The following is a 144,179-nucleotide window of genomic DNA, read 5'->3' on the forward strand; positions in this document are numbered from 1 at the left end:
ACCCAATGTCTTTGTTTTAGTTAGTTATTTCGTTGTGGTAGCCTGTAGGGCTCTTTGTAATAACTGAAATAATTTGGTGAAGTGATTTGAAACTGTTATGCTGTCAAGATCTGGAACTACTTCATAGCCGTGCGTTTACTTGAAAAATAATTGCACACCTTAGAACAGGGGTGGGCAACTATTTTGGTAAAGGGGCCACATCGAGCTTTAAGTAGTGCATAGTATTCCTTTTGGGCCACATTGTATTCCTTTTGAGATACAATGTTCTGCATTGATTTGGGTTTTGTATCTTTTAAGGCCAGAAATAATTATCAATTTTCTGAAGTGTATATATATGACTAATGGGACTATTCAACAATTGCCTAAAGTATTGTATTGCTCTTAGAGGTGTATAACGAAGTATTTGTACTTCATTACTGTACTTAAGTACAGATTTTTTATATTTGTACTTTACTTGAGTATTTTCTTTGGACTTTTACTTTCACTTCACTACATTTTGAAGAGAAAACTGATAATTTTACTCTGATAAATTTCTCCAGACCCTTTCGTTACTTTTGCAGCTGAACACCGCAAAAAAATTACAGCTGTATGTGCAAAATGCATGCAGATCGGCGATAGTGATGTGTGATTTGTTGAAAGAATAATTTTAGTTAAATCTTTTCAATTGGATTCCTTTGAACTGAACAAACATTTTCAAAAAGCGGTCTGAATGATTCGTTTTGCGAATCACGAATCTGAATCAAAATCACAAATGAACCGCGTGCCAGATTATGTGTTCCATCGTCTACCTCCGCTGGGGAAGAAAAGAAACAGCTCATGTGAGTTTAATTTGTATTTTTATGACTAATTAATTTGATAAGTTTAGGCTTAAACATTATGAATGCTGTTAAATAATGAAGTTATGTGCGATCAGTCTCCCACCTTTCCAGGAGACCTGTTTGTATAAAAGTAAATCACATGCATTTACATTTTACATTTAAACAAAGCATGATGTGTATGAATAATTACCAGCGCTCATGAAAATATCCAACAATATTTATTTGTATATTTTATGAAGATGTGAATGGTCTTTGCTGAAGCAAAACTCGTTTTCTGGTTGTTGCTAAAGTGTTATATTTGCTTTGTAGCACATTTATAACTAGGGTTTTCTGGATGGTTGTTAGGGCATGCTATACAGTTGTCAAGGTGATCTCTGCCGTGTGTTTTGGCACAGTGCTACAGTATGAAGTTGTCAGCTTGTTGCTATGCTGTTGTTAAGTTGTTTTAACTGTGTTTCAGTTGCAGTTGCCAGGGTGTTCTGGGTGGTTGCTGGGTGGTTGTTTATTGGCCCAAATGAAAAGAGCCCACCCCCACAAGTCTCTGGTCACTAATACGACTCAACTCCCTCCTTCAGTGTTCCAATTTTTATGGACTGTGGTGTTCATTTACACTCATCCCATAAATATGATCATTCTGATGTGACTTGAATGTGTCATTAAAGGGATAGTTCATTTAAAAATGAAAATTCTCTCATAATTTTCTCACCCTCATTCGATCCAAGATGTGAATGACTTTGCAGAACACAAACAAGTGTTTTTTTGTTTGTTTGTTTTTCTGAATATCGCTGTTATGTAGGTCAATTCAGTGTAAGTGAATGGTGGCCAGACCTTTGCATCTCCAAAAAGCACATAAATGCAGCATAAGAGTAATCCATAAGACTCCAGTGTTTTCACCAATGTCTTCTGAATGGAACAAATTGGTTTTGGGTGAGAATACACCAAAATATAACTCCTTTCTCGACTATAAATTTTGACATTAGCAGTCTCCTTGGCGATCAAGCTCAATTACACTTCCTATAGCGCCATCTAGGGCTCTGCGCGTGTCAAGCACTAGAAAGTGAAATCAAGCTTGAAATCACGATCGTGCCTAGAGATTGCAATGGCAAGATATACAGTGAAAATGAGTTACAATTTGGTTTGTTCTCACCCAAAAGCAACTGAATCACTTCAGAGGACATGGATTTAACCACTGTAGTAGTGTGGATAACTTTATAATCCCTTAATTTGCTTTTGTAGCTTGAACTGTCTGCCACCATTCACTCGCATTGAATTGACCTGTAGAGCTGAAATATTCTTCTAAAAATCTTTTTATGTGTTGTTTAGATGAAAGAAAGTCATAAACATCTGGGATGGTATGAGGGTGAGTAAATGATGAGCACCACCAATCAAATAATTTGCCATGGGTTTAATGAACTGTAACGTAATTTATGCAATTTACTTGTACTTTTGATACTTAAGTAAATTTAATATCAGTTACTTTAATACTTTTACTTAAGTCGTTTTCTCATGAGCTTCTTTCACTTTTATTTGAGTTAATTTCCATGAAGGTATCTTTACTTTTACTCAAGTATGACAAATGGATACTTTATACAACACTGATTGCTCTATAAAGGTAAATACTTTTCTATAAGGCATTAAATAACTGAATAAAGGCTGAGCTTATTATAAATTATTTATTTTACCATCTCTACTTCCCTGTTAATTTGTTAATTCAGTTTAAAACTCTCTACATCAGGGGTCTGTTTTAATAAAAACAATCTAAAATTATAGATCTTTTCATGTTTGTCACAAAGCGGGCGAGTTTACTTATTTTATTTTCAAAACATTACCCGTTTACACGCTAAAAGGGACATGATGCGGGTCTCATCAATGTTTTGACTTTCCATTCAGCACACAACTGAATAAAACAGGCTGCATGACTATGATAAATGATTACTGCAAGAGTTAGATTAACATACAGGTGCGAGGGGACTTAAACTTTAAATTGGGGGTGTTGCGTCTCTTATCTGGCAACCCTGAGCATGTTAAACGCTTGTGGATGCGCGTTACGTCCCAATGCAAGTAACTGAAATATCCAATGAAAAAAAAACGCTTTTAGGATAAATGAGCCGCGGGCCGCATTAAACCATGTGGAGGGCTGGATCTGGCCTGCGGGCAGTAAGTTGCCCAGGTCTGCCTTAGAACATCCGTGAACCAATCAGAATCAAGCATTCAACAGCCCCATGGTATAACATTAAATATAGCCCTTTAATAATAATTAAAATCAATATTATGTTTTAAAAAGTGGGCAAAAACAACACAGTGTGAGACCTTTTAGCAGGTGAAGTGGAGCAAAAAGAGATCTGAGTTTCAAAGTCGCAGACCGTGTGAATGCAAAGAGAACTGGATACTTTTTCACTTCTTTTTTCTTTTTGGTCCTCTTAAAGGGCTCTGAGATGTGTTCTTTTAAAGAGGACTCAAGTGTGAAAACACCCTAAATCTTTTTCAGAATCAGAATCAGCTTTATTGCCAAGTATGCTTACACATACAAGCAATTTGTCTTGGTGACAGGAGCTTCCAGTGTACAACAATACAAAAACAATACAAAAACAGCAGCAAGACATAGATAATAATAAAAAATAATTATACTCATACGTACAGACACACACATGGGTAGTGCAAATCTAATCCTCACACGGTGTAGAACCGTGTGAGGATGCGGTGGTTCATTCCAAACTTCCTCAGCCGTCTCAGGAAGAAGAGGCCCTGATGAGCCTTCTTCACAACGGCCTCAGTGTGGACGGATCATGTGAGTTCCTCAGTGATGTGGACACAGAGGAACTTGAAACTGCTGACTCTCTCCACCAGTGCTCCACTGATGGTGATGGGGCTGTGTTCTCTGTCTTTTCTCCTGAAGTCCACCACAAGCTCCTTTGTCTTACTGATGTTGAGGGAGAGGTTGTGCTCCTGACATCAGTGTGTCAGAGTGTGCACCTCTTCTCTGTAGGCTGTTTCATCATTGTCAGTGATCAGACCTACCACCGTTGTATCATCAGCAAACTTGATGGCATTGGAGCTGTGTGTTGCCACACAGTCATGTGTGTACAGGGAATACAGGAGTGGGCTGAGAACACAGCCCTGCGGGGTTTCAGTGTTGAGGGTCAGTGATGAGGAGATGTCGCTGCCCATTCTAACCACCTGGCGTCTACTTGACAGGAAGTCCAGGATCCAGCTGCATGGCGAGCTGTTTAAGCCCAGAGCCCGAAGTTTCTCATCTAGCTTGGAGGGCACTATGGTGTTTAATGATGAGCTGTAGTCTACAAACAGCATTCTCACATAAGTGTTCTTTTTTCCAGGTGGGAGAAAGCAGTGTGTAGTGTAGATGCAATGGCATCATCAGTGGAACGGTTGTTGCGGTAAGCAAACTGCAAGGGGTCTAGAGAGAGAGGCAGCACAGAGCAGATGTAATCTCTGATTAGTCTCTCAAAGCATTTGCTGATGATGGGGGTCAGAGCAACAGGACGCCAGTCATTTAAGCAAGTGATTTTGAATTGCTTTGGTACAGGCACAATGGTGGACGTTTTAAAGCATATGGGGACCACAGACAATGAGAGGGAAAGGTTGAAAATGTCTGTAAAAACACCGCTCTGATGACATCGAAATTATGCAGTAATCTTTAAGGACTGAAGTCATTGAAGAAAATTAGTCAAAAAATATGGCAACCCTGTGTCTCTTATTTCTAAGTCCTCTAAAATGTAGTTGATAGTGTGCTGATTTACATCGCACAACCTTTTCTGATCATTTCATATTCATGTACAAAGTTAGTCTGAGCTATTTATAGGTGGTGGTCTGGGACAGGCCAAAAGAGTCCAGCAAATCTCGCTGGTCGGTAAGTTGAACACACCTATTAAAAAAAAAAAAAAAAAAAAAATCATCTTAAAATTCCAGGTGTTTTATGAAATAGGCTATTAAAAAATCCAGGACATTGAAATATTTTAAATAATTAATATTAAATAAATATTACATTTTATAATTTCTGTATCCTAAATTTCAGTTTAATATATATATATATATATATATATATTACACTGCTTTATTATTCGTTATGCATTTTGTGATTTAAGAAATGGCTAGTGTAATCGAGTTTTAATTTGCTTTTTTGTGTTGTGGTGACGTCATCATAACGCTGCGCCGCGAGTCATTCTTCTGTTTGCAGGTTTGTTTTTGAGCGCTTCAGCATTTCAGGTGAATTAAACGATTCGAAACTGCTTTAAATTGATCCATTAGTTCCCTTCCGTACGATAATGTTATTGAAACTGTTTAGTGTTGGTATGTGAAGAGCTGATGTTTTTGTGCATCTACAGATATTTCATTACTTATATATCCCGACCAGGAAATGTTGAGATTACTTGAATGAATGTGTTTAGTAGAGAACTGGTTATACATACAGAGTTACACGTGCATATTTCTCCTTTTATTTGTTTTTGTGTATCAGACTGGTGAGATTATTATTATTATTCACTGATGTGCGCCGATCAAATCTTCAAGTAACGCAAAATTATAATAATTTCTTTAAGTTGTATTTAATTCTTCTTTATTGATCATTTATGCTTGAGGCGTGACGTGACAAATTTTTATCAATTTCTTTTTTTGTCCGGTGTTCTGAGATTTTCAGTTGCACTGGGCGGAGCATATATGAATATTAACGAGTTTCATGTTAAAGTGACACTAACAATATTAGTGCTGCTCCCTGCATTTGAATTCATCTAAATGATGTTTTCGGAAAGGTAATTGCGTTACACGAATATAACGGTTCTGTTTTCCCTTGTTAAGCTTTAAAACTGTGCTGTTGTAAACATCTTCAAAAATGTCTAATAAAGTTTCTGTTGTGATTATTCTGTGCTATTGCTTAATCTCTTGCTCATTTAGTAAATATCTTCAAACAGGCTTAAATTCAAATGACGATGCAAGAATGTGAACCGTGACCTGGATTAAAAACACACAACTTTCATTCAAGGTGAACATGCACTTAATAATGAAAACAAATTGTCTAGGATTGTGAAGATGGCCAAATTGAGAATGAAGTGAGTAAATCAGATGTAATGTTGCTATTCAGAAAACTCCAACACATGTTCCTAAAATCCATGGTTAAGGATACCCAAATAACATAAAGGTTCACCTGACAAATGTAATGTATAGTTTTGCCTTGATTCATTTACACAGGCGAGTTAAGGCTGCTCTCTGCCTGCTCAAAATTCTTTGTAAAGAAGCAATGCCACATAAAAGCCAGACAGAATTATGCCTGCTCTTACCCACCTCAGCCACGAGTATCAAAGGCAGTCCTGATGCTGCTTTGGTTCTTTGTAAATGAAATGCAGCATCAGAGGACTGTTGTTGTCATGACAGAGCATATAATTTAATTTCATATTAAAAATTCTAATTTCATATTTTCATTCATTTCATATTTCTGTAGCCTATTCATAATCTTATACTTAAAACATTAATCTCACAACATTATTTATGCAATTGTAATTACTGTGTAAATGTATTTATGCCACCTCTGAGCAGCATTAAACAGTCTGTTAAAATACACCTAAAATGCCACTTCAGATGCAGCTTCTGTGCCACCTTTGCAGTGTAAAGTATATACACATTTGTGAATAAACACAGACTCATTTGTTCTCTTGATTCTATTCAGCAAAAGGCAACTACTCCCATGAGTAACTTAAATTTTTTAACATTTACAGTAAATGTGCAAATTATCATTTGGTTTTTATGATAATTTTAGCCACTTTTCATTTAAAATTGAAATATTTTCCTTGGTAAGCAAAAGATGTCCCTTTGTGATTTAATAATACATGCATCAAAGCCGTTATAAGTTATTTACCAAATGAGCAGGAATGGCCCAGAATAATCACAATTACTCAAACTTTATTATGCCACCACAAATACATTTATGACAAATTATCCAACAACAGTTTTAAAGCTTCACAAGGGAAAACAGAAGAATATAACAAAAATACGTATGGTTGTTGGTTAAGTTATTTACTTGGAGCCTTACGATACCAGAAGCAAAAAATTAATGACTGTAATCAACACATACGACACAATCTATAAATTGTTGTGAAAACAGAACCGTTATAGTATAAGCCTAACTTCGTTTAAGCAATTACATTTCCAAAAACATAATTTAGATGAATTAAAATCCGGGGAGCAGCATTACTATTTTTAGTGTCACTTTAACATGAAACAGGAAACTTGCTAATATTCATATATGCTCCGCCCAGTGCAACCGAAAATCTCAGAAACTGAAAATTTCAGAACACCGGATCTTTCAGTTAAATGCATTTAACATGTAATTCACACAAAACATTTACTTGACTGGTCTACTATGATGAACATGTTTTCAGTTTCTTAATTTAAAGTCTTTATATATATATATATATATATATATACACACTGGTGGCCAAAAGTTTGGAATAATGTACAGATTTTGATTTTATGGAAAGAAATTGGTACTTTTATTCACCAAAGTGGCATTCAACTGATCACAATGTATAGTCAGGACATTAATAACATGAAAAATTACAATTCCTTGGCATTCTAGCTGTCAGTTTGTCCAGATACTCAGGTGACATTTCACCCCACACTTCCTGTAGCACTTGCCATAGATGTGGCTGTCTTGTCGGGCACTTCTCACGCACCTTACAGTCTATCTAATCCCACAAAAGCTCAATGGGGGTAAGATCCATAACACTCTTTTCCAGTTATCTGTTGTTCAATGTCTGTGTTTCTTTGCCCACTCTAATCATTTCTTTTTGTTTTTCTGTTTCAAAAGTGGCTTTTTCTTTGCAGTTCTTCCCATAAGGCCTGCACCCCTGAGTCTTCTCTTGACTGTTGTACATGAAACTGGTGTTGAGCAGGTAGAATTCAATGAAGCTGTCAGCTGAGGACATGTGAGGCGTTTATTTCTCAAACTAGAGACTCTGATGTACTTATCCTCTTGTTTAGTTGTACATCTGGCCTTCCACATCTCTTTCTGTCCTTGTTAGAGCCAGTTGTTCTTTGTCTTTGAAGACTGTAGTGTACACCTTTGTATGAAATCTTCAGTTTTTTTTTTTTTTGGCAATTTCAAGCATTGTATTGCCTTCATTCCTCAAAACAATGATTGACTGATGAGTTTCTAGAGAAAGCTGTTTCTTTTTTTGTTGTTGCCATTTTTGACCTAATATTGACCTTAAGACATGCCAGTCTACTGTGGCAACTCAAAAACAAACACAAAGACAATGTTAAGCTTCATTTAACGAACAAAACAGCTTTCAGCAGTGTTTGATATAATGGCAAGTGATTTTCTAGTACCAAATTACCAATTTAGCATGATTCCTCAAGGATAAGGTGTTGGAGTGATGGCTGCTGGAAATGGGGCCTGTCTAGATTTGATCAAAAATGACTTTTTTCAAATAGTGATGATGCTGTTTTTTTACATCAGTAATGTCCTGACTATACTTTGTGATCAGCTGAATGCCACTTTGGTGAATTAAAGTACCAATTTCCTTCCAAAACAGCAAATTCTGTACATTATTTCAAACATTTAGCCACCAGTGTGTGTGTGTGTGTGTGTGCATATATATATATATATATATATATATATATATATATATATATATATATATATATACACACACATATATATATATATTCTCTGGGGTTTAAAGTCAATTTCATTGATGTAGACAGTGAACGGTAAAAAGAAAAAAAAAAAACGTATTAAAACTAATATTAAATTCTTAATGTCTGAAAAACCTTTGTCCACCAAATCAAAGTCAGTGGTTTAACCAACATGTAGGTTGCCATAAAAATACATAAATAAAATAAAAAAACATAAAACAAGGAAGACCCCTTATAATCCTTAATGACTGTGTGTGCAGTTTTAAAAAATAACAGATATTTTGATATTTTAATGAGTAACATTTTTCAGGTCAAATAGAGGAACCCTGAGAAAACTTCTTGATATTCGTGACTCAAATTTATTTATTTAATGATTAAGTTGTGTATGCCAACATGTATTCAAGGTGCATGGAAAGTATTTTAATACCTTTTACTTAAAAATGCCACCTGACATTTTTAAGTCGTTATATATTTATTTATTTATTTATTTTATGTAGAAAATGCTGTACATTTTTATTAAACTAACATGGACACAAAGACTATTTGTACAACTAGATGTGTTTTAAACTAGATTTCTAAAAGATTGATCATTTATCACATTCTCTTTATTTCTCAATGAATTAAATGCCAACAGAGCAGCACACACATACAGAATATTTATTTAATTGAATTACAGCATTTTTGCGGTTTAATAATTGCACAAACCATAACACAATTTTGATTTTAATTCTGTTGTTTGTGCAGCTGTAGAAAGAATTGGATGTTTCAATAATCTCTAAAGTATGTTTCTGGTTGACAACAAATAGTGAATTATTTTATTATGTTATTTCCTTCATTTTTCTCATTTATTTATTTTATTTTTACATTTTAATTTTTGGGATTTGTAAGTTCTTCAACATACAGTTATAAAGTATGTTATTAAATGTTAATGTGAGGATAAATGCAGAAATGTGAAATATAAAGAAGAAAAGCATGAAGTTGTTAATACAGAACATTTTAAATTCTGACATTTTAAATTTTTCAGGTCTGGTCTTCGCTGCCATACAGTGATTGTGAATCCACTCACAACACAATTCACCAGTAAAAACTGTGAATATTCCTGTCATCTTTGAATTGAAGAAGCGTTTCCAGAAGTGCAGGACAAACTTCAAGTGTTTCAATAATTTCTGACATACTATTGTAAAGATGGATTTTATTAAAGAGGAGAGAGAGGACATGGGTTATCCAGAACCATACAGAGTGAAAAATGAAGATACTGAGGAACAAATAGGTTGGTGTCCATTCTTGATTCTTCATTAATGACTGCTGATGTGTGATTTGAGTATCTCATAAACATCTGGGATTTTCACTCAAGTCTTGAGAAGGATCTCAAAATAACGGTGGTTTCAAACGACCCCTCAAGGTTTAATCATTTATACTTCATTCTGCCTCGCAAACCAATTTTAAATTTTTGCATTAGGTTTGACTTTTAATATTATCTTCTAGTTTTCTTCAAAGATTTTTGAGCAGTACAGTATGTATATATTATGACTGTTACATTATACCTCATAATGTTTCTGTCAACAGGACTTGAGATTGTAATATGTATTACCAAAATTCGGATTATATTAGAATTTTAAAGACATGGGGGTCTCATTCACTAATAATTGCATGGATTTTGCATTTTTATGTGTGTATAAAAAGTTCTCACGCAATATTTTTGCCTGATTCACAACAGGTTAATATGCACATAATAACACTTAAAAACAGCACAGCAAAACTTGGGAAAAAAGTCTGTGGTGGTTCTCCACCTTCACCTGATCGTTTTGCGAACAGGATACCATACCGGCACGTTATAAAAATAGCTAGAATAGCAAGAACAGCTTCTGGTACTTTACAAGAATTGCACATCATTGTCAGTACCGGTGCGTACTGCTCTTTTGAGTTTGTGCGCTCTATCACTAAGTGTACACGGGCAGAAACTATTTCAGCTCGAGCTATAACGCATGTATTTTTTAAATCTGAAATAAGACTATATGTGTGTGTGTGCGTGTGTGTGTGTGATGTGCTCTTCTAAAATAAGTCGGAAGTAGCAATGGGCTGTTTTTGGAAAAACATTATATTTTGTCAACAACTTGATTTTTGTCTGTTTTAGGTTTTCTATTCTTTTTGATAAGAAAAATTCTCAGCTTTCAAATTATGTTAATGTTATCATCAAATTAGAACTACAATTTTTTTTTCTTTTGCTCTTTGCTGCTATTGTCAATTCAGATGAGAGCGCTGCATATAACATCTCTCCTCAGATCAGCCCTCCTCAACTACAAATTATAGCAAGAAAAAAAAACACATGAATGAACATCAGATAGATGTTGAAAGATAGAATGCAATGGGCTGTAATGATCATCTCTAATGTAATCACTGTTTCAACCACGGGAAGATGTCAGTGATATTAACAACTGGCACCTAATGGTACATTTACCTCAGTACGTTATTCAATGTCCATAGTTAGCTTGAAAAAATGAACTGTAGAAAAGAGCATATTGCAAAAATGTTTAAATACCATCACTGTCAGAGATGCAACAACGGATGCAGAGTGGATACAACTAGTTTTAGAGAATTTAACCGCTTTGGTGCCTGAGCATACGCGATCTCCGAATGAATGCGCGAATGGAATCTTTAGAGCCAGTTTTCTCAAAAACAACATTCAAATGATTATCTTGGCAATGGTTTGGGATAGAAATGTAACAAATATATTAGTAGAGAACTGAGACCTTTTTATTTTATTGTATAAAACTCAAAATGTGATTCAGGAAGGTCCACGTGACGCCATGCGAGGTTCGGACGCGTGAGCGGCGAGCTCTGTGCACTTTGCTAGTTTTAATACTTTTTATGTCATAAACCGGTGAGATTCGATACACCCTTATCCTTAACTGTTCTAGGAAGATAATATGTCAAAGAATTCAAAATTTTCGGGCTCTGGAGACATTAAAAGACACTTACGTGCTCAAGCTGACGCCCCTGAAAAGGCTGCGAACCAAGGAGCCGATTTGGCCTGAGAAGTGAAGGAAATTCGGCGAGAGTTGTTGAACGTGTCTGCAGTGCTGACGAAGGTCGTTGTGGACTTGGAGTAATGCTGTAATACGTCGATCGATCACTGCCATGGAGACAAAATTCACTGAGATGGTTACAAGAGTGGGGGATGTCTAGAAACGGATCGATTATCTGGAGTCCTCGGAGAAGGAATTAGCTGCTAATCCGCTGGCAACTAAGGGGGGATTTGGAGCGCGTCTGGGAGAAGTTGGAATACTTGGAGAATCGTAACCGGTTGAATAACATTCGAATTGTTGGAATTCCTGAGGACGAAGAAGGTCGGGATATGGTGAAATTCCTGGATGGGCTCTTTCCAAGTCTGCTCGACATAAGGCCATAAGCTGGAAATCGAGCAAGCTAACAGGGTTCCGGCTCAGCGATCCACTGAGGGAGACAGGCCCCAATCAATTCTGGCCAAATTTCTGAGATCATCCGATAAAGATCTTTTGTTACGTGAGGCGAGGTGTAAAGGAAGGATTTCTTAGAAGAACATGTTGCATTTTCTTGTTCCCAGACTTTGCGAATTTAACGAGAGAAACGTGATCGATTCAAGGAATGCAAGAAACTCTTACATCAACGGAAGGTCGCTTTTGCACTGATGTTCCCGGCCAAATTGAGAATAGATGCTAAGGATGGCCGTAAAGTATTTACATGTCCCCAGCAAGCGATGTCCTTCATACAGTACGTTATTTTGTGACATTCACGTTGCAGCCAATTGGACCGACTCACTGAACATCCACTTGATCGTCCGTGGAAGCTGAGCGCCTTTTTTTTTTCTTCTTTTTTTGTGCTGGTTCCGCCTAGTGGCTGGAGTTTGTTTTGTGTAGCAGCACTCCTTCGGGACAGTGTTGTGGATGAATCTGCATGTTCTTTGTGCTTATGCCTCCTATTGGTTGGAGTTTGTTTTGTTGAGTATTTCTTAAAAGACATTGGAGTGATTGGGTCATTTGTTGCACTCATGTAGCAGTCGAATGGGCCGGCTGACTGAACATTCGTTTGACTGTCCGAGGAAACTGAACAGCCTTTTTTTAAAAATGTGTATTATTTATTTATTTTATTTTATTTGTTTATTTTTGTGCTGGATCCGCTAGTGGCTGGAGTTTGTTTTATGGAGGAACACACCTTCGGGACAGTTATGTGGATGAATCTACATGTTTTTTTGTGTTTATCCCGCCTATTGGCTGGAGTTTGTTTTATAGATTATCATCTGTTGTGTAATTCTGTTTTACAAAATTTGTATAGAAACACCGAACTTGAGCAATCTGATGGCAAAGTTGTTGTGGGGGCTCTCGTAGGCATACATGGACTGTTTGAGTTTAGAGGGATGGACGCCCTTTGGCGCTGTTGTGCGCGGGGTTAATGCACATGTTTTTTTTTTTTGGTTCAGGGGGAAGTTTGGGGTTTGATTGTTGCACTAATGTTGGAGTGTGGTCTTTATAATTTTATTTTTGACACACAATCTATTTTTTCTAATATCTCAAAATGTCAAATGTTAGTATAAGTGGATTGTCTCTCACCACATGGAATGTGAATGGGTTGGGGCACCCCATAAAAAGAAGGAAGGTTATTTCTCTTCTTAAACGTAAGAAAAATGATATAGTGTTTCTTCAAGAAATGCATCTTTCCCTGCAGGAAGCTGAAAAATTTGGGAAGATATGGGGTGGACATATTTTCTTTAGTGCTGGCTCAAGTAAGAGCAGGGCTGTCATTACACTGATAAGTAAGCATCTAGAATTAAAATGCCACATACGGAGAAAAATAAATCATATAGTTGGCACTTTAATGTATCCCTTTTGCAAAATCCTGAATTCCAACAAATGTTAAAGGTTGAAATCAGTGTTTATATGGAGTCCAACTGGTCCTCAGTATCCTCTGTGGGTGTGGCTCGGGAGGCACTTAAGGCGGTTCTTAGGGGTCAGATCATACAGTATGCCTCATTCATCAAAAAATCCAAAGCACGAGAACTGGTGGAGTTGGAAGGGAATATTAAAAGTGCAGAGGCAGAGCTGAAGCACCGAATGTCATCTGATGGCCTCAGAGAATTGACCCGATTGAAATACAGATATAATACTATTTTGTTGCAGAAGGTGGAGTTTTGGCTATTCAGGCAAGACAGTCATATTTTGAGTCGGGGGACAAAGCAGGGAAGCTTTTGGCTAGATATATAATGCAAAGATAGTCTTTTTCAACCATTCCCTCAGTGAAATCTGCTGGTGGTGAAATATTTAACTCAGCCATTGATATTAATAATGCTTTTAAAGAATTCTATCTTGATCTCTATAGTTCCACGTCTCCGTCTACTGATGAAGATATTAGAAACTTTGTGGAACCATTAGAACTTCCTAAACTGACGACTGGGCAAAAAAATTATCTTGATTCTGAGCTAACCTTGGAGGAGCTTGGCGAGGTAATTAAGGCCTTGCCTACAGGCAAGACTCCTGGGCCAGTTGGCTTTGCCGCTAATTTTTTTAGATCTTGTGTTACAGAACTGGCTTCACTTTTGTTCGAAGTTTATACGGAATCATTAAAGAATCGAAAGCTTCCGCCAACCATGACACAAGCCCGGATCGGTATGATTCTTAAAAAGGACAAAGATCCAAGTGAGTGTAAGAGTTACCGTCCAGTTTCCCTGATCCAGCTAGACGTTTTACTCTGGATAGGGGTTGTCCTCTTTCCCCATTATTGTTCTGTCTTGCCCTGGAAACATTAGCAGCCACGATAAGAAAGGAAGGTGATTTTTCCAGTGGTGGTGGCGGGTGGTATGGTGCATAAGCTTTTGCTTTATGCTGATGATATTTTATTATTCGTCTCTGACCCTACTAGATCTATGCCTTGCCTCCACAAAATTAGTAATTTCTTTTCTAAGTTCTCGTCATACAGAGTTAATTGGTCTAAATCCGAAGCTTTGGCTCTGACAGCATACTGCCCAGTAACGGCTTTTCAGCTGGGTGCCTTTCAGTTATTAAGTATTTGGGTTATTTATTCCCAGAAAATGTGTGTGATTTAGTTAGTTAATTTTGACACTTCAATAAAAAGGTTTTCGAGTGATGTGGGCAGGTGGGCTTCATTACATTTATCTTTGATTGGGAAGGTTAATGTTATTAAAATGAATTGTATTCCAAAATTCAACTACCTGCAACAGTCTCTCCCTATAGATGTCCCCCTCTCTTATTTCAAGCAGTTTGATAGCATAGCAAAGTCCTTCATTTGGAATGGTAAACGTCCCAGATTACATTTCAGTAAAATGCATAGGCCAACTGACAAAGGTGGGTTAGGCCTACCCAAGATTTTGTTTTATTATTATGCATTCGGTCTCAGACATTTGGCACATTGGTCGCTTCCACCTGAGAGAGCCCCTCCCTGTTTTTGTATTGAACAGGAAGTTCTTGCCCCTATTTTGCCATTGTAAAGCCTTTCTATCAAACTAACCGGAGAAGTTAAGTTACACCCCGTTATCTCGCATTTGCACTCGGTATGGACAAAAGTGTCCAGAGTGTTTAATTCGGACATTTATTTCAGTCTGCTACATTACTGACTGCACTGATAAACTACAGCTGGCTAACAGCAAACAGATGTGATAAACATGAGTGACATGGTTGTCAGGGACAGGGTTAACGTTATATTAGTTATATAAAATGATGGGGTATAAATTTTTTTATTAACTTTCCAGTATGTATTTCACAAACTAGTTAGCAATTTAATGAGAAGAGATCGCTCAAATCCACACAGTTTAACTCCACCCTGTCTGCAGAGCCACCGTCAGTTCAGAGTGAGCTCTGTAAACAATGGAGTCGGAGCGCGCTCTGCTGGACAAACTATGCTATGACACCAATTCTAAAGCATTGTTTTCTGCATTATATGTTCTGAAAAAAAGTTTTCATATCGGCGCATATCGGTAAAATATACGCCGATATCGAATTTCATTTTGCCCCAGACTCTGTATTTTAGGCGATGGGGCGGTCATCAGTATATTGACAATAAGCACAAAAAAAATAGGGTCCTAACCAGCATCATGATTGCCAGATAAATAGTTTTAAGGGGATGGAAGTCGGCTGAAGTGCCCCCAATTCAGGAGTGGTGCTCGGAGATGGGGAGGGTGACGGCTTTTGAAGAAGGGTCATCTAGAAGACTGGGGAATTTGGACTTGTTTTTGGGGAAATATATATATATATATAATTTTTTTTTTTTTTTGTGTGTGTGTGTGTGGGTGACCTGGGGTGTTATTGGGGGTCGGGTGGTGATGCGGATGGGGGGTGGGGTTTGGGGGGTTAATAGAGGGGGTTAAGTATTGATTCTGTTTGTATATGTTTTGCTTTTCTTTGTTTAATATATGAATCAATAAAAAAATGTTAATCACAAAAAAAAAAAAAAAAATGGTCGGTCAAAATTACGATCAAAGAACATGTGAAATCAGTAATAAAATCTGACAATACTGGGGGAAAAAATGTGATTGAGGTTCAGTGCAACTCAAAATAGAGCAGATCACATATAAATATAGGCTATATATACAGCTCTGGAAAAAAATTAAGAGACCACTGCAAAAGGTAGGTCTGATCACTGACAATGATGAAACAGCCTACAGAGAGGAGGTGCACACTCTGACACGCTGGTGTCAGGAGCACAACCTCTCCCTCAACGTCAGCAAGACAAAGGAGCTTGCGGTGGACTTCAGGAGAAGAGATAGAGAACACAGTCCCATCACCATCAATGGAGCACCAGTGGAGAGAGTCAGCAGCTTCAAGTTCCTGGGTGTCCACATCACTGAGGAACTCACATGGTCAGTCCACACTGAAGCTGTTGTGAAGAAGGCTCATCAGCGTCTCTTCTTCCTGACTACACCAGCACTGTAGAGAGCATCCTGACTGGCTGCATCTGCACCTGTTACGGCAATAGCACCGCCCACAAACGCAAAGCCCTGCAAAGGGTGGCGCGACCTGCCAGACACATCATCGGAGGTGAGTTTCCCTCCCTCCAGGACATATATACCAGGCAGTGTGTGAAAAAAGCTCGGAGGATCATCAGAGACTCCAGCCACCCGAGCCATGGGCTGTTCTCACTGCTACCATCAGGCAGGCGGTATCGCAGCATCAGGACCCGCACCAGCCGACTTCATGACAGCTTCTTCCCCCAAACAATCAGACTTCTGAACTCTTGATTTCTCATGATCAGTATACATCAGCACTGCACTTTATTAATCTTACACTGGACTGTCATAAATTATATTCTCTTTTAACAACACACTGGCAGCTGACTATCAACTGACAGCCTGAATGTCAGTACAGTACAATACAACCTACTGTATATTTTATATATACTATATATACTATTTTTTATTGTATAATGTGTATTCTGTATTGTGTGTATTATATACTGTACATTGTATGTTATTATTTGTATATTGTGTTGTGTAATTATGTGTATATTAGATTTTAAATTGTGTTACGTAAATCTGATGTTTATTGTAAACTGGTATATGTCGATCGGAGCTGCACCCAAGAATTTCACACACCATTGCACTTGTGTATATGGTTGTGTGACAGTGATTTGATTTTTTAAAATTATCTTTCTCTGGATTTACTATTTATAGGTATGTGTTTGAGTAAAATGAACATTTTTGTTTTATTCTATAAAGTACTGACAAAACTTCTTCAAAATTCCAAATAAAAATATTGTCACTTAGAGCATTTATTTGCAGAAAATGTCAACTGGTCAAAATAACAAAAAAGATGCAGTGTTTTCAGACCTCGAATAATGCAAAGAAAACAAGTCCATATTCATTTTTAAACAACACAATACTAATGTTTTAACATAGGAAGAGTTCAGAAATACATTTTTGGTGGAATAACCCTGATTTTCAATCACAACTTTCATGCGTCTTGTCATGCTCTCTACCAGTCTTTCACATTGCTGTTGGGTGACTTTATGCCACTCCTGGTGCAAGAATTCAAGCAGCTTGGCTTTGTTTGTTGGCTTGTGGCCATCCGTCTTCCTCTTGATCACATTCCAGAGGTTTTCAATGGGGTTCAGGTCTGGAGATTGGGCTGGCCATGACAGGGTCTTGATCCGGTGGTCCTCCATCCACACCTTGATTGACCTGGCTGTGTGGCATGGAGCATTGTCCTGCTGGAAAAAACAATCCTCAGAGTTGGGGAACATTGTCAGAGCAGAAGGAAGCAAGTTTTCTTCCAGGATAACCTTGCACGTGGCTTGATTCCTGCGTCCTTCACAAAGACAAATCTGCCCCCCAGATCATCACCGATCCTCCATCTGGTCGTTTAATGGTTAGACGGTAATCTGGGGGTGCTTCAGCAAGGCTGGAATCAGGCAGATTCGTCTTTGTGAAGGACGCATGAATCAAGCCATCAAGTCTAGAGACTGTTGTGCGTGAAAGTCCCATGAGATCAGCAGTAACAGAAATACTCAAATCAGCCCGTCTGGAACCAACAATCATGTCACGGTCGAAATCACTGAGATCACATTTTTTTTTCCCATTCTGATGATTGATGTGAACATTAACTGAAGCTCCTGACCCATATCTGCATGATTTTATGCACACACGATTGGTTGATTAGATAATCATAATAAGTAGTTATAAAGGTGTTTCTAATAAAGTGCTCGGTGAGTGTATTTATTTAGTCAGGCTTAATTGGTAACATGATGCTGCTCATCATCTTTTTCTATCAGCTCAGGCTTTGATCTTTAGTGTAAGATTACTTCACAAGCACATGCACATGAATGAGTGACATTTGCTGCAAACAGCCAAACATCATGTAAAACATGGAGAGAGAGAGAGATTTACTTCTCGTGAGAGAGTCAGAGGGATTTACCTCTCCGCTGAAGGCCGATCTTTATGAAATATGAAGAATTTAAATACAACTCCAATTCAGAAAAAGTTGGGACAGTATGGAAAATGCTAATAAAAACAAAAAGGATTGATTTGTAAAATTGATTAACCCTGTGCTATTAAAAGCACTACAGCGGTACCAATACGACTACTGAAATTTTGGTATCGTGACAACACTAGGCAGAACCAGAGTGTTCTTCATTAATTACAGTTGTGTGTACAGTAGTAATATTCCCAGATATTAGTGGTATTTGTTTTAACTCGGTTGTAAAGCGGCATTTGCGGCTTAGACTATACCTCACCAGGATGACAGCATATATCTGAGCTCTGTGCTGCCATAGGGCCTTGTTAAACAGGACACTATACGGAGCGCAACAGAACACAACTGGCATTGGGATACCGAGATGCTTTTTTACAAATTGAGCTCTATTCAACTTGACACAGCATTTTAAAATGCATTGGTTATTCTGCACGACTCTGATAAGAAAGCAAGATGCAACGGCAGAAAACCTCCACCTAAGAGGTCATTTAAAAAAAAAAAAAAGTTTTTCTTTTTTTTTCTTTTTATCCCCTTTTTTCTCCCAATTTGGAATGCCCAATTCCCACTACTTAGTAGGTCCTCGTGGTGGCACGGTTACTCACCTCAATCCGGGTGGCAGAGGACAAGTCTCACTTCTGAGACCATCAATCCGCACATCTTGTTACGTGGCTCGTTGTGCATGACACCGCGGAGACTCTGCATGTGGATGCTCATGCTACTCTCCACGATCCATGCACAAATTACCACGCACCCCACTGAGAGCAAGAACCACTAATCGTGACCACGAGGAGGTTACCCCATGTGACTCTACCCTCCCTAGCAACTGGGCCAATTTGGTTGTTTAGGATAACTGGCTAGAGTCACTCAGCACACCCTGGATTCAAACTCGCGATTCCTGGGGTGGTAGGGTGGGGTGGGGTGGTCTCAATACTCGCTGAGCTACCCAGGCCCCCCTTAAAATAGTTTTCTATGAAAACATGCGCTAAATAGACGTCTTTGACTGTTGTGTCGCATAGTGCTGTTTTTTCAGCATCTTGTTTAGGAGAACGTTTTTTTACTAGATGCTGTGTCAAGACTAACTTAAACCTTTAAAACCAAATTTCGAAACCAGCATTCTATTATATTCATTGCACTGCGTCTAGCTTTTTTTATTTAGAGCAATAGCACGATTGGTCTGAACAGCCCCCAGGTCATTGTCAGTGCTTGGCTCACATTCAAGGATTTGATTGTGCATTTATATCTTAAATTCAATGTATATTTTAATTTTTATTTGACAGCCTTAAAAGTGTATGTGACAAGGAGGAGGGCTGGGCCGGGCCGTGACTACGCACGCCCAGCCCCCAAACGGGCTAATCAGCCGAGGAGAGGGATAAATGCAGCCAAATGCGGCAGTTCGATAGAGAGAGAGCCACACACAGCTGCCGTGTGTGTATTTGTATCTTTTTGTTTAAATTAAATATTACTTTGACTGTTCGTCCGGTTCCCGCCGCCTCCTTTCCCATTTTAACCCTGTCACAGCATACTCAGTAATTTTTATTTTATTTTTAAAACAATTTTACGCCTTAAGAAATGAATAATAATATGTATAAAATCACGAGCACTCGCATGATATGAACCTTGTAAAAGCTGTTGAAATCTACATGGAGAAGGTCTCGTCATGTGGGCTGCCATATTAGGATCACATGACCAGCCGAGTACTATTTGCTTAATCTCAGTAACTGTTAGTTATTGGAAACTTTCAGTCAGAGATTAAATTAATCATGGCTAACTGTAATTATTAAATTTCAACAGTGGCATCTGAAACCGAACACTTGCGTTTGAACGATGCTGCATCCACATTCCCGAGTATCAATGTAAATCTAAGATTGCATACATAAAAAACTACTGAGTGCACCTTTAAAGGAGTGATGAGATGCTGACCTCCCAAAAGGTCTCTCCATACATCAATAACTGAATAGTTATGCCAATAACTGTATATAGCAGTGTTTCTAGCACCACTGTTCACTGGCAGTGCTCAACCATTGCTGAATCTACAGATCCAAGCAAAGCTCAAATTTTACCAGAGTTGCTAGCTTGCAGTCTGTAATGAGTTTAAGGGTGCTTTCACACTAGCACTTTTGGTGAGAACCCGGGGTCGAATGACGTCAAAGTTTGGTTCGTTTGAATGATGTGAATGCTGTTTTCCTAACTCTGATGCACACCCACGAACTGCACCCGGGTCCGCTTGAAAAGCTGGTCTGAGGTATGGTTCATGTGAACACGGTTTGCTACTGATATGAATGCAATCATACCAAATCGCGGAAGTGAACCGCTTGTGATGACGTATAATTTGTGTCTTTGCAGGCTCGCAATCGCAATTATTATGGTATTATGCATTTCTAATACCTGCTTGTGTCCAAAAACACCGCCTTCAGAGAGCAGTTCACATTCTTAATATCTCTTGCAATGCATCTGCGGGCTTGTGGTAGACTAACGCGAATATTCATCACATCATTGCACAATCAATGCATCCGTAGCACACAAAGACAAGTGTTGTTCTGTGCATGGCAAGTTTTCAGGGTAAATCCAAAGAGACAGACTTTATTGCGTCTTTATGACATCTTCTCGAGTTATCTAATTACAGTGGTAAACAGCTGCCACTTGTACTCACGTTGATGACATAATCGTACCATGGTTTGGACCCAAATAATATGATGTGAACAGACCAGCGGGGGCAGCAGGAGGGGGAGGAAATGAACTCTGGTTCGGTCCAAGCAATTGATCCTAAAAGGCCAGTTACCACGAAATAAAACAAAGACAATCTTCATATTGTGTACTGTTCACTGGCTAGATGCAAAAACAAACATACATCTTGAGTCGGTTCTTAGGCACTCACTAAGTTACACATTATTAGTGCTGGATGGCGCATAATTTTGTGTGGCAATTAGCTCAGTTAATTAGAAGTTTCATAAAGCTTTGTGAATCACTGAACTGCAAGTCGTTGTAACTTTTATTCCTGGGAGGGTGGTCAACCTGCTCCTGATGGAGAACGCCACCTGGTAATTTGAGTTTGAGGTCCCTGGTTTAGAGTTTACAGAGAATAGTGTGAAAGGGAAAACATACAATGAGTGGCAACACCATAATACTGTATTGCTAGTGACTACATTCACATGCACTTAAGAAAACGGTTTATTCCAGGGTTTTTGCAGTAAGCGGCTTTCTGAAACATCATGTAAACAAGAACATTGATTTCCTTATGCCGTTTAAAGGATTAAGAGAAAGCAGTTTAACACATCCAGTTTCTCCTAGAGAACTTAATGTGGCCATGTAAACATGTAAGCGCCTGATATTTTTGAAGAGTGCACATGTGCGTGAACAGAACGGATAACAAACGTCATAGGATTGAGCCCAACAACAAGTCAACACAGAGGAAAGACATTTCTGGGAGTACAGTGGGAAAAGCACATACACTATAAAGTATACCCATTTATACACACCAATGTAAAATATCGACTGTCCCTAACATTCGCGTATATGCGCTTGTACATGGGGGGAGTCCATAAGTTTTGCATAAGAGGGAAACCCCAGTATTCCATACGCTGCAGGTCGCGATAGAAAGTAAACAAACACAGCAACAACTCTGGAATATCTGGGAATTAAGCCAAGAAATGGGAAATAAAATATTGAAGTCTTCCTCGGATGCCATGTTTGTTATTTACACAAGCATCACAAGGAAGTTACATTGCTGTGGAGAAAGCTGTTTACTGACTGAACGGCATGTATACAGGAGTAAAGAGTATGCCGCTTATACAGTGCCACTTTCTCGCAATACGGCGCTTTCTGGTGTCCATGTAAACGTAGTCCGTGAGAGAGGTCAGAAGTGAATGGATAGACTGGTTCAAGCTCACAAGAAGGCAACAGTAATGGAAATAACCATGTTACAACAGTGTAATACAGAAATTACACTTGTGTCATCATAACCTTAAATTTATCCACCAGGTTTGTGCCATTTACATGAGACTGATAGAATTACCCTTTAACACATCAAATATTACTTAAAAATAGATAATTGACCTTTGGCACTGGGAAACTGGGGTTCACTGTGATTTTCTGTTTATTTGTCAAGTCATTTTTATTTGTAAAGCACTTTTCACAGCACACATCGTTTCAAAGCAGCTTTACAGAAGATCATGCATTAACAGAAAATGAAACTGTAATACCTATAATGTCTTAGAGTCATCGTTATGTAGTTTGATAAAATACGATTGTGAATTGTGTTTAAAAATAAGTAATTAAATAACTATTGTATTTAGAAACCCAGTGAGCAAGCGGAAGGCGACTGTGGCAAGGAACACAAAACTGATAAGATTTTGGTTAATAGAGAAAAATAACCTTGGGAGAAACCAGGCTCACTGTGGGAGCCAGTTCCCCTCTGGCTAAACAACATGAATATGATGCCAATATTACTTAATAATGTATAGTGCAAGTCATGGTTTAAAATTATTAAACTAAGTTAGTGTTAAGGTTCAGTGTTTAAACAAAGATTCTGTAAGAACTGTTAGATTAATGACTAATGTCTTTGAAGTTCATCCTGGATTAACTGCAGAAGCTCACATAGATGCATTGTCCTTTGTTAGTTGGCTGATGAAGGGTTTTGTTGGCAATTAATTGATAGTCTGTGTATTCCATTATAAGTGTGTAGTCCATCATTAGACCAAGGTGATGCAGGCAGAGATCAGTTAGGTGCATCGCAGTTCAACCGGCTGGTAATTTCGGTGAGGTCTATCCTAAGTCCAAGGTTCAGGCAATGGCATATTTCACGTTTGTTGTCCTTTAATAGACTTCTTATCTATTTAATGTGTTTGTTTTAGACCTGATGGAAGTGAAAGAAGAAATTGAACAACTGAAGGAAGTGGAGGAGCAACAGTATCAGAAACCTTCTAATATCACACCTGGAGAGAAATTATTTAGTTGCTCACAGACAGAACAGAATTCCTCACAACAAACAAAGGCTTGTATAAGAATTCACACCGCTGGGAAGAATTACTCATGTCCTCAGTGTGGAGAGAGTTTCACACGTAAAGATTATCTAAGGATTCACTTAAGATTTCATGCTAAAGATAAGCCTATTGCATGCCTCCAGTGTGGAATGAGATTCAAATATCAAGTAAACCTTAATAGGCACATGACAGTTCACACTGGAGAAAGGCCGTTCATATGCCCTCACTGTGAAAAGGGTTTCGCATATTCAAAATGTCTTGAAAATCATCTGCACGATCAGCACCCTGGAGCAAAGTCATCAAACTGTGATGAGTGTGATAAAAATGTTATGGTGGCATCAAATGAGAAACCCCATTTGTGTTCCTTATGTGGAAAAAGTTTTTTATGCTTGCACCGTTTTAAAGAGCACCAGGAAATCCATTGTGGGAAAGCTTATGTGTGCCCTGAGTGTGGCGATGCCTTTGCAGGAGCTGGCAACTTGAAGATGCACCAAAGAATCCATATTAAAGATAAGCCTTTCACGTGCTCACAATGTGGAAAGTGTTTCACTCATTTAGCAGCCCTGAAAACTCATGATAAAGTGCATAATGAAGAGAAGCCTTCATGTGTGAAGAGTTACACCAGATCGAATCATTTCAAAAAGCATTCTGGAAAAATGTCACAGTGAGCAAAGTTAATCTTCAGGTCCAATGTTTGAAACCCAAAGATTACATTTTTCCTTTAAAGGAACCCAAAAATTTTAATTCTCTCATCATTTAGATATTTTGATGGACAAATGATGTGAATATATCCATACAATGTAAATCAATGTGGTCCAACACTTCTCAAAGTCCAAAAAGGACATAAAGGTCATGAGGTTCATTTCATGTCTTCTGAAGCAATCCGATCGGTTTTGGGTGAAAACAGACCAAAATGTAACTCGTTTTTTCACTATAAATCTTGCTATCTGGAGTCTCCTTGACATGATTAGTACACTTCCACATGCTTGATGCATAAGTCTAGCTTGGAGCTTTGGAAGTGTTGCACCCCATTGACTTGCATTGTATGGCTATATTTGCATCATATGTCCATCAAAAGATCTTTGTGTTACACAGAAGAAAGAAAGTCATACAAACTTGAGACGGCATAAGGGTGTGTACATGATGAGAGAATTATCATTTTTGGGTGAACTATTTGGGAGGGGGGGGGGTGTATAGATGCTGAGTAATCATTATGCAAATATACTAATTGAAATGTCTATTATTATTTCTCCATTCAGTTGAATCTTTTTTACATTTTGTTAGTCATTGAAAAGTGATGATGCATTGAGAATTTGACAACTAAAGACTCTTGTCGAAAAATCACTGAAAGATTATTCTATGGTTTTAAGCTTAAACAGACAATTATTTTTATTGTGTGGATGAAAATATTTCTGAGGAAATTAATTTAGGCTATTTCTGTGTTTTTATTATGTGCTTTTTTGCAGAATCAAGTCTAGCTTGGGCATGGTTATAAGTAATTGTCATTTATTGAATCCAGGGTTCCCACAATCATGGAAAATCTGAAAATAGGAATTAAAAAATGTGTGATTTCCAGGCCTGCAAAGTCATGGAAGTATAACAAATTGTTGGTCATGTAAATGTAATTGTAAATTTAATTTTGCTCTACCTGGAGACTCAGAAAGTTGAATCCTCGTTTGAGCTGGATTCAGATCTGAGGTCATTTTTTTTTTTTTCTTTGGAGACTTGCTCAAATAAGTGTTTTTATTAATCCTTAATTCCAAGGATTGGTAGGCTACCTGGCTTACAAATGGAAATACTGCCTGACAATCTCAGTAGAATTGTTTTTAAAACTGTTATGCCATAATCATTAGTGACTTAAATTATGGAAGATAATTGGTCAAAAAATGTGGGAACCCTATATATCTTATTTCCATGTCCTCTACAATGTATTTGATAGTGTGCTGATTGTACATTAAACACTTTTTTCTGATAATATCATATTCCTGTACAAAGTTAGTCTGAGGCTGATTAAAGGTGATACATTGAGAAATAAAAAGACTATTTCACTAAAATCACTTAGAGACTACTGTGTATGATTGCCCATTAACCAGTCAAAGGTATTATATATAAAAATATATTGTTTTCCTATGTGTTATTTGCCAGATCAGTCTAGTTTAGGCATGGGGTAGTTTATGTTTGGAGACATTTATGTCAGGAGTTAATAATGTTTGTATCTTATAACCAAGGTCTCTAAAGTGTAGTGTATAGTGTGCTGATTGTATGTGAAATTACCAGAAATGAAAAGGAGCAATATCTTGTACAGTGTGAGCTATTTAATAATTGTATTTTATTTTTGCAAGTTATTTACTCTCATCTATTTAGTAAGGTATACACTAGGGATAATCAAATTACATAGCTTAGGGGCCTCTTGATAGATAGATGGATAGATAGATAGAGTAGCAGAATGAACAAGGCACATAAACAAAAAGAGGTAAGTTCAAATAATTTACCTCAAAGGTGCCCCTTTATTTAACAAAGTGAAATGTGAATAAGTGATGATAGACATTGTGGAGGGTGACAAGAAGTGAGAAAGTGATCTTTGTTGCTGAGGCGGTCAGCTTTTCCGGGCGTTACTCGCTATCTGTAGGAGAAGAGGTAAGTGGCTTTGCGGAGACATTGCTCATCTGTCTCTTTGGCAGATGTTGGTCAAATCCAAAAAGTAGCTGCCACTTGCTGTTATTTTGGACTAGTAGGTGTTGTTAGCCAGGAGATTGTACTGCACTCTACTGACTATTAAGGTAAGCTTAGTCTATTATTGACTAGTTTAAAGCAATTCTGCTGAAGTTTCAGGCATTTTCATTTTTTGACTTTTGAGTTGCTAATTTGTGGGCTGGACTCCACTGTGCATCAAATAGTAATTAGTACTTAAATTGTGAAAGTACTATAGCGGAAGCGGCAGCCCTCTTCATGTGAAGACCTGTGAGTCTACCTGTGCAAGGACACCAACAATGCGGCATCTACTAACGCTTAAGTTTTTTGCCTTTACTCGCCGTCTTTCTTATGCTTGTAATATGTATGTCCATTACATTCATGTTATTTCCTGTAGGCGAAAATCCACACATCGTACACTAAACACAGCATATGAGGTCCCTTAGTACTGCCTCACCACAGCCCCACTCTCTCTCAGTTGAACTGTGAAACTCAGTCAGCTGTCAACAAATCTGACTTCATCCCAGCCTTTGCAAGTCAGAAACAACTCAATGTTTTGGCTCTGACTGAGACATGGATCGGCACAGACAACACTGTAACTCCCTAAGCTCTTTGTACCAACTTTACTTTCACCCACACCCCTCGTCTGTCTGGGTGGGTCCGGGAAACTGATCTGCTCACTTCCAAATAATGGAAATTTACTCCTCTTACATCTCTCTGCAATAACACTTCCTTCGAATATTTTACCATTACTGTCACTAACCCTGCTAACATTCAATTTTTGGTCATCTATCATCCTCCAAGTCAACAAGGCAATTTTGATGAAGAGCTAGATGTATTGCTGTCCTCATTCCCTGAGGATGGTACTCCGCTGGTCTTCCTTGGGGACTTCAACATCCACATGGACAAGCTTGACTCTCTAGCTATTCTGACCGCATTTGACCTTACAAGATTGCACACCCCTGCAACACACAGAGCAGGACAATGGCTTGATCTCATCCTCACATGTAATTGTATCTCCAATAATCCTATTGCCACTCCTATACATACTTCTGACCATATTATTCATCCAGTTCTCTGTCACTCTCCCTTCTTTCTTACATCTCACTCCACCTATCTTTTCCTTCCACCATAACCTTCGCTCTGTATCTCCCACTCACTTCTCTTCTATAGACTCTGCATCCCATTCCATCACTGCATTAACCACTTCTCTACACTTGATGTAAATTAAGCTACAAATGCTCTTTGTTCAACATTAACTTCTTTCCATATGTCTGACCTCTTACCTCCAGGCCAGCACATGCCACACCCTCTAGCCCCTGGCTGTCAGAGAACACAGAACTGAGCTCAGGGCTGTGGAGAGGAAGTGATGCAAGACAAAAGACTCTGCTGACCTTAGCAAGTATCAATCTGTTCTATCCACTTTTTCCTCTAGTGCAGTGGTTCACAACCCTGTTCCTGGAGGCCCCCTAACACTGCACATTTTGTATATCTCCCTTTTCTGACACACCCAGTTCAGGTCTTGGAGTCTCTATTAACGATTTGATGAATTGAGTCAGGTGCGTTTGACTGGTGTTCCTCAGGGATCAGTTCTTGGACCCCTCTTCTCGATTTATACTACATCACCTGAACGATAATTAAGGAACATGGTTTATCCTTACACTGCTACGCAGATAATATCCAGCTCTACTTCTTGCTTCAGCCTGACGACCCCACCGTCTCAACTTATATCTCTGCCTGCCTCTCGAAGATCTCAGGCTGGATGAAGGAATGCCACCTTCAGTTCAACCTTGTCAAGACAGAATTCCTCTTGATCCCAGCCAACCTGTCTGTTGACCACAATCTCACTATTCGTCTTGTTTCATCTACACTAACGCCAACCAGGACCACTCAGAACCTGGGTGTGGTGGTAGATGACCAGCTTAACTTCACTGCCCACATCTCATCAACCACCCGATCTTGCAGGTTCACACTTTACAACATCAGGAATATCAGAAAATCTGCTGAAACCATCTCAACTAGAGTCAGGTTGGGTTAACCTCCTCATGAAGTGCTGCTGAGAACAGCGTGAAGCATCCACACGTGCAGGTCTCTGCTCAACAAGCCACGTGATAAGGTGCACGGATTGACTGTCTCAGACACGGAGGCAACTGAGATTCGTCCTCCGACACCTGGATTGAGGTGAGTCACTATGACACCACAAGGTCCTAGAGCGCATTTGGAATTGGGCATGCCAAATTGGGGAGAAAAGGTGAGACCATGGATGTGTTCACAGCTATGTGGAACTGCCCACGATACTGAGAAAACTGTGAACGCATTGGCTAGTTCAAATATCAGTGGCCAATGAGAGTCCACTATTGTGCTGAAGCAGGTGGCGCAGCTTATTCTCCATTTCCAGTAAAGCATGGGGCATGAAGGTGTCACAGACTGTGCTGTAACAAATTGGGGTGTAGCCAGGCTGTGTGATGTTCGCCGAATAGTGCATCTTATCTATTTCTCCTTTGGTAAGTGGTTCAAAGTCCATGTAGAACATTTTGATGAAGACCTGGTTCAGTTCACTTTTCCTCTCCTGTGATAAATTTGTTTTTGTCTGTCATTGTTGAAAGAAGCTTTTAAACCTACCCCTTTCTCTGTTTGCATTTGCTGAGCTTGTAAATTCCACAAATTACGGCACTAAAATTAATTTAAGATGGTAATCATTAAAAGTCATACTGTGGAATATTAACAAATTGATATGCTTAGTTGGTGTTTTAGGTCGTTACATTTTAATTACATTTAATTCAGAACATTTTTCAGTTGAGATGGCGATTAGATTAGATTTGAATGATATGATTGTTTTAAAAATATTTAATAGGAGAGAGAGAGAGAGATTTACAGACCTTTAGATTTTCTTTCCTCATATGACTAGAACACTTTATCATGTTTTCTGGACACATGCCTTTTAAGATTCCACAATGAACCTTTGGTCATGGCAGTCACCTCCCCAGACTCGCGTTCTCCTTCGCTGTCATTAATTTTCAAGGTATATTTGTATTTTTGATCACCCTGCTTCTGATAGTATTTCAGAAAATCCATCTTTCTGTCAAGCTAATGGTGTTTAACACTGTGCTTAACATGTGAATTCTTGCTCATATACAGTTGCATTGTGATCCATTAACATGAGTTGTGCTCATGATGTAGCGTCAGTGGAGCACTCTTGGAGCGAGAGATGCTCCGACTTTCAAAAAATCCGCTCCTCGCTCTAAGCAAAATCACGTCACTCTGCTTCCACTCTGCTCCGCTCACATACTTTGCCTACTAGCCATTACAGAGCAGTCAAAAGCATTGCTGCAGCCACCCCATCATATTAAAAAATATGAAGGAAAGTGGGAACAATAAACCAACTACTTGATGCCAAGGCAGAGACACTAGCCATGATGGGTAGTGGTCCGATGTATTAACACACCTTCCTGGTTAGCAGGAAGGAGGGGAGCTGAGCAATCGCCTGGCCAGTGGCTTTGGCACAATGGTATTAGCCAACAGGGTAGTGAAACACTGCACACATGCTCTCATATACATGAGTGGGAATAGAGAGACCACGTTTTTGATCTAACACCACTATTAACCAATTGGTCAGCGATTGGTCAGTTGGTCAACCCTCTTCCTATGTGAATATCTGGGAGGAGAGAGATGACACATGCAGGTTATAAAACCTGGCAAAGGTGTTAGGAGAAGTCCAACCTGTAGCCAGACATATGTCTTCTAGTGACACGCCCTATTCCCATGCCAAGGAGGCAGCCATACTCTTGGTAAAATGAGCTTTTATGCCCATGGAACATTTTATGTCTTGCGAATCATAAGCAAGTGCAATAACGTCCACATCCCAGTCACAGTATCTTTTCTTGGTGACATCCAAGCCCTTTGAGCGACCTCGACGGCAAGCAAATAATTTTTCAGAATCAGATACCCTGAAATGACTCATTGTACATGTGTAATGCCCTTACTGGGCAGAGCATGTGTAGCATCTTTGATCATCCGATTCCAAGGGAGGAAGAAAGAACACCTGCAGGGTAACAACCTGAGCCATATAGGTGTTTGCCAGCACTTTGTGTGCATAACCCCCTCTGGGCTGGAGAATGACCTTTGACAGGCTTGGTCTGAATTCTTACAAGACTTTGCTGGCTGAAAGGGCCTGAAGGTTACCAGGGCCACCCATAGACTTGCCAGTTTCTTGAGCAGAGATCGCAAAGGCAGCTGCACCAGAGTCTTGACACAGTCAACACCTTTTGCCTTTTTCAGTGGCAGTGTTTTCTCCAGCTTGAACCTTGTCAAGCAAAGGAGAATGGACTGAACACATTAGTTGGTTATATGTGCCAACATGGCAACCGAGTCGAGTTTCATTTCCAGGAAGGAAACTTACTGACTGGAAACAAACACGCTCTTTGTTCAGTTGACCCTAATTTTAGGGCTCAAGTGAGAACTTCAAGCAACTCAGAGGCTGCTTTTTCCTGTTTACCACCCTTTGGGGAAAAAAACAGCAAGCTCTTCACATTAGTGCATACACATTTCACTAATGAAAGCCCAGCAAGCTTATACTTTATCTCCGTCGAATCCCTCCTAAAATCTCAATGCTCTGTAACCCATCCTCTGGCTTCTCACTCATACAGATCTTCAGAAGCCACAGAAGCATTAGCAGGAGGAGAGTGGAGTGGCTTTCAGAACAAAAGCATTTATCCGAGAACAAAGCGTGCCATCTGTTCGCAATGAAGACATGCACGCACTCTGTCAGTGAAGGCTCAGCCCAGGCTATACAATGATGAGTCAAAACATTATGACTACTCACAGGTGAAGTGAATAACATTGATCATCCTAACAAGGCCACATGTCAAGGTCTGGGAATTATGTTGTGACTAAACAAAATCCTAAATAAATCAAAACTATCTTATATTTTAGCATCTTCAAAGTAGTCACCCTTTGCCTAGAATTTGCAGACATATACTCTTGACATTATCTCAACCAACTTCTTGAGGTATCACCCTGGGATGCTTTTTAAACAGTATTGAAGGAGTTCCCATCTATGTTGGGCACTTATTGGATGCTTTTCTTTATTATTTGGTCCAAGTCATCAATTTCAAAAACTTTTTTTTTTAATTAATTTTTGTTTTATAATGAAATAAATGAATATGGTGGCACAATTATATTTTTGTCTACAAAACTAATTTCAAGCATTTAAGCATACGCCTTCAGATCAAAATATTTTTAAGATCATGAGAAGCATTTCAGTCAAGTGTTTCAAAACTTTTGACTGGTATTGTGTGTGTGTGTGTGTGTGTGTGTGTATATATATATATATATATATATATATATATATATATATATATATATATATATATATATATACTTATTAAGAAGTGGAACATTTGGGGATCTCTTGATACCAAGCCAAGGTCAGGTAGACCAAGAAAGATTTCAGCCTCAACTGCCAGAAGAATTGTTCAGGATACATTTTGGTTTGTTCTCACACAAAACCAACTGGATTGCTTCAGAACCACTGGAGTCATATGGATTATGTTTATGCTGACTTTATCTGCTTTTGGAGCTTCAAAGGCCTGATCATTTGATGATCATTTTTGAGTGAACTATCCCTTTAATAGAGCTCCTGAAAAGCCTCTATTTCAAGCCAATGGACCCTTTTCACACTTCCAGGTTTTGGAATACGGAAGTAAATGATTGCAGGGTAAACTTTGATAGCTGTGAATGGGAGACCATGGCAAATATAATTTTTGCTTACCCATTTGCTCCAACATTAAAAGAAAAATGCCACTATTACGTTTCCACAACTTTCCAAATTAAGAAAATTGAGAAAGATGGATTATGACCGTCAGAAGAAAGATGGCAAATTTACTCTCACTTTCTCAGCAAGTGTATTATAAACCTCATTGTATCTGTAGTAACTCACTTTTAACCCTTTCCGCTCAGCCTGCCAGAAATATAATTTTTGGTCAAAATATTAATAATTACAGTCTTGACCAACACAAAATAGATATCGTTTGAAAGCTTGCATGCAAGCATTATGGCCAGAACTGAACAAGTGCTTTGAAATCAGAAGTGTTCCCATTTGCCTATTTGTTTTACTCACAGAAAAAAATATAGAGAGTAATAGCTAAGTATGCCTTTGACAATTATGCTAGTGTTGCTTTATGCTGCATTTTCACTTATAACTCCACGGAAAATAAACTGAACATATTACATACTGTTACTTAGAGGAGGTGATTATCTTTCAAATGAGCCCACACACAAGGTAATTCGTGTGCATAGTGTGCACAATGTTATACATGGCCAACAGGAGATGGCGCCAAGTACATGACACAGACTAGATGCAGACTCATTGAGTGAAAAGAACTCGTTCTGTGAAATCTCATTACTAAAATCATGTCTGTTCAAATGCCTCACTCCTCTAAGGAACATGTGTAGGTTCCACAGCTCTGGCTGTTGATGCCAAATCATGCCTTGCACTTGAGAGAGGAGGTCTCTCCTCAGCGGTATTTCCCATGGAGGGCCGTCTAGTATTTCTATCATCTCCGGAAACCAGGACTGATTGAGCCATTTTGGTGCAATTAACAGAACTGTTTCCTTGTCCTCTCGGACTTTGCTGATGACAGGATAAAGGGGGTGCATCGGGAGAAATGCATACTTGCATTTCGCCTGCCATTTGTGAGCCAATGCGTCCACACCCAATGGGGCTTGGGACATGGAGTACTAAAAAGGACAGTGGGAGTTACCTTGGAGGCGAATAGGGTGACTTCCACTTTGCAGAATACTTCCCAAATTCTCAGCACCGTCTGAGGATGAAGTCTCCATTCCCTGGCAATGCTCCTTAGCGTGATAACAGATCCGTTCCATAATTCAGTCGACCTGGGACATGTGTCACACACACAGGGAGAGATAATGCTCACTCCATCGGAGGAGGCATTGTGTCATGCTCATTAATTGTGGCGATTGGATTCCGACCTTGCGATTTATGTACTCTACTACTGTTGTGTTGTCCGAACTAATCAGAATGTGGTGATTTACACTGTCGGAATGAAAAGCCCTCAAGGCTAGAAAGACAACCAGTACTTCTAGGCAGTTGATGTGCCATGCTCATTTCGCACCTGTCCAGGTGCCGAAAGTCGGGTGTCCATCGCACACCGCATCCCAACTTGTGTTGGACGCATCTGTGGTCACCACATTCCACCTGAAAATCTGACCCAACATAACACCCTTAACTAGAAGTTAGGCGCTGTCCATGGTGCTAGAGCAGCCAGGCAGCAGTAAGTTACCACAATACGGATGTGGCTTCAGGCGCGTTGTGGTACATGTCACTTGAGCCAGTACTGGAGAGGTGTCGTGTAACAGACCTAATGGTATGAGGGCGGATGCTGCCGCCATAAAATCCAGCATTCTCTGAAATGACTTCAGTGGAAAGGTTTTCCCCAGTTTGAACTGAGACAGACACTGAAGGTGCACACGCATGCTCACAGAGTCGAGACGAACTCCTAAAAAGTAAATTTGCTGGCTGGTGGAAAGTGTGCTATTTGCCCAGAGACTGTTGGGTGACACCGGTGTGTCAAGGAGGGCAGCTTTCTCTGAGTCACGCATCTCCGTGAGAGTTAGCCAAATATGCCAGTCCAGAACCACCAAGTTGCTCATCGCTTTCCCAATGGCCTAAGCGGTAGCTTTCATGGCTCGCAGCGGTGTGGAGCTCTTTGAACAGCTCTGGATTGGGGCCTTGATCATCCATCTGTTTGAGGAGCTTGGCCTGAAAAACCTGGAGCGTCGCCATGCTGTGGAGTGTTGAACCAGCTTGGCCCGCCACTGTATAGGCTCTTCCAGCCAGTGCGGACATCAGTTGACACGGCTTGTAGGGATGGGTGGGGTGGGATTTCTATCCCATGGCAGTATTTGGGTAGTGGTGGGATGCGACTGCCTGTTCCACAGGGGTAAGCTATGAGTAGCCTTTTTTCTCTGTGTGGCCCACTCTAGTGAGGATAGCAGCTCCTCCGATCTGAATGCACAAAGAGTAGGGCGCATGCCAGGTCTTTGTGAGCTCTGTGTGGACCTAAGGAAAGAATGGTGTGCACCTCCGGACCGCGGTCTGTTGACGATGGCCGGTTTTCAAAAACCATTCATCCAGGCAAGACTTTTCCGGCTCTTCTGGAGGAGGCCACTCAAGACCAAGCTCCCCAACCACCCCACAGTGCTCGCGAGGATGCGAAGAAGCTCCTTATCAGTGGCTTGTGCGCAGTCCTCACCCTCACTGGGGCAACATCCTCCGTGGACCACTCGCCTGCAGCTGTGAGGTATACAGTGTCATCCCCATCGATGTTTGCCCGTGAGAGAAAATTGTTGCACTCATCAACTGATGAAATTGGAGCAGCGGGTGATGCAGGAGAGACAATGTTACTAATGGTATCAAACAAGATTTTGGGATTACGTCTTCTATTTATACAAGGTTAGAAAAATATACATTTCTGACATCCTTAACCATGTTATTAAATTCCATTAAAAGTTATTTTTAATATTGATAGTGGACTTGAAGATGGGTGGATTTCCATAAACGCTCAACATTGCGACAAGTTCTTTTAAAGAACGAATATTATCATTCATCCAGGGGGAGGAATATTTTCCAAGGAGCCCATCTAGTCTTTATAGGAGCAACTTTATCCAGGACTGAATAACAGTACTCATTAAAAGCTTGTACTTGAGAATCAACAACAGTATTTTACATAATAACAGGACTATTATAAAAAGCAGCAGAAAAATTTGCCGCAGTATGGGAGGCTGGATCCTAGAGCGTAACGTCCAGAGATTCATGCCCTCGCAGTGAGGGCAGTCTGTCTCCATTAGAGCTGTTTGGCGTGGGCACGGCCCAGGCAGCGAATACTGCTCTCATGCTCATCTGACTGCGGGATGTGCTGCTCGCATAGGGAACATTTGTGGAATGACATCTTTAAAAAGACATGTATAGCACAAGTGTCTCTTTAGTAATATTTGAGTGTATATAAAGTATGCAGTAACACCAGCCAGAGCACTGTGGGAAGCGGGTAGGAGTTTCACTGAAGCACTGCGTTGATCAACAATGAGCATCTGAAGCGAAGAACCCGTTCACTGAGAATTCTTCACTGGAACACACAGGGGAGCAGTGAGTCTCTCGCTGCAGGTGCCTATACTAGGTGCCGAGTACAGGCGACGAGTTGTCCTTTTCACATCTTGCCGAGAAGTTCCGTCCATTGTAGGTGTATCTCGACAGCGAAGCAGAGAGGGTTTCCAAGACGAAGACGATGTTCGTAGTCTTGAAGGAACAAAATTCTAAAGAAATGGTGATTCAGCACACGCTTATATAAGCCAAATGGGCACCTAAAGGGGCAGGGCTCAAACACCATTGCCAATCAGAGTACTGCCATTATTGTATAAGGTTTCAGTTAGGTCTTCGGAGAAGGAATTGCCCATAGTGCATAGCAATTTCGAGTGAACTGAATCGAAAGGGAACTAGATCGCTCCAATGTTGCGTGCTTGCACTGTATAAACGGGCGATTGATTTATCACATCGTTTACTTGCAGAGATGTGGTATAGCGCCATTTCATATCAGATTAACAGGTTTATATTTCAGCAAATGTATTGCTGCAAGAAAGAGAGAGAGACGCGGTAGGCACCGCACTACCAGAGCTAAAAATGCAGGTTAATGAAGCTTTAAAAAAAATGGAGAAAAGTAGTGTTGCCGGGCAATACTTAAAATAAAACTAGTATTGCAATGCAATATTGGTGACGGAAACCTATGATCATATTACATAAGTTATAGAAATGGAACACTTCTAATATGTCAGCAAATTTAAAAGAACCTGGTAAGAGTTGGTTATATTGCCTATATGCATTGTTAAGTCTTTAAAAGGACACCCACCCAGCTAACAATTTAATGTTCTAAGAACGTTTTCCTAAAGTTCCCATTAAGTTATAAGAATTTTATTTCTGACTGTTTAAAACATCCAGTTTTTTAAATGTTGTATTAACGTTCTTCCTTGGTTATAGGAATGTTCTTTGAAACGTTATTAGAACATTCCACGCTCTTGTTATATAAACGTTCTCTCAATGTTTTTCAATGGTTATAAATGCAAAGAGTTACTGGAAGTTCACCAAGTGAGCTACTGTACGGTGTCAGTGTTGTTTTCAAACTTTAGGACTGGACAAAATACAATCTAGAAATAATAAAATGGAAAGCCAATAAAATAATGAAATAGAAGAGGTCAGTAAAGCACATGGAAGTAAGGAAACACTATAGACTATTAAACTAATGTTAGTTTTGAATTATAAAGATATTACTTTTCCAGTTCTGCTTTTAAAATAGGCATTTTTCATGTTGAGTCAAGACTGAAACATTGAAATGAGCAATAAAAGGGCTTAACAAACAATTCAAACTATACAGTCACGTATGGATTTCAAATCAATGTACAAATGATATATGTACCAAAAATCTGAGTTCTAAGACACTACAAGGAAATGTTCAATTCAATGTTTATTTAATATTTTTCTCTTTTAATTCTGTAGTAAATAGTAATGCTATATTCAATACAATAAATCTCCATACATATTACAATAAAGCTTCAATATTATCTTTTAATACATAATTTAATCATGTTCTAGTATTAAACAATGCGATATTTAAAGTTTAAACAATATGAACAAGAAACATAATATGAAAGCACCTGTAAAATTCAAGTTATAGTAACAAAACTGTTAAGAACCAATTAAGAATTTATGAAGTTTAAGAACTTTATGCCACAATTAAAATCCTACCTATGTTGTAGAATAGGATCTTAAAAGACATCAAAATAAAACTAAATGAATCATGTGTAAGACACATAGAATCATTTCAAATGCTGAGGTCCATGATGTGGTACGTCAGATTCGGAGACTGGGCCATCAAGCAGGAGAAAAACTCGAGAGGGTCTGGTGAGAGACTGCAGGGAGAAAAGATGACAGTGTTGTTTTAAAGTGTGATGAGATTTAGCATAAAATCACTGGAATGCTTTATTATTTGTATCACTCCACATGTCTGTGTTTATGGCTTTTCAAATAGTGGTGGGGATTTTGATTCATTACTTTGATTTTGTTAATCTATTTGTTCAGTGACCATTTCTGTAGATTACATCTTTAAACTAGTAGGTGGTGACAAATTTGTGTCTTTCATGTTTTGAGCAAGTCACTGAATCATTGACTCAAGTTGACAAGTTAAAACACTGAATCCTCCATGACTGAAACAATGAATGCTAACGAGAAGAATTTATTCACTTATCACACCACAGCTTCACTGGGCGGCGACAAGCCGCTCAGTTTTGGTGCAATCATAAGATATCCAACGATACTACAAAAAACGTTGAGCTCTTTTCACAAAATTAAGTTACACCAGCAAGAAAAACATTTAGTCGCAATTTTAATTAAATCTTTGTCTTAGCTAATACCTTATACCTCTCAGCTTATTATAGACATGCAGTACTTCTGTTTGCACACAACATCAAAGCAAGATGCCAAGCATCTCTGATGCGCTCAAGAGATGGCACAAACATAACAAATGGATATTATCTACTTCAAATTCAAAATAATATTGATCTTTTATAACACTAGACTAGACCCAAGGAAAAATCAAGCATATAATATGTGTAATAGAAATAATGTGTTTAAAGAAAGGCAATAAATGGATTAATATGCCGATATTAGTAAAATCTACTCTTACAACCATCTACAACATATTACGATATAAACACTTTAAAGTAAACATTGTCATAATTCAACAACAATACATCATCGGCAATCGTCATAAATGTCTGGTACTCATTTACTGCAAACTGCTTTGAAACCGCTGGTAACCATGAAACACGAGCTTCCCTGCGAGCTTGGAGAATGTGCAACAGTGGTACGTTATTACTATAGAGTGCACAGCGCACAAATTTGTTTAATAAAATCATAAACTTTTGAAGTTTAATAACCAAATTAGGCCATATCGCGATTCCTGTCATCCATCCCCAAATTTAAGACCCCTTAAAATTATAATTAAGACTTTTGTTATACCATTTAAGATATTAAAGACTTATGACCTTAAATTTTAAAAGAAATCTAATTTAAGACATTATAAGACTTTTTAAGGACCCACAGGGACTCTGTTCAAGCATATTTCAAACCTTCTATTGAACTATTTTCACTGGCAAAGAAGCAATGAACAAACTAAGTGACCAGTTTTTGTCCAAAAGGCACGTTATTCAACATTATTGACTTGTTTTTTTGAACTGTTGAATAAAATTGCAATTGTGCTGTTCTGAATGTCAGCACGACTGTCATTACCTGTTGAATCACTGCTGTGCTATATTCAGAACAAAATCATTAGGGCTGGGCGATATGTAAAATATATCACGATAATAATTTTTTTGCTTTATTGATTTTGCTTTAAAAATGTAATTCATTTATTGAAACACAAAAAACATAAAAAGACATTTCTAAATACAAACTGCACTTTAAACTTCACGAAAAATGCAATAAAATAACAAAGTGATCAAAAAATCTTATTTAAACACCTCCCCAAATCCAAACATTTGTTGTCTCCAATGGTCTCATATGCCATCACGCAAGCATCCATCAACGACAACAGGTAGAAAATTACTAATAGCCTACAGATTAAGAACTAAAGACAATTATAAATGTAAAGACAATAATAATCAAAATAAATGAGCCTAATAAATTCCCTCGTGTTCCCAAAATAATGCTGCCACATGTAAGTTCTTATCGAATTTGTGTTTGTATTGTGTTTTGGTAATACAGTTAATGCTGCCTAAAGAAAATAAAATGAAACGAAATTTTAGGTTCAAGGTGAATGTGTCTAGTATTACTTTAAAATGTAATCACTTTCGTCTTTGTTTCTTTAATACAAAGATATATATTACTGAACCTGCTGAGTTGCGTTCACAATGCATGCTAACCACGTGGAAATAAAGTGAAATAACTCACAGCACCTCCCGAGATGATCGGAGATAATTGGCAGCATAACCAGGGGACCAATCCTCTCATCTGAAATGTTGCTATTGTCATTCTAAAATAATGGTGTCCTGAAAATCCAAAGCCTGTATAGAGTTTGCAGAGAAATATAAGTTCAGTACAAACTTGAACTGTGCTGCAGAGCAGGTTTATTGACACTTCTGAAAGAAAATATTATAGATCCACACAGTAAAGACATAAGGCTGGAGAAGCGCTCTCAAAACTGTGTGACGCGCTGTTGCTCCCAGATATGAGACAGTTCTTTACAGTGTTTTGTCTGTGTGCTATAAAATGCAAGTTTTTTTCAAGAAAAAAAAAAAAAAAAAGAAAGTACAGTTTCCCCAAATGTGACAGTTTTGTTCTCTTGAACAGATGGGATAGAAATAGCTTTATTCGCACTTTGTTCTTGTGATATTCAGATTTTTCGCATAAATTAAATTCACAACTTGGATGGAAACATAGCTACTGACTGCTTTTCTTAAGTCTGTTCTTAAAAATATAATAAGGTGTGTTTCTTTAAGCGTGTGTCTTTGTGACTAACAGTATTTCTTGTCATGTGTCACTCCGAGACGTTTTACGTGTTGCCCACCTGTTGCAGGTAGATGAGCAGAATTACCCGCGCATGAAATACATTTGGACGAGGAGCTTTCAAACTGGATTCTGCCTCGTCACATTAGACGGGTGCACGTTTCACACCCTGGGCATATATATACACTATATTGCCAAAAGTATTCGATCACCCATCCAAATAATTGAATTCAGGTGTTCCAATCACTTCCATGGCCACAGGTGTATAAAATGAAGCACCTAGGCATGCAGACTGCTTCTACAAACATTTGTAAAAGAATGGGCCGCTCTCAGGAGCTCAGTGAATTCCAGCGTGGTACTGTGATAGGATGTCACCTGTGCAACAAGTCCAGTTGTGAAATTTCCTCGCTACTATATATTCCACAGTCAACTGTCAGTGGTATTATAACAAAGTGGAAGCGATTGGGAATGACTGCAACTCAGCCACGAAGTGGTAGGCCACGTAAAATGACAGAGTGGGGTCAGCGGATGCTGAGGCGCATAGTGCGCAGAGGTCGCCAACTTTCTGCAGAGTCAATCGCTACAGACCTCCAAAGTTCATGTGGCCTTCAGATTAGCTCAAGAACAGTGCGTAGAGAGCTTCATGGAATGGGTTTCCATGGCCGAGCAGCTGCATCCAAGCCATACATCAAGTGCAATGCAAAGCATTGGATGCAGTGGTGTAAAGCACGCCGCCACTGGACTCTAGAGCAGTGGAGACGCGTTCTCTGGAGTGATGAATCACGCTTCTCCATCTGGCAATCTGATGGACGAGTCTGGGTTTGGCGGTTGCCAGGAGAACGGTACTTGTCTGACTGCATTGTGCCAACTGTGAAGTTTGGTGGAGGGGGGATTATGGTGTGGGGTTGTTTTTCAGGAGCTGGGCTTGGCCCCTTAGTTCCAGTGAAAGGAACTCTGAATGCTTCAACATACCAAGAGATTTTGGACAATTCCATGCTCCTAACTTTGTGGGAACAGTTTGGGGATGGCCCCTTCCTGTTCCAACATGACTGCGCACCAGTGCACAAAGCAAGGTCCATAAAGACATGGATGAGCGAGTTTGGTGTGGAAGAACTTGACTGGCCTGCACAGAGTCCTGACCTCAACCCGATAGAGCACCTTTGGGATGAATTAGAGCGAAGACTGCGAGCCAGGCCTTCTCGTCCAACATCAGTGTCTGACCTCACAAATGCGCTTCTGGAAGAATGGTCAAAAATTCCCATAAACACACTCCTAAACCTTGTGGAAAGCCTTCCCAGAAGAGTTGAAGCTGTTATAGCTGCAAAGGGTGGGCCGACATCATATTAAACCCTATGGATTAAGAATGGGATGTCACTTAAGTTCATATGCGTCTAAAGGCAGATGAGCGAATACTTTTGGCAATATAGTGTATATATATATGCCCAGGGGATTTATACATGGGTATAATATATTTTAGACCATTTTTTAAAAGTTTTGCCATTTCCGATTTTGTCGATCATCGTCTGTCAAATGAGTGTCGCAATTTGCATCGGGATCTTTTTAAGACACCGTTGATATCCGATTACATCATCCTATCGTGCAGCCCTGCTCATGTAATATTGCTTTATAATGTTCCACTGTAAGTATATAAAATATATAAAATCATAATCCTATAAAATGTCTGGAGGTGAAACAGAATAATCAAATAATCCCAAATGCATTTCGTAACATTTTACTACTGTTTACATTGGCCACTATGTACTGTATATCTTGTTCTACATGTTTTGAATGTGCAATACTGACTTGCTTGATTTCTTACTTGACAGTATATGTTCTACACATAAGCATGATTCCACAGGTTTTTGTTCCCTGCTTTTACATGTATTAACATCATTCTCCCTTTTAATCTTACACAGGTTTGCATTTCATAAACTATACATCTATTGAAAGCAGAAAGAGACCAACCTGTGATAAGACTGATGATCACTGACCTGATCACCTTGGTGTGGTGCAAATTTAAGTGTTTCTGATATCAGGTCCTCAAACACTTTCTCCAAAACTTTAGAATGTATGCGACGACAGGCATCTAAAAATCAACACACAAGCAGAATGAAGATGTACACCATTTTATAAGAATAACAAGTATTATAAATGTTATTATGATTATTATTATCCTACATGTAAGATAAAAAAGTTCATATGTGAAGTTGCTTCTGCGTCATCTCCAGCGCTCTTTTCCCGCTCTCTCTGATGCTCCGCGTTTATGTCAGCATCCGAATTCACTCACTCATTTCGTTCACTCTTTGCCTGATATGGTGCACTCACAGACATCCACTATATAGGAAATAGTGAATGAGTGAACAAGTGAGCAATTTTGGACTCAGCATCGGTCTCTCGTGCCGTTCGCTTCACTTTTGTCAATTTCCGCACCTCATAGTCATGCGGTATATCAGAGATGGGCCACTTCTATTAAAATCAATGGGAGAAATTGGAACGCTCAGTCAAGAAGCTCTAGCGCCCAACAGTCAACGGATGTAGAAAGGAAGTCCCGCCTTAAAGGAATAGTTCACCCAAAAATGAAAATTTGCTGATAATTTACTCACCCTCAGGCCATCCAAGATGTATCTGAGTTTCTTTCTTCATCAAAACAGAATTTAAGACTTTTAGGATTTCATTTCAAGCCTTCTCCTTTAAACAATGCAAGTGAATGTACTCTACAAACGTTCACTTCCATACATCTCTGTGACGCACGCTCATGAGAGGGATGACGTAAACTCGTTGGTAAGGTCACAAGTTGAGGAGGCAGGAAGCATGTCATTGTTTACAAGAGGAGCACTGTACAAAAGTTTAATTGTTTTTGCTGTAGATTTGTATTTGTATAAATGTATTGTTCAAAATGGTCATTTGGCGTGTGTATCCTGGATGCTTCAACCTTCAGAAACCCCAAAGAAAATGCACGCTGGGAAAAAAATAAACTTTTCATCGATTGCCTATACATGATCATGAGCGATTGAATCTCTGGCTTATCGCGCTGAACCTGGATATCAATACACCCCTACATTCTCTCAAATATTGGAGGGTGTGCAGTGAACATTTTACCCCTGAGTATTTCAGACCATCAAAAGAAACAAAGGGTCGATATCTGAATTCATCGGCTGTGCCTGTGTTGTTATATATAGCCTATATATTTCTGCTAAAGTAAAAGCACAAGTAGATAACGCAACGGCATTGCTCCGAAATAAAGGATGGTTATTTACTGCAGTAATGTTTTTTAAAATTATTATTTGGAAATGATTTTTTTATTTTATATTGTGTGAACAATCTTTCTTTTGTGTGTGTGAGTGTATCCGTGTGTTTGAAATTGTTTTGGACTGTTTTGATTTGAAAAAAGTCTCTGCTTTTATGTAAATTGATATAACTGATAGGAGATAAATTAATAATAATCTATCAGTAAACAACAGGGCTACAACGGTACGTGTATCTGTACTGAACTGAACTGATACAGGGCTTTTGGTACGATACACACAAGAACACGAATGAATACATACATTTGGATGCGCGAAACCAAAATTAAAAAACATTGCAGAGCAACACAGAATGTGTGCGCTAGACGGATGTGCCGTGTGTCGCTGTTTTCACAGCGTCTCTATAAACAAACAAGTAAATACATGTTTACAGTAGGGAAGTAAATCACAAGTTTCATCACGATACAATCTTATATTGATTTCCTTAGCCTGTGATCTGCTGCAATGCGATTTCGATATGATTCGATACAACGGTCTGCGACTGATATGAAACACTATTGCAGAGCTCCAGACAAAAACAAAAAAAAGACAAGGTAGCCATTGGCTCCTAAAACTGAACATTTAAGAGCCAAATGAATGTTTTAGCTGACAAATGACAAAATCAGAATAAAGATGACTGTTCAGAAGAGCTTCAGTTCATCAGGTAAATAGCTTCCAACTTTAGCTTCAGTGCTGTTCTGTGATGAAGGGACATAGACTACGACGATTTAAATTATATAAACTAAGGTGGTTTTTATAGTTGTATTTAGTATAAATTGCACGAAACCTCACCAAACAACCAATAATATATTTTGTAAGGATTTAACCCCTTAACCACTGATCAATAATAAAGAACTGGATTGCTCATGATGTCAAAAAAGTGAAGCCACCGTGCCACCATATTGCTATGCCTAAACGTTCTATTGACTTAATAGGAAATCATCTGATTTCAATGAGTAAACATTACCTATCCAATCAATGTTTTTATATCCGAAGTGTCTCTGTGAAGTCTTATAGTGCAAACATCCTAAGCATGAAAATGGTTATTTATTTAGACATGGGAATATTTAGTAATTAAAAGTGAGAGCGCGTTATGTTCATCTTCATTACAGTAGCGAACATCAGATCAGCTGATGGACATATGTATTGCAAATGTCAAAGAGTTCATTCTGAATACAGATTTACACTTCGTAAGGTCTGCGCATACAACTTAATTTGCCTTTAATATATTTATGTAATTATGTTATGTGATAGATAATACTGTTTTTATCAGTATAGTAACTTAATGTGCACGATTCAGCAGTGTTTTAAACATTGGTTAAATTAACATTTAATTCAACAATATATAAAAAGATTAATTCCAATTCAAACGGATATGCTAGTAAAAAGCAAATTAATTTGTGCTGTCCAGCCTGCAGCCCTTTAACTGTTGATGTCTTTCAAGTTCTCCAAGAGTCTGAAGTGGATGTTGTCGATGAGAAGATCATCAGAAAATAAAAAGATGCCATTCAAAACTTATTCAGAGAAATAACTCTGGCTGTTGCATATGGACTTTAAAGACATGAAGCAAGACCTCTAATTTTAATGCAATATAGTATCAGAGGCTCGTTTTATAATATTTATTGTATTCGAATACATTTCTGCTAATAATCCCATATATATGCTCATGTTTAATATGTCATGTAACCAGTTAACAGTGAGTAAAAGCAGTAGGTACACCCATCCTGGTGATTTCTATACCGCTTATCCTGTACGAACTTATGATAAACATGACAGATATCTGCAGTGAAAAATACTTTACAGACATATGTCCTAAAAACAAATCCTGTCTGATTGATACGCAGCACAAAATCTGTTTTGTAAAAACTTTTCACTCTGATATGTTGTTAAAATGAAATCAAGATTTTAAATCTAACTTTTCAATATCTAGATGTATTTATTTATTTATATGTATGTAAATAAGCGCATATTTAATTAGATAGTACCCTATTTGCATATCTAAACAGAAGTTCCGGGTCAGAATGGAAATTTGAAAGTAGAATATACTGGCTGTAGCATTGTTATCGGAGAAGCCAGTATTTCAATTTAGCATGTTTCCTAAATCTCTGATAACAAATTATGGTCATTTTATGATTTAGTACAGTAAAAATATTACATATTGCTAATTTAAAACGAATAACGAATACTCATATCACGAATAATCATAATAATAATTTAAAAAAAAGAAATATGTACTGTAAGGGGGTTCAGTGGAAAGGAGGAGGCGAGAACCGGCTTGACAACTTAAATAATAATTTAATAAACAACTTAAACAAACACACAACCAAAAACCACACAGTACAGCTGCCTGTAGTTCTCTCTCTCTCGAACTGTCGTCCCCGGCTGCCTTTATCCCTCGCGCGCCCCATCAGGCTGACTGGGGACCGGGTGTGTCTCATTCCAGCCCGGCCCCGCCCTCCTCGGCTCTACATGTACCCATTATGCAGTATGTAAAATCCAAGAGAAAAATATGCATGTTCTGTCAATAGTACCTAGTTAATCCCGGATAGTCTGATATGTCCATCTTCCAGGTCCACCTTCCTCCAACGTAGTTTTTGAGCCTGGGATCTCCTTCCTTTCCGTGGCATCCTTAAATATATCAAGGTACAAAAGATCTGGGACAACAAAATAATTCTTGACAAATATATATCTGACTAACCCACTAATTAAAGTGAACCAATTAACCACGCCGAAATGATGAGGTACAGACTTTCCTCTCACCATTCCTTGTTGTGTTTGTGTTGCGTTTAAAATGATGTCACAGCAGTTAGAGGTGGCGCAACTATGATGATCAACCTATAGTACCTCCTCAACGAAGGTGGAATTATCTGGAGGCAACAAGATGGCGGGCACATGTAGTTTTCTCAGCTCTCCAGCAAACCTTTAAGTTTTTCTTAATATTCAGCCTTTTATAATCCCATTTATCGCGTATCAGTGAGTATATGGACAATGTCAGCAAAAAAAGCTTCTAATCATCCGAAAATAGTTATTCCAGGACACAAAGTGGTGGCTACAAAAACTTCGGGTACTCTTGCTGAGCATGAATACGCCATGGAAATTGACTATAACGATCACAAAGAGAAACGCAAAGAATCTTCTTCCTCGCAGAATACCCCAACCAAAACCTTAGCTAAGAAGCAGAAAGGTGACGAGAGCTCCGAGATTTCCAGTGCAGCTCTCCTGGAAACTTTAGTTGCCAGATTTGATCTACTAGATGGGAAATTAAGCAGCATTGAGCGCAAGATCAATGAGAACAGTTTAATGATCGTTAACCTGACAAGATCCGTGGAATTTAATGCGACGGAAATAAAGGACTGTAAAACAAAATTAAACTTGTTCGACAAACAACTCTCCTCTGTTAGCACATCACACGCAGATCTGATAAGCCGCACGTCGGAGCTCGAACGCTATAAAAGAAGATGGAACCTCAGAGTAATCAGAATGAAGGAAACAGCAAGTGAAGACATTCGAAGAGAAGTTGTCTCGCTGTTAGCGGAAATTGCTCCTCACCTGCAACACAAGCTTGAAGACATTGTGGATACAATCCACCACGTTGGTCCCAAAACGAAGAATAAATCCAGGCAGGTGATCATTCAGTTCTGCATGCGGAAACACAGAGATGAGTTCTGGCGCTCCACCAAAGCTTCGGATGTCTGTAAACTCAGGGGAGTAAAGTTCACCGAAGATTTATCTAAGGGAGACAGAGAAGCCCGCGCTGCACTATGGCCGAGGATCAGTGAAGCTAGAGCTGCAGGGAAGAAAGCATACTACCGTGGTCCCTATGGCTACATAGAGGGTGCCCGGATTGTCAAGGACGGATGATTGCAACAACCGTTCACTTTCGCCTTCTTTGTTGACAAGAGGTGTAAATGGGATATCTTGCCATGTTTTTGCTGTTGAGCGAGATCTCGTTACAGTGCTCTGTTTGAGAGAAACATTATTTTGTGTTCTATAGAGCACAGTTACATTTAACGTATTTGACTGTTCGTCCTTTCTTATTTCACATTTTACTTTTATTCATTTATTTATTTTATTGTATTGTTGTTGCTCTTACTTGTTAAATGTTTTCAGTGAAATCATCTTTTTCATGTATTTCTTTAAATGCAAGGGGTCTCCGTAACTCTATCAAAAGAAAAGCTTTCTTTCTTTTTTGCAAAGGTAAAAACTCACATTGTATATTTTTGCAAGAAACGCACTCCAACCCTGATGATACGAAGTTCTGGACGAGTCAATGGGGAGACAAAATCATTTTCAGTCATGCTTCTACACATTCTGCAGGAGTGGCAATACTGTTTAACAACTTACCTGGCAAAGTTATAAAGGTAAAGACAGACTCAAACGGACACTGGGCTTCAGTTGTTCTAAACATTAATGATGTTTTGTTTATTTTGTTCAATGTGTATGGTTACAATAATGTTCCCCTAAACAACAAATTACTTTCTGAAATTTCGGACTCTCTATTTGAATTGAAACTCGTATATCCAACTGATAATATTATCATAGGAGGAGATTTCAACATGGTTATGGATGAAGTGATAGATCGCTTTCCACCTAAATTTGATGCCTCTCACCCCAATCTTAACCTTCTTAACTTTTGTTTGAAAAATAATGTAGTAGATGCTTGGAGGGCTGGGAATCCAAATCTTAACAATTTTCCTGGTTCAAACAAAATGGTACTTCTAAATCAAGAATTGATTATTGGTTAACCTCATCTAACCTAATTGATTTTATTGACGATATCTCAATATCCGCAGCACCTTTAACAGATCACTGTTGTATCTCTGTATCCTTCTACTCGGGCAAAAGAGAATCACGTAACAAGGGTTACTGGAAATTCAATGCTAATTTATTAAAACATAAAGACTTTTGCTTGCAATTTAAATCCCTAATTAAAAATGTGGCACCGTGTAAGGACCTTATGTCATTCATAAGTAAATGGGAATATTTAAAACACAAGATTCGAGAGTTTTCTATACAATTTAGTAAAAATTTAAGTAAGGCCAGAGCAAAATTGGAGTTAGAATTAACAAGAGAATTAAATTATTTATGTAATAAAAGTGAAATGGACAATGAAACTAAGTTACAAATTCTATCTTTACAATCCAAAATTGATGAATTATATACTCAAAAAGCTAAAGGAGCGTATGTGAGATCAAGAGCAAGATGGATAGAGAAAGGGGAAAAAAGTAATAATTATTTTTGTAGGCTTGAAAAAAAGCGACAAGAAAAAAATGCTATAAATTCTCTTTACATAAATGGAGATATAAATACCAGCCCTAAAATTATTTCCTCAGAAATTTTTCAATTCTATAGTTCTTTATATAGCTCATCCTTCTCTGGATCAGACTGTAATATTTTCTTTGACAGTATACACACTAGCATACCACAGTTAGACCAGGAATCTAGAGACTTATGTGAGGCTGATATCAAAATAGAGGAAGTAGATAAAGCAATAAATAAATTACGTTCAGGGAAATCTCCAGGCCCTGATGGCCTCACTTCCGAATTCTATAAATTCTTTAGGGAAGATTTGAGAGAACTATTATTTAAAGCCTTTTCTGAGTGTATCCAAAATAATTCACTATCTTCAACTATGAAACAAGGTTTAATTATTCTTATCCCTAAACCAGGTAAAGACACACGACATATAGATAACTTTCGCCCCATCACTCTACTTAACTGTGACTACAAAATTCTAGCTCATATATTTTCCGATAGACTCAAGAATAAATTAAACCAGGTAATTAGTGAATCGCAGTCTGGTTTCCTAAAAGGCAGATCAATACATAATAATATCAGATTAATTCTAGATATTTTAGACTATCATGAATGGATTGAGGATGACGGCTATATTCTTTTTTAGATTTTAGAAAAGCATTTGATACAATTGAACATAATTTCATATTTTACACTCTTGAAAAATTCGGTTTTGGCAGTAAATTTATTTCTTTTATAAAAATGTTATATAAAGATATCAATAGTTCTATCTCACTTTCATTTGGGACGTCCCAAAGATTTAATATTTCTCGAGGAATTAGACAAGGATGTCCCATTTCCCCTCTCCTATTTATCTTAGCAGCAGAAATGCTCACTGTCTTGATAGATAAAAACAGCAACTTTGATAAATTGAATGTATTTGGAAGACAGATTGGTATTAGCCAATTAGCTGATGATACGGTGATTTTTTAAGGGACCAACATCAAATTGTAAAAGTTATCCAATTAATTAATCTGTTCTCCAAGGCATCAGGTCTATATTTAAACATAAATAAATGTGAGTTAATTGCAATTCATGATAGTGAATTAGACTCTTTATGTAATATACCAATAAAGAAATCTGTAAAATATTTGGGGATAACTATTACTAGAGATAGCAATCAAAACATCCAAGAAAATTTTGCAAACAATCTTTTAAAAGCAAATAATATTCTTAATTTTTGGATACAAAGAGATATCTCAATTCATGGAAGAATCTTGTTAACTAAAATGGAATTACTTTCTAGGTTTGTTTATCCAGCCTCCTCCTCAGCTATTCCACCTCACTTAGTAAAAGAATGTAACACTGCAATATTTAACTTTATTTGGAAAAATAAGCATCACTATATCAACAAAAATGATTTAGTTCATAATTACGAAGAAGGCGGATTATATGTTATTGACTTAGAGATAATGAATAGTGTTTTAAAAACTCAATGGTTAAGATCATTTCTTTGTAATACAAACAGCCTATGGTTTACGGTCTCCTCTTCAATATTTGGGAAAGTAGGTGGCTTGGAATTTTTGATTAAATGTGACTTTGAGTTGTCCAAATTGCCTCTTAAATTATCTGCATTCCATCAGCAGGTTCTCCTTTATTGGAAATTAGCATTTTCTCACAATTTTAGTCCACATAAAACTTGTATTTGGAACAGTCGTTTTATTGTACACCATAACAAGTCTTTATTTTATGAAAACTGGGTTCAATATAATATTTATTCCCTATTGGATATGATGGACAATTCTGGTAATGTGTTCAATTACAATGATTTTTGTTCAAAACATGGATTTGTATGTCACCCTAAAGAATTTTATACAGTTATAAATGCCATACCAAAAAACATGATACTACTGATAAAAGGGATTCTTTCACACTATTCTGTGACATTCGCTCTCCCATCTCTTTGTCTGGGTAATTTGTCTATTAGAGATCATAAGTGTAACAACAAATATATTAGATGTATTTTCATTGGTAGATTTAATCCAAATCGAATTAAACGTCACTATATTTCCAAAGATATTAACCCGAAAGAGATGAAGGAAATGAGACTGAATTATCTTACTTTTCCAAGTCTCCCTAAAGTGAAAGAACTTCATTTCAAAATAATGAATGACATATACCCATCTAAAGAATTCCTTAAATCAAAGTTTGATATTGGAGAAAACACTTGTCAATTTTGTGAAACTGATATTGAAACCACTAAGCATATCTTTTTTGATTGTAATTACTCCAAGCGATTTTGGTCCCAATTATATAGTAAAATGTCATGTATTATTACATGTGTAAATCCTCTTGAATACAAACAAATTAAGTTTGGTGTACTTAAGAAAGATTGTTCACAACACTATTTGATGAATAACCTTTTTGAACTTGCTAAATACTTTATTCACAAATGCAGATTTTTAAAAACCCCTCCTTCCTTTCCTTACTTTGTTAATGAACTTAAAACAGTTGCCACATCTCTTGGTACCCTTTCAAATGAAAAAGCTATTACAGTAGCCAACTTTTTAACGAGTTAAGTACCCCATATCTCTCAATATGTTTTTTTTTATTTATTTTTTTATTTTTTTATATATATATTTTATTTTTTTTCTATTACTTTATATTTAATTTAAACTTATTGCTGTCACGTATTATAATTGTTAACTATGTCTGCCTTTTGAGAACTGTAAATGGTTAACATTGTTTGTTAATGCCTATTTTGTTTGTAAATTTGTTATTCTTTTCAATAAATAAAAAAAAAAAAAAAAAAAAAAGGTGGAATTATCAGTGGAAAAGGAAGTAAAGAAAAGTAAAGCAAGTAGAATTGAGTCAAGTCGTACCATGCAGTTCGGAAGTAGACACTTGAAAATGTCTTGTGAAAGAGTCAGAATTACTCAAGAGTAGTACAGGAACAGTTTAACCCTTACCAGCCGGAGCGTTCAAATTTGGGAACAATTATTCCCATGCTTCCTGTCTCAGTATCTTCACCGTCCAGTCACTGATTTTATTTCTGAAAACTGCCAGATACTCATGACAATAAGCTAAAAGCACATAAGATTGGTTATGGGGTTACTGGGCGTGAATAATAAATGTATCGTCATCATCATCATCCTCCATTTGCCTGGGCGGAGCCAGAGAGGATATACCAGGAGACTTACTGCTTCAAATTAAAAACTGAGGCGAGTTTTCGAGTTAAGACAAGTTATTTAACATGTGTTGTTAATATTGTCTATTGAAAGTCAAAATGTTTTAGTTAAATAGCATTTATTGGTAGGAGTAACGCTAGTTATGTCTGGAAAAAATTACATGATTGTCGGTATTCATCGGACAGGCAGCTAGCCTCTATTTTTAAGCACATTTCTGTGAAACTTGCTAAATAAACATTAGCTAGCAATACTATGTACATTTTTAGCTAAATATCAATAACTTTTTTGGCCAATTTTGTCACTTGTGGAAGATAGTCAAACCTTTTTAGTTACGAAGAATTTATTTGTAGTAGCGTTAGCTAGTTTTTTTTCTGGAAACATTTACGTGACCGTCACGGCGAGCCTCTTCTTTTTATATAAACTTTTTTTTAGCAGTTTCTGTGAAACTTGCTAAATAAACATTAGCTAGCAATACTATGTACATTTTTATCTAAATATCAACAACTTTTTTGGCCAATTTTGTTGCTTATGAAAAATCCGCTTGAAGTAATGTGAGGCAGAGAGCAGACGCTGTTCAGACCTGCCTGGAAACTGGCCTGCTAGTTAGATAAGTTATCTAGCTTGTTAATTTTCCCATGTAATAAAATAAATTGTAGATATCTTTCTATAATTTAGCAGATAGCCTTACCCATCCATCACACAGACATGATTTTAGATTGTGTGTAGCTTCCTGTTCACAAGGAAAGTGTGAGAGGGCTATCTGCAGATGGACATTCTGGTTAGTCTGCAAGCCTTTGACTATTCAGTGTATGGATTTGTGAAGAACACACTGCTGGCTACCAATTGTGTACTTTCTTTCTGTTGTAGAGATGGATAGAGACTATGGCTCTCTGCTCAGTACCCTCAAGAGGAGGAGGCAGCTGACTGCTGATGAGCTTAGGTTCATAGCAGAGGAGGACATGGCTCATGAGGGCATGAGCACACAAGAGGAAGATCTGCTGGACCAGGAACTACTGCAGGAAGACCTGGACCATGAGGAGATGGAGGATGAGATGGAACCTGATCCCCAGCCAAGACCATCAACTGGATGTATATGAATGTGTATTTATTGTTTGTTTCTATTTCTCATATGACTGATACTCACAGTAACACTAGCACTGTTACTCTTATTATTTTGGGTATGGCTAGCCATTCTCGCACTGGTCCCAAGTCAGCTAGAAAGCGTAAATGCTTCCCTGACTCTGTTTCTTATCCCTCGTACTCTGACATCGATTCACAGGCACCAAAACCTCTCCCATTTAAGCCTATCCATCCATTCGGTATTGACTTAGGTAGCATGCGTCAGGCTGTGCAGTCAACCTCCAATATGATGTTGCGAGAAATTTACTTTTTCATGCTGTTTTTTACTCAGGCTGTAGTTGCTGATATATGCAGCTTTACAAACCGTCAGGGGTGGGAGCTCGTCCTAAACTGTCCATCATATTCCAGCTACCAAGGAGCTTGGATGGAGGTGACCCCTGATGAATTTTACAGATTTCTTGGGTTGCTCATTTACATAGGGTTTTCAATTCTCCCTGATTCCCATCGTCATTGGGGAACCAAGTCACTTCAGGGCTCGTGGGCGAGGGGATTTATGTCGCATGACCGCTACAAGGCTCTTTTAGCAGCTCTACATGTTGTAGACCCTACCACAGACGATAATCAGGATCGCCTTAGGAAGTTGCATTATCTTATGGACCACCTCAAACAAAAATGCCAGCAGCTCTTTCGGCCTAACCAAAATCTTGCAATAGATGAACGTATGGTCAAGTCTAAAGCTCGGTCAGGATTTAAACAATACATGAAGGGCAAGCCTACTCGGTGGGGTTTTAAATTATGGGTAATTGCAACATCAGACTCGGGGTATACTCTTGTCTTTAATGTTTACACAGGTAGTCATGATGGGCGTGTCACTGACTTGGCCACCAAAGTAGTTGAATCGTTACTGCAGCCATTCAAAGACCAGGGCCACAATGTTTGGTTTGACAACTTTTACACGTCCCCAGCTCTTATGGTTAAGTTGTTTGAAATGGGAACTAATGCCTGTGGGACATGCAGAGTGATCGTAAACTGTTTCCTGCAGAATTTAAAGACATCATATGATGGGAACGCAAGACAGCTCGTGGGGATATGAGGTGGTGTAGGATTGAGGGGAATATACTTATAATTCAGTGGAAGGATATGCATACAGGAACATGCCTCTCCAATTTCCACAATGCGAATGGCTCAACCGAAGTGACTAGGTTTGTAAAAAATGATGGCGACTGGACAAAAGAAGTAGCCCTCCAGCCTACTCTCATCAGCAATTATAATAAAAACATGGGTGGTGTTGATAGAACAGACCAAATGATAAAATCTTACTACGTCCTACAAAAAAACTCAGAAATGGTGGAAGACTCTTTTTTTCCACTTCATAGACATTGCCGTCATCAATAGTTTCATATTGTTTAAGGAATGGCAACACATTCATGTGTTTCAGGGGATGAGCATAGACCGGTGGACTTAACCCAGATAAATTTCAGAGAAAACCTGGCTCGTCTGCTGGGAGGTATCGATATTCACGCAAGTTTCCCTTTGCATACACTAAAGCCTGTAGTCCCTCCTTCATCATCACTCCACACAGCCCATGTCCCTAAATTTGAAGAGTCTATGCTATCGGAAAAGTAGGACTGAAAATAAAACTAAACTAGCTTGTTGCATGCCGGAATGTAATGGCAAAAGACTTTGCTTGGTTCGTGATAGGAACTGTTTTCAGTCTTGGCAGTTAGCTGAGTGTGACCAGTTTTGTGAAGAGGCCTAGGTTGGGCTGTGTTTACTGGTGTTGTCGTGCTCCCCCTCCCCTCATTTTTCCCTCTCTTCTCTCCACAGTAGGGATGGTAAGATTCACCGATTCGCATTGGTGCATCGGCATAAGTTAACGATGCAATGCATCGATTTAAAAAAGTGTGCATCGAATACAAGTTGGCATTTGTATCGCGATGCATCATTTCTAACATATTTACATTGGTAAAAATGTATTTATTTATATATAATTATTAGTAGATGTGTCCTGAGAGTCACATAGAATATAGATTAACATGGCAGAGGTAGAGCTGTATCTTCCACCAAATAATTACAAATCCAATGTTTGGAAACACTTTGGGTTTTATAAGAGAGATGGAAATTTTGATAAAGCCCATGAAATTTGTAAAATATGTCATGCCGCTATAAAATATACAGGCAGTATGACTAATTTAACAACACACTTGAAGCACCAACACGGTGTGAGTGCAAAGATGTCTGCCTCCCCCTCCTCGCCTTCGGATTCAACTGTAGCTGCTAGCCGCTGCGGTACCGCTAGCAGGATGCCGGATGTGCAAAAGATTAAAACTTTTTTTCACTGCCCGCTGGCTAACAGCTATGCTCGTTCCAAGGCAATAACCGACGCAATCGCCTTTTTTATTTGTAAAGATATTCAGCCTTACAGCATTACAGAGAACGAGGGCTTCCAATACCTCCTCCACGTCTTGGAGCCGAGGTACCACATATCAAATAGGAAGCTATTCACAGAGAAACAAATCCCTGTTTCTGTATGACAAAGTTAGACGAGAGATAGCCGAGTCATTAAGCAATGCCCAAAGAGTTGCAATTACGGTGGATGGCTGGACATCTTGCACCACTGACTCATATGTCACTGTCACAGCACACTATATTGATGATGAGTGGGTTTTGCAAAACCACTTTCTACAGACTAGAGTGTTCAATGAGGCTCACACAGGAAATAATCTAGCAGTTTTACTGTAGGACGTTTGCCGCGAGTGGAACATCAAAGACAAGAACACAGTGTTGGTCACGGATAATGCAAAAAACATGATACTGGCAGGAGTTGGTGCAGAGATGGACTCCCATGTGCGATGCATCGCGCACACACTTAATCTGGCAAAAATGCCTCAAACTGGATGGTGTCAGAGCTTCTGGCGAAAGTGAGGAAGGTGGTAACGTTTTTTCACAGAAGCCCAAAAGCAACGTGAAATGCAAGCCCAGTTACACCTGCCAAACCACAAGCTAATCCATGATGTTTCCACAAGATGGAACATTTCCTTTGACATGTTAGAGCGTTTTTGGGAGCAGCAGCCTGCCGTGTTGAACACCCTGCTGTCAAGGAAGATAAAGAGGGGAGAAGGCATGGCCAATCTGACAGAGGAATACATGACACTAATCCAAGAGGTCATCAAATTGATGTCCCCTCTGAAAGTGGCAACCACACTCCTCAGTGAGGAAAAAAACCCCACCATCTCAATGATCTCCCCTATCCAGGCCAAATTACAGAGACATTTCCAGCCAGATGAGAGTGATCTACCAGTAATTTCCCAGATGAAGGAACGATTCAGACAGGACTTTGATGGTCGCTACACATATCTCCAAGACCTCCTCCACTATGCCTCAGCACTTGATCCATGCTTCAAAGACCTGGCTTTTCCAAGGACATGATATTCATGAAGCTAACAGCAGAGGTGGTAAATTTGGATGAAAGACTTGTTTGTGAATGGTTATTTTTATTTATTTATTATTGTTTATGTTAAAACAGCACCTGCTTTCTGCTCACTGAGTTAGCATATCTGCTGAAAGCACATTCGTCTGCTGGCAAGTTAAGGAACATTTCTTCATTGTTTATCCCTGAGCATCCTTAAATTGTTTCACTGTTAAATGTGTGAGCTGTTAAAAGTGTAACTGGAGACAGAACAGGAAAAGAACATCTGGTTTTATTTAATATTTTTTATTTTTTTTGCACTACAAAGGCCTGTTTGTGAAAGGACCATGTGTTAGAAGTCAGAAGGCACTTAAGTTAATTTATGATTTGCTGTCTGTCTGAACCAAAGAAATAAAAGCGAACTATCTGTACCATATTGAATTGCATAGCATCATATTTTTTTCCATTACATCATATTGCATTGAATCGTATTGTGTTGAATCGAATCGAAATCGGATCACACTGCATCGTAATAGGGGTGAATCATATTGCATCGCATCGGTAGCTGCTTCATATGTATCTTTAATGTATCGTATCGTTGGCTATGCATCGAGATGTGTATCACATCAGCCTCAGTTATGGAGATGCACATCCCTACTCCACAGGTATTGCAGTTGTTGAGTATTTATGAATCTATATATATTCTGTTCCTGCACTCTTTATTAAAAATGCATTTACTGTAGATAGTTCGAAAGTTTGATTTTGTATGTTTTGCTGTGTAATTCATGTGTAATTCTAATGTTCAAATTAAATAAAGTGTTTGTTTTATTGAACACATAAAATGTATATTTCAGTGTTTGTGTCCTTCAATTTCAGATGCAATCTCAATTTATTATTACAGGTGCTCAAAAGGAGTATTTGAGGAGTGGTCATGTGAAATGTATCTTAACATTCTAAATGTTTGTTTTATTCCATTTTCCCACTAATCACTAGAATGGTCATAACTTTTAAACAATAGATTATATTTCTAATCTGTCTGCTATTCTACATTGCCCACAAAATTATGTATATTTCATGCACTCTAAGTTTCCCTCTAGCTTGTAATTAAAATGCTTGAAAATGCAGTTATCTGATGAAGTATGGTGGCTGGAGAAGATTTTTGTAAAAATTGTTGTGTGAAATCTTATTGATAAAGGATGATTAGCCTTAAATAATCATACATATATTTATATCATATGAAAGCCCTAGTTCTTCTCTTCAATATGGTACATACAGTTCAGGTGTGTGATGTTATATGAATATAATATGAATTTGGATATGAATATCATATTCTGGCACAGAATGGAATTTTGGGCTCAGGATTTAAAGGGTTAAGAGAAGCTCAAATAGACTGAAAATTGAGTAGCATTTAATACTTTCAGGTTGTACTTTTCTAAAAGTTGTACAATTATGGGGGGGGGGGGGGTGGTGGAGGCTACTGACCTGTGCTAGTTTGCCGTTTATGCACTGGCAGGACTGTGCTGAAGGGAATCCTGACCAACCAGTTGTATAGGTTAATAGGTATAATAGGCATTATAAATAGTATAAATATAAATATAAATAGTTATAATAGGCATTTCATGGCATTCAGTGTTGCCATGGGTCTTCTTCTTTGCCCTACACAAGTGGACCACAACAGCTACAGCAATAAGCTGCTGATGCACTTTGATGTAAAAACAAAATAACTATATTGAGATCACTTCATGGTGTACAACATCCATTCAATGGAACATATAAAATGGCAGCAGAGACAATGGCTTTCAATTTTGATGCTTGCTGTGCATTGCTATTTGCCATTTGTTCTCCCATCTGAGCTGCTGAGCTGAAGCGCCTCTCCAATATGCCACTAGAAAAGATCGGGAAAGGGGCAAGACATTTTAATGTACGAGATTGTAAACAATGAACAAATCTAGTAAAGTTTGTAAAACAAATCCTAGAAAATGGACCATGCCAGACTGTGGAGAAACTTCAAAATCTTGACACAGAACTGGACAATACAGAGAAAAGGACCAAGATGGTAATACATATGCAAGAAGCTCAAATGTACAATTACACCTACACATTTAGCAGAAGTGAAAAAAAAAGTGACACACAGCAAAATCCTCATTGTTAAACCAACACACTACAGAGTGTGAAAAAGAATATATAAAAAAAGAATAAAAATAACTATAATTATAATAATAATTAAAATTTACAGAACGTATTATTTTATTCTATTATAATAATTTACAAAAAAATGTCAAAGTAAATCTTTTCCAGATAGTATTGTGCACATATTTATTTTTCACAGTAGCCCTGCGACCATCCAGGGTGTTATTCTGCCTTCGGCCCGAGATGCTGGGATAGGCTCCAGCATCCCCGCGACCCTATATAGGACGAGCGGTTTGGAGAATGGATGGATGGATGGATTTTTCACAGTATAAATGGGTCTTTATATAAAGGAAAATATATAGCTGCATATCTGTGTGTATGTGTGTGTCTGACATTTAATATTATTAATACCATAACTTATACTGGGGACTTAAAAGTCACCAAATTGTGGGAATGACCCATTTTGTGATATGCTGAAACAGTTTGTGAGCAAAATGCATTTAGTGATCCACAAAACCCCTTTCGTAAACATAATATATGTCCTCCACAGAACATTTCGGAACTTTTGCGAACAATTTGAGGTTTAGTATTTTAAGCGCTGACTTTACATTTCATTTGACAAAATGCAACTGTGTTTTTGTCTTTCTAATTAAAGTACATCATGAAATATTGCATTTCGTGTTATGTAATTAAAAAGTCTGTAAAATGTTATGCAAGGCCTCCTCTTCTAACGAAACCCAAAGTTTTAGCCGTTTTTACTGAATCAATCTTATTTATGGATTTTTAAACTATGCATGGCCTTTCTCGGTCAAAAAGAGGGTGTGTGAAATCTGACAAAAAGGATTATTATTATCATTATATTTTTTTACAGATGAACTACCTTTGATCACTTGGAGGAACAAACCCAGGGGCTTCTGTGCGCAAAATGTTGCTCAAGGCTGTATCAAATGATGTTTTGAGTGCCTACAGTTTGAAGGGGGAAAAAAAACAAACAAGCCTTCCAAGACTTAAAAATTTGCCACATAATTATAGGTATGTTTTGTCCAAACAGGCTTCCAGTAATTTTAATATTATTAAAAAGCAACAGTTTTGTATTTTACACTGTGGAATGGAACCTTTATTGTTCTGGTTCCAAAATACAGTAATTTAAATAACACCATACTCAAATCTAACTCTTAATTTTCACATGAAATACTTACTATATTATTTTATATTAACATACAGAGTTGACTTGTTTTCCATTGGCATTTCCATTTTTCCACTTTATGACAAAATACAGTTAAAGCAAGTCTTAATATCTTCTGCCTTTGTGCTACTCAAGGTATTTTTTAAGTATGTTTGTATATTTCTACTGAAAACAACACTAAAAGAATAGTATTTTTGCAGTGCATTTAACGCCTGTATAAATAATGCATCTGTCCACAAGACACCGGCGACACTGCTATTTCACATAATAATCCTTAACTGCACTGACAACACAGTGAATGTTTTGTCTAATTTCTATATGACTCGTGTCTTTTTTATTTCTTTGTTTTAAATTTGCAGATGATGGTGAAGTGAAGATGTGTGGAAGAATTGTTTTTAATATGTTGTTTTATTTAATAATATTTAATAAATGATAATATATGACCTATTTTTACATTTAAAAATAATTTAATTATTTTAATCTTTTTAAGTTTTAGAAGATTTATGGTAATCAATCAATTTTTGGAATAGATGTTAAAAACAACATGTTCGTGGGTAATTTCTTAAATGATATGGATAGTTTATGCAAATGATATATCTTGTTTTGATAATATTTAGGATAATATATGATCTATGTTTTTCTTTTCAAATAATTCAGTTATTTTATTCTCTTTAAGTACAATTTATGGTTCATATGATTATGTTTTCTGAACAATAAACAATGTAGAAGACATGGTTTGTTGACTGATTATTGCACAGTCATATTGCAACAGAGGTTAGGAGAACATTCTGGGAACGTTTCGCTAACGTTCTTCTAACATCTCCTAACCTAAATGGATCGTTCTATTTACGTTAAGAAAACTTTCCTGGCTAACCAACAGGGAACGTTAGAATATCTGTTCTGGGAACGTTCTGGGAACCAGGAGCTAACGTTCCCAGAACGTTCTGAGAACCAAAAATTGTTAGCTGGAGCATCTCTTCAATGGCACGAACGGTATAAAGCTGTATAAAGCTCCTAGATCAGTGTTTCCCAACTAGTGTGCTGTGAAAGACTGTCAGGTGTGCCATGGAAAATTATCAAATTCCACAAAATAAATAAATGCATGAAAAAAAAATCATTTCAGGGATCCAAACTCCTCACCTTTCGGAGAAATTCACCATTTTGAAACCATAATTGGTCTCTTTTGTGATTGTGAAGAGCAATAATTAATGTGTAAAAGTGACTGATATTTGTACACGTAAAGGGTCTTTCACATGACTCGCGTCAGCGCTGCAGAATACATTGAAGTCTATGAAGTGACGTCACTTTACACCAAAGTTATTTCCACACACGTTTTTGCTTCACCAATAATGTCTTTGAGAGTACTAAGCAACAAGAAATACTGAAAAACTCTCCAAATTTGTGAAGAGATATTGGATGTTCTTTTAATTAAATATAACCTTATTGTTTCCAAGTATCAGAAACCCCAGTTATTGAACTAATTTAAATTCACCAAGAAAACGCATAGACCTAAACATAAACGAGTCCTTTTATTACTTTCTGCTATCAAAGCAACAGCAAGCTTTTTTTTTTTTTTTTTTTGTCTCTTCCAAATACATGTTTTCAATGTTTATTGTGCACACCTCCTGCTTTTTTATGTGGCAAACTCATAAAATTGCCCCTCTGTGATGCTTTCTGCATCTCTTGTCATGTGGAGGGCAATGCAGCGCTTGACGCTGGCGTTGAACGGAGCGTTGAAAAATGCGCTTCGCAATGACGAAAGAACATTATTGAAACTCAAAATGATTATTATTAGGCTATTATTGTTGTATTTATTATAAAAGTCATGCTCAGCAGTTTAAATCTGTAGGAAAATGATACCGTAGATCTGCTTTGTGTTTATAATTCTTATACTGAAGTCAGTAGATTTGTAGTCATGCAAGTTTTAATAAAGGAGAAAATAAGGACGTTATTGAAACTCACTATTATTACACTATTATTATTGTCTTTTTGGATGAAAAATAATGCTCAGACTGAAGGAAGACTATAGATCTGCTTTGTTCTTTTAATGCTTAAACACTATAAAGTCTCTTGGTAGATTTCGGTCATGAACGACTCAAAATGATTCACTGACTCACTCATAGCACAAAAGATGCTCATTTGTCGCCACCTAGTGACATTTCCAGAAGGGGTCACTGAACTAATCAGTTAATAAAATTGAACAAATTTGTGAGACAGAAGCAAGCCTCACCAAAATACTCTTTATTTTTGCAGCTAATTCTGCACGATTGTAAACTTGAATAAACTTGAATCACTAAAATAGCTGGAATTGGTGCTTTTAGCTTATTCTTTAAAATATCCCCAGAAAAAATGTTCGTGGACCAGTGATTGTCTTACCTTTTTCGCCCCTCATGAGTTGGCATCCCTGTAATTTGTTGTGGCATTGCAAGAACAAATCTACAAATTAGAAAAGAAGCAAATTTGTTGTTTTTTCATCACCCATTTTGCGCTCTTGCCACCTGTGACCTCACACAGCGTAGCCTACCTATGTGACTTGTTTTTTTTTGTTTTGTTTTTTGCATAGCCGAATTTCAAATATTACAAGTAAACATGCTACTAAGACGGACAGAAAACATGGACAAGTTCTTGAAAAGGAAAAATACTGAAAATGGTTAGCCTATGTGGGATAGTGGTGTGCCGTAGAATGTTTTAGTCGTAAAAAGGTTGGGAAACACTGTCCTAGATCACATCTGATTTTCCACAACTCATGTTGTCTGGAGTTCTTTGTATAGTCAATGTCCTTGAACAGATATTTTATCAATGTTTTGTCTGCGGAACGATCCAAAAACACTTTAAACTGAAGTACAGCCGTTATAGAAGTACTATCCCTCACAGCCTCATTGTCATACCCATTAAAAATCAAAGATGGCACTAGTGTGAATAAGGTCTATAGGTATTAATTAATTTGATGATTTCTTTTTCAGCACAGAACATCAAAAGTATGCCAAAATATTTATTTATTTTATTTAAGCAACTCACTTGCAAATATACAGTATTTGCAGTACAGGCAACATGTATAATAAATAATATGTAGCCTACATAAATTGTTCACATACTTTGAACTCGTTTTTAATGCTAAAATAATTTAATAAATACTACTGAATCCAAGAATTACATTGCTTTTGTTTATTTATGAATGTATAATTAGCATTTTGGCTGTGTAATCACAGAACGACTCAAACACCTACACAGAACTTCGCGCTGGCCACTACTGGCCTGTTGACTGACAGGCGATATTTATATTTAAAAGGTGATTGCCTCTTTTACCTGTAAGGCAGGAGTTCCTTTCTACATTAATTTATTACCAGTGGTCTGTCTTGGACTAAAGAGTCTCTGTAAAATCCCAGAAGAAGAAACCTACAAGTGAAGAGGAATAAAAGTGTACCAACTGAAATCTTCACAACATAATATTGTACAGATGGAGTTAGTTAAAGAGAAGAGAAATGAAGATAATGAGGAACTAAGAGGTTAGCATCTATTCCTGATTATTCATTGAAGACTGCTGAACAGGGCGGTAAAGTGTGAGTTTTGTTCGCATTTGCGATTAAAATTATAATGTGGGAATAGAGATTTTTTGTTTTTGTTTTTGATTTTTCCCCTTTTTCACCCAATTTGGAATGCCCAATTCCCAATGCGCTTTTAAGTCCTTGTGGTCGCGTAGTGATTCGCCTCAATCCGGGTGGCAGAGGATGAATCCCAGCTGCCTCCAAGTCTGAGACCATCAACCCGCGCATCTTATCACGTGGCTTGTTGAGTGTGTTGCCACGGAGACATAGCACCTGTGGAGGCTTCACGCCTTCCGCCGCGACATCCGCGCTCAACTCACCACGCGCCCCACTGAGAACAAACCACATTATAGCGACCACGAGGAGGTTACCCCATGTGACTCTACCCTACCTAGCAACCGGGCCAATTTGGTTGCTTATGAGCCTTGAGCCTGGCTGGAATCACTCAGCACGCCCTGGGATTCAAACTAACAAACTAGCGAACTCCAGGGGTGGTAGCCAGCATCTTTTACCACTGAGCTACCCAGGCCCTGGGAATAGAGATTTTTAACACATTCACACGTGTGCATTAAGTTTAGTTTCTAGCGCTTATAAAATCCATATATGACGCCTAATAACATGTAAAATGAGTCTGATTTCTGCTTTGCTATTGCAAAATGTCAAGCGCTCAAACTTTAGCTCATAGTCATGGACGCATTTTCATGATCGAGTAATGTCTGCATGCGTGCAAACAAAAGAGCAGCAGAAACTGAGGCGATCAATTAGTGATGGGAAGTCCAATTATTTCTGCAAACCAGTTCTAAATTGGACGTTTCGTTTCAATGAACCGGTTCATAAAACCGATTCACCAGTTCTTTTATGACTTTTACGTGTAATGAGTAAAGACGTCACTGTATATAATTCTAATACACCAGCGTCATGGGAAACAAAGGATAAGGAAAGCACAGGGCCCAGATGGTGATTCACCTGCACCTTTCACCTGTGCTAACCAGCTGGCCCCCATCTTCACACAGATCTTCAATAGATCACTGGAGCAGTTTGAAGTCCTATGCTGCTTCAAATGTTCCACTATCATCCCCATCCCAAAGAAACCAAAAATCACAGGACTTAATGACTACAGACCTTTCGCCCTGACGTCTGTGGTCATGAAGTCATTTGAGAGACTGGTGTTGGCCCACCTGAAGGACATCACTGGACCCTTTCTAGATCCCCTTCAATTTGCTTATCAAGCAAACAGGTCTGTGGATGATGCAGTCAACATGGGATTGCATCATATCCTGCAACATCTGGACAGACCAGGGACATATGCAAGGATACTTTTTGTGGACTTCAGTTTGGCTTTCAACACCATCATCCCAGCTATTCTCTAGACTAAATTACACCAACACTCTGTTCCCACGTCTATCTGTCAGTGGATTACCAGCTTTCTGACAGACAGGCAGCAGCTTGTGACACAGGGGAAATTCACTTCCAGCACCTGTACAATCAGCCCCCAGGGATGTGTGCTCTCCCCACTACTCTTCTCCCTCTACACCAACGACTGCATCACCAAGGACCCCTCTGTCAAGTTCCTGAAGTTTGCAGACGACACCACTGTCATCGGCCTCATCCGAGATGACGATGAGTCTGCATACAGAAGGGAGGTTAAACAGCTGGCTGTCTGGTGCAGTCAAAACAACCTGGAGCTGAACACGCTCAAAACAGTGGAGATGATAGTAGACTTTAGGAGGAACACCCCAACACTGTTCCCCCTCACCATTCTAAACAGCACTGTGGCAGAAGTGGAGTCATTCAGGTTCCTGGGCACTACCATCTCACAGGACCTGAAGTGGGAGACCCACATTGACTCCATTGCGAAAAAGGCCTAGCAGAGGTTGTACTTTCTTCGCCAGTTGATGAAGATAAACCTGCCACAGGCGCTGCTGATACAGTTCTACTCAGTGGTCATTGAGTCTGTCCTCTACACTACAATAACTGTCTGGTTTGGTTCAGCTACGAAATCAGACATCAGAAGACTACAAAGGACAATTCAGACTGCTGAGAGTATTATTGGTTGCCCCCCCCCCCCCCCCGGAAGCTCCTGTCACCAAGACAAATTCCTTGTATGCTTGGCAATAAAGCTCATTCTGATTCTGATTCTGAATAACTCAATCTTCCAATGAAATTACAGACTTCTCTCTTGTGACGTATACAGGACTTCTCCAATAATTTAGTCCGCTTAAACCCTGCCCCTTTCTTATAAAAACCACAACCTTGCGTAGAGTTGAGCAGAGAGTCAATCGCATGTTGGTGAAATGGCAAGGTGTATTTTTGTCTGTTTTCCTTCAAAACTATCCTTCCTTAACCCAAACTCCCTTGGTTACGGGTCAGCTGGCTTGAATTTACATTTCGAATGAGGAGGAATAACGGTGAAATTGCGGTAGTGTTCGAGACGAATACAACGCTTCCAATGCCTCTGGAGTTTATTTATATTTTTGAATGCAGTTGTCTTGGGATGCACAGCATATTGTGATTCAAAACGTTAAAGTATTGTTATCTTTACTCATTCATAAATGTGTTGAGATCACTGCTCAATTTCACCAAAAACCAGCTCTGACTCGAGCAGCACGGTGGTAGGGGTGTGTGTGTCTCCACTGCAAACGCGCATTCAGATCTGCCTCCCTTCTGCTATGCAACACCCATATTTTCACAATCCAATCAACAACCAGTGGATAAACACAAATCCCCGCCCTAAATTTTTTCTTGTTCATAAACCTGTTTCACTCAGAAATACGTCACAATATGTAAGTAAATTCGGTTACAACTTCCCTTTCATGCCAACTTTAATAATGCAGAGTCAGTTGTGAAAAGACATGCTGGTGTTACCGACATCACCATCTTTAATATTTACTTGAGTGACTGTCACTATGGATACAGATGTTAGAATACAGTTGTAACTTTGGTTGTTTGTTCATACAGACAGTATTCAAGCCACTACTAGATGATGTTGTATGAACAGGACATTTCAAGTCTCACACCTGTAAGTAAATGCGGTTTTAATCCCAAACACTGATTTTGTGAATGCAGCCACTGAATCTCAGTATGTCGGACACCTCCGAAAGAGGCAATTCTCAGTCCACTGTACTGTTGACTTGAGAATGGTTGCGACCGGAGCATTCAGTCCTATTTGTGAATTATTTGGAGCGGGTCATTGCAAAGAAAAGTTAGGAAAAGCAGATATCACCAGTTCTAGGATCATATTCCTCCCGGTTAAAGGCTCACTACGAATTGGAGTGTCAGACACATCTGAGTGACAGGTTAAGGTAGAGTAACATGTGGATCAGTGTTGACTCGAGACGCAAACTGTTTCAAACTATTCAGTCTGAGTTTGTGAACTGGTTCAACTCGTTAATTGAAAAGAACTGGTTCAAAAGAACAATTCGTTCACAAACTGGATATCACTACGGATCAATTAAAAGGCGAGATATTATTCAGTTTGCCCAAAAGTCCATGATCATCAATGCTGGACTTATTGAGAATGAGCTAAAAGATGGTGAGCTTTTGACTCAGAAACACTGATGTTTCTAGAGAAACACCATGCGATGCGCTCCTGTAATATCTATTTATATTAGTGGTCAACAGGGGCTCAGTGGTCTAAAACCAGAACAATTAATGTAAAAAAAAAAAATAAAAAATAAAAAATACATAAAATTAAATTAAATTATATACAGTATATGTCAGTGTTTTCTCTAGGATTTTTGTCCTTAGTTAAAAAAGAAAAAAGAATAAAGAAACTCAATAACTAAAAAGAAAAGTGCATTATTATACATTTTATATTAGTTTGTCACTGAAATGCACATTTGACGGTACAGCACTGATTTTGACTTGATGCAACAGTAACATCTGTAAAAAAAAAGTTTATATATATACTGTAGGCTATATAATTATAAATCATCATAAAGTCCCAGGTGTATTACAAGTATTACGAAATATAAAAATCAAAATACTTAAATTATTGTTTAATTATAGAAAATATATTTTACACTTAGAAATGTCTGTCTCCTAACTCCCACTCCAATATTGTGTAAATCGTGTTATTATTAACTATGCATTTGTGAAAGAAGGAATAGGTAACGTTATAGGACTTTTATTTTGAATATCCGAACCGCTATGGTATTGTGACGTCATAAGGCTGCGCCGCGACTCATATGTCTGTTGATTCTGTTGCAGGTTTTTGTCTTCATATTTTGAATTTTTGGCAGGTCTGGTGAATCCACTCCCAAAACAGTTCCCAATAAATACTGTGAATATTCCTGTCATCTTTGAATTGAAGTGTTTCCAGAAGTGCAGGACAAACTTCAAGTGTGTCAATAATTTCTGACATACTATTGTAAAGATGGATTTTATTAAAGAGGAGAGAGAGGACATGGGTTATCCAGAACCATACAGAGTGAAAAATGAAGATACTGAGGAACAAATAGGTTGGTGTCCATTCTTGATTCTTCATTAATTACTGCTGATGTGTGATTTGAGTATCTCAGACCCTGTTTACACCTGCTATTGTGATCTGATCACAAATGGTCAACAATAAATACTGGTGTGAACAGGGTCCAAAATGTTTTGTAACAACCCTGTGTGTGTGTGTGTGTTTTAAGAAACATCAGCATTTTTTGATAGAACTTTAATAATATTACTTTAATATAATTTAATGATTGCTGTCAAACATTTGTCCAGTCAGCAAGAACCAAAGAACAAAAAATCCTTAATATCCATTTCAATGATCTTACCTTAACAATTTCAGAAGCTTGTCTCACCTCTCTGTCTACACTGTTGACTTGGTCACTGATCTTTTTTTCTCTCTCTAAAATTCTGTCAAAGGACAATACCATTAGCTGGGTTTCCTTCCAACTATTTTTATGCACATTTTGAAATTGCACATAAGAAATCCTGAATGGAAACTTTTGATATACGAATAAACTCTCAAAAGTTGCTTAAAATGTAATGCCCTAGGAGGAGATGGATTTTCTAGAGTTTCGCATTAGTTAAAATGCGAATTAAGGTGGTGGAAATGTGTTTTGACCTGAGCGTGATAGCTTTATGTGACTGGCCCAACAAAATGTCCGACCTTGGTACACAATTTTTCGTGCATAGCCCTTGGCATTTGGAAGTGTTTAACCCACAGCTTGTCTCTAAAGTGGGTCCTCACAATGCACCAGAACAGTTTTGAGCACGGGCGCTCCCATGTATGTGGAGGCTGTAGGTATATCGCATCTATTTCAGCCCTCATTATATCAGGTCTCCTGGCAGCATTTAATAAAACGAGGTACAATTGCTCCAGTCCTGCAAATAAAACTCTCCCTGTAGCAAGGAGGTCATTCAGCTGCTCCATCAAGACAAGATGGGCTCCCTCAAGATAAGCCCTGTTTCCACCTGGTGTTAAGATGCGTTTAAGAAAACGGTCAGGTCTAAATAGGGTCTAAAATGGTTTGTGATCATATCATATAATCCATATACAAATGTGGTCAAAAACGCATGCGACTGCATCGCATTTGAGGTTTAAACGCTAATCTGTCCTGTTTACATCCCAGTAGCATTTAAGGGCCACCCCTCACTTGTCAATCAACTGCTGCATTAAAACAAGAGTTTAAACTTTGCCGCTTATAAGCAGATTTAAAAGGAAAATCGGAAATTTTCCGATCAGAAAATGTAAAAAGCGGATACAATCACGAGAGCTTGACATATCTTTTTTAGTGTGTCTGATATCAAAACAGAGAAGCACGAAAACCTGAAGCTCCTTTAATACAGGTAATCCACTAAAATAATGGATAATTCTGCTTGACATGTTGCGTTTGTGCTTAGATAAAATTTCTACCACATCTTGGAGAAACAGCGCAAATTTTTTTTTTGCGCTTTCTTTGTCTTTTCTGACTTTGTTGCGCTTTATTATCATGCAGTAACACACTGACAGTGTGACTGATGTATGTCGTCATGAAACAGAGACACTTCCCTCCAAATCCGAACAGAAGTGGTCACAGGAGATGCATTTAAAAGACCAGATTGGAACAGGATTGAGAACCACTGGTTTAGATGTATACAATGACATTAGATTATTGTTGTCACACACATGATGACTCTATGAAAGAAATCACAAATGTCTGTCCCCTTCAGTTTGTACATGGGACATTATTGGTCATTCAGTGTTTCAGTGAAAAAGACGAACAATAAAGAGCTCAGAGATTTAAGTCTCACTAAAAGTTACCAAAATGTAAAATGTTTTCATCTGTTTAACAACATTAACTTACAATAGTCAAAGATGACTTCACTGTTTGCTCACTTCTTGTTTCAGGTAGATTGCCTGGCATGGTATTGGACTCTGTATTAATCACATTGTCTGCGATCACTCAAACTGATTTGCTGAATCAAAATGCGGACTGTGATGTGAGTGCTAGCCAATAGGATTAGCGCTTTTGCGTCTAAAATATGAAGTGGTCTGAACATTTCTGGGATTTTTACGCACAACAGTCTCTAGAGTTTACTCAGAATGGTGCCAAAATCAAAAAACATCCAGTGAGCTGCAGTTCTGTGGACAGAAATGCCTTGTTGATGAGAGAAGTCAGTGGAGAATGGCCAGAATGGTTCGAGCTGACAGAAAGGCTACGGTAACTCAGATAACCACTCTGTACAATTGTAGTGAACAGAATAGCATCTCAGAATGCACAACACCTCGAACTTTAAGGCGGATGGGCTACACCAGCAGAAGACAACACTGGGCACTTTATTCAGACCATAGTGTTCCTAATAAAGTGCTCAGTGAGTGTACACTCACAGCGCGACATGAGATACGAACTTCGTAAAGATGATTAGAAAAAAAAAATTGGGAGCTTGGTTTAAAAGTTTATCTTTGTTATCTGTCAAAATGACGGACAGCATTTGGAATTATCCATTGTGGTGGGGTGAGCAAGAGACGGACACAGTGGGAGTGGCGTCAGGCCTCGGAGAGGCATTTATTTAAAATAATAAACAACAGAAAAGGTGGCATAAAGTGTCCAAAGGGGAACGTGTCCAAAATAATTGGGAATCTGGCATCTTCGCGGTGAAAAGGGCTATATGCAGGAAGGGTAGTGAAGAGAAGGTACTCCCCTCCTTGGTCCGAGGCCAAGGAGGGGACCCACTTATTAGTGCAAACAATTCATGGAAAATGCTAATTCTGCACGTTAAAAGACACACGGTTAGAAAAATCGGGCTGCATTTGATCAGTGCTCGAGCACTCTGATGATAACGAGATTTGTGTCACGTTTCCTGTCTGTGTCTGACCGAAGTATACTTTAGGCTTTAGTCGTCCTTTCGTCAGCGTGACATTACTTTATGAAACGTTGTGACAAAATCGGGCCAAAAAAATGTTTTTGAGTTAATTTCGGTGTTTGTAACAGCTCGCCAGTGCGAACCCTCAGAAAAACTTTGTACCAGCTGCTGAACACCTTAATGTCATTGGTCCACATCATCGGTAGGTGTGACCTGGAGCTCCACCTGCTTTAAGGCCGACAGCTAATACCCGTTCAGTCAGTTAAGATCAGTCCTGGTCAAAATTTACCTATATCTGTATAATCATTCACGTAGAGACATTTTCCAAGACCATGTCATGCTTTTTTTGTGGTTTTGTTTTGTTTAATTAGTCTACAAAAGGAATCAAATCTACTCAAATGCTCTTAAGTGCCCATTCATGCTGTTGTTTGATATGCTGCTTCACTTACGTGCTGTCTTTGGTGAAAGCCATTCACACATCTGCCCAAATTAGGATATGCCTGTCATCATAATTTTGTCTGTATTCTGCCAATTAACACTTTTATACACCCATCTTTGCAGTAGTATCAGTGTCATCATAAATTACAATAACGGAGTGTAATCAGTGTATATTATGGCTGCGTATATTGTGTTAGCTTATGAGCTCCATGAATTCCGAATGTAAACAAGACAAATTTCACAGAATCTACTGCATATGTAAGGAGTATTGAGAACAGACTGTAAGGGGGAAGTCACCCACTGGTCCGAGGACAGTATCCGATGGCGTGGTTGAAGGTCTCCTGCGTGTTCTGTCTTATCGTGCGCGACATTAAATAATACTTTGGTTATTTGATTTGAGTTCCATGTTTTTTTATTAATCTTATCATTAATTCTTTTCTTTATTTCATCTGACTCCAATTATGAAAAACCTCGTTGATGTATCTATGCTCTGAATTTTAGTAATTCTCTCTTCTAGACTGCATTTGTTATTTCAATGTTATTTGGGTCCTGTGCTGGTCAGACACAGGTCCTTTAACTACAAATTCATCAGTTTCAGATATTAGTAAGTTTTAGACTAAGTCCTTATAGGTTCTTGGCTTTATCCGTTTAGTCTGATTTGAAGTTCATATAGATTCTCGACTCACCGTTTAGCCCCAGTCAATTAAGTTCTGTTTTACAGATTCTCGGTCCTACATTTAGTATTCCCATTTAATTCTACTTGGCTAAGTTCTATAATAGGTTCTCAGTTTACCGTTTAGCCTTTTACATATTTAACTAATGGGTTACTTCTGAAGTAGCTTAATTAAGCCAACTCTGACCATAGATTTGTAGTTAATAAGAAATATACTAGAAAACAGTCCTTCAGAATGAATCATAATAACAATTTATTTACCAGGTAATAGTAATACATTCAAACAATCCAATTAAAATAATAAATCAAACTCAAAGCTATCAGTGAACCAAACATAATAATATATTTAAAGTTGTATTCCATTCAAACATTTACCAAACATAAAAACAAACTGCAATTACCTGGTAGTGAAAAAACTACACACAATGTTTACTGTGTGGATCTTCTGGCTACAGAGACCCTGATTCCCTTGTCATCTCTCCTTAAATACCAAGACGATTCTATTGTTATTTCAGATGTGTGTGTTTGATGTTATTCAGGATTTGGTTTACAATTTAGGGGTTTGAAGGTAGACCTCTGAAACTTGTGATTGAGTGTTTGATTGATGTTTACAAAGAATGCACCTAATCTGCATCTGGTCTGGGAGAGACCTTGGAGGGGTCATGCCACTGATAGAATACTGTATTTTACTAAGTTCTTAAATCTTACTTGTGATTTGACTTTGCTGAAAGGGAATGAGACCGTTTTACCAGTTGCACTGAGACCTCTTGAATGATACCAGACATGTATGATCAGAAAACCTTTTACATTACAGAACAGGATAAGTCATAACTGATTTGCGTTTTATGGTCCCCAATCAGTGGGGTGTGTTTTCTCAGGTGGAGATGCTCCTCTGTGTGAGAGTTTTATGACGTTGGTTCTCGCAGAGTTCTTTGACTTTTCCCGGAAGTGATGCAAACAATTTTGTGCCAGTCTTACACAGACCTTAGAATTATTGAAAAAAAAAAAAGCACATCCCGAGGTGTTAATGTGGACAGGAAACGAAGCACCTTGGGTGTGCATTATTTTTCAGTAATTCAACTGTCTGTCCTTAATTATTAAGCTTATTCCAGTTACCATACAACATCTTTCAGGGTTTTGTCTCAAGACATTTTTTGGTTTTCATCCCTAAAACGCTCTTGTGTGTCGAACGACTTCTGCCACAGAGTCACTTTAGAACTAGTAAAAAGGTTTGCCCTGCTTTTAAGACCTTACTGTAGTAACAAGGTAGTGTGTGTGTGTGCATGAATGAGCAAGAGAGAGAAAGAAACCGAGAGATCACGTGTTGGATTACTTGTTTTTGCTCTGGCTCACGTCAACTAACATCGATACCAATCGCCAGTATGTTAGTTTAAGTAGATTTCTCAGCAGCTTTTCTGTTGCTAAACAACTGTTTAAATAATTCGCAGGGGTCCGTTGATATCAAGGCTGTGTCTTGCTCACAAGTGTCTTTGTGCGTCTATGTGTGTCCATGGGTGAGAGCAAAAGAGTTAGGGAGGGTCAAGTCATTTTTATTTGTATAGCACCTTTCACAACACACACAGTTTTGAAGCAGCTTTACAGAAAATCATGCATTAACAGAAAATGATACCGTAATATCTATAAAGTCTTAGTGTCATCATTGTGTAGTTTGATTAAATACAATTATGAAGTGTGTATAAAAATAATTAAATTAAATTATAATTGTATTTAGACGTATTTAGGGTGAGCGCGAGTGTGCTTTCCACAGATATTAAAAGTTGTTTAGATTAATATAGAAACTGTTGTATTGATCAAGTCACGGGGATGCGCTTACATCAAGGCACTGTTTGTTTCTCATGAGTCTCAATGTTTGTGCATATGTATGTTTGTAAGTGTGGGTAAGAGTGAAAGAGAAAGGGAGCATGAGGGTGCTTTCCACAGAAATTGAAGTAAATTTAGGATATTATAGAAATTGTTTGTCATTCTTATCTGATGTACTTAGCCAATGGCTTTGTTTTAGTTGGTTAGTCTTAGTTGGTCTTGCTTAGGTAGCCTGTAAAGCTCTTTGAAATAACTGAAATAATGTGGCGAAGTGATATGGAACCATTATGTGGTCAAGACCTGGAACTATTTTATTTTAGGAAAAAATCTGGCCAAAAAGACTGTTTTTGAGTTTGTTTTGGTGGATTCTTAGAACAGAAATGGTTGGCAATGGAAATTTTTCCCAATCAGTGGCCGTTTTTCAACCACTTTATTCGATTTGCCTATTACAGAGAGATTCATTACTTTCATTGGATACCCATCCTTGTTTAGAAACACCCACTGATTACTAAATAGAGATTCCTTACTTTGACTGGATACTACCCGTTGAAAAACGCCCATCCCGGTTTGAAAACCGCCTCTGATTGGGAAACGCCCATTTCTGTGTTTCGCAGGGATCTATATTTCAGAACTTTCAGGAAAACTTCTTACCAGCTGCTAAACACCTTCTTTCTGCCATTAGTCCACATCATCATAGGTGTGATGTGGACAGGGTCCGTACAGTCGTGTCTAGAAGTTAACCCTCTCACGTCAAGATTTTCAAGCATGCACATTCTGTTAATGTTGCTTTTGCTGCTCACCTTTCAACTTATTAATGTCTCTTAAAGTATCAAGTCGTGCTGAGTTGAATACAAGGAAGCATTTGTGTGTGTAACACTGTAGCAGGTTCTGTCCTTTTTGTAGTGTTTTTTTGTACAACTAGTAATATTAATCCTTCAGTTACAATAATGTTAAAATGTTAAGTTGTATGTCTTAGTTGCTGTTATGGTCTTTGTTACTGTTACCTGTTTCAAATAGCATTTTCTAGATGATAACAATATTATTATTAGGGGTGTACTGGTTAATCGTGGCACAATACATCACGGTTAAAAAATGTGACAATGCGCATCGTAGAGATTGGACAGTTTATTTTTAAAATGATTTCCTGTGTAAGTTTTTTATTGGTGCCCAGTGTGATTTTCACTGCAATCTCATATTGCATCCCATGCTGACATTAATAGTAAGTTATGAAGAAAAATGTTTTTTTGTTGAAAAAAAAAAAACTGCTGTTTTAAAACATTTTTCTTTTGTTTGTAAAGATTTATAAATTATTATTATAACACATTATAATCCATTTACCGATATATAAAAAAAAAAAAATGTAAACATTGATGAATGATTCCAGATGTTGTTTGACAATTGACAGATTGGATTTCTAGGGGAGGCTGTCTGCATTTATGACTGCACACATCAATCATCAGTGCAATACTGCCGGTTACAGCATTATAACATATCAACAAAAAAACAAAAAAAATGACAAGATTAAAAAGAAAGTGTGCAAAATCGGCACACCATTTCTGCTAATTACTTGGAATTAATGTAAGTGCAAACATGATATTTATAGCAGAATTCTCAGTTATTTTAGTGGAGTACCTGTGTAACTGAGCTTCAGATGTGCTTGTATCTTACAGGGTTCCTGAGGATCCTTAAACAGTCTTAAAATGTCTTTCCCAAATTTAAGGTCAGACATAATCTTAAATATCTTAAATGATACAACAAAAGTCTTAATTATCATTTGAAGAGGTCTTAAATTTGGGGGCGGAAAGACGGGAATCGTGATATGACCTAATGTGATTATCAAACTTCAAAAGAATACGATTTATTATATAAGTGCATGCGCTGCATTCTTCAAAGTGAAAACGTGACACTGTTGTATGTGCTCCAAGCACGCGGGGGATTGTGAGTGTTTCCAGCTGTTGCAGAGCAGTTCACAATCATTAAGCTATATCGGAAATTTATGACAACATCAACTGTTAATGATGATAATGATATAGTGTTGATGAAATATAAAAGTGTTTACTTATAATTGTTTATATTTGTTGGGCCTCATGTATTCAGATAGAAGACAAAGGCAGGCCTAATACAGTCGTAAAAACCTAACTCAAGCCCCCACCTTCCAAGTCATAAATCTTACTGATAAAAATCGCACCAAAATCAAACAAAGTGAGTCCAAAACAGACTACAAATCCATGAAGCCTTGCTCACTAAAGGATCGAACTCTCAACTCCTATTGGATGAGGCACACAACAGAACGTCCCTCAAACATGACATCATCAGGAGTTGAAATACCTCTGAAATGCTTCCGGGATTTGCTTCCAGCGACTTTGTTTGCAGCGTGTGGACGCAGCTCTTCGCTGCTCTCATGTGCAACCTCGTGGCACAAGGAAGTAACGTCAGACTTGAAACTGTGGCCATACAATCTCCATCTCGCTGGACGAGTTGAGATTACTCTGTGTTCAACTGAACACTCTAACGGATCCGAAGGAGACCACTGAGCAATTCGCATCTTCATCCGTTTGCCTACAGAAATGAAGAGATTAAAGATTTCTCTTCCATCTTCAATCAAGTCGACATTTCTGAGTTCTCCGCCAGCCCGCCGAGAATCAACAGCCGTACCGCCCGCCGACAGAGCGAGCCTCCCGTCATCACCCGAGCCTCGAGGAACCGGGTCAGAGTTAAAGGACGGAGGAAAACACATTCTACCTGTGTCCTCATGCGATTCAAGTAAGAGGTTTACGTCTGGGCAGAGATAGAATATTATAGCGTGTTATTCTTGTGTTTCAAGATTTTTGCTTGTACAGTTTACGGACCGCCATGTCCACTCATTATTAATACTCAGGGTATTAATTATCACAAATTTGTTTTGCTGTATTGTGGTCCAACCAAATTGGATTGTTGTGCAGTTTCGCCATCGCGGGTGAGACAGCAACTGAGTTCATCCATTAAAGAGTCAAATAACGCGGGACTTTTATGAGCCCCGCTCGTAAAACCACGTCTCTGAGTGATAAACTGAGAGCTGCTTTCTCTCCCACTATCGCGAAATCGGCTTTAGGGCTGTCACTTCTCTCTCTCTCATACTAACCCCACATCCACACACACACACACACACACACACACACACACCTTATGTGTTATAGGATTATTTTATTTCCATATCAAATCATATCACTGTTTAGTTTGTAGTTGTAAGTCGGAAGTTTATTGACTGCATTGTATTAATTATTAATTGATATTACTGCATAAATAAACTTTGTTTATATTACAAAGAGAAGTGTTTTGGTTTGTTTTGCATACACCTGTGTCATGCTGACGGGATGTCAGTGCTCGGATTCAAACCTTCATTCATTGTTTTTTCCAGAAAATCGATATTCTTCGGATGTAGATTTTTCTAAGAAAACAATCTAATATTGAGACTGTTATACTATTTGGTTATTAGTCCCTGATTTCAGGGTGGTGCCCTGTCAATGTTAATCCTTATTAATATTCTGTTGATTTTTGATAATTGATAATTATCTTTGATGATTGAATTTGAATGATCAATAAGCTAGTGTTAATTTTAATTAATGTTTCATCGATGTTAACAATTAATGATTATCTTTGATAATTGTTGATTTAAAGGATTAAAAAAAGCTAACACTGATTCTCATCATTGTTCTATTGATTTTAATAATTACCAAACTTGCTCCTAAACGTAGCACACTACATTTACTGGAGCCCCATATGAGGTTTTAATGAGTTAGATTAAATTGATTAATTTAAATATTAATTAATAACTACAAAAATAATTATTAATTATTTCTGATAGTAACACTGATCTAAACAACCAGTAAAGCCCTACATATTGCAATACACTGTAGATTTGTAGGAGTGCACGTTTTATCTCCCAAATCTGTTGGAATGAGCAGCTGGAAGCAGTGAAGCACATACATTTCAAAATAAGAGTCTCCGGTCTATTTCAGCCTTTAAAGTTAAAAGTTCCATGCTATGAATCAAATCTAGTTATTGGTATTTTGGTTTCACCATAAACTGCATCTGGAATTGAATTCAATTTGGACTCTGTCTGGCCTTCCCCATCACAGGAAGGAAATACTAAGAACATTTAATATAGGCTACAAATTTAAAAAAAGTTTTGGCAGATTAATTGCTTTTCTTTCAACACATTATTGTATCAGCAAAATCCAATATTAGTCGACCTCTAATTTGTATTTATTTATATAATGGTACATAAACCAATTTTGTGTGTGAAATGTGGAAAACATGCATTATTTTAAACTTGCATATATCCTACCCTGTTGTACTGATAAGCAATGTTAAGGCCATGTTGAATGTGTGCCCCTGCCTGTTTAAGTAAGAGTCTGTGATACATGATTTATTTTGAGATTGTGTGGGTTTGTTTTGGGATGGGAATACAGTATTAATTTTATATGTTCAGGTCTTGAAAAGGGTCTTAAAAAGTCTTACATTTGATTTTAAAAACTCTGCAACACAGGGCTCTAGACTAAAAAAATGATTAAGGAGCCATTGGCTCCTAAACTGAAACATTAAGGAGCCAATTGTCTGTTTTTAGTCGCCAAATCATTAAATTGTTATTATGCTCGATTTAGATTGCTGTTCAGAAACAAGATAGAAAGCAGAAGAAAGGACAGCTGATAACCCATTAATCTGAGGTTTAATATACAGAATATATAGTTAAGATAATTCTTTGCATTCCCTTTTGTCTCATAAATGTTCACACCCCTTTCATAATTTATACAAATATAAGAGATAAAATATTTTTTATTTATTTAATACTGCTCTTCACAATCTACATTACAGATAATTACATAACGTATAGTATGCATATAGTAGTGTGTTGTCTTCTTGAGCATCAATGAATGTTTACACCTTGTGTAATAGTTGTGTACAAGTCCCTCAATTGTGTCAAAAGCTTGATCATATATATATATATATATATATATATATATATATATATATATAAATGTCCTTCTGACGGGTGAATATCCGCAAAGCCGCGGGCCCAGACGGCATTCCGGGCCGCGTCATCAGAGCATGCGCGAACCAGCTGGCTGGTGTTTTTACGGACATTTTCAACCTTTCCCTCTCTCTGTCTGTAGTCCCCACATGCTTTAAAACATCCACCATTGTGCCTGTTCCAAAACAATCCAAAATAACTTGCTTAAATGACTGGCGTCCTGTTGCTCTGACCCCCATCATCAGCAAATGCTTTGAGATACTAATCAGAGATTACTTTGCAGTTTGCTTACCGCAACAACCGCTCCACTGATGATGCCGTTGCATCTACACTACACACTGCTCTCTCCCACCTGGAAAAAAAGAACACTTATGTGAGAATGTTGTTTGTAGACTACAGCTCAGCATTCAACACCATAGTGCCCTCCAAGCTAGATGAGGCTCTGGGATTAAACAGCTCGCTGTGCAGCTGGATCCTGGACTTCCTGTCAAGCAGACGCCAGGTGGTTAGAATAGGCAGCAACATCTCCTCATCACTGACCCTCAACACTGGAGCCCCGCAGGGCTGTGTTCTCAGCCCACTACTGTATTCCTTGTACACACATGACTGTGTGGCAACACACAGCTCCAATGCCATCATTAAGTTTGCTGATGACACGACGGTGGTAGGTCTGATCACTGACAATGATGAAACAGCCTACAGAGAGGAGGTGCACACTCTGACACACTGGTGTCAGGAGCACAACCTCTCTCTCAATGTCAGTAAGACAAAGGAGCTTGTGGTGGACTTCAGGAGAAGAGATCACAGTCCCATCACCATCAATGGAGCACTGGTGGAGAGAGTCAGCAGCTTCAAGTTCCTGGGTGTCCACATCACTGAGGAACTCACATGGTCCATCCACACTGAAGTTGTTGTGAAGAAGGCTCATCAGCGCCTCTTCTTCCTGAGACAGCTGAGGAAGTTTGGAATGAACCGCCACATCCTCACACGGTTCTACACCTGCACTGTGGAGAGCATCCTGACTGGCTGCATCTCCGCCTGGTAAGGCAATAGCACCGCCCACAACCGCAAAGCACTGCAAAGGGTGGTGCGAACTGCCAGACACATCATCGGAGATGAGCTTCCCTCCCTCCAGGAAATATATACCAGGCGGTGTGTGAAAAAAGCTCAGAGGATCATCAGAGACTCCAGCCACCCGAGCCATGGGCTGTTCTCACTGCTACCATCAGGTAGGCGGTATCGCAGCATCAGGACCCGCACCAGCCGACTCCATGATAGCTTCTTCCCCCAAGCAGTCAGACTTCTGAACTCTTGATCTCCCACGATCAAAATACAGTACAATACTGCACATTCTATATATACTACTATATATACTTTTTTATATATTTTTATTTTTATTGAATAATGTGTGTATAAATTGAATATAGTGCGTATTGTATACTGTACAGTGTATGTTATTATTTGTATATTGTTGAGTGTAATTATGTGTATACCAGATGTTTAAATTGTGTTGTGTTAATTTGATGATATTGTAAATTGGTATATGTCTCATCACTGTCACGATTGCTATATTGATCGGAACTGCACCCAAGAATTTCACACACGATTGCACTTGTGTATATGGCTGTGTGACAATAAAGTGATTTGATTTTTTTGATTTATATATATATATGTATATATACACACAGAGACTACAAGAGTGTAAATTGAATGAAATCCCAGATGCAGTTTATTGTGCTACTCCAATCCCAATCAATAAAGAAAAAAATTGGTACACAATACTGGACTTTTAATTATAAAGAAGCCCGAAATATGCATGGGACTCTTATTTTGAAATGTCTGCACTCCCAGTTGTGAGTTCACTGACGGCTGATTCGCTGAGAAAGTGAATCTGATTCAAACTGCTACCCTGAGCTCCTGAGTTTAAAACCCTCAGTTCTTTTCTGGTGATTCATTAAAAAGATCCGGTTCAGAAGAGTCATTTGGTCACGACTCTCTCCCGCTGGATTTGTTGTTGTTGAGTGCGTGCAGCGAGCTCGTCATCACATCAGAACGGGTGAAAAGCTGCGCAAGACACACTGGTGCGCGCTCTATAGATGTATTCAATAACTCACAAGATGATATCTGACGAAACTGCATATGAACGCATCCAACCCGACTGTCGCCAATGGCGACTAGATTTTAAATTACAGTCGCAATAAATTATTTTTAGTTGCATTTGCAACCATTTTAGTCGCAGTCTGGAGCCCTGCAACAACCTTGTCTCATCTGTCACTGCATGTTGATATCAGACACATTGCAGAAAATGTCCATGCATCTTGTCCATGCAAATGCACTTTAAAGCTGCTCGTAACCTGCCAAATTTTTACATTTTGTTTTAGCACAGTGGCTGATTGACAGGTAGGACTTTCATCCTAAAACTTCTTGGTTTCACCAGACTCGCGCTTGGGAAGTCAAAACAATCTGTCATACACTGCCTGGCCAAAAAAAAGTTGCATACTCTAATATTTCGTTGGACCGTCTTTAGCTTTGATTACGGCACTCATTCATTGTGGCATTGTTTCGACAAACTTACGCAACGTCATAACATTTATTTCCATCCAGAGTTGCATTCATTATTGGCCGAGACCTTGTATTGATGGCAGGAGAGTCAAACCTTCTCCAGGGTTAAATAGGGTTAAGGTCAGGACTCTGTGGTGGCCAATTCATGTTAAAATAATTCTTCATGCTCCCTGAACCACTCTTTCACAATTTGAGACCGATTTATTTTGGCATTGTCGTCCTGGAATATGCCCGTGCCATCAGGGAAGAAAAAATCCATTGATGGGATAACCTGTTTATTCAGTACATTCAGGTACTCTGCTGATTTCATTTTATTGCTGCATAACATTGCTGAGCCTAGACCTGACCAATTGAAGCAAATCTAGATCATAACACTGCCTCCAGAGGCTTGTACAGTGGGCACTGAGAGGTGCATCACTTCATGTGCTTTCCTTCTTACCCTGATGCGCCCATCGCTTTGGAATAGGGTAAATCTGGACTAATCAGACCACATGACCCTTTTCCATTGCTCCACAGTCCAATCTGTATGCTCCCTAGCAAGTTGAAGTTGTTTTTTCTGATTAGCCTCACTAACAAGTGGCTTTCTTGTGGTCACACAAGATAAAGTGTAGTCCCAATCTTGTAAGGTCTCATTGCATTGTGCATGTGGAAATGCTCTTACTTTCACTATTAACCATAGCCGTGAGTTCTACTGTTGATTTTTTTATGATGTGACTTTCAAGCGTTTTAGTGATCTCCGATCGTGATCATTCAAGATTTTTTTCCGACCACATTTCTTCTGCGAAGCTGACAGTTAACCACTATAATAATAATAATAATAATAAATAATACGTTTTATTTATATAGTGCCTTTCTAAAACCCAAGTTCGACAAGGTAAATGAGTTGATTGCAGCACTTCATAAACAACAGTCTGTTTTTACTCTATGCTGTTTTGAAAGCTAGTTTCATCATTGCCCTAGAAATTGCATCGAAATCAAAGCCTTATTGTGAATGGGAATTTGTTCAAACATGCATGTTGAAGGCAGCTGAACCGGTATCCCCTGACAAGCGGCAAACTTTTGCAAATATAAGTTTGTAGAGAAAAACAGTAGCAGATAAAGTCACAGACTTGCTGAAAAACTTGGACAGTCAACTGAAAGAGAGGGTTAAAACGTTCACGTTTTTCCATTGCAATCGACAAGAGCACAAATGTCAATATTGTGGCTCAACTTGCCGTTTTCATCAGGGGAGTTGACGAATGTTTAAAAATCACAGAAGAGTTTGTGGGACTCATTCCAGTGATAGACAGTACCACTACTAATTATATTTTCAATTGGCTGGTTGGGTCCTTGGACCAGCTTGGAGTGGATTGATCTCATGCTGTTAGCATTGCAACTGAAGGTGCCCTGTTGGCGCCCAGATTGAGTATGTCTGTTTCTTAAAACAGACATGTCTTCATGTTCCTTTAAAGATGTCAATACTCAGTCATCAAAATGTATACAATCCATTTTAATAATTTGTTTGTGTTTGTTATAACACTTTTGACAGATATAGGGGCCTAATCTACTTAGTTGGCTTGCATACTCATTTATCAGCATTTGTCTAATAATCTCTCATTCTCATTGTTTTTTTATTGTGCATCTGCTGTTGTCTTACTGTTTTTCTGAAAACTTCCTTAAAAATTAAAATGAAGTACTTTTGAATTTAAATTTCAGTGTAATGTGATGACAATTATGGTTGTTATCTGTAAATCTACAATAGAATTTCATTTTGGGTGATAAAGTGTTAAATTGAATGATCTATTATAGGTTGCATCTCATTCTCATGATCAGGCTTATGGTTCATAAAAGCCACTTTTCCTCCATCGGGCCAGTGCAAGCCAGGGCTATCAACTGGTCAGCCAGGGCCAATAGCCTTTTACCTCAAGCCGCAAGACCAAAATCGATCTGCATTCCAATAGGGCCAATAGCCCTGCAGCTTTGCCCTAAAACACGCCCTTAATATGCAGCCCTGGTGCCAATTTCACAGACCCTGACCATTTTACAAGCAAGAGAGAAACTCAAGCTGAGGTATCAAGCTAGCCCTCAGAATGAACACAGATTTGTTCGGTGTCTGCAATTTTTAATTTTTTTTCCTGAACCCGTACCATTGTGCACTGGATACACAACTTGGCAAATTTGGCGACAATATACTTAATCAAGTCTTAGTTCAGCAGACGCCACGTTGATCTGATGTTGCACATTGTCATCAGACCAAATTTTCAAACAGCACAATGATGACTCCAAGACATTACAGCCATTAAAGCTCAGTACCCAGTTGGCCTTCTTTTGCCCAAGGGTAATCGGTGGACCAGGGTGCTTGGCCGTTGGCCCAGAAGCCCCGAGGAGGCATGGTGAAGCCCCGGAAGTGACAGTGGGAACGCAGCTTGCTCTGGCACGCAATAGCACGCCCCTTATTTGGCCCAATAGTGGAAACGCGGCTAATGACAAGTGGTCAGATGTAGGCTAATTTCCTGGCCCACCTAATGTGATATTCTGGCCAATATGGCCCCCTACCCCAAATGAGTTCCCCACCCCTGGGTTAGACTGAATCTCACTCCATTATTAGTTTAATCTGACTTCAATTGCAATTTAAATTGAGATTCTAGTTATTATTGTATCCAGACAGTTCTTTTGATTAATCCCTATAGTTTCCTATATACCCTTAACTGGAGTAATATTACAGTAGTCAGAGGTAATGACTAACACTATTTAGATGAGCTGATCTACATTACGTTGATTGATTATATTGAAATGATTATATTTAGTCTCTACAGTCTAGGGACACTTAGTTAATGCCAGATAGTTAGTCAGAAAGATAAGGTCCCAGAAGACGTGCCCAATGCTCCAATGCTGGGCCATTAGTGTGTACTATTTCTTGATCGCAGATTTGTGATGACATGGATTTAACATAATGTACTTTAAGCCGATAATTTCAGAATAAATGTTTATAACGCACAACACCATGGGGTTCATTGGGCTACATGATTCCGCCGAGCCTTTTGCCAGTTGCCCTTAAATATCCAGACCAGAAGGATAATTGCATCAAATGGAAACAAAAGGCTTTTCAATTTGGAAATTAATGGAATTCAATGATTCAGGTGGTAACACCTTCCAGAGTACTGGTGATCATTTCCATTGAAGAACCCAGAAAGACACACCCAAAAACGTTGATCTTCTGAAGCCATTCCCTTGTTAACTTAGGTTTGTGTTTGGGGTCATTATCGTGCTGAAAGACAAAATTCCACTATATCTTCAGCTTTATAATGGAGGCTTGCAGGTTTTGTGTCAAAATGGATTGGTATTTGGCACTATCATGATTCCTTCTGTCTTGATTAGTGCCCCAGTCCCAGCTGAAGAGAAGGAGCCCCATAGCATGATGCTTCCACCACCATGCTTCACCGTGGGTATGGTGATGTTTGGGTGATGAATGATCTCTATTTTTGTGCCAAACATACCTTATAAAATTATGGCCAAAAAGTTGTATTTTGGTGTCATAGGATCAAAACTTTTTCCCACATGGTTGTGGGTGATTGGATATATGTTTTGACAAAATTTAGGTGGGCTTGGATATTTTATTTTGTTTGAGTAATGGCATTCATTTTGCCACCCTACCCCAAAGCCCAGACATATGAAGAATATGGGATACTGTTGTCACATGCAGCGAGTGACCAGTACTTGCCAGATACAGTTGAAGTCATTTAAACTCATTTTTTTTTACCACTCCACAGATTTAATATTAGCAAACTATAGTTTTGGCAAGTCATTTAGGACATCTACTTTGTGCATGACTCAAGTAACCAACAATTGTTTATAGACAGATTGGTTTGCTTTTAATTGGCTATCACAATTCCAGTGGGTCAGAAGTTTACATACACCAAGTTAACTGTGCCTTTAAGCAGCTTGGAAAATTCCAGAAAGTTGTGTCAAGCCTTTAGACAATTAGCCAATTAGCTTCTGATATAAGGTGCACTGAATTGGAGGTGTACCTGTGGATGTATTTTAAGGCCTACCTTCAAACTCAGTGCCTCTTTGCTTGACATCATGGGAAAATCAAAAGAAATCAGCCAAAAAAAAATTGTGGACCTCCCCAAGTCTGGTTCATCCTTGGGAGCAATTTCCAAATGCCTGAAGGTACCCCGTTCATCTGTACAAACAATAGTACACAAGTATAAACAGCACTGGACCACGCAGCCATCATACCTCTCAGGAAGGAGACACATTCTGTCTTCTAGCGATGAACGTAGTTTGGTGTGAAAAGTGCAAATCAATCCCAGAACAACAGCAAAGGACCATGTGAAGATGCTGGAGGAAACAGGTAGACAAGTATCTATATCCACAGTAAAATGAGTCCTATATCGATATAACCTGAAAAGCTGCACAGCAAGGAAGAAGCCACTGCTCCAAAAAATGCCATAAAAAAAGCAAGACTACAGTTTGCAAGTGCACATGGGGACAAAAATCGGACAAAAACAGAGTTAAAGCTCAGTAGCAAATGGGTCTTCCATATGGACAATGACCCCAAGCATACCTCCAAAGTTGTGGCAAAATGGCTAAAGAACAACAAAGTCAAGTTATTGGAGTGGCCATCACAAAGCCCTGACCTCAATCCGATAGAAAATTTGTGGGCAGAACTAAAAAAGTGTATGTGAGCAAGGAGGCCTACAAACCTTACACCAGTTCTGTCTGGAGGAATGGGCCAAAATTCCAGCAACTTATTGTGAGAAGCTTGTGGAAGGCTACTCAAAACATTTGACCCAAGTTAAACAATTTAAAGGCAATGTTACCAAATACTAACAAAGTGTATGTAAACTTCTGACCCACTGGGAATTTGATGAAAGAAATAAAAGCTGAAATAAATCATTCTCTCTACTATTATTCTGACATTTTGCATTCTTAAAATAGTGATTCTAAAAGACAGAATGTTTTCTACGATTAAATGTCAGGAATTGTGAAAAACCTGAGTTTAAATGTATTTGGCTAAGGTGTATGTAAACTTCTGACTTCAACTGTATTCTTACAGCTCCTTTAATGTTGCTGTAGGCATCCTCCCTGATAAGTTTTCTTCTTGTTTTCTTTTTTGTTTTGTTTTTTTGTTTTTTTTTTATAAATTTTTGATGGGCACCCTGTTCTTTGGTATACCATTGTGGTGCCCCATTTTCTCCACTTGTTGATGATGGCCTTCATGGTGTTCCATGGCACATCTAATGTTTTGGAAATGATTTTGTATCCCTCTCCTGATTGGTACCTCTTCACAATGAGATCCCGTTTATCCTTTGTAAGCTCTTTGCGGACCATGGCTTCAGCAGTAAGATGATGCCAAGAAAATCCTACCAAAGCAGCTGATTTTTATTCAGGGTTAATCAGCATCACTTAATTGATGACCAAAGGATTATAATTACTTTTGAGTAAGAGTTTGAATGTGATTGGTTAATTCCAAACATAGTCACATTGTAAAAGGGTGTGCATACTTATGCAACCAGGTAATTTTAAGTTTTTAATTTTCCTTTTTTCTGACATGATTATCTTGGATTCATCTTTTACACCTGAAAAACCTACAATTTTAACAGGGGTGTGTAGTCTTTTTATAGCCACTGTACGTCTGTGTGCTGCCTCTCATTTTGGTATCCTGTTTTGCTTTTGCTTCTCAGTGCATCTAGTGTGGCTCAGAGTAAGTTTGCTGACTTGTAATCAGAACATTCATGAGATTATGGGTTCAAATCCAGTCTTGAACAAAATCATAAATGCTTCTTTTGCTCCTGACTTTGCATCTTGCAGAGAACAACAAATGCTAATTTCATAGGCAAAAGGTCTATAGTAGTAAAATAGATCCTTTTATTAGTGGTCCTCAATTCTGTTTCTGAGGCCATTACAGCACTTCACATTTTGTATGGCTCACTTACGTGACACACTCAGTTCTGTTCATGGATCTCTCTGCCAATGAGCAGATGATTTGAATCAGGTGTGTTAAATGAGAGAGACATACAAAATGTGCAGTGCTGTTGATCCCCAGGACTCTGCAAAGAAAAGACTCGGGATGATGTGCAGCACTCGGATTCTTGCTGAAACCATCAGATCCTGCCGGAAGGCGATAACAGCAGGGGAGAGGAGCTTTCCCCAAAAGGAATTAGAATCTAATTAAAAAACATATGCCCCCTAAAAGAAAATACAAAACCATCCAATTAGACTCAGGATAACAACCAGGTCTTCAGAAGGTGAGGGACAAATCTAAAAGAACAAGAAATATAAATTAATTATGTAAACACAAGCCTGTAGAAGGATATGCTAGCTTATGTTTATTTTTGAGCCTCTGTGAATGGGTGAGTCTTGTTTGTGCAATATCTTTGCAGAAGGGTAAACAATGCTTGTGATTGAGCCCTTGTGAAAAGGGCGGGCATATTTTGTGCAGTACTTCTGCAAAAGGACAAACAATGTTTGTATTGAGCCCTTACAAAAAGGGTGATGTCATTTGTGCAAACCTCCTGCAAAAGGATGAACAACATTTGTGTTTGAGCCCTTCAATAAGGGTGACGTTGTTTGTGCGAAACCTTTGAAAAAGGATTAACAGCATCTGCATTTGAGCCCTATAAGGGCGAGCATGGTTTGTGCAATACCCCTGCAAAGATAAACAATGCCGTATGAAGGGAAATTAAAAGCTTATTTATAAACCACATTTGCGGTGTCATGGGACGCTTAGAAGCATGGCATAGAGTGGTGTTGCGGGGGGGACAAAACAAGGCAATTAACTTCAGTTGGGGGTAATGCCTTCAATTAGTTCTTGCATTTAAAATGTTAGTCTAAAAGGTCAAGGGATTGGTGAATGCCATAAGATGCAGATCAAAAGGCAAATATGTAAAAAAAAAAAAAAAAAAGAAAATGATGTGCTGTTTGACACCGAGACTTCTGTAGAAGCCTGCATCAAACCAGACACAATCCATGATGTGTTAAGCTTCAGTCTACTAAATATATCTGCTTTAAAAGAAGCATTAATTCAGCACAGATTTTATCCCAATAAAGTAATGCAAATACTTACCTGCTACTAATTGTTACTGCCCCAACCACAAGCACATATACATAGTGAATGGAGCAAAATTAAAAAATTGCATTGTTAACTTAAAATATAATGTTAAGCTAAATTAGTAGAGCATTAATGGGAGTTTGTTTTGACCAGCAGATGCAGAAAATTGAACTGTATGCGGAAACTTGAGTAATGAAGCTTTGGAATTTCAGACGTTTGTGATTAAAGCCTCGTTGTTAGGAAGCTTTAAGTCCTATCACTAATAAAAATAATTGGTAGTTTACAGTGACCCATAATATTGCAAATCTCTACAATGTAAGATGCCAGAATGACTCTAATAAAACAAAACAATTGTATATAGGAATTAGTTTTGCCTTGTTTTGATTTGATTATTTCTTGTATTAGAGCAGCAAAAACATGCTGTTAATGAAACGCAGAAATGCACACAGCAACAGATGATACTTCCCTTTTAAGAGGAACATGGATGTAGACATTGAAGTCAAGAAAACACTTTGTGATTTAACGTGCGATAGGAGCGCCAACAGAATGCTAGAAGGATTTTAATTTGATAAGATGCCTGATTGAATGAAATCTTTAGATCTTGAGTCTTCCTGCTAACACTGCAAATGTACCACAGTTGGTTGTTTGAGTCCCACTGAGCCTGGTGTAAAAAATGTGCTTTTGTTGACTTTTATGCTTACTGCAGCATACCACTTATATTAGATTGGTCTTGATAATTGCTGCTTGCAAAAGATAACTGCTTTATCTTAATTTCTGTTAAACAAGCCCTCTTTAAGTGGTAGAACATTACACGTGGCAGCGCGGCACTTGTGCACAGTACCGTTTCAGACCATTATGGCACCCTAGTTGAGATCCCTATTGGCGTCCCCATCATATGGCAGAGGCCTCCTCTTTGGCGCTCTCCAAGCAGGTGGTGCCCTATGCGACCGCTTAGTTCGCCTATGCCTAGAAACGGCCCTGCTCACGTATATGTGCAAATTCGTGATTTGTAGCTGAAAATGTATCTGTGACAAAACTGTCAAAAAGAAAAAAGGTAAATTCCCACTTTGAAGTCTGTGCAAGGGGAATCATGACAACATTGACAGGAACAAGGGGAAAAAAGTATAACAGGAAAAAAGTGACATTCGCAAATATTCTTCAGTTATCTCCACTGAATGATTATTAGATATGATACATTAATACTGATTCAATGCTGTCGGACTCCAGGTTTGTAAATTAAAAAGTAGGGATGTGCGAGACTAGTCGACTAAACGGTTCTGATGCTGCTAGTCGCACTGGAATTACTAGTCGGTTAATATTTCCCCCCATTAAACTGATCATCATTTTTACACATTTCTGTTTGGCTTTATATTTTTACAGAGGCTGCGCTTAAATTACTGTCATATCAATGTTACATATTTTAAATAGAATTAATAATGCAAATATTATTTTAAAAAGGGGATATCTGGAGCAGATACAAAGTTTCATTTCACCTCAGGCTGCACGTGCTTCTTCCTTCTCTCACACATTTGAGTCTTCTTTACATCTGTGCATGCCTGTACATTATTTTTCTGCTGTGCAGGCTTTTTCAAGCGCAGGATAGCCGTCTCAGGTGAGTCGAGTCCTGTCTTTCACCAGACCATGTCGACGTGTTAATTTTGCTCAACAAAAAATTTATGCTTTTGAGTAAGTAGCCTAGAAAATGACTGTTTATTTTCAATGAGGTGCCGACTGCTTAACGGGTTAAACTGTCTTTTATTCTGTGTGCAGTTCATGTTTAGAATACATTAGGTTTATTGTAGGCTACATCACAGGCCTATTTTTTTTGATCCTATGGCTAGAAAGAACATAAAACCTCACCTCAAAGAACATAAACTGCACACTGGAGAAAAACCCTACAAGTGCTCACACTGTGAGAAGAGTTTCACTCAGTCAGGAACCCTGAAAGAGCATGAAAGAGCACATACTGGAGAGAAGCCGTACCACTGCTCTTTATGTGAGAAGAGTTTCAGCTCATCAAGTTTTCTAAAGAAACATACAATTCATTACTGTAAGCACAGGGAGAAATTGTGAGGAAAGTTAATCTTCTGGTCCACTTTACATTATGTGATTCTGAACCCTTCCACTCTTTGAAGAAAGAGAACCTGTATGAGTTGAATATCAGTCCCTTAAGGTGTTAAAGTGACATTTAATAGTAGAGTTAGAAATGATGTTTGTGGTTCTGCTGATGTGTGTGTGTAGGCCTTGAGAAGAGAACTTAGAGAGCTGTCTCTGAAGTGGCAAGTTTCTAAACATAGCATAAGGACTTGTGGTACATTCACACTCATTATCAGAATCATAAGAGTCAATATGCCCTTTCCATCCTAAGCATGTTGTTTGTTTAAAGAAATTTAACCAATCAGATGTAATCCTTACAACTGTCAGATGTGCAAAAATCCTTGACTAATGGGTATGAATTGAGTTTGGTTGACTGTTTGTGTGTGAGACTTCTCTTGACAAGCTGCTTGCTCTTGTGTATGAGAACTTTGTCACCCGGTACCAAAATAAACTTTCTTCTCTTGGGAAAAGATACAAAGACTTCTTTTGAGTTTTCTTTATTAGGATAATTTCCCCGACAAGATCATCAGCGATCGCTTGTCATAATTGTCTGGTATTCCGGTATTTACAGACTTTTTTCCTTTTATAGAAAAGGACACCATTCATTTAAAATCAACATGAACATTAACATGAAATTATGATTAACTTAAATCTACTGAACAAAACCTTTTTGGAACGCTCATTTTAATGACATTACTGTTACAAACTGGACCCTCCTCAACCCCTGAAAATAAAAAAAAATCATATGTTATTTTTTATTCAAAATGGTAAATTAAGACGGAAGGTGAGCAGTTCCCATCCTTGACTTTGTAACATTGTTCTAAAAATATAAACAGCTAATGCTAGCATCCTCTCCACCTTTTCGGCAAACATGCAGTTTTACACCCAGAAATGAGTTAACAAATCAGTTATAAAACCACCTACTTTTAAATTTCGGTTGTCTTAGGGTGTGTTCACACTTGTAGTTCGGTTCTCTTGGTCCGGACCAAAAAAGAAAATGATACATTTAGTCCTACTTTTTTTTTTTTTTTTTTTTTTTTTTTTACATCGTAACTGTTATTGGTTAACGTTCTTTACCAAACAGCTGTCATATTAGATCGATGGCTAATGCCCGACTGCACGTCGTGAAATATGCGCAACTTTTCAGCGCATTTTTTCTCTCTCGTAGGTTTGGCTTAGCCTACCTGTTAATTATTTTCAACAATGTCCTGACTGTTTTAATATGTTAAGTAACTTTTAAGTGGTGAATTCTGTTTAGAACAGACTGGGTTGCTCTATTGGTCCTGCATTATTCATTCAATTGTTTTTAATAAATATGCTTGTTAAATATTCGCAAACATTGATTCAGTGAATGTGTGTCATGTTGTATATTTAAATGTACAATGATCGTAATGCAAGGTGAGCACATCACAGATAAATGCCCCTTTTCAGTGGAATTTATTTGGAATAGAATAAGTATTTCAAATGGGTTGCATAAGCAAAGATTTTTTTACTGTTTTCTGAAGGCTGGTTTCTTTTTAGACTAGTCGACTTCAAAATTTCCTTTTAAACGTCAGTGAAATTAGTCGTTCAGCACATCCCTGTTAAAAAGTGCATTTCTAAGACTAATTTGGTGTTTGGTTTTAAAGGGCCTTTTAAAGATAAATATGTTATCAAGTGGAGAGCAGTGAGTGGTTTTCTCTTTTGGTTGTAGGCCCTGTACTTCATCTTTGCATGTCCCTGTACTTCATCTTTGTTGTTCTTTGCCATTAAATTGTGGTTCACTTAAATTTCTTGTTCAAAGATGTGTCACTCTTTATACATTTCTATGCTCATTTTAGACCTGATGAAAGTGGAAGAAGAAAGTCAAGAACTGAATCAAGTGGGGAAGAAACATCAGGATCAGAAAACAGAAAAATTCCTAACTGGTGAAAAAACTTTTAGCTGCTCAAAGGTTGAAAATAATTTTTTACAAAGAAGAACACAAAAAACAAGAGCCAAGAAATCTTTAACCTGCCCTCAGTGTGGAAAGAGTTTCACAAAGAAGGGAAGCCTTAACCGTCACATGAGAATTCACACTGGAGAGAGCCCTTTCACATGTTTTCAGTGTGGAATTAGTTTTACACGTAATGACCACCTTCAGAGGCACACAAGAATTCACACTGGAGAGAAGCCATTCACATGCCATCTGTGTGGGAAGAGTTACATTCGTGAAGAACACCTTCAAAATCACATGAGGATTCACACTGGAGAGAGACCTTTCACATGTCATCAGTGTGGAAAGAATTTTACACAGGCAGCCAATCTCCAAATTCACCAGCGCTCTCACTCCAGAGTAAAGCCACTTAAATGTGAACATTTAAAAGTTTATATGTGCTTTGAGTGTGGGAAAAACTTTAATACATCCACGCATTTGAAAGAGCACCGAAGAATCCATACTGGAGAAAAACCTTACACATGTTTACAATGTGGAAAATGTTTCAGTAAGTCAAATCACCTCAAAGAACATAAAAAACTGCACACTGGAGAAAAACCCTACAAGTGCTCACATTGTGGAAAATGTTTCACTCACTCAGGAACCCTGAAAGGGCATGTAAGAGTGCATACTGGAGAAAAACCTTACAAGTGTTCACACTGTGAGAAGAGTTTCACTCAGTCAGGAACCCTGAAAGAGCATGAAAGAGCGCATACTGGAGAGAAGCCGTACCACTGCTCTTTATGTGAGAAGAGTTTCAGCTCATCAGGTTTTCTAAAGAAACATACAATTCATTACTGTAAGCACAGGGAGAAATTGTGAGGAAAGTTAATCTTCTGGTCCAATGCATTCAAATAAATAGAGCGCAATTCAGATAAACTCCCAAAATGGAAAGAGGGTAATGTGCAAAAATGGTATGTTGTGAAGTTTGCATTTGTTTGACAAGGTAAATGAAGGGGATTATTGCTGTGTGGTGAATGAGAAAGTTTAAAATTGTTTTTCTTTGTGTTGTTTTCTCATATAAAAGTTGGATTTAGAATTGTAATTCTTATACTAGTATATAGTCTTGTTTATTATTGCTACAATAATACATGCACAGATGCATGAAGTTGTTTTCAGATCCTCTCTCAAAAAGATGTCATAGTCTTTCAGTTTTCAGTTGAGTTCAACTGCTATTGGATTTGGCAGATACCAAAAACTAAGCTGGTGGAAAAGGCTGATCACTGATTTATTGGTCTTTAGTTTTAAAATTCTATTTATTAAATGTAAAAAAATAATAATATTTTTGTACTGTGATGTACACAGACATGAGGCAACAAGAGTCAAGAAATAAAATCCCACAAGCAGTTTGTGCACCCAAAATCCCAACAATAACCAGAAAAAAGAAATATACTGGAGACTTGTATTTCGAAATGTCTGTGCTCCCAGCTACACAAACTTAAACATGCACTTTTACAGTTATCTACAATGTATCATGAAGGCAAATAAATACTGTATGAGCAGTAATTAATCAACAGTAGGTTGTGAGGGAAAATGAATTACTGATTATGGTTCTGATTACATTACATTTATGATATTAATGTTTAGATGTTAAGCTGAATATTTGTGGTTCTGCTGATGTGTTGTGTAGGTCTTGAGAAGAGAACTCGGAGCTGTCTCGAGGTGCCAAGTGTCTAAACATAGCATAAGGACTTGTGGTGCATTCACACTCATTATCAGAATCATAAGGATCAATATACCTTGTTTCCATAGGCATATTTTTTGTTTAAAGAAATGTAACCAATCAGAGTTAATTCTTAGAATGTTTAGATGTGCAAGAATCCTTGACTAAAGGGTATGAATTTAGTTTGGTTGACTATATGTATGAGACTTCTCTTGACAAGCTGCTTGCTATTGTGTATGAGAACTTTGTCACCTAGTACCAAAATAAACTTTCTTCTCTTGGGAAAATATACAAAGACTTCTTTTGAGTTTTCTTTATTAGGATAATTTCCCTGACAGTTTGGCAATGAGGAATGGGATCCTAAACTGCCTTTAGGACAGGGACAGTGGGCTAACTTGAGATCCTCAGCCGTGACAAGAGGAAAGAAGAGGAGGAAGTGCATTGAACTTGCAATGGAGACTACAAAAAAAGTCCTGTTCGTCCAAGTTGGTGCCGCCCTTTCCCAGGCATACAGGATCGAAAAAAGAACCTAAGAGGTGAGTTTATATTTTGAATTATTTTCCCAATAGAAAAAAACTTTAAGAATAAGAGCATGCTAGGCGGCCTGGGGTCTACCTAGAGTATGTTTATCACTATCAGATTATGCTTCCTTGACATAAACAAGAAGACATAATGAAATGGGGATTTACAAAGACAGTTTTGAAAAGAAAAAAGTATTTAATAGAATTAATTTTCATTTAAAAAATATATATAACTGATTGCCAATGAAGAATCTTGCTTTGGCAAGGACATTCTCTTAACAACTGTTTCTTTCACAACAAAGACCTGCTTTCTTTCTGAATCTCAACATTCCTTTTGCTACCATAGACATTGTAAATTGAGTTTGACTATTTAAATGATGCTTTGCCCTTTTCAGAATTTGGTTGAACTGTCTGATTGTTTTAGAACATTTAGGCCATTGGCTGTGATGGTTCTGGAGTGCCTCACTCCCAAACCCAAGAAAATATTTTTGTAGGACCAAATTATCAAAGATTGCCTAATGTGACTAACCGATAACAGACCAGTGGCATGAGGTGATGATACAATGATGGGTTAGACTCTCCAATGGCCACAAAGGGGGGGGCCTAAGGCAGGGCATCACTGCCCTGGGCACCTGCTTGAAAAGGGAGGTGTTTAATATGGGTAGAAGAAGTGGAATGCTTTCTTGGGCCAAAAGCATTAAAAAAAAAAAAGGGGAAACTGGAAATCTGCCTCAAAACCTTGAACTTCACTAAACCAGAGTGAATTAACTACATCCAAACTGCTTGTCTCTCAGTGATAAACAAATGTTCACAATCTGATATCACTGTGCCAGGGGACCATACCCTGGGAAGAAAAAGAGTTGTCATTTATAGATTGGGAAACGGATTTGGCTTTTGAGAACCATCTCAGACAAAGGGGTCCTAGGCCTTCACTACCATTATAAATACTGTAACTTTTTGGGGGGCTTGGGTAGCACAGTGGTAAAAATACGCTGGCTATCACCCCTGGAGTTCGCTAGTTCAAATCCCAGGGCATGCTGAGTGACTCCAGCCAGGTCTCCAAAGCAACCAAATTGGCCCGGTTGCTAGGGAGGGTAGAGTCACATGGGGTAACCTCCTCTTGGTCGCTATAATGTGGTTCATTCTCAGTGGGGCACGTGGTGAGTTGAGCGCAGATGCCGCGGTGGATGGCGTGAAGCCTCCACACGCGCTATGTCTCCGTGGCAACGCACTCAACAAGCCACATGATAAGATGCACGGGTTGATGGTCTCAGACATGGAGGCAACTGGGATTCATCCTCCGCCACCCAGATTGAGGCGAATCACTACACGACCACAAGGACTTAAAAGCGCACTGGGAATTGGTCATTCCAAATTGGGTGAAAAAGGGGAAAAATCCCCAAAAGAAATATTTAAAAAAAAAAAAATACTCTAACTTTTTAAATTGTTTTAAAAAAGTGTTTTAAAAACTTTTTAATTCATGTGTATAAAAGTTTGTATTATTTTAAATCCTATGCATCCAAAAAAGACATTGTTTAATAAATTCATCGAAGATTATCAGTAGTGCCAAACCCCACAACTATTTTATTATGAATTCCTAGCACTGCATCTTGGTTTCCTGTTATAGACCTAGCTAATGTTTTTGTTGTTGTTGTTTTAGCATACCTTTAGAAAAAGATTCACAATTTTTGTTTGCTTTCTCATTAAGGGTAAAAGAATGACATGGACTGTTATGCCACAGGACTATACAGAATCCCCAACTGTGTGTGCTGAAAAGCTGTATAAAAAAAAAAAATATACAAAATACTTAGAACAGTTTATGCCAGAAAAGGGAAACACTTTGAAGATTTAATCCTATGTTCTAATTCCAGAGAAATGTATGAGGAGAACACATTAGCATTGCTCCTCTTCCTGGCTGAGAATGGTCACAAGGTCAGCAGAGAGAAACTTCAATTGGTGAAACAGGAAGTAGGTTATTTAGGCCACACAATTATTCCGCAGGGCCAGTTACTAAGACTAGATCGGATGAAGGCTGTTAAGAACATACCAAAACCAATTATGAAACAAGAAGTCATGACATTTTTGGATATAGCTGGCTATTGTCACCCCTGGATCCAGGATTATGCTAAAATTCCCCAACCACTGCTTGAATTGGCTCACATTGGTCACGAGCAGTGGACAAGAAGAGGCGAAATTGGCATTTGTGCACCTCAGAACTGCTTTTGCAACAGCACCTTGTTTGGGCTTACCAAATTATTATATACCATTTGACCTCTAGGTATCTGAAAACTCTGGTTTCATGTCTGTAGTTCTTACTCCGCATCTTGGGGACAAACAATGACCGACTGCATACTTTTCTAAACGTTTGGACCCAGTCGCTAGAGGATTTGTGACTTGTCTTCATTCAGTGGCAGCAACCACTCTGGCAGTGCTTTCGCGTTCTGACTTGGTGGACATGCATTCTATTCGAGTGCATGTTCGCCTTACTTAAGCAGGCATGGACTGCTTATTTAACAGATGTGCGCTCGCTGCATTATCAGAATGTTCTGTTACACTTTCATGTGTCACTTTACATTATGTGATTCTGAACCCTTCCACTCTTTGAAGAAAGAGAACCTGTATGAATTGAATATCAGTCCCTTAAGGTGTTAAAGTGACATTTAATAGTAGAGTTAGAAATGATGTTTGTGGTTCTGCTGATGTGTGTGTGTAGGCCTTGAGAAGAGAACTTAGAGAGCTGTCTCTGAGGTGGCAAGTTTCTAAACATAGCATAAGGACTTGTGGTACATTCACACTCATTATCAGAATCATAAGGGTCAATATGCCCTTTCCATCCCAAGCATGTTGTTTGTTTAAAGAAATTTAACCAATCAGATGTAATCCTTACAACTGTCAGATGTGCAAAAATCCTTGACTAATGGGTATGAATTGAGTTTGGTTGACTGTTTGTGTGTGAGACTTCTCTTGACAAGCTGCTTGCTCTTGTGTATGAGAACTTTGTCACCCGGTACCAAAATAAACTTTCTTCTCTTGGGAAAAGATACAAAGACTTCTTTTGAGTTTTCTTTATTAGGATAATTTCCCCGACAAGATCATCAGCGATCGCTTGTCATAATTGTCTGGTATTCTGGTATTTACAGACTTTTTTCCTTTTATAGAAAAGGACACCATTCATTTAAAATCAACATGAACATTAACATGAAATTATGATTAACTTAAATCTACTGAACAAAACCTTTTTGGAGCGCTCATTTTAATGACATTACTGTTACAAACTGGACCCTCCTCAACCCCTGAAAATAAAAAAAAATCATATGTTATTTTTTATTCAAAATGGTAAATTAAGATGGAAGGTGAGCAGTTCCCATCCTTGACTTTGTAACATTGTTCTAAAAATATAAACAGCTAATGCTAGCATCCTCTCCACCTTTTCGGCAAACATGCAGTTTTACACCCAGAAATGAGTTAACAAATCAGTTATAAAACCACCTACTTTTAAATTTCGGTTGTCTTAGGGTGTGTTCACACTTGTAGTTCGGTTCTCTTGGTCCGGACCAAAAAAGAAAATGATACATTTAGTCCTGGGTCGCTTAGTGTTCACACTGGCATTTTTAACACCGAACCTAAAGATGCAAAACAAAAGGCATCAGGATAAAGTCACCACCTGATTGGACAGCTTTTATGACGTATATTTTGTGACGGAACTTGCCGAACATCCAAAACAATGCTGGCTGCTGGGCGAAATGCGCTCGTTAGATTTATATATGTATATATGGTGGTATTTTTACCAGCTGTGAACAAATGAAGAGCTAATAAAATGTGTAAAGGAGTCAAAACAGTGGCAGGAATTCCTCTGTTGCACACACAAACAAAGATATGCTGCAAGGATGACTGACGGCAGTTCTGACACCTGTACCGAACTGTAATGGGCAACATAGCGCATGTGGAGGCTTCACGTTACAACCAAGCACAACTCACCACGTGCCCCAAGGAGAGCAAACCACATTGTGGCGACCATGAGGAGGTTACCCCATGTGACTCTACCCTCCCTAGCAACCAGGCCAATTTGGTTTCTTAGAAGACCTGGCTGGAGTCACTCAGCACGCCCTAGGATTTGAACTCGTGACCCAGGGGTGGTAGTTAGCATCTTTACTCGCTGAGCTACCCAGGCCCCCAGCTCCATCCACTTTGAAGCCGACATCTAATTCCCATTCAGTCAGTTAAGTCAACATGAACACACCGGCATGTAGAGATATTAGCGAGCTGGTGCAAATTTACCTACATCTGTAAGATCGTTAACGTAGAGACATTTTCCAAGAACATATCATGCGATATTATTTATTTATTTTTATTTTTTTTAATTAGTCTACAAAAGGAATCAAATCTACTCAAATACTCAAGTTCTCATTACTCTGTTGTTTGATATGCTGCATCACTCATGTTTCGTCTCCGAAAGCCATTCACACATCTACCCAAAGTGAGGTATGCACCTCTTATCATGATTCGTTTGTCTGTATTCTGCCCATTAACATTCTTTTATTCACCTATCTATGCAGTAGTATCAGTGTCATCATAAATTACAATAACAGAGTGTAATCGGCACATATTATGTTTGCGTATAGCGTGTTGGCGCATTATGAATGCAGAATGTAAACATTACAAATTATCTACTGCATATATATTACTTTAAATCACTGTGTAGTTAAAACAGCTTATTTTAATGATCTTGTGTGAACTCTACTCATAGATTAAGGCATGAGGTCATTGATAATACATTTTAATGTCATATTATTTGATGTTTTACATGTAGACTTATGCATCATCATATTTAAATGCTCCTCTAAATGCCTCCCCCTGAGGTGTAGCTGGTGTCTGAATGCTCACAAATAGTATGTCATTGCTCAGCTGTTTTGAACTTTTTTTCTTTGGCAGCACCCTAACTGAAATGGAGCCCCAAAAGATACTTGATTTGGAACACTCTTCATAGGTAACAACTCCATGCATCATTCAAATAGCGCTCCTCACGCGCAGCGCGATCAATACAGGTGACACGAGAGGAACGACGCGATACTCTAATGAGCATAGATGCGCATAGCACACAAACATTTTGGGTAACACAGTCAGTTTCATATCATAATAAACAATTTTTAGCAATACTTTTCAGTATTGAATGGATTATAAGTATATATTTAATCAAGATTTCTCTCACTTTGTCCGCCATCTTGGATTTATTTTTCCACCAAGTTCATCACTGTGCACATCGGGGTCACCTACCTGGGGAAGGATACATATGATGATACCTTAGAATTTGGCCAAAATTAAATATCTTAGGAGGCAGCATAATTAATATACCTACCTTTTGGAACAGCTTTTTCGTCGGGAGTGCGCCTGTGATGTCTTGAAGTGCTGCGTCCGGAGGCAGATCACTAGGTTTTGGAACAGACCCATTGTCTGCACTCATGTGACAACAAATGTCATGTGAGACAGTGATTGTGATTGTTTTATCTAGAGGCTGCCGTCATACTGTAGCACAACACAGAGGAATAAAAATAAAAAATAAAATCTGTGTTGATTTTTAACAATAATCAATAATCAGCGCAGATTAATCAGTAAAACTGATATATCAGTCAACCATAAGTTTAAATTAAATCCAGGAGACCACGTCTACATGACTTCTATTTAGGACAGATTGTCTGCAACCACTTTTTCTTAGAATTAAGGCCATGTCTACACTTATTCATTTTAGTATGAAAATGCATTGATTTTTTTCAAAAACGCTTTTTATAACCACATACTTTGGAAAATGATGACTTTAGAAAGTGCGGTCAATAAATGGATTTAGTGATTATGAAATGAATCACTAATGATGAGTTGTTGAATATACACTCACTGACCACTTGATTAGGTACAAATATTCACATCAACCATCAGAATGGGGAAAAAATTTGATCTCAGTGATTTCGACCGTGGCATGATTGTTGGTGCCAGATGGACTGGCTTAAGAATTTCTGTAACTGCTGATCTCCTGAAATGTTCAAGCACAACAGTCTCTAGAGTTTACTCAGAGTGGTGCCAAAAAAAAAAAACATCCAGTGAGTGGCAGTTCTGTGGATGGAAATGCCTTGTTGATGAGAGAGGTCAATGGAGAATGGCCAGACTGGTTCGAGCTAACAGAAAGGCTACAGTAACTCAGATAACCACTCTGTACAATTGTAGTGAGCAGAATAGCATCTCAGAATGCACAACATGTCGAACCTTGAGGCGGATGGGCTACAACAGCAGAAGACCATGTCAGGCACTTTATTAGGACCATTGTGTTCCTAATAAATTGTTCAGTGAGTATACATATCTGGTGACACTTCAGAAATTGTAGTGTAGTGTTTCATGACCCTTTAAGTTTTCGAATTATAAACATTCTAGATGGGAAGATATTATATGAAAGCTTTAACAAGAAAATTAAAGAAACAATAGGCAGATTGATTTATAAAATAAGAGACCCCTAAACTAAAAATATTCCTTGCCAGCTACAGGATATCCCAAAAATGAATTAAACTTACTATAAACAACTTTATTTTAAATTGCATGATTTAATGATTTAAGATTTGTTTTTGCATTCTGTACACATGCTGTCTATTACCATAGATCAAAACAATTTGCTTATGTCTGAAATAACTACAAAGGAATAACATAGAGCTATATCTAGTCTTAAAGCTAATAAGTGCCCAGGCATAGACGGGTTCATTGCAGAATGGTATAAGACTTATAAAAACAATTAACACCAGTTTTGCCTTCAGTATGTATTTGGGCCATGAAAAAGGGTGAGATTCCACAGGCATGGCAAGAGACTATTATTTCAGTAATCCCAAAAGAGGGTAAAGATAAATATGATTGTGCTTCATATAGACCAATATCTGTGCTCAATGTTGATTATAAGTTATTATAAGTGATTATAGCATGAAGAACACAAGTTTAATTACCTGATCTTAATTCTTATGCCATGTGTTTATTAGGGAAAGGCAGACTTAAGACAATATGCGACAGACATTACATATTATGAGACACATCCAGAAATATGATATTGAAGGGGTTATTTTGAGTTTAGATGCCAAAAAGGCTTTTGATACAGTAAACTGGGCATATTTATTTTAAGTTCTTAGAAAATAAGAAGTTTCATAAGAAGGTTTTAACAACATTTAAATGGCTATATAATAAGCCACATGCAAGAATAAAGATAAATAGGAGTGTATTTAATGCCTTTATTCTTGAAAGAGGAACTAGACAGTGATGTCCTCTCTCACCCCTCCTCTTTGCTTTGTATATAGAATCACTTAGTCAATCGATTAAACAAAATATTGATATTAAATGAATTGAAATAGTTAAGTCAGAACATAAAATCGCCCTCTTTGCTGATGATATTTTATTTCATCTAAGTGATCCTTCAAACTCCCTTTCTGTTTTAATTAATTTTCTCCAGACCTTTGGGTCTTTTTCTGGTTATAAATTAAATATATATAATATATATATATATATATTATTGGTTTATAATTACAATCCCCCATTAAATATAAAAAAAATAATATAGTTTGGAGTATATAAGAACTCTAAACAGATGGAACCATAGCCAGATGGAATGTGGTTCCTTTTTTTTAAGTGTTTGCTCGAGAATTGTGTCAGTTAATATGAATATATTACCCAGATTTTTGTATTTGTTTCAGAATTTACCTGTTGAAATTTCCAATAAGCAATTTGAAGAGTGGAATATATTTATTTTACGTTATTTGTGGGAAAGTAAAAAACCTTGCATCAGGTATAAAACGCTCTATCAACAAAATAATAAAGGAGGTATGGCTTTTCCTTGCTTCAAGGATTACTTTAATTCTGCGCAGTTAAAACCCCTTCTATGCTGGTGCAATTAGAGGTTTATAGCACGATGGAAAGACATTAGGTTAAAGTTAGGAGTACATTTGTCAGATAAGTATAACCCATGGATGAATCTATCCTTTAAAGTGTGTGTTGATGTGGTAAAAACAAATGGTCTACAAGCAGGGGAAAGTTAAGATGGTGTTCATATGACTCTGACTTTACTCCGAATAATATAATGCTCTAAAAACAATTACAAAGAAATGGATACAGCCTAAGACACCAACCATGCAAGAATTTGTACAAGTTATGAATTATATTTTTGTTACAAAATATATATATATATATATATATATATATATATATATATATATATATATATATATATATATTTAAAACTGTAGCTAAATAATTGTGAGCAAATACATTACTCTTACACTGATTTGCTTTATATATATACTGTGTATATTTATATATATATATATATATATATATATATATATATATATATATATATATATATATATATATATATATATATGTATGTGAAATCTCCCTACTCTTTTCTTTTATAGTTTTTTCTTTATGTTGTCTTATGTATGTGTGTTATACAGTTGAAGTCAGAAGTTTACATACACTTAGGCTGAAGTCATTAAAACTAATTTTTAAACACTCCACAGATTTAATATTAGCAAACTATAGTTTTAGCAAGTCGTTTAGGACATCTACTTGACATGAGAAATTTTTCCAACACTTGTTTACAGACAGATTGTTTCAGTTTTAATTGACTATATCACAATTCCAGTGGGGCAGAAATTTACATACACGAAGTTAACTGTACCTTTAAGCATTTGGAAAGTTCCAGAAAATTATGTCAAACCTTTAGACAATTTGACAATTAGCTTCTGATAGGAGGTGTACCTGTGAATGTATTTTAAGGCTAGTAATCTGTCTGTAAACAATTGTTGGAAGAATTACCCGTGTCATGCACAAAATAGATGTCCTAAACGTCTTGGCAAAACTATAGTTTGCTAATATTAAATCTGTGGAGTGGTTAAAAAATTAGTTTTAATGACTTCAACCTATGTATATATAAACTTCTGATTTCAACTGTGTGTGTGTGTGTGTGTGTGTATATATATATTTTGGTTTGTTTGATAAAATGAATAGAAGAGTCATGATGAATTAGAAGTTATGTTCTACTTATTGTATGTGAAAGCATGTTATTTCACTTGGCTTTCTATTTAAGTAGAAAAAAGTATATGCGAACAAAAATATAATATGTCATACTGATAAAACGATGTCTTTGCATTTATTCTGAATGAAGTAAATAACAATTGTTCAGTCGAAACCTACTGTCATATATAAGGAATATGATGATATTGAAGTCAAATATTATTATTTTCTGTAAATGGGTTAGTAATTTAACTAGTAATTTTGTATCCTGGGAGATACAAACATTTTAGAGGCTATGGAAAGGAGCACTGAGAATGAGGGCCACATTTTTGTGAAACTGAAAAGGGGGTCCTCACAATTACTGAGGTCATGTGACTGTATATCAACACAAGAGACTGCTTGGACTCCACCCTCTCGTGAAGCTTAATGGAAGCGATGGTTTAGAGTTAAAAAGTACTTAAATATGGATCTTTTTTTCACACCAGAAGCGATTGTGTCACTTTAGAAGACATTAATTTAACCGCTGGAGTTGTATGGATGAAGTGTATACTGATTATCTGTGATTTTTGGACCTTCAAGAGAAAATGCCTTTCACTTGCATTTAAAGGACCCACTAAGCTAAAATATTTTTCTATTTTTCTGCAAATGTGTTTTGCAGTAGAAAGAAAGTAATACACACATGGGATATCATGAGGGTGAGTAAATGATGAGAGAATTTTCATTTTTGGGTGAACTATAAACGTTTGCAGGGTAAACTTCGACCGCAGTGAATGGGAGATCACAGCAAATATTATTTTCACATACCCATTTGCTCCAATACCAAAACAAAAAAAATCCACTATTATGTTTGAATGACTTTCCAGAAGAGTTAAAAAATAGAGATCGTTGGATTAAGACAGTAAAATGGGAGAAGGTGCCAAATATACTGTCACTCTCTCAGCGGCTGCAATAGAAACCCTCTCGCAGCTAGGGGTGGGCGATATGCCGGTAGACATGATAACCGGTATACATTTTGGATTATCGTCTCAAAATTGCCACAAAAGAAATGTGTAAAGCACATAACACGTACAGTATGTATTACACACTCTGTCGGATAAATGGAAGGAGGAACGACTGCTCATTCCTCAAATTCATGAGAAGATGAGAGGAGATTATGAAGGAAAAAGAGCGTCCTCCGTGGTGTGGAATTGGTTTGGCTTTAAAAAACATGATACCGAGCAGAAAACAGCGATTTGCAACGTTTGTACATTGTGTATGTCGATATATCCATGTGCATGTATACATCAGTGGTTAGGGCTTCACGTGAGATATAATAGAAATAATTAAACACAGTTTTTCACTGATAGCTTCACGTGTCAGATGAAAATCTTGTCTAGAACGCGAGAAAAAATGACACTGAATCCGCTTCTGCGGCATGAAATTTTGCTTGATCCACCGTCAGAACAAATTCAATGACATTCATCCTGAGCTCCAAACATGCGCAGCTGTGTTTTGTGCGAGTGTTGCGCACACAGTCTGAAACACGCAAATGCGCGCGAGTCTTGAAGTCATTCCAGTCCCTTCATTTGTGCTCCTGTGACAGAAAAAGCGCAGATCACACCGGCTACTCATTCTGGTTTCTCTCGATGTCAAGTGGGTTTTTAAAATCACATCAAACAAAACCCTTTCTAAAATTCAGTTCGAATGATGTTTGATCAGGAAACAAACCATCCATACCATATTTTCCTTCAGATATTTTACATTTTCTTTATATAGATTACTAAAAACACTAAGAGCCTAATTAAGTGTTTTATAGATAATTGTATTTATTTATGTTATTTTACTTTTTGCATTGCTTTGAGATGATGTTAAGTTTCTTGAGGAAAGTTATAACAATAACCATAATAATAACAATAACAACAACAACAATAATAATAAAGAGAAGAAAATTGGTGCACATCATCAGACTGAAATGTGTCATTTATTTTGTATTTTTTTTTTTTTTTACTTTGACTATATTTGTCAAGTTCAAAATAAAGAGAAAATGATATAAGAACAAGAAACTTTCATTTATATAATATTTAATTCACTGACTGAATTACTCAAAATTGATTTTTCAGAAAAATGTAACTATATCGTGATATATAGCGTTATCGTGATATATAATTACTCATATCGTGATTTAGGATTTTGGTCATATCGCGCACCCCTACTCGCAGCTGTGGTAATGAATTTTTTTTTAAACTAATTCCAGGGTAATATAACAAAGTCTAAGGTTATAAATTTACACTCAATATTTAAAAAATGTATAAAAGTATATATAGAATACACTATATATATATATATATATATATATATATATATATATATATTGTGTATTGTGTATTGTGTATTCTATATATACTTTTTTTCTTTTCAATATTTATCTAGTTTTTATTCAATTTTAATTATTTTTTTAAAAGTCTTGTTGCTCTTTTTTTATTGTTGTGTACTGGAAGCTTCTGTCACCAAGACAAATTCCTTGTATGTGTAAGCATACTTGGCAATAAAGCTGATTCTGATTCTGATATCCATTCCATTTTCTGCTCAAAATTGCATGATGAAATTGAGACATATTGACCAAATAAAATTAATAATAATAATAATAATAATAATAATAACCTTATTCATAATCATACATTTCCAGGTGTATAGTTAATGTAAAATTCCAGGTCATCAAAATATAAATAAAATAAACAAAATAATAGTATATATATATATATATATATATATATATATATATATATATATATATATATATATATATATAAAACATGTAATAATTTATCTCTCATAAATCCCACTATAATATTGTGTACAATGTTTTATTGCCTTTTGGTAGAGTAAAAGGACTTTTATGTTAATTCCATGTGCCATGTGTTGTTGTGACGTCATAAGGCCGCTCCGCGCCCGCGACTCATCAGTCTGCTGTGTCTGTCTTCAGCTTTTAAGGTGAACAAAACAATGCAAAACGTTCATTTTTGTTGTGGTATGTGAAGTGATGATAGTTGGTCATTCTAAACGTTTCTGTGTTTGTATAAAGCGTTGGAAACTAATTAGGATTACACAGATTATGTGTAACACCAATAAAGAAGTATAATGTTCTTTATAAAGTAGAAATTGAGTATAATGTTCAGGAAAGATCGTCAGTTTATTTTTTATTTTTTATATAGACCCTGTTAAGTGTCTGTGGTAAAGATTGTGGCAGATTGACTGACTGTAGCCACAGACCCATGAGAATTGAAGAGATTGCGAAATCTTTTAGCATTTTACTTCCTTTATGTTTCCCATTTCTGTCTTCTTTTTTAACGTTATATATTTGCAGTTTAACATGCAGTAATGATGGGTCTGTTAAAGTGTGTTTTGAAATGTAAATTAATATCATTATCAGTCAAGGATAAAAAAATAAGTACATTTGAGGATAAATACAGAAATGTAAAATGTTAAGCAGAAAAGCTTAAAGATGAAACAGAACATTTTAAATTCTGCCCTTTTTTTTCTTTTTCTTTTTTTTTTTCTGGGTCTGGTGTTGGCTATCACAGTGATTATGAAGCCAGTCCCATTTCCAGAAGTGCAGGACAAACTTAAAGAGTGTCAATAATTTCTGACATACTATTGTAAAGATGGATTTTATTAAAGAGGAGAGAGAGGACATGGGTTATCCAGAACCATACAGAGTGAAAAATGAAGATACTGAGGAACAAATAGGTTGGTGTCCATTCTTGATCCTTTATTAATTACTACTGATGTGTGATTTGAGTATCTCAGACCCAAATCATTATCAAAGGACAGATTATTTACTCTAGTCATCACTGGATGATACATTGTGTATAAGTATCTTTCATAGAGCCTACACAATTTATTGTCAGTTACAAGTATGTTGTTTTGGTTTGGCAACTTGAATGAAAGACTTATTCAGTGCTACATACAGAGAAATTGCATAATACCCAAGCAATCTGTCCACTTTAAAAGGGTCATGAAATGCACTTTTTTTAATATATATATAGAGTTTTATTATCTTCCCTAAGGTCCACTGATAATTATTATTATTATTTATTTTTTTTTTACATTAAAACAGTCATAATGTGGCCCTCTGTCTGAAATGCTCGATTTTGGCATAAGCTCTTCCTTCAAACTTCAACGTAAATGCCCACTGTTCTGATTGGCTAACATCATGCAGCCCCTCGAATACAAAAGCTTGAATCGTATCATGACTGGTATGAGCCGAACATACAATCCACTCTAAAATGCATACATCCAGTATCATTCTTTCATGTTTTCATACACTGTAGGGCTTTACCGGTTGTTTAGATCAGTGTTACTATCAGAAATAATTAATAATTATTTCTGTAGTTATTAATTAATATTTAAATTAATTAATTGGATTAACTCATTAAAACCTCATATGGGGCCCCAGTAAATGTAGTGCGCTACGTTTAGGAGCAAGTTTGGTTATTAGCAATAATTAATAATTATCAAAGATAATTATTATTTATTAAAATCGATAGAACATTGATGAGGATCAATGGTAGCTTTTTAAAATCCTTTAAATCAACAATTATCAAAGATAATCGTTAATTGTTAACATCGATGAAACATTAATTAAAATTAACACTAGCTTATTGATCATTCAAATTAAAAAATCATCAAAGATAATTATCAATGATCAAAAATCAATAGAATATTAATAAGGATTAACATTGACGGGGCACCACCCTGTAATCAGGGACTAATAACCAAATAGTAAAACAGTCTCAATATTAGATTGTTTTTTTTCCGGAAAATCGATATTCTTCGGATGTCGATTTTCCTAAGAAAACAATGAATGAAGGTTTGAATCCGAGCACTGACATCCTGTCAGCATGACACAGGTGTACGCAAAACAAACCAAAACACTTCTCTTTGTAATATAAACAAAGTTTATTTATACAGTAATATCAATTAATAATTAATACAATGCAGTCAATAAACTTCCGACTTACAACTACAAACTAAACAGTGATATGATTAGATATGGAAATAAAATAATCCTATAACACATAAGGTGTGTGTGTGTGTGTGTGAGATTAGTAAGAGAGAGAGAGATAGAGAGAGAGATGATTAAGTGACAGCCCTAAAGCCGATTTCGCGATCGTGGGAGAGAAAACAGCTGTCAGTTTATCACTCAGAGACGCGGTGGACGACTCGTAAACAGTCCCGCGTTATTTGACTCTTTAATGGATGAACTCAGTTGCTGTCTCACCCGTGATGGCCAAATTGCACAACAGTCCAATTTGGTTGGACCACAATACAGCAAAACAAATTTGTGATAATTAATACCCTGAGTATTAATAATGAGCGGACATGGCGGTCCGTAAACTGTACAAGCAAAAACCTTGAAACACAAGAATAACACACTATAATATTCTATCTCTGCCCAGATGTAAACCTCTTACTTGAATCGCATGAGGACACAGGTAGAATGTGTTTTCCTCCGTCCTTTAGCTCTGACCCAGTTTCTTGAGGCTCGTGTGATGACGGGAGGCCGTTTCCTCGCTGTGTCGGCGGGCGGTACGGCTGTTGATTGTCGGCGGGCAGTATGGCTGTTGATTCTCGGCGGGCTGGCGGAGAACTCAGAAATGTTGACTTGATTGAAGATGGAAGATCTTCAATCTCTTCACTTCTGTAGGCAAACGGATGAAGATGCGAATTGCTCGGCGGTCTCCTTCGGATCCGTTAGAGTGTTCGGTGGAACACAGAGTAATCTCAACTCGTTCAGCGAGATGGAGATTGTATGGCCACAGTTTCAAGTCGGACATTACTTCCTTGTGCCACGAGGTTGCACCGGAGAGCAGCAAAGAGCTACGTCTATATTCGGTGAACGAAGTCTCTGGAAGTAACTCACGAAACATTTCAGAGGTATTTCAACTCCTGATGATGTCATGTTTGAGGGATGTTCTGTTGTGTGCCTCATCCAATAGGAGTTGAAAGTTCGATCCTTTAGTGAGTAAGGCTTCATGGATTTGTAGTCTGTTTTGGACATCCTTTGTTTGATTTTGGCGCGATTTTTATCAGTAAGATTTACGACTTGGAATGTAGGGGCTTGAGTTATGTTTTTACGACTGTGTTAGTCCTGCCTTTGTCTTCTATCTGAATACATGAGGCCCAACAACACAAACAACTAAAAATAACGCAGATGGCAAAAGAATGCAACCAAAACTCATGTCTTCAACTTGACACTGCTTCTTTTAAAAGCAACCCGAGATACGTATCAAGCGGTCAAATATGGTCTGTCAAAGCAGTCTGTCTGTGCATTTTTATGTAGAAAAACATTTAAATCCAGGCAGGCACATGAAGGTGTCCTGTGTAAGTCCACTTTGAATGAATCTCCTATGACAGGCCCCATCTCTTTCCTCTTCACCTGTGTGACTGATTGAGTGCCAGTGGGGGGGCCAGTGGTGCAATGACAGAAAAATAGCTGTTGCATATGCAGATGTATTTGGTCTTTGTGACGTCACAAGTTCCACTAATTCCAAACGAGCTGTTTTTGCAGCTTGGTTTAAATAAATGCTCTTTTTCTATTAAGGAGGAAGTTTTCAGTTTTGAAACTTGCAGTATGTTTTTATAAACGATCAAGGAAAATTTGATTCCTCATGTCATGACCCCTTTAATTAGTTCACTTTCCATTTTACATTTGTTGCATTTGAATTAATTTTTTTTATTATTATTTTTATTTCAGATCTGATGCAAGTGAAAGAGGAAAGTCAAGAGCTGGATGAAGTGGAGGAGAAACATCAGTATCAGATACATAATAAATCTGTAAATAATTCCTCACCAAAAAGAAGGCATAAAAGAAGAGGCAAAATATTTTATACCTGCCCTCAGTGTGAAAAGAGTTACAAACAAAAAGTACACCTTGAGAATCATATAAGAATTCACACCGGAGAGAGACCTTTCAGATGTCTTCAGTGTGGAAAGAGTTACACGCGTGCAGACAGCCTTAAGAGGCACATAGTAATTCACTCTGAAAAGAAGCCTTTCCAATGTCATCAGTGCAAAAATCATTGCAAAGAAAAAACACCAGAATCATCTGAGGATTCACACCAAAGAGAGGCCTTTTAAAACCTGTTTATTTACATTATTTATATTTACTACATGTTTAAATGGTCAATTATAAAGCAATCGTGAAAATACATCATTTGAAAGCTCTAAATCTCATGCTTTGAGTGAATGCTGTTTCATGATCAAAATGTTACAGTGAATTTATTTCCATAATATAGGTAAGGAGTGAACAGCATTTGTAGTATTGAAGCTTTTAGTCCAAAAGTGCACACATTTGGAGAAATCATGATGGTTTTTCCTTATTCCTTATTTGTTCCTTATAAAATTTATATAGCACTTTTCTAGGAGCTCAAAACGCTTTACATAGTACAGGGGAATCTCCTCAACCACCACCTGGATGAAGCGAAGGCAGCCATAGTGTGCCAGAACACCCACCACACACCAGCAATGGTGGAGAAGAGAGTTGAGAGATGTTGCCAATTCAGGGAGGGGATTATTAGGAGGCCATGATAGATAAGGGCCAATGGGGGGAATTTGGCCGGGACACCGGGGTACACCCCTACTCTTTACAAGAAGTGCCCTGGGATTTTTCATGACCACAGTGAGTCAGAACCTCAGTGTAACGTCTCATTCATGTTCATGTCTCAATTCATGTTCATTTTCCAGCAAATTATGCTATCTGAAGCGCTACAGTGCTCTAACACTCCCATTTAGTCTGTGACCGATTCAGCCAGGCAGGCAGAGGTAGCTGAGGGCAAGATATTATCCAAAAATGCTTTGTAGAAGAAACGCTTATTACATCAGAGACCATGAGAGGACTTCCACATACAATACCATATTAGGATACTATCCTTATAAACTCCATATAAAGCGTGAAATTATGAGAGATGTCATGGAAATAGAGACGATTACAAAAATATATGGGTTGTCTGTATTTTTCATTTGATCACTGGCATTTGTACAGGTTTATTGTCTGCATACTTGATCAGTTCTGCATCTTAAACTGCAGCTGTTATTTACTTCAGGCTGCAGTTTCTATAAAGTTCTTTCTGCCTGATTCTATGAATGGAAATTCATATGAGATCATTAAAAGAAGCTGTTATAACTACTCAGTGATGATTCAAAGTAAGATATATGCTGTAGAAAATGTGTAATTTGTAATGTTTACATTTTAAAGTCATGGTGCTAATGCTAGTGTGCCAACCTTCACCATAGTATGCACCTGATAACCTCTCACTGTATTTTATGAAGGAATTTGTGAAAATAATTCATGTAAAATCACAAGATTTTTTTTATACTTGTTTGTTATGAAAGACATTTGATGCTACAGCAAAGATGGGTGATAACGGTGTAAAAGGTGTGAATACGTGTCTAAGACAATTAAGTATATTAGTCAATGGGCATAATACAGACAAAAGAATAATAAGAGGCAAATCAATGTGTCTGAGGTGTGAATGGCTAATAGACTGCAGATATGAATGCAGCAGCATATCAAACAACAGGGTTAATGGGCTGTATTTTTGTGTATTTGAGTAGATTTTGTAAAAGGGGTAAAAAAAACAAACTGTTCCAATGTTGGAATCCAGTAGAATGGCCCCTTGAAGGTCTCTGCGTTGTTCTGTCTTTTCTGAGCGCTGAAGTAAGGCAATTATTGTTAATTTACACTTTACAAATTGATTCCGTTATTCATTTTATCTGACTCAAATTTTATATGAATCTGACTCCAATTTAAACTGACCTCTTTTAGATTACAGCTCTAATTAACTTCTGATCATTCTTTTAATTTGATCTTTTTAAGTTATTGATTACTCTGAATCATATTAATTTTCATTTGTCCTTTCGATCAATACTTGAATGTCACTTAGAGTCTCACGCCGGCCGTTATTTCAATTACGAGGATCTCACATCACAAGCGAGCCAGTTCAGTTCATAGTCAGAGGTTGTAGGGTAATCTAAATATCATCTGATTTGGCTTCTCTCGTAATCAGATGATACCATCGCTTAGACACACAACTTGCTATGATGGACGATAAGCAGTGACTGAAGTCTTACATGGATTCTACTATCATTAAGCTTCAGTAATGGTCTTATCCTGGTCTCCTACTTGCCGTAACAAACAGTATCTTAACACAATCTACTAGTTACAAATGATTTTGGAAGAATTCAGAATAGATCAAATAATAATTGATTTGCCAAGTAGGATATAAAACATTGTTACAAGAATTCAGTCAAACCTAATTTCACATATGATCAGAATAAACAAACATTATATAAAGTCAGAGAAACATACTTGGCAAATAGAACTACAAACAGCAATAGTATGGGAGATCTGAATACAGACTCCTCGAGCTTCTTGCCAACTTTCCTTAAATACCCAGACAGAATAAACATTGCGTACAAAATGGTATTATCCTTTGAACAATGATAATTTGGGGGTGAATGGGTTCTTGACTTCCTGGGGTTTAACCTTGTTAACATACAAGAGATCATTTCAATTGTAGGTCAAGGAGGGGGATAGACCTCCAGAATTATGCAGTATTTGGCAAAGACCTTATAACTTTGTCACCATTAGTTTTACCAACATGGGAAAGAGACCATTATACCAGTCGCACAGAGACCTCTTAAATGATATCAAACACATACAGCTGCATTCTTGGTTTTCATGGAATTTGTTTGTTACATTTTCACATATACATCTTGTGGGGGAGACAAGGGAGAGAGAGAACAGGGGGCAGCAAGGCGATTTGCAATTTATCACACTGTGGTGATATTCAGGTGTAGATTTCAGCTTTTGTGAGAGAGTTGTATGACGTTGATTCTGGCAGAGTTCTTTGACTTTTACCAGAAATGGCACCTTTTGGGTGTAGACATCCTGGTGCCAGCCTTACAATTTCCTTTTGTAAACTAATTAAGAAAATACATGATTGTCTTGTAAAAATGTTTAATAAATCTCAGTTTTAAAGTTATCATTCTCAAATTTGAAATAGAGCTTTATCAGACTTGTGGCTTTAGCTCCATTGTGTTTCTAGGCCCTTTTAAGGGCAGTGCCATATATTATTTAATAAAAATATTTTATTTTTATTATAAAATTTGCTGATCATTTTCTATAAATTTGAGCTTTTCTAACTGTTGCTCTTCATGACTTCAATAAATTCTGACAGCTGGACAACAAACTCCCAAGTGTCTTCTGTCAAAACAGACCTAAATTTTGCCTGAAATATCTGTGATGAACTACAGTAATTTTAAATGTTATTTCTGACATGCTGAAGATTAGTTATGCAATTCTCATGTTAGGGGAAGATGGGGGAAGACTAAAGCCTTGGGACTGTGTGTGCATGAGCGCTACATACAGTATGCTATGGACTAATTCTCTTCAGGAGTTTAGACATAAAGATGTCATTATATTCTTTCAGACTCGAGTTATACAAATGCAGGTATCTCAATATCTCCTCACACACACGCTCTTGACTTGCACATCCACTGTTGTTGTGCCACCTTGTGGACCCACTAATTAGTGCAAATAACTCCAGGCGCAAGGTCATTCTGCATTTTCAAGGTTGCACAGTTAGAAAAAAATTCATTAGAATTCAAAAACGTTCAGTGCTCGTGCACTCTGCTGGTTACAAGATTTGCATCATGCTTCCTGAGCGTCTGCGTCTGAGAGAAGCATACTTTGCGCTTTATGGAGAAGTTGTTCGATCAGGGGTAAAAGGAAGTTTGAAAGAGTCGAACAGCAACATATTCTATGAAAACATTCAGACACCTTACACACTATTGTGGGAGGTGTTTAGAAGTACATTTAAATAATTCACTAACCTGGTTTACACGGCCATAATATGCACCAATTACACTTTGTTAATGTAATTTATGATAACACTGATACTACTGCAAAGATAGGTGTATTAAAGAGTTAATCGGCAGAATACAGAAAAGAATGATAGGCATATATTACTAATTAAATAAAACAAATCGCATGACATGGTCTTGGAAGAAGTCTCAAAGCGAACGATTGTACAGATGTAGGTAAATTTGCACCAGCTCGCTAATAACTGCACGCTGGTGTTCATGTTGACTGATCTTAACTGACTGAATGCTGTGAACAGGAATTACCCGTCAGCCTCAAAGTGGGTGGAGCTCCAGGTCACACCTGATGATGTAACCAATGACAGTAAGGTGTTTAGCAGCTGGTATCATGATCAAATTATTCCACCTGTGAAATCAAGTCCCCATCTTATGTCATGGCATTTCCATTGGCTCATCTATATATCTATATCTATATCTATATATATATCTATATCTATCTATCTATCTATCTATATATATAAAGCACATACATACACATATAACTAAATAAAAAAATAAAAAATGACAGACAGAGTAACCCTTCATATCCAAACAATGTACAGGTATGCTGCTTGCAGGAAAAGAAAATACATAGCAATGGAAATTAACAAGTGAGGTGGTTGTAACAAGAATGATGACCTGTTACTTCAATGTACTGAGTACAGACATCATGGATGATAATTGCATACAGGAAATTAACAAAACGTTAGTCCTAGTTAGGCCGCAGGTGACTAAAAAGGGGTTCCCACAGCATATCAAATTTAGCTGCAGTTTCAGATAAATTGCATCTAATTCTTTCCATGTGTAAGGCGGAGGTAAACTCCGCAAGCCAGATCTGGAAGAGAGGCCTTGCTTTTTTATTCCACAGAGACAAAATGACTCTGTTAGCAACAATCATTCCATATTGCATGGTCGTCTGCATACCCAGCCCATACAATTTTAAAGAATCTGACCAGCCTAGTACTGCAGTCTTTGGATCAAGAATAGAATAGAACTGGAAATCTGAGGGCACAACCAAAAAATGTGCCCAAGAGAGCCTTCAGCAGATTGGCACTTATCACAAGTGGAGGATATAGAGAGGTAAAATCTGTTGAGCTTGATTTTTGAATAGTGTAGTCTATGTATAATGGTGTACTGAATAAGCTGATGTCTAGAGTTGATAGATCAAGAGTGAATGGAATGAAGGCATTTATCCCAGTCTGCCTCAGAGACCTGCACCCCCAAACCTTCCTCCCAAGAACTTTTCAAATGAAGAGAGGAGAATTCAGTCTTATCTATGAAGGCACCAACAAACTTAGTTGGGGCACTGGGAGAGCTACAGAACAAATCAAATATCTTGCAGTCTATGGATAGTGACTCAAATTGAGAAATATTTGTACAGACAAAGTTCCTGATCTGGAGATATCTTAAAAAAAAAAAAAAAAAAAAAATTAGATGGAGGGAGTTTGTATTTCTCACTCAACTGGGAGTATGTGGCGAAAATATTGTTGATGTACAAATCTCTAATGGTGAAAATTCCTTTTCTTCGCCACACTATGAAGACTGTGTCTGAGGATGAGGGCTCATTGAACTTTTAATGGGAGCTGTATTCACTTCCTGTGAAGAAATTCTTCAAAATCGTTTTATGGTTTATGTTCATATAACTTTGTAAATACGAAATTTAATTACTTTTAAATCATTTGTTACATAACCAAACCATAAATCTTGAAATTCAATATTTCTTGCTGTGTGTGTTTCAGTATCTGCTACAGAATTACAGAACCACAATAGAGCGCGACTGTGACTGACTACTTTTTCAGCCGTCTGGGTTCCGGCAGTATTTTTCCCATTATTTTCTTCCATAGACTTTTTATAAAATCCTTCATAAGAGTTGTGAGCCATGTACCAAACCAATCAGCTCAGGAGAATTGTAACATTACTAACTTTATTTTGAGGCAATTTTTTTTTTTTTTAAATCAGATATAAAGACAAAGATAAAGGCTGTGTACTTAACAGTCTTTACTGAGGGCACAAACTACAATCCCATAAAGCATTGCGAATGTAACTGAATGAAAAAATTATGGGAATATATAAAACTATTGATTTTAGGTTGTTTATTATAAGTATATGAACAATATATTTTAAGTTTATTGCAAATATTCCGATATGTACAAATATACTATGTGTAGTTTAAGGGTGAAGGGAGACTTTGATTATGTCATTTACAGTGCATCATGGGAGTGGGCGGTTGCTCTGAGGCATGTTTCCCAGGTTTCCTTGGCAGCGTTTCTCTGATTGGTGGATCTTTCAGTGCTGTACCATGGGTCATGTAGTTGTTTACCATGAATTCCACGATCAAACATGATTTTTAAACAATAAAGTTGATAATACAGACAGATGGCTTCAATGGAAGCATATACCATTGATGAACAACCTCAGCTCACGGTAGGTCTGTCTTTAAAGGTTATCATTGAAAATCAATTAGTCTATAGGATAAATTAATGGAATTTTTACTTCCGGAACTAGACTGTTGCGCTTTATGTAATATATTTACATGCCGTACAATCTTATATGCACACCAGCAATTATGAGGGAACTGTCAGGAAGGATGAGTCAAAATATCCAAGTGCGGAGACAATCATCTAATATTTATTTAACAAACACATCAATGCTGGTAAAGCTTCAATGGGGGAATCCTGGCACCGACTGCAGCGTGGAGAAGGATGGTATGTTCGTAGTCTTGTGTGCGTAGTGGTCATGTGCAGAGCATTTCCGGTGCAGTGAGGTATCGCTGAAGAGAAAATCCCCAAGGATGCCCTAGTACCACCAGTGCAGAGGGAGAGCGGACCAGCAGAAAGGTGAGTTGCTCAGTGTGGTTACCCGTGATGAGGGTGAGCAGCTTCATATAATGGGTGATGATGGTCAGTGGTGAGCCGCTAAGAGAGTACGCCGTAATGGGTTCGGCCAAATTAAAGTCACCGAATTCTGACAACTGGAAGCAGTGGCAGCATCAAGGAAGTTTCCCTCCACTCCAGAATCCACCAGGGCGGAAACAAGGTGAATGGTCAATCCGTGCTGCAGCTGGGCGAACAGGTCATTGTGGGGGGTTTTTGCTCAGGAGTTGCACTCGCCAGTAACCCCTTATCTACCGACGAGAGGGCCTTTACCAGGCAATTGGCGATGACATGGCCAGGACCAGCATAGTAGAGACAGAGCCCCTTGGATATACGGCGCTAGTCTCTCTCTCCGTGATAAGCGTGTCCTCCCGATCTGCATGGGCTCCATTTCGGGTAGTTGCTCCGAGACCCCGGTCACAGGAATGGGAGGATGGTAACAGTCAGCGACCTGGGAGGTGAGGAGTGACATCGGCTGCATCGGAGTGCAAGGTGTTGGTCAATCCTAACGGCCAGAGTGACCAGATCGTCAAAACGGGAAGGCAAATCCCGAGTGTAAATGTCATCGTGGATCGTATCAGATAAGCCATGCAGGGACTGAATCCAATGGGCTGCTTCATTTCATTTGCCCGACGCGGTGAGAGCGCGGAACTCAATAGCATATTCCGCAACAGAGCGGTTACCCTGAGTCAAACCGGACAGAATCCTAGAAGCTTCTTGTCCACGTACAGATCTGTCAAGAACTCAAAGAAGCACAGCTGAGAACTCCTGGAACGATGAGCAGCAAGAGTGGCGACTCTCCCGTACAGCAGTTCCCCACTGGCCGACCCTCCTGGTCAGGAGCGCGATAACGAAGGTGAACTTAACTGCCTCCGTGGAGTAAGTTGAGGGCTGCAGCGAGAGACAGTGAACACTGTGTGAAGAATGTGCCACAGGACCCCGCCTCACCTGAGTATGGAGGTGGAGAATTGACACAGGGCTCAGAGAGTCCAGCGCTAGGGAGAACCACTGGGGCTGGTGAATAAACCTCAGCAGTGGAGTCAGAGTCAGGAGGCTGTCGGAGTTGGAGTCGATGAACCAATGATGTGAGTTCCGATAGCTGAGAAGCCACCATTTCAATGGCGTGGTTGGAAGTGGAGATCTGGTCCTGCTGGTGACCCAGAAACGTTCCCTGTTGAGCGAGCGCAGCCCGCAGGTCGGTCTGCTCCGCTGGATCCATTCTGGCTCAATTGTTCTGTCAGGAAGGAAGAGACAAAAGATCCAAGTGCAGAGACAGTGACCTGATATTTATTTAACAAACACAACAATGCTGGTAAAGCTTCAATGAGGGAACCCCAGCACCAACTGCAGCGTGGAGAAGGATGGTGTGTTCATAGGCTTGTGTGCATAGTGGTCGTGTAGTGTAGATCCTTGAGAAATACAGAGAGAGTAGTACGTTCATAGGCTTGTGTGCGTAGTGGTCGTGTGCAGAGCAGTTCCAGTGCAGTGAGGTATCGCTGAGGAGAAACTCAGGAGAAGCGTCAAAAGAGGCGAGGCAATAGGCAGGATGGTAACCACAATCCTGGCGCACACAGCGCAGACTGGTAACCAATAAATTGAACATGATACTAGGGCAGAAGGAGAGAGTGGTAAGCAACAGGACTCAAACAAACAATTGAGCGACGAACACAAAACAGAGTGAGGTAGATATAGCCAGGGAACTAATGGCGATCAGGTGCTGCTCGCCCGCAGCTAGCTGGAATGATCAGCATTACCATGGAAACAATCAAGGCTTCCATGGCAACGCTGACTGCGTGAGCCAGTGACACCTGAGCCAAACAGAGAGAACATGTAATGACAAACAGGAAAAAACCAGCAGACTCACTGAGACCGTGACAGGAACAGCTTTCAATTACATTTCTGTGCAGTTTAAAATATATTTATTTTCCAAAAAAAATCTGTGTGTGCTGAGCAGATGTATACATTTAAAACCAACTTTCCTAAAACATGTCTTTAATGCATGATTTTTTTTTCCAGTGTGGATGAAGTTTCTCATTCAAAAAGTCATTGTCTTCAGAAGCTATATGATCAGTGTGGGTGAGAAACAGATACATTAAGTCCTTTTTCAATATAAATCTCCACCTTTGACTAGCCCTGATCAGTAGGTGGCAATATGCATGAAGAATGTGAATCACCATAAACAAAAGAAAGGATGTGAAAGTGAAAGTGGAGATTTATAGTAAAAAAAGGACTGATCTGTTTCTCACCCACACTTTTCATATCGTTTCAGAAGATATAGTTTTCACCACTGGAGTCTTATGGATTATTTTTATGCTGCCTTTGTGCTTTTTGGTGACTCAAAGTTCTGGTCACCATTCACTTGCATTGTAAGGACCTACAGAGCTGAAATATTCTTCTAAAAATCTTAATTTGTGTTCTGCAGAAGAAAGAAAGTCATGCACATCTGGGATGGCATGAGGGTGGGTAAATGAGAGAATAGGCCCTTTCTCACCTACAGTCCTGTACTTTTCCTTTAGTAACTTTCTAGATGAGAAACAATACGAGGAACAGAACACCTGAGGAGACTTTTCCCCTGTTGCGTTTGCATTCACATAGTTACCACTGTGGTGATATCATCAAATATTGACCATTTTTCTTCTGACTTGGGTGGAACGCGCCATTCAATATCAACAACACCAAAATTATCAACGCCAGGATCGGAGTTATACTTTTGTTAGGGCTGTTTTACACTAGATTTGGCTGCATCCGAAAACGTAGGCAGCTGCCTAATCAGTTAATTGTTTAAATGACAGTGTTTTTGGATGAATGGACTCTAAAGGAAACTGGTCTCTGAACAGTTTAAAAAGCAACTTTTCATCCTACCTCCTTATACAGTTCCCTGAAGGTAGTATTTTCCCGTTTTCGGATGCAGTCTGTGTCTTCAGGAACTGTGCATGCGAGCTGTGTGCTGCTGCAGCCGGACTGAGAGATGAGACGAGTGGTCAGACTACCACGCAGCATGTGCTGAATTTAGTGGACAACATGTTGAAAGCACTATAAATCTATATATCAACACAATCTTTTACAATAAAGGCTTTTATGACTCTTTATGAAATTACTGTACTGAAATACTCACTCACTGACTTAAAATATACGTCTTGATGCAATGAGGGACCTATACTTCCCACATGTAAACTAGATTTCATGAAGGTTTAGTGTATAAGAGTTCAATTACCTACTCTCGATACATCTGATTATTTATATCCTTCATCCCAGGAAACATTTGATGTAGTAATCCAGAAATCACTTTATGTTCTGTATTGTCACAGTACAAACAGTACAGATGTGATGAAAACTCATAGCGTGTCTCCCGATGAAGACACACACACACACACATATGTGAAACGGGTGATTCACTTTGGATACTTTGTTGGTTTTATTTTATTTCTCTATTGTAAAATCCTATGAGTAGCAGGCTAGCAGCTAGTTGTTTACTAATGGTGGCTGTGGACTCCTCTCCTTTCTAAATGCTTTGTGCATAGTAGGTTTTAGACCAATCACAGGCTGCAGCACCTCCCACAGTCGCTATACACCCCCAAAGTACCTACTCCAGAGTAGGAGCTAAAAATCCCCCCAAAACGGCTCAGAGGAACGTTCCTTAGGTGTGAAAGCGACAAGAAGTACTAGTCCTGGGGGAAAGTACCTGAAACAAGCTTTAGTACTGCCAGTGGGAAAGGGATTAATTTCCATTTTGGGGTGAACTGTCCCTTTACAGCCTGATTTGGCCCCTGAATCAAAAACTTTGTCCACCACTGTTCTCTGTCATCAACATATTTAATACTAGATATTATATTTTAATACTAGAAAATATATAAAACATTTAATAGTTTCTCTCTCCTAAATCCCTCTCTATTATTGTGCACATTGTTTTATTATTCAATATTCACTTTGTGATTTAAGAAATAGGTAGCGTAAAAGGACTTTTATTTTGACTCTCTGAACCATTGTGTTGTTGTGACGTCATAAAGCGACTCGTGTATCTTCCATTGGTGTTGCAGGATTGTCTTCAGCATATCAGGTGAATAAAACGATACAAAACGTTCAGAAGTGTGTTCCAACAACACGGTAATGTAACTGAAATCACTTTGCGCTGGTTTTGAAGTGCTTATAGTTGGTCTTTCTTAAATATTTTTGTGTTTGTGTAAAGCCCTTCTATACAATTTGCTTTTACTTTCCGGTTTAGAAGAGGTCTGGTTACGCAAATAGAGTGACATGTACACATTTTCTTCTTATATTTTAAATATGTTGTGTAACAGACGGGTGGGGTTCATGTCAGGGGTCAAGCAGAAAAGCTTAAAGGTGTTAATACAGAAATTTTTAGGCTAAATTCTGACATTTATTTTTAATTTCGACAGGTCTGGACTCCGCTACCACACAGTGATTGTGAATCCACTCACAACACAATTCACCAGTAAAAACTGTGAATATTCCTGTCATCTTTGAATTGAAGAAGCGTTTCCAGAAGTGCAGGACAAACTTCAAGTGTGTCAATTTCTGACATACTATTGTAAAGATGGATTTTATTAAAGAGGAGAGAGAGGACATGGGTTATCCAGAACCATACAGAGTGAAAAATGAAGATACTGAGGAACAAATAGGTTGGTGTCCATTCTTGATCCTTTATTAATTACTACTGATGTGTGATTTGAGTATCTCAGACCCCATTTACACCTGCTATTAAGATGCGTTCGGGTGATCTGATCACAAGTGGTCAACAATAAATGGGTAAAGTGAGTCAGAAATGTTCTGTGATTAGATCACAAAAACTACATAAGCAGGTAGTCAAAACGCATGTGATCACATTTGAGGTGCTAATGCTAATCTGTCCTGATGCATCTCGGACAGCATGAAAGCAACACCCACTCACTTGCCAATTTTCTTTAAAAACAGCACCAAAGCGTTCAATTCTGGTGATGACTCCAGTGCTTAAATCTATGTCTTCAGAACCGATATAATATGTGTGTGAGAAACAGAAATATTATTTTACTTAAAAAATCTTCTTCCTGCCCAATAGGTGGCGAAATTCACGAGGAATACAAAAGTTTAAATATTGATCTGTTTCTTAACCACACCTATCATATCGCTTTTTATTTTTGGGTGAACTATTCATTTAAGTACTACTTGTGTAGCATTAATGTAACTAGGGGCAACAGATGGTTTTACCAGACAAGTTCTACACTTGAATTTACAAGAAAGGGCATTATAACAATTGACTCACAAGCTTATTTCATTATTAATCACAGATGGTTACTGGTGACAAATTCCATATTTGTGTATCTTGGAACTGTTTTGCCTTGGCATATTTTTTAAACAATGGCTAATAGGAATGCTTCCAAACTTTTAGCAATCAAAAATTTCCGAATAAAAATGTCATAAAATTATTTTTTTTAAAATCTTTCAAATACAGTCAATAAATCAGCCACAATGCTATATACAAGCACTCAGAAATGAGGGTGAGACAATCACACACACTTTTTTTTCTATTGTTTACTGTGTTCTTTATGCATTTATTGTTGTTCGTTATTGCTGTTCACCTCACTGACTTGAAAATGTTAGTAAACTATGATTCTTCGGTTTTATACTATAATTTTTGCAGTTCAATTCTGTTAACCGCAAAAACTGACACTTCATATGCATTTTAAAATGATGAACTTTGACAATAGTTTGTTCATGTCTAAATTTAAATCCAAATGCATAACTTTTGATTAAATATGAGACTATTATTGTCACGACATAACATACATTCCTTTAATGTAACTAGGGGTTACAGCTGTTTTTACTAGTTCAATTCTACAGTTGAATTTACAAAGGCATTGTTACAATTAACTACACAAGCTTTTTTCCATTTTTAATCACAGTTGGGTACTGTTTGGTTGACAAATTCCATATTTTTATACCCTGGAACTTTTTAAGCAGTGCCAAATAAGGATGCACCGAACTTTAGGCAAACTAATGTTTCCATGCGAAAATTTTATAAATATTGGTTTTCAGACAAAAGAGAAGGACCAAAGAAACCATTACTTTAAAATCCAATTACTAAAACATTGACATGGACAAAAAGTAATGTTCATGATCCTGATTTCATTGCATTTAATGTAAACGCCGGCTGATGAAAAGCTCGCTGAAGTTTATGGAACTAAATATGCAGTAAATATTCAAATGTGATTGCAAATCTATTCAGTATTTGCATTTCTTAGTTGCACATTAAAGTTCTTATCCCCAGAGGTCATGAAGGCTAATAGCGTATTATTTGAAGAGTGTGTTCCTATGCTTGTGCATAAGCTGGTTGGCTAATTAGTGCAACATCTCACATATTAGTCCTACATGAGAAGAGAAACAGTCTTGATTGTGAACATGCAGAGAACTTTCTGTTACTGAATAACCAGGGGCCTCATTTATAAAGACTTCCTTAAAATGATCTTAAATGTGAACGTAAATCAAACTCCTAAATGTTCCTTAGAACGATTTACATAACGTCTGTACGCACAAAAAAATGCTCCTAAATACATCCCACTAAATCGTAAAATTATGCACACGTGCATGGACTCTCACCTACAGAATGCCCAAAAATATCCTAATATGGTGAAACAGAATACAATTAAAGCGCATTCCCATGTTATTCTTAATTCCTTCTAGTGCCCGACCGGTATATTTTACTGATATGCGCCGATATGAAAACGTTTTTTCAGAACATATAATGCAAAAAACAATGCTTTAGAATTGGTGTCATAGCATAGTTTGTCCAGCAGAGCACGGTGACTCTGCAGACAGGGCGGAGTTAAACCATGTGGATTTGAGCGATCTCTTATTAAATTGCTAACTAGTTTGTGAAATACATACTGGAAAGTTAATTTAAAAAAAAAATCACCCCATAATTTTATATAACTAATATAACGTTAACCCTGTCCTTGACAACAATGTCACTCATGTTTGTTGTTAGCCAGCTGTAGTTTATCAGTGCAGTCAGTAATGTAGCAGATTGAAAGGTAAACATCAGAGCATCTTTTTGCAGCTCAGCAGACAATGGTGCGGTGGTGGATTGTGTGTGGTGAATGTTGATTTCATGCTTCGCAGTTGCCTAGTTGGTAAGACACAATGCTGGAAAGTAAATAAAGTCCATCTTTTACTCTCCGTGGCAACGAGCTTATAGCTAATTAGCTAACCACATAGCTACTTTCATTGTTGTCAGCTGAGTGGAAGCTAATGTGTAAACATGTATTCACCAAACTGTTTTGTTCAGGATTCACAGTTTGGTACCCCCTTCATCTGAACAATTCTAGTCATTGCATTTATAAAATGTAATATTTAAAAGTCTGGTTTTCCACCGTTGAAAGTTTCCCCTGAACTTGTATAGCAGAATACAGTGCATCCGGAAAGTATTCACAGCGCTTCACTTTTTCAACATTTTGTTATGTTACAGCCTTATCCCAAAATGGATTAAATTCATTATTTTCCTCAATTCTACAAACAATACCCCATAATGACAATGTGAAAGAAGTTTGTTTGAAATCTTTGCAAATTTATAAAAAAAAAAAAAAAAAAAAAAAAATCACATGTATTCACAGCCTTTGCCATGACACTCAAAATTGAGCTCAGGTGCATCCTGTTTCCACTGATCATCCTTGAGATGTTTCTACAACTTGACTGGAGTCCACCTGTGGTAAATTCAGTTGATTGGACATGATTTGGAAAGGCACACACCTGTCTATATAAGGTCCCACAGTTAACAGTGCATGTCAGAGCACAAACCAAGCCATGAAGTCCAAGGAATTGTCTGTAGACCTCCGAGACAGGATTGTATCGAGGCACAGATCTGGGGAAAGGTACAGAATTTCTGCAGCATTGAAGGTCCCAATGAGCACAGTGGCCTCCATCATCCATAAATGGAAGAAGTTTGGAACCACCAGGAGTCTTCCTAGAGCTGGCCGCCTGGCCGAACTGAGCGATCGGGGGAGAAGGGCCTTAGTCAGGGAGGTGACCAAGAACCCGATGGTCACTCTGACAGAGCTCCAGCGTTTCTCTGTGGAGACAGGAGAACCTTCCAGAAGAACAACCCTCTCTGCAGCACTCCACCAGTCAGGCCTGTATGGTAGAGTGGCCAGACGGAAGCCACTCCTCAGTAAAAGGCACATGCCAGCCCACCTGGAAGGACTCTCAGACCATGAGAAACAAAGATTGAACTCTTTGGCCTGAATGGCAAGCATCATGTCTGGAGGAAACCAGGCACCGCTCATCACCTGGCCAATACCATCCCTACAGTGAAGCATGGTGGTGGCAGCATCATGCTGTGGGGATGTTTTTCAGCGGCAAGAACTGGGAGACTAGTCAGGATCGAGGGAAAGATGAATGCAGCAATGTACAGAGACATCCTTGATGAAAACCTGCTCCAGAGCGCTCTGGACCTCAGACTGGGGCGAAGGGTTGTTGTCCTGTTGGAAGATGAACCTAAGCACACAGCCCAGATAACAAAGGAGTGGCTCCGGGACAACTCTGTGAATGTCCCTGAGTGGTCCAGCTAGAGCCCAGACTTGAACCCGATTGAACATCTCTGGAGAGATCTGAAAATGGCTGTGCCAGTCTGATGGAGCTTGAGAGGTCCTGCAAAGAAGAATGGGAGAAACTGCCCAAAAATAGGTGTGCCAAGCTTGTAGCATCATACTCAAAAAGACTTGAGGCTGTAATTGGTGCCAAAGGTGCTTCAACAAAGTATTGAGCAAAGGCTGTGAATACTTATGACTTTTTTTAATAAATTTGCAAAGATTTCAAACAAACTTCTTTCATGTTGTCATTATGGGGTATTGTTTGTAGAATTGAGGAAAATAATGAATTTATTCCATTTTGGAATAAGGCTGTAACATATCAAAATGTGGAAAAAGTGAAGCACTGCGAATACTTTCCGGATGCACTGTATGGTGTAACACCACTGCCGCTGTTTATCTCTTGACTTAGCATTTACACCTGCTTCTTGTTTTACAGCCTGCCCCTAATTGACTGCCAGTATTAAAATAGTCAGTATTTGACTGATACTAAACAGTACTGATGTTTAAGCTATTTATTGTATTTTTATTTATTCTTTATTTTCTCAGTGTTCATTTCTAGAATTTGTTGACTATGTATAATAATGTCAAATATTCTTTGATAAAAATACTTAAGCAGCCTTCTGAGTACCTTTGCATAGTCATATTGGTGAAAAATCCACATAGAAAAGGTCTGTTTTCATTTTAGCTCAAAAATTAACTATATCGGTCACCATATCGGTAATCTGTGAATTTTCCCTCCCTAAAATCGGTATCAGTCAGGCTCTAATATTTATATACCATGATAAACATAGTATAGCAAAATCTCTACCTGATGACACCCGATACTGTCACAACAATATATAACCTCATTCACACTGGGCTCTGATCCCGGGGTATTGGCAGGATCAATGCCGGGGAGCCTTCTGTGTGAACGCAAGCCAGTGCAGGAATGCCAGAAAATTTGATTTCAGGATTAGACCCTAGTACTATTGTCAGTCAATCCTGGGACATATCTGTGTGAACAAAAGCAGAGCCGATACCGTGAAGGGTGTGTGTTCTAGTGTTGACTTATTTATCATGCAAAGGCGAGTGTTTGTGTCCGGAACACCGTATACCGTTTTACGGTATACCGCCGCTTAAAAAAAAACAAAAAACATACGGCTGTCATAAACCGTTGCCATTCTTTTTTTCCATTCACTGCATTGTGTGACTGGACATTTTTTTTATATAGAAGTAAAGAAATTAACATTTCCATTGTAAATATTAGTTAAAATTAAAACAATCAGCTACATTTAAAGCTTCACCAACCTGACATGATAAAATTAATTAATTTTTAATTCAGAGCGCAGCACACCGAATGGCAGAAGTTAATTTCCCCCTCATATGGTGCGGTTGAAATCCGTGATGTTGGAATACTTTGGGTATTTACAAATAATAATGATGTTTACCCAATTTGTAAATTGTGATGAAAAAAAGTGCCATCTCATGCAGGGAACACTTCAAACCTGAAGTAGGGGAGAGATGTGGCTTCGCTGTGTATTCATTGTCATGTGTCGAAATTACTGCTATATTATACATGACAAAGTTAAGAAATTACTTTTACTGACATTATTTTAGTTTATCTTCTATTTATTTTAATTAGAACAGATACAGTTGTTAGAGGGGATTTTACGCTGTAATTTGGTCATGTTACAATGTTCCCTGCACCATTTCACTTTCCTTTTTTCCAGGCAGATGGGAAATATTCATAAAACAAGACCACATATTTGTACCAGACATGTGTAAAATTAATGTTAAAAAAGAAAAATACCTCGAACCCCAATTGTATTACACAAACTCTCCCCTACTACCTCCTTGAACATCATTCCACAGAATTTGCGAAGATACAAATCTGTAGTGAAAGTACAGTAGGTAGGTTAAAGACCACCTTACATAAGAAACACAACCAGATACACCAGTTTTAAAATGACTCAATATAGCTTTTAAGGTGCCTAACTCGCCACAGCATTTGCAACCTTACGACAGGCCAACTGTTTGTTCACACATTTATTAGACGTCACATCGTGATGTCACTTTGGTCTTTACGATTGTCCCGGGATGCATATGAATGCGAGCACAGATTACGGGAAAGCTCTTGCAGTGTGAATGAACTAATTTTGCAGTCCCAGAACAGTTGCCAGAATGGTGAAAGGGGCTTATATATACCGCCCAGCCCTACAGTAGGTATAAATGATAGATATACTTTTTTTGCCATAGGCATCACATAGTGCCTCCTAGAGAGCAACAAAACAGATAAGTCATACGGGGGTGAGTAATATGTTTTATAATTTGCCTGTTTTTGTTTTTTTGTGATTTATAAGTGAAGCTCAATTTACTGTCCAGATATGTAATTGTAAATCTGAAACTATCGACAGTTATTTATTGCTACTGGAGTAACTATGAGCTTTTGTTTTTTTATTGCTGATCACCACCAGTTCTTGAGTTATTTTTATATTCAACTCCAATGCACTGTCTTTGCACCATTTCACCAAAACATCTGCAGAGTTCATATATTGATCCAAGTGTTTCCCATTGTCATTACTTGTGCTGGAGGCCCAGCATTGCCAGATCATCAGCATATTTGAAAATATTAAAATTGGCGTTACAGATCATGAATTCAGAAAGAAAATATTGCTGAAAGGACACATCCATGAGGGACCCATGTATAAACAAGACCTTTGTCTGACATATTGCTGGACAACTTCTCTTTTCATTTTACTTTTATTGCCCTTAAATTGATTTTTAACTATTTAATAATGTTTCTTTTAGGCCTGATGGAAGTGAAAGAAGAAAGTCAAGAACTGAATGAAGTGGAGGAGAATCGTCACTATCAGAAGCCTCATGATTTTGTAACTGGAGAGAAATCATTTAGTTGCTCACAGACTGAAAATAATTCCTCACAACAAACAACACAAAGCACAGAAGCCACAGATTCTTTAACCTGCCCTCATTGTGGAAAGAGTTTCACACGTAAAATAACCTTAAAGGGACACATAAGAATACACACTGGAGAGAATCCTTTCACTTGTTCTCAGTGTGGAAAGAGTTTCAGACAAAAATCAAGTCTAAATATCCACATAAGAAATCACTCTGGAGAGAAGCCTTACACATGTCCTCAGTGTGGAAGGAGTTTCAAACAGAAAAACAACCTTAAGGTACATATAAGAATGCACACTGGTGTGAAGCCTTACATATGCCACTGTGGAAAGACTTTCACACGTAAAGATTATCTTAACAGTCATGCAAGGATTCACACTGAAGAGAAGCCTTTCACCTGCCTCCAGTGTGGAATGAAATTCAAAGATAAAGAAAAGCTTAATGAGCACAGGAGAATTCACGCTGGATGGAGACCTTTCAAATGTCCTCAATGTGGACAGGGATTCGCATATTTAAATAATCTTCAATATCATCTTAACTCTCAGCACACTGGAGCAAAGTCTTTAAACTGTGATCAGTGCGATAAAAGTTTTATTTTTGAAACAGACCTGAAGACACACCTGAAAATTCATGCAAACAAGAAACCTCATTTGTGTTCCCTTTGCGGAAAAAGTTTTTTGTGCGTGGACCGTTTTAAAGAGCACCAGAAAATTCATACCAGTGTGAAAGCTCATGTGTGCCATGAGTGTGGCGATGCCTTTACAGGAGCCGGCAACTTAAAGATGCACCAAAGAGTCCATATTCGAGAAAATATGTGTTTATACTGTGGAAAGATTTTCACTCATTTAGAAGCCCTGAAAGCACACGAGAAAGTGCATACTGGAGAGTAGCCATACCACTAGCCTTCATGTGGGAAGAGTTTTAAGTCACAAAGTTCATCTTCAGGTCCAGTGCTTTAAAGGAAACAGTAAGAATGAAATAAATTTGCTTGCATTACAATGAAAATTATTTTGTGGTGTTAGAGGCTTAACCAGTAACCAGGCAGTTTATGAAAAAAAAAAAAAAGTGATTTGTTTTTATTTTTTTAAATGTTTTTATTTTTTAGAGTTTCAGCTTCCAACTGATGTAAATATTATCATGAAATTTAATGTTTTTTTTTTTTTTTGCTCTTTAGTGTTGTCAAATCGTGCTGCTGTCAGTTCAAACGGGAGCGCTGCATATAGCATCTCTGATCATCAAAACATGAATGAACATCAAATGGGATGTTGAAAGACACAGTGCCACTGTGTGAAATGACAATCTCTCATGTAATCTGCGAATCAATGTTTCAGTCGCAACAAGACGGTAATGAAATCAACAACTTTCAATTAACTGTATACAGGAACGTTATCTGAGGTCTGTCATCCATCAGTAATGCAGCCTCTGCTTTGTGTCGTGACCGCATTACCACCTCGGTGTGTGCATAATTTTTCATTATTTCAATGGGCCGGAGTCAGTTATTCCGATAATACAATGGTTAACACAACTAAAGACATCTTTTAGGTTTTTTTTATTTTTTATAATTACATTATAATAACATTTTCAGGTTTGCCACAGATATTAATTTGAGATATTATAGAAATTGTTTGTCATTCTTGTACAATTTACTTAGCCAGTGTTTTCGGTTATTTTGCTGTGGTAGCCTGTACGGCTTTTTCAAATAATTTACTGTTATGCGGTTAAGAACTGAAACTACTTCATAGCTGTGCGTTTACTGAAAAATAACTGCACACCTTAGAGCATCGGTCAACAAATCAGAATCAAGAATTCAATAACCCAGTGGTCAGATTTTTGTCTGTATACAGTAAATAATATAAAGGAAATTGATTTGAGTTATTCCAGGGCATGGTTGAAAATAATTTATATTCATTGTATCCAGGGTTGTATCATGTAAAACCTGTGAATATCAGGAAATTTCTACATTTTTATTTCCAGGCCTGTAAATAAAAAGTGAAAATTTCTATAGTGAATGTAATTTTGCTGTGCATGAAGAATACAAAACCCAAAGCCTTCATTCTGGATTCAGACCGGACGGTGTGGTTGTTTCAAGGAGCACAATACTTGTTGACCCCTCTCCAAACATAGCGCTTATTGTTGTGACCATAAAGCTCTATTTTGGAGTGCCAGAAGCTGTGAGGTGTCAGGGTGTTGTTAGGCATATTGTAACCTGGCTTTTTTGTGGCATTGGCTTCTTTCTGGCTACTCGACCATGCAGCTCAGTTTTGTTCAAGTATCGTCGTATTGTGCTCCTTGAAACAACCACACCGTCTTTTCCAGAGCAGTCTGTATTTCTCCTGAGAAATACTTCTCAGTTCTTTGTATCCCGAACAATTCTTCTGGTAGTTGTGGCTGAAATCTTTCTCGGTCTGCCTGACCTTGGCTTGGTATCAAGAGATCCCAGAATTTTCCACTTCTTAATAAGTGATTGAACAGTACTGACTGGCATTTTCAAGGCTTTGGATATCTTTTTATATCCTTTTCCATCTTTATAAAGTACCATTACCTTGTTACGCAGGTCTTTTGACAGTTCTTTTCTGCTCCCCATGGCTCAGTATCTAGCCTGCTCAGTGCATCCATGTGAGAGCTAACAAACTCATTGACTATTTATACACAGACACTAATTGCAATTTAAAAAGCCACAGCTTTGGGAAATTAACCTTTAATTGCCATTTAAATTAGTGTGTGTCACCTTGTGTGTCTGTAACAAGGCCAAACATTTAAGGGTATGTAAACTTTTGATCAGGGCCATTTGGGTGATTTCTGTTATCATTATGATTTAAAAAGGAGCCAAACAACTATGTGACAATAAATGGCTTCATATGATCACTATCCTTAATGATCAGTCATATTTTCAAAATCAATGCCAAAATTTCACAATTTCTGCCAGGGTATGCAAAATTTTGAGCACAACTGTATGTAATGCAGTGTACCATCCCACTCAAGCACTCTTGCTGTCTGTCTATTACTGTACAGTTACATTTATTCATTTAGCAGACGCTTTTTATCCAAAGCGAAAAAATGCGGAAGGATACAACATACGTGATTCATCCTAAGGAGACAGTAGCATGAAAAGTGCTGCATCGAATACAGAGATTAGAGTGCAACAATAATATATATATATATATATTTTTGAGTGTATGGTCAAGTGCTCATGAAAAAGATGTGTCTTTAGCAGTGAGGGAGTCTGCATCACGGATAGAGTTTGGAAGGTCGTTTCAGCTAAATACAGTGAAGCCGAAAGTCCAGAAAAGTGATTTTGTGCCTCTTTGTATTGGTACGACTCATTTGCAGACCGCAGCCTTCTGGTGGTAACGTAGCTTTGCTGGAATGATTTTGGGTAAGCCGGAGGAGACCCACAAGTGACGTGTGAAAAAAAAAAAAAAATCCCTACAAAATTTGCCGCTTTGAATTTCGTACAGATGTAGGTACATTTTCACCAGCTCGCAAATAACTAAACACCGGTGTGTTCATGTTGACAGACAGACTGAATGCCGTTAATGGGAATTAGGAGCTGGCTTCAAGGTAGATGGAGCTCCATGTCACACCTACTGATAATGTGGACCTGTGGCAGTAGGAAGGTGTTTAGTAGCCTGTAAGAAGTTTTCCGAATGCCTATTGTACACTGCACGCCAAAGCAGTGCATCACGACAACTTTCGCTGCAGACAGCGCTTGTGCTTTTACACCAGCAGAGTTACTGTTGCGCTCTATACAGAAAATTACGTTATAAAATGGTTATCATGAGTGTGCTATTGAGAAGTATACTGCCTTCACATGCTATCAGAATTATCGTAAATACAAGTTTCACACTCGGAAGTTGCTCATGAATGACCCCTCAAGTCGTAATTATGACTCAAAATCGTCAAAATCATTTTGATACCCGAATTTCCGAGATGGGAGGTGTCCAAAACTTTAAAAATGGCTGAGGAGAAGGGGGCCCTGGGTAGCTCAGTGAGTATTGATGCTGACTACCACCTCTGGAGTCACGAGTTTGAATCCAGGGTGTGCTGAGTGGCTCCAGCCAGGTCTCCTTAGCAACCAAATTGGCCCGGTTGCTAGGGAGGGGTAGAGTCTCAGAGTAACCTCCTCGTGGTCGCGATTAGTGGTTCTCGCTCTCAATGGGGCACATGGTAAGTTGTGCGTAGATCACAGAGAATAGCATGAGCCTCCACATGCGGAGTCTCCGCGGTGTCATGCACAACGAGCCACATGATAAGATCCGCGGATTGAAGGTCTCGGAAGCGGAGGCAACTGAGACTTGTCCTCCGCCACCTGGATTGAGGTGAGTAACCGTGCCACCACGAGGACCTGCTAAGTAGTGGGAATTGGGCATTCCAAATTGGGAGAAAATGTTTTTAAAAAGAAAGAAAATGGCGGAGGAGAGTACGGTTTCTGTAGTGAATGACAGGTTTTATTCATTTTTCTAAATACAGTTAATTGCTAGCGCTTACCGTTTTGGCCATATTCATTTATGTATATCAGCAACCATTTGATGCATGTTGTCATTTTTACACCGTAAAAATAGCTTGTATTTGACCATTTTTAATTTAATAGTATATAAAAGACAAGTTTTATTTGGTTTGTTTAAGCCTATTACTTGTAGTATACTTTAGTTTTAAATGATAAAACCGCATGTCTGCTTAAGCTATATAATTAATTTAATTTTGTTTTGTAATTTTTATTTTTCTTATTATTATTTTGTTTTCCTACAAGCTGTAATTAATAAAAAACACACTAGACTACAAATAGGTGTATTCTTAAAGTGCATTTAATCCAAATTCCATTTCAGGCTGCAGATGATGTTTGTGGTTGGCAGACATTGGACAATGGTAATCAGTACATGGATTCAGAATTTTTCATGCAAAATGTTATTTTAACATGGTTGGCAGTGATTGGATAATGTTGGCCATGACATTGAATTATTTATGCTAATTTCTTATATAATTTCTTTAACATCTCAAAAAACATGAATAACAAACACTCCTGGAAACATAATAAACAATTAGAAAAAAATAAAATCTAACTTTCTATAGCTTGGTATTATTTAAAATGTATTGGCAAAACTTTACACAATTTAGGAAAATAGGAATAGCTGTAATATCTGCTTGTTTTAGCGTGACAACACGTCATTTCCACTGGAGGGTCTTTAAAAAAGTCTGACCGGGGCTGCTTTGCACTTCACTTTAAACATCCACTCGCTAACTTCTTCCCCTTGGGGGAATCCCGGCGCCATTTTGGAAGTCCATTCCACTTCGCTAAGTTGGCAAGGGAAGTTTCTGCTGATAGACCCTAAACCCCTTGATTTTGACCATGGGAGCGAGCCTGCACAGATGTACACTTCAGGCAGCTCTATATCTCACAATGCAACTCTACTGTGACATCACAGCACAGATCATGCTCAAACTACCCCACCCCCACATCAGCAGGTTAAAATGTACAGGTACTGGGCTGCGTTCATCCTGGTTCCGAATACAACCCCTATGTTCTGAAATCCTTATTTTCAGAGATCTCTGTGTCTTGCCAACATGGGCAAGACCACAGGGACATTTGATCAAATAAATCAAATATTTTGTTGAGCATGTGATTATTCCCTTAATTTTCATTGTTTTCCCAGAAATTGGATGGGTATAGGTGTTACATTTCTGAGAAAAATTACACTGAGCACATGTATTTCCATACATGATCTAAAAAAGTTTTTTTTTTTTTTTTTTTTGATAAAGTGGACTCAAATCAGAGTGTACTAACATTGGTCTCAAATTAGGAGGTCGTTTATATACAATTTTGGGGAATTCTCTAAATTCATCTTGAAGTATTGGATCTGAACTCACAATGTGCCAGTGTTTATTCTCAATCATGAAGATTTTTAATTAAATCCAAAGACAACTCTCAGATACCACATATTATGAAAAGCTTAAGAGTAACCCCACAAATGAATTCAAAGATAATTTTGATTCAAAACTAAAACAATTACTTGACAATAAAAGAACATGAGTTCATGTGGGTATCGCATCCAATAATGCCAGTAATAAACAGTGCATTCAGAAAGTTTTCAGACCCCTTCATGATTTTCACATTTTATGTTGCAGCCTTATGCTTAAATGCTTTAAATGATTTTTTTTCCCACATCAATCTACACTCCATACCACATAATAACAAAGCAAAACCCACATTTTTGGTAACTTAGCAAATTTATTAAAAAGAAAAAACTAAAATATCACATTGACATAAGTATAAAGACCCTTTGCTATGACACTTGAAATTTAGCTCAGGTGCATTCCATTTCTCTGGATCATCTTTGAGATGTTTCTACACTTTGACCTGTGGAAAATTTAATTGATTGGGCATGATTTGGAAAGGCACACACCTGTCTATATAAGGTCTCACAGCTGAAAATGTATATTAGAGCAAAAACCAAACCATGAGGTCAAAGGAACTGCCTGCAGAGCTCAGAGATAGAATTGTGTCGAGGCACAGATCTGGGGAAGGCTACAAAAAATTTTTTCGGCTGCATTGAAGCTTCCCAAGAGCACAGTGGCCTCCATAATTCTTTAATGGAAGATGTTTGGAAAAACCAGGACTCTTCCTAGCTGGCCGCCCGGCCAAACTGAGCAATCGGGGGAGAAGGGCCTTGGTAAGAGAGGTGACCAAGAACCCGATGATCACTCTAGTTGAGCTCCAGAGATCATGTGTGGAGATGGGAGAAACTTGCAGAAGGACAACCATCACTGCAACACTCCACCAATCTGGGCTTTATGGCAGAGTGGCCAGACAGAAGCCTCTCCTCAGTGCAAGATACATGAAAGCCCACTTGGAATTAGCAAAAAAGCACCTGAAGGACACTCAGACTGTGAGAAACAAGATTCTCTGGTCTGATGAAATGAAGATTGAACTGTTTGTCCTCAATTCCAAGCCAAGCCAAGCACCACTCATCACCTGCATAATACCTTCCCAATGGTGAAGCGTGGTGGTGGTAGCATCATGCCGGGGGGGGGGGGGTGTTTTTCAGCTGCAGGGACTGGGGGACCTGTCAGGGTTGAAGGAAAGCTGAACACAGCAAAATACAGAGATATTCTTAATGAAAACCCAGTCCAGAGCACTCAGGACCTCAGACTGGGCCAAAGGTTCACCTTCCAACAGGAAAATGACCCTGAGCACAGCAAGACAATGCAAGAGTTGCGTAGGTATAACTCTGTGAATGTCCTTGAGTGGCCCAGCCAGAGCCCGGACTTGAACCCAATTGAACATCTCTGGAGAGACCTGAAAATGGCTGTCCACTGACGGTCCCCATCCAACCTGACAGAGCTTGAGAGGATCTGCAGAGAAGAATGGCAGAAAATCTCCAAATCCAGGTGTGCAGAGCTTGTCGCATCATACCCAAATAGACTTGATGCTGTAATCGCTGCCAAAGGTGCCTCAACTAAGTACTGAGTTAAGGGTTTGAATACTTATGTCAATGTGATATTTCAGTTTTTTTTCCCCTTTTCTCACCAAGTTGGAATGCCCAATTCCCAATGCGCTCTAAGTCCTCGTGGTGGCGTAGTGACTCGTCTCAATCCGGGTGGCGGAGGACGAATCTCAGTTTCCTCTGCGTCTGAGAGAGTCAATCCACGCATCTTATCACGTGGCTTGTTGGGCATCCGTACAACTTCATACCATGATTTCAGTTCCAGTGTAATCATGTGTGCAGCTCATGGATATCACACTGATGTCTCATAGGTCAAGGTGTGGTGGTTTTAAGTGTTTTAGACGATTTCTCCTCCTCATGTGAGTGCATGTAATATAATGAACACTGAGATGAGACTTTTCAGCGTGAGAGTGAATCCACTGCATTTACAGATTATTGTACTGTATTAAACTGTGTATATAATGCTGAATAGGTAAACCTCCAATAATCAAAACAAGCAAGTACAACCCCACCAATATTTATACCTTGATCAATGGAAACATGTAAATGCTTCATGCTGCAACCCCCCCAATATTCAAGCCAAATCTATGCCTTGATTATCCTTATAATGCCATATGTAATGTCTGATTTCACCAGTAAATTTATACCATGACTAACATGTTACTGGATTAACATCCACATATTTTTGAAAAGAATAGTTCAGAAACATGTCATCAGTGACAATACTATTTTAAAACTTACAATATTAATTTAAAATTCTTAAAATGTATGTAATCAGTGACTGTTCAAGCATATGTATCTAACATATTTATGTATTTTTCAGCTGGGCAGAATTATTAATATTTTTATTCTGGTGTCACCATTGCCTTCTGTTGGTCTGATTGTTTGTCCCACTCCATCCCCAATGTGTCATCATATGAACAATGAACAGTATTTCTTGTTAATTTTAGAAGTAAAGGAAAGGAGAGGTTTTGTATATGTCCTGAAAGTAATAGTAATAACAACAATAAATTCAAACTTAACTTTTCATAATTCATGCTTTGTTCAAAGTTGTGTGAGAGTATAGAATCATAAATTCAGTACTGTAAATTGAACCAAATCTGTATGTTCTTTATCATTCATGTTTTGTTTTTTAAATCATGTTTTAATAAAATAAAGGAAATTAAATTTCGATTTGTATCTGATTAATCAAAGAAATAATCGAAGACTAATCAATTATCAAAATAATCGTTAGTTGCAGCCCTACTGTACACCCTGAATTTCATAAGAGAAAATGAAGAGAAATTCATAAGAGTTTGGAAAGTCCCCCGAGTAGACCTATAGGATCTGCTATTGGTTCACCTATTGAGAATATTTCTGGTTTTGTTGATTTTGATAAAAAAAATTTAAACAGTTTGCAACCTCCCTTCCATCGGATGTACGAGATTCAGTGGACATGATCAACGTTTTAAAAACTGTCAGTGATTTGGGGAAAAATATACATCTTGTGACAATGGATATTCAGAACCTCTTTACTAATGTTGACCATCAGGCAGGTCTCGAAGCAATAAAAAATTTTTTTTGGATACTAGACCACCAGATACAAGACCCAGTAACCAGTCTATTCGAAAATAGGCTTAAATGGTTTAAAAAAAGAATGTTTTCATGTTTGAAAAGGTAAGGTGTAAGACAGTGTAAAGGAACTGCTATGGACAGCAAGATGTCCCCTAATTTCAGTTCACTATATGTGGCTTGTTTTGAAAAAGAACATGTATATAATTCAGATAACCCATACAATGAGTGTGTCAAACATTGTAAGTGGTATGTTGATGACATTTTTCTGATCTTTGAGGGTTCAGTTGAAAATTAACTAAAGTTCCATACATATCTTAATGCCTAATGAACATTAGAAATTCACTATCTGTTATGATTCACAGCAGGTCAGTTTTTTGGACATTTTAATAAAAAGACAAGGAAAAACATTGATTACTGACCTCTACATTAAAGAAACAAAACATTTTTATTTTTTGCATGGAGAATCCTTTCAACTAGTACCACTGAAAAAAGCTTACCAATAAGTAAATTCAGCCATATTAGGAGAATATGTACTGAACAATCTGACTGAGAAAAACAAGCTGGTGTTTTACAATATACTGTAGGTTTAAACAAAGAGGATACTCTGATGAATGGATCAGTACAGCTAGTGAGACGTATTCGCAGAAGACACAGGATGAGTGTTTATTGAAAAAGAAAAAGTATCTTTTAATTCTGGTCCTATATGTTATATCCAGTACTCGGCCCTTGGAAAAGAATTTGAAAAACTTGTAAAAAACAAAAACAAAACACTGACACTTTGTGAGTTTAGATCCAATACTTCAAGATGAATTTAGAGAATTTCCCAAAATTGTATATAAACGACCTCCTAATTTGAGAAAAATGTTAGTACACTCTGATTTGAGTCCACTTTATAAAAAAACTTTTTTTAGATCATGTACCTGATGGAAAATATCGTTGTGGATTGTGTGCTCACTGTAATTTTACTCAGAAATGTAACCTATACCCATCCAATTTCTGGGAATTATAATCACATGCTCAACAAAACATTTGATTTACCTGATGAAATGTCCCTGTGGTCTTGCCTATGTTGGCAAGACACAGAGATCTTTGAAAATAAGGATTTCAGAAAATAGGGGTTGTATTTGGAACCAGGATGAACACAGCTGTTCATTTTAAAGAAGCAAAACACCCTGTGACTTCGCTAAGGTACAAAGGGATTGAACAAGATAGAATCCCAAGGAGAGGAGACACAAATAACCTACTACTTAAGAGAGAAACTTGTATTTATTCTTTACAAACATTGACTCCAAAAGGCTTGAACCAGGATTATGACATAAAACCATTTTTTGTTTTGTTTTGATTTCCTTGGGTTACACCTGTCTAAAAATTGTTGTACATATGTTTGCACCAATTAATGTTTTTAAGGTATATTACATTTTTTTTTTTATAAAATGTGGAATGAAATGTGTAGAATATTTGTCCTGTTTTTTGAAAAATGTGGTGTTTTTCTATATCTGGTGACTCCACCCACTTTTATCTCCTCCTATAAAAAAAAGAAGTGTATATAATTTAGGAGGGAAAAGATTACTTGTTTGCTGTTGTCGCTACATCGCTCACACTACAACATTGTGGAGATAATATCAAACATTACTTGAAAATACTGCAGCGTCTTTGACAGCTCAAGACTAAAGAATTTTAGCCTTTCTAACTTTTACGAGACTGAGACATTGATTTAGCTATGCCCCCTCTTTCCAAAACCCCACACATCAAAGATACAGCTGAGACTGACACAGAGCAGAAGTGCAGCATTCATGCATGTTCCCACAGTTGTCAAAAGCAATAGTAGCAAAATAGCACCCTCATCGCAATTGTCCTTCAGGTGTTAGATCACGCATGATCTAACAAGTCCCTTTTCTGTTGGTCAGAGTGGATTGTGAGGGGGGTTACTACACTCGGCGACCTGTATGAGAGTGAAGTGTTGAGATCTTTTGAGAATTTGGGTCATCATTTTAGGATTACCAGATCTCAGTTTTATAGGTATTTACAGCTGTGCCACATGCTCTGTACTGTTTTTGGGAGTAGCACACACACTCCCCTAAGGCGGCAGGTGCTTTGGGAGAGGTGATTGCTGCTTTTGGAAAAGGTCATGAGGCATCAGGGTATTACTCCCTGCTAACTCAGGGTCTGGGGGATGGAGCTTTAACTTTGTAGAGCCGAGGAGGGCGGGGCCGGGCTGGAATGAGACACACCCAGTCCCCAATCAGCCTGATGGGGCGCGCGAGGGATAAAGGCGGCTGGGGACGACAGCTGTGCTGTGTGTTTTTGGTTGTGTGTTTAAGTTGTTCATTAAATTATTATTTAAGTTGTCAAGCCGGTTCTCGCCTCCTCCTTTCCACTAAACCCCCTTACAAACTTCTATCAAGAGATTATGGGAGAAAGATTTGAACTTGGTATTGGAGGAAGGTCAAGTCTGCATCTAGAGATGCAAGGGTTCGCCTTATGCAATTTAAGATTTTACATAGATTTTATTGGACCCCCTCTAGATTATATATAGGCTTGGTCTTAAAGACACACCCACCTGCTGGCGATGCCAATCAGAAGTTCTCAAGAAGTTTCCAATCAAAAGACTCATGTCTTTTGGGGGTGTGTTACAATTCAAGATTTCTGGTTAAGGGTTCAGCGTTATTTGTGTGACATTTTGGGCACTCAAGTTTTACTTTGCCCCAGCCTTTGTATTTTGGGCAATGGGCGGTCATAAATTTGGGGGACAAATTTATAAAACATTGGGTTCTGACAAGTGTTATGATTGGCAAACAAGTTATTTTAAGGGGTTGGAAGTCGGACGGAGCGCCATCATTTCCGGAGTGGTGTGCGGAGATGGGGAGGGTGGCAGCTTTTGAAGAAGGGGTATCTAGAGGATTGGATAATTTGGACTTGTTTGTGGGAAGTGGGGCAAATATCTGGCATTATTTATACCAGATAAATATTTCTCTCCACTGTCCATCGGGGATGGACAGTGGAGAGAGAGGTGTAGATGTTATGTGTGATTATTATATTTTATTTTATTTATTTATTTATTTTTATATTTTTTTGTGTGTGTCTATAATCATGTGGGAACACTGGGGTGTTCTTGTGGGTGGGGTTGGGGATTGTGGGGGGGGGGGGGGTAGTGATAGATTAGTAGTAAAATCAATTAAATATTGATTCTGTTTGTAAATGTTTTTGCTTTTATTTGTTAATATATGAATCAATAAAAAAATGTAATCTAAACAATATCTTCAGTATCGCACTGCCAAGTTCTCACAGTGGCTGGAGTAGTAAAGATGCTAACGCAGAAGAAAGAGACAGACAAGGAATTTTTTTTAGTGTTGAACAGTAAGTGCATTTAGTGTGGATTGGTTAAGTGCTCACGAAACAGATGTGTTTTCATCTGGTTTTTGAATGCTGAGATGGTTTCAGCAGATTGTGTGAAGGTTGGAAGCTCAATCCATCACAGAGGTACAGAGAGAGTCAATGATTGTGAAATGGACTTTGTGCCTCTTTGTCACGGGACCACCAGGCACCACTTGTTCACTGACCACAGAGAGCGAGTTGGGACATAGACCTGGAGGAGTGAATTGAAGTAAGGGTGAGGTTCCATTGGCTGTCCTGAAAGCCAGAGTCAAAACCTTGAATTTGATGAGGGCAGCTACTGGCAGCCAGTGGAGTGAAATCAAGAGTGGGGTGACATCAGCCCTCTTTGGCTGATTGAAGACCAGATGCCCTGCTGCATTCTGGATCATCTGCAGTGGCTAAATCATGCTATCTAGGAAACTGGCCAACAGGGCATTACAGTAGTCTAGTCTTGAAATGACCAGAGATTGCTTTAGGAGCTTTGTAGCATATTCAGACAGGAAAGGTCTGATTTTCCTGGTGTTGTAAAGAGCACACCTGCAAGAACGGGCGGCTGATGAGATGTTGACAGTGAAGTTAGCTGGTCATCCACCACCACTCCCAGGTTCCTGGCTGTCCTGGTAGGCGTTAGCGTAGTTGAGATTTGTCAACTTCGGATGAAGGTTTGTCCAGGTGGATGTTGAAGACCTCAAAGACCACCAGCAGAGTGCCATACTCAGGGAATGAGGACAGCAATACATCTAGCTCCTCAACAAAGTTGCCTAGATGACCTGGAGGATGACAGATGACCAAAAAGTGAATATTAGCAGTATTAGTGGTAGTATTGGCATGATTTTCGAAAGATATCTTATTGCAGAGAGATGAGAGAAGAGTGAATTTGTTGGAAATTAGCAAACCACATGAAGAGGGCTGCCGCTTCCTCTACAGTGCTTTCACTACTGCTACAGTGCTTTTCACTTAAGTACTAGTGAGTTAACCAGACTTAACCAGTCATTAATACAAATTTTAAAAAAATTATTGTTGCACTTATAATCTGTTTTGAATATTATTCTGATGCTAGTGAAACTTTGTAGTATGGCACTATTCATACCACTCTCTCCTTAAGATGATTCGCTTTTGTTTTCCTCTTTTGTAAATCGCTTTGGATAAAAGCGTCTGCCAAATGAATAAATGTAAATGTAAATGTAAGTACTAATTACTTTTTGCTACACAGCTGAGTCCAGTCCACAAATTAGCAACTCAATGTCACAAAGTGTAAAATGCCTGTAACTCCAGCAGGATTGATCTAAAATAGTCACTAATAGTCAAACATTTACCTAAACTGTCACTGAAGTGCAGTACAATCTACTGGCTAACAACACCTGCCAGTCCAAAATCACAGAAAAAACACAATCAGTCATTACCTTATTTGAAAAAGACATATATACAGATTCTGCATTAATTATGTAATTGAAACAAAAATATTCTAGAACTGAGTGGTATTCAACTTTTGACCTCAGACACTCGGAGGAGTAAAACAGGGAACCCTTTCCACGTGATTTATGTTATTGACACACACACACACACACACACACACACACACTGAAAATAGGAACTGAGTAGCTGTGACATGTGTCATGTGTATTTTGTTGATTCATGTCTTTTATTTTGAAAAGTTTAGTTCCTGCTTCCCTTGTCATTTGATTCTTGTTTTCCCTCCATGTTCATGTGTCATGTTTTCATTGGTTTATTGTTTAATTATCTCGTTACAGTTCTGTCTGTTCATTGGTTGATGTTTCCCATGTCTAGTATTTAAGCCCTCATGTTTGCCATTGTCCATTGTCAAGTATTGAATGTATGTGGATGTGTTTTGTGCTAGCCAAGTCAAGCCAGGTTATGTTTATGTCAAGTCAAGTTTTAAGTCATAAACATAGTTTATGTTTCACGTTTGTAGTTAGGGTTATAGGTTATCACGTTTGTAAATAAACTGCACTTGGGTTCTCTACACTTCGTCATCGTCTTCATTATTGCCAGCAGCCAGCACTCATTACAGAATACTTTACCGACTAGGAACCCAGCAATTCTACTCATATGGCTACGTCAGGGGAATCATCCCCTGGAGGAGTACATAGAGGACTTTTGCGCTCTGGCCAGCCAGGTGGATTTTAATGTGGTCGCCCTCAAGGACATTTTTAGGGTGGGGTTATGTGAGCCGATTTCCTCGATGCCTGGCGGTCACAGTTCCCTCAGCCTGGCTCAATATATCGACCTCGCCCTACAGATCATCGGTTCCACGTTCACTGTGGGGGAGGAGGATGCCGAGCCAGAGTTCCACGACGTGGCCACCGCCGAGCCAGAGTTCCACGACGTGGCCACCGCCGAGCCAGAGTTCCACGACGTGGCCACCGCCGAGCCAGAGTTCCACGACGTGGCCACCGCCGAGCCAGAGTTCCACGTCATGGCTGCCAAGCCAGAGTTCCACGTCATGGCTGCCAAGCCAGAGTTCCACGTCATGGCTGCCAAGCCAGAGTTTCATGTCATGGCCGCCAAACCAGAATTCCTCATCATGGTCGCTGAGCTAGCGCCATCTTTTGCTCCATGCCTGATCATGGCAACGCCTCAGCCTGCTCCATGCCATGTCACGGCAACGCCTCAGCCTGCTCCATGCCACGTCACAGCAACTCGGCTTTGCCGGGGTCCCTCCGGCTCCTCCTTGGTCTGTCGGTCACCTGGCTCCGCCTTGGCTCTCCGATCCTCTGGCTGCGTCTCGTCCCTCCAATCTGTCAGCTCCACCGGGGACCTCCTTCCCTACGGTTCTACCTTGGTCCTCAGTCCCACCGGCTCCACCTCAGTCTTCCGATCCCCCAGCTCCGCCTTGCTGCTCCGAGCCTCCAGTGCCGCTTTGGTCCACCCTGGCCCTTCGAGTCTTTGGCTACTCTCTGAGCACCAAGTTCCATGGCTCCGCCCCTCGAGCCTCTCACGGCTCCACCCCCCACGGACTCTGCCCTGGTCCCATGCCCCTCGCCCTTTCACGCCACACCACGCCCCATGCCTCAAGACCCCCCCCCCCCCCAGCTCCCTACAGAACTTTGAATTTATGTCATGTTTTGTTTATGTGTTGGGGCGTCGGGAGCTGCCCCTTAGTGGGGGGGATATGTCATGTGCATTTTGTTGATTCATGTCTTTTATTTTGAAAAGTTTAGTTCCTGTTTCTCTTGTCATGTGATTCCTGTTTTCCCTCCATGTTCATGTGTCATGTTTTCATTGGTTTGTTTAATTATCTCGTTACAGTTCTGTCTGTTCATTGGTTGATGTTTCCCATGTCTAGTATTTAAGCCCTCATGTTTGCCATTGTCAAGTATTGAAGGTATGTGGATGTGTTTTGTGCTAGCCAAGTCAAGCCAGGTTATGTTTATGTCAAGTTTTAAGTTATAGTCAAGTTCATGTTTATGTTTTGATTCACGTTTGTAGTTAGGGTAATAGGTTATCACAGTTTGTAAATAAACTGTACTTGGGTTCTCTACACTTCGTCATCGTCTTCATCATTGCCAGCAGCCAGCACTCGTTACAACATGTCAGCTTGCTTAAATATATTTACTGAGAAGTCAACTAATAGCTCAAAGGTCAACCTTTCTCATAATGCTCACTTTGATCCTGGAAGGATCACTCAGAATCTCAGTTGACTTCGACAGCGTGTAAGTGTATATAATGAAGCATATCAATATTATGTAGTGTTCATCCCTCCTCCGGCCCTCCTAATTCTCAAGTTCCC

The 144,179-nt window shown here is 38.2% G+C and overlaps 2 protein-coding genes across 10 annotated transcripts in view; both read left to right on the forward strand.

Moving 5' to 3' along the window:
- Positions 1 to 4,990: 4,990 nt before the first annotated feature.
- On the forward strand, positions 4,991 to 93,546 carry LOC127442945 (zinc finger protein 239-like). Of its 4 annotated transcripts, none has more exons than XM_051701362.1 (3): positions 4,991 to 5,042; positions 9,490 to 9,735; positions 91,455 to 93,546. In XM_051701362.1, the coding sequence occupies exons 2-3, from the start codon at positions 9,651 to 9,653 to the stop codon at positions 92,408 to 92,410; spliced, it is 1,041 nt and encodes a 346-aa protein (XP_051557322.1). In that variant the 5' UTR covers positions 4,991 to 5,042; positions 9,490 to 9,650; the 3' UTR covers positions 92,411 to 93,546. The 4 variants fall into 4 exon arrangements, with proteins under 4 accessions (XP_051557322.1, XP_051557320.1, XP_051557323.1 ...); XM_051701360.1 differs by lacking the exon at positions 91,455 to 93,546 and adding an exon at positions 52,233 to 56,834; XM_051701363.1 differs by lacking the exon at positions 91,455 to 93,546 and adding an exon at positions 23,269 to 25,430.
- A 27,037-nt stretch (positions 93,547 to 120,583) lies between these two features.
- Positions 120,584 to 144,179, forward strand: part of LOC127442946 (gastrula zinc finger protein XlCGF7.1-like) — an 898,889-nt gene continuing 875,293 nt past the window's right edge. For 3 of the 6 annotated variants that reach the window (XR_007897557.1, XR_007897558.1, XR_007897556.1), the window contains exons 1-2: positions 120,584 to 120,640; positions 120,978 to 121,220. Coding sequence is in view for 2 of the 6 variants with exons in the window: in XM_051701365.1 (XP_051557325.1) it covers positions 121,136 to 121,220; positions 127,950 to 128,947 (1,083 nt within the window). In the remaining 4 variants the exon portion in view is untranslated. Of the gene's footprint in view, positions 120,688 to 120,977; positions 121,221 to 127,949; positions 133,816 to 144,179 lie in introns of those variants that run through there. The other 3 variants (XR_007897555.1, XM_051701365.1, XM_051701366.1) reach the window with 3 other exon arrangements.

Source organism: Myxocyprinus asiaticus, chromosome 6 (assembly GCF_019703515.2).
Source record: "Myxocyprinus asiaticus isolate MX2 ecotype Aquarium Trade chromosome 6, UBuf_Myxa_2, whole genome shotgun sequence".
Taxonomy (NCBI): Eukaryota; Metazoa; Chordata; class Actinopteri; order Cypriniformes; family Catostomidae; genus Myxocyprinus; species Myxocyprinus asiaticus.

What these genes read in the sequence shown, in the direction of transcription:
- LOC127442945 (XM_051701360.1), top strand. Translation starts at nt 52,453, where the DNA reads ATGTATATGAATGTGTATTTATTGTTTGTTTCTATTTCTCATATGACT.